The 144179-nt window shown below is 41.9% G+C and overlaps 3 protein-coding genes and 1 long non-coding RNA gene across 4 annotated transcripts; 1 reads left to right on the top strand and 3 right to left on the bottom strand.

Moving 5' to 3' along the window:
* Positions 1–79683: 79683 nt before the first annotated feature.
* LOC135565942 (uncharacterized) lies at positions 79684–87938 on the bottom strand. Its single transcript, XR_010461886.1, has 3 exons — positions 87676–87938; positions 81215–84473; positions 79684–80525 (listed from the first exon to the last, which is right to left on the bottom strand). It is a non-coding gene; the product is annotated as an uncharacterized LOC135565942 (long non-coding RNA).
* A 5603-nt stretch (positions 87939–93541) lies between these two features.
* LOC115111616 (succinate-CoA ligase ADP-forming subunit beta) lies at positions 93542–111468 on the bottom strand. Its single transcript, XM_029637866.2, has 11 exons — positions 111348–111468; positions 110368–110554; positions 103979–104078; positions 103724–103886; positions 102954–103082; positions 102320–102458; positions 100284–100445; positions 100011–100153; positions 97583–97703; positions 96479–96567; positions 93542–95887 (listed from the first exon to the last, which is right to left on the bottom strand). Exons 1-11 carry the CDS (start codon positions 111429–111431, stop codon positions 95813–95815), a joined length of 1392 nt encoding a protein of 463 aa, XP_029493726.1. The 5' UTR covers positions 111432–111468; the 3' UTR covers positions 93542–95812.
* A 171-nt stretch (positions 111469–111639) lies between these two features.
* LOC115111611 (mediator of RNA polymerase II transcription subunit 4) lies at positions 111640–118476 on the bottom strand. Its single transcript, XM_029637852.2, has 7 exons — positions 118344–118476; positions 117066–117132; positions 113736–113906; positions 113531–113588; positions 113342–113428; positions 112969–113100; positions 111640–112810 (listed from the first exon to the last, which is right to left on the bottom strand). Exons 1-7 carry the CDS (start codon positions 118436–118438, stop codon positions 112638–112640), a joined length of 783 nt encoding a protein of 260 aa, XP_029493712.1. The 5' UTR covers positions 118439–118476; the 3' UTR covers positions 111640–112637.
* Positions 118477–118561: 85 nt separating this feature from the next.
* On the top strand, positions 118562–137170 carry LOC115111606 (integral membrane protein 2B). Its single transcript, XM_029637839.2, has 6 exons — positions 118562–118818; positions 133544–133675; positions 133881–134111; positions 134268–134378; positions 134594–134744; positions 136309–137170. Exons 1-6 carry the CDS (start codon positions 118738–118740, stop codon positions 136395–136397), a joined length of 795 nt encoding a protein of 264 aa, XP_029493699.1. The 5' UTR covers positions 118562–118737; the 3' UTR covers positions 136398–137170.
* The last annotated feature ends 7009 nt before the right edge of the window (positions 137171–144179 follow it).

Genomic DNA, 144179 nt, shown 5'->3' with positions numbered 1-144179 from the left:
AAGGGAGAAGGTCTCCGGAAATGGTCTGGAGAAGAGAGGAGGGAATAGGGTCAAGCGGGCAGGTTGTTGGGCGGCCGGCCGTCACAAGACGCGAGATTTCATCTGGAGAGAGAGGGGAGAAAGAGGTCAGAGCACAGGGTAGGGCAGTGTGAGCAGAACCAGCGGTGTCGTTTGACTTAGCAAACGAGGATCGGATGTCGTCGACCTTCTTTTCAAAATGGTTGACGAAGTCATCTGCAGAGAGGGAGGAGGGGGAGGGGAGGAGGATTCAGGAGGGAGGAGAAGGTGGCAAAGAGCTTCCTAGGGTTAGAGGCAGATGCTTGGACTTTAGAGTGGTAGAAAGTGGCTTTAGCAGCAGAGACAGAAGAGGAAAATGTAGAGAGGAGGGAGTGAAAGGATGCCAGGTCCGCAGGGAGGCGAGTTTTCCTCCATTTCCGCTCGGCTGCCCGGAGCCCTGTTCTGTGAGCTCGCAATGAGTCGTCGAGCCACGGAGCAGGAGGGGAGGACCGAGCCGGCCTGGAGGATAGGGGACATAGAGAATCAAGGGATGCAGAAAGGGAGGAGAGGAGGGTTGAGGAGGCAGAATCAGGAGATAGGTTGGAGAAGGTTTGAGCAGAGGGAATTTGTATTCCTTTTTTATAAAATTTGTATAAAGATCATTGTGATTCATCAAATCCCATCGGAAGGCTGATCTATCTCACAAGAGTTATAGATGGACATTGTAAACCAGGGGTGTCCAACTCATTCCAAGAAGGTCCTGCTGGTTTTGGTTTATCCTTTCAATTAAGACCTAAACAACCAGATGAAGGGAGTTCCTTACTAATCAGTGACCTTAATTCCTCAGGCAAGTACAAGGGAGGAGCAAAAACCTACAGACACTCGGCCCTCTGTGGAATGAGTTTGACACGTGTTGTAAACCAACAGTAACCGACTGCTTATCTAGATCTCACTGATCTAGGATACTATGCTACAGAGTGGCTTGCAAGAGTTAGTCTGACCTCGTAAATGCAATGCTGTGCAACATGTAGAGAGCTGAACTGACAGTGACATTGGCATCAATAAGCTGTTGACCAACAGAACATAGGGCAGGGATACTCAACTCTTACCATACGAGGTCCAGAGCCTGCTGGTTTTCTGTTCTACCTGATAATTAATTGTACCCACCAGGTGTCCCAGTTCTAAAATGTTGTCCTTGATTAAAAAACACGTTGGGAGTGTAGACAGCAACACCAAAGCCTTGCTCACAGATTGTCAATTAAAAGAGCCTGTGTTAAGAGACAGGGTGAGCTGGGAACACTGCCTCAGGTGTCCTTCTTTAGAAAGAGAAAAGGAACATGACATTTACCAAGTAAAAAAAAGCAGCTTATATTGAGTGAGGTTCTGTTTATTCCCTTTAATCAGGGTTGAATAGCCTCTACAATGATTCAGCTGAACACAATAATGAACCCTCTGAGTAAAATGACGATTTGACTTAAACATCCTGACCATTCTCCTGTTATGGAGATGTGTGGGAGAATGATAGCTAAATGTCATTCACATGGTCTTCTCACCTTACCCCTCTCTCCTCTACTCATCTCTCGTCTCTTAGCTCCAAACCCCCTCTCAATTCCTCCCCCTCACCTCAGACTCTAATCCCCTCCACTCTCTTCCTTCCTTTTTTGTCTCCTCTCTTTCTTTCTCCTTTCCTGTTCAATCTCTGGCATAATTTCACTCTCACATTCCTCCAGGCTCTTGTATCACCCATGGGGGACAGAGCTGCTCTGTACTGGGGTTTATGTCTCAGCAGGACACAGAGGGTTGTCGTGTCTATGGGCAAGGTGCTGTGTGGGCTGCTGCCACTGTACCTGCCAGGCGCTTGATGAGTTGAGAGAGAGGTTCTGTCAATGATATCCAAGACAGGCTCCCTGACAGCCCTACAGTACATCATTCACTGGAGGAGTCCAAGAGGATGTTGGACATAAACTTATGATAACACTGACTCTCTCTCTTTCTATGTCTCTTTTGCTCTTTCTGTTCGTATTATCTCTCTTTCTATCCCTCTCCATCTATCTCTCTTTTTATCTCTCCCCTCTACAGGTTTCTCTCTTACTGTCAACTATTTTGTCACGATTCCATTTCTCCTCTCTCTTTTCCACTCCTCCTCTCTCTCTATCACCCCCCCCCCCCCTTCTCTCTGGTTAAGCCTGTTATGCTGTTTGTTTTCCTCAGCACTAGTGATGCTAGATTAGGGTGCATTAACTCCCAGCAGTTTCAGCTTTTCCACACACACACACACACACACACACACACACACACACACACACACACACACACACACGTTAAGACCCTCTGCTCTTTCTCTCAGCTGTCCACATATCACAACGCTGAATCCCCTCGAATTTGATGAGTTAATTACTTGTACAGTGGGGATACTAGGAGGAACTCACATAAACTTTGATGTTGCTTTTGTCCTCCTGCCCTTGAGCTCTTCCCTGCCATGCTGTATTACAGGGTAATGGGATTTCACAGCCAGGACAGAACTTCATGGCACAAACATTTTGGTGATATGGTATATTTCAAGTTGTATAGTCAAAATGAATCATCCAGAGTGTTGATATTACATACAGACTATAAATAAACAACATGCACAATACACATCTATGTCAGTTGAGGATTCTGGACATTACAGTTAATAGGTCACAAAATCAGTAATCATCTGAAAATAAAGAACACACTTATATGGTTCTTCAGTTGAAGGGTTCATGCTGAGGGCCAGAGTTTGAGCTGTGAACCAATTCACATAGCTTCACAAAGCGAACTTAAGTGTACGTGTAGGCATACACGCCAACACATACTAACAAACAAAGCCACCATCATTCTCAGTGAAGTATTTTGTACTTTTCAAGTAGCTGTGATGGTTGAAAGCCTTGTCAAGCTCTGATCCTAGACAGCAGCTGTAAAAGTATTGACTTGTGTTCACATAATGTGTTCAGTGCTTGTCAGGAGATGTATATCTGTGGTGATACGTGAAAGGGGATGGTAGTCATGTAGCAATATGTTTTGTTGAAGTTGAGGTTTTACTTGGAATAGACTGTTATGCAGTGGAATGTACTGTTTCTGTTATGATCCACTCCACTTGTCATTACATACAGTATATAGATGATTCACACAGCCCAGAGCCCTTTTTCCAGGAATTATCTCTCAGTATCCACATCCAAGCTTCCCAGTCAGAAAATAGCTAGGTCCCTACAGAGTCACAAAGGCATAAACCTCACTGAATTTATCATATGGCTGCTGGCATAGCTGTAATTGCAACTTTATGAAGTGTGAAACTCTCTCCACTGTTTGAAAGTTTCCACCTCATTTTCCTCTACGCCTCTTCCGTACAATTAGATATCGCATGAAACTTTCACAATGCCCACTGGGCACAGACGTCATTTCAAACTCTAGTTTTGATTTACATTTGGTTGAGTTGTCAATTAACGTGAATTCAACTAAAATTGTCACCATATAATTTGATTTAGGTTAAAACTTACGAAATTCCTTTACGTTGATGACTGTTTGCAAATCCAATCAGTTTTCCACGTTGATTTAACGTTGTCACATTGAATTGTTTTGTTGAAATGACGTGGAAACAACGTTGATTCAACCAGTTTGTGCCCAGTGGGTGTCTACTCCACCCCAACGTTTGATGAGGTGCTTTCGGCGGCGGTGGACATGTTAAAGGAGAAGAAAAGGAATGAGGACATCTGTGCCAGAGGGTGAGAATATTCACGTGTCACATGTTTGTGTCCAGCTGTGTGTGCAGTGTGTACAGGCTCTGCCAAAGAGAGAGAAACTCTGTCTCTCGTTTTCTTCTTTCTCTCCACCTGCATCGCTCTGAGCTGATCAATAACATTCTATTTGACCTTGGCCTCATGGCCAGTGCTGAGCGTGTGTTGTGAGACTGTAATGGTGCTTACTGAATTCCTAAGACTGTAGCAGCTACCATCATATTTTTATGACTTCGCTCTCTATTCCTTCTATTGGGTTTTATGGTAGAAACATTTGAATTGCAGATGCGGTAGTCCATGGGGTAGAGCTTTGTGTGTGTGTTTGTGTGTGTGTGTTTGTCCTTTAATTCTGCTCTGTCCCTCGGCTCTTCTAAATATCAACTGTCAATCAAAGTGTGTCCTGAACAGAGGCTTTCAGAAGGCAGTAGCAGTGGAGCGCTGTGAGGATTGGGGACTCCCTAAATACACGCCACTTCCCCTGAAGTGATGTTTGCTAACCCTAACCCTTTTCCTAATTCTCCTAACCTGCTGTGTACGTTCTCCTAACCTGCTGCTATGAAAATGTCCCTCTTGTCCGTAGGCTGTCCTGTGAGGAGTGGTGCATCTGATGCAGGTAATAGAGAAATAATGACTGATAATGAAACGATAACCAGAAGGGACAGAACGGAGCTTTATAAAACCACGGGATAGAATAAATTACAAAGGGCCACCCAAGTGGTGCAGCGGTCTAAGGCACTGCATCGCAGTGCTATACGCGTCACTACAGGTGCAGGTTCGATCCCAGGCTGCATCACAACCGGCTGTGATTGGGAGTTCCATAGGGCGGTGCGCAATTGGCCCAGCGTCGTCTGGGTTTTGCCGGGGGGGATTTACTCGGCTCATCACGCTCTAGCATCTCCTTGTGGTGGGCTGGGCACCTGCAGGCTGTCATCAGTTGAATGGTGTGCCCTTTGCATTAGTGCAGCTGGCTTCTGGGTTAAGCGGGTGTGTGTTTGGTGGGACATGTTTCAGACATGACTCAACCTTTGCTGCCCGTTGGGTAGTTGCAGCAAGGAGATAAGATCAAAAAATATATATTTTATTATAATAACATGACAGAAACAGGCTTTAAAAAAAAAAGATTAAGCTTCAAACTTCAAGAATTTATTTACTTTGATACTGTGTTTGTTTTTTCAATTTAGGAACCGAGCGCTGTTACACGCAGTTACCATAGTGTGATGGTGTGAGCCCTGGCTGTTTATCAAGTCAATTTACTTACCATTATCTTTTAATTAATCCATTTAGATTAGTTAACCCAGATTGATCTGGTTTCAACTGGTTCAGAATCAATGTTCTTACTATCTTTTTACAATTAAAGATATGGACTCGATTCCCCATGAGACAAGCCATATGATTTCTAGGGTTTGTGTCTACGAAAGTAACTAATTCATGAACTGGAGAAAATGATCATAGAACATTTACATTTTACATTTAACATTTACATTTAAGTCATTTAGCAGACGCTCTTATCCAGAGCGACTTACAAATTGGTGCATTCACCTTATGACATCCAGTGGAACAGTAGTGCATCTAAATCTTTTAAGGGGGGTGAGAGGGATTACTTTATCCTATCCTAGGTATTCCTTAAAGAGGTGGCGTTTCCGGTGTCTCCGGAAGGTGGTGATTGACTCCGCTGTCCTGGCGTCGTGAGGGAGTTTGTTCCACCATTGGGGGGCCAGAGCAGCGAACAGTTTTGACTGGGCTGAGCGGGAACTGTACTTCCTCAGTGGTAGGGAGGCGAGCAGGCCAGAGGTGGATGAACGCAGTGCCCTTGTTTGGGTGTAGGGCCTGATCAGAGCCTGGAGGTACTGAGGTGCCGTTCCCCTCACAGCTCCGTAGGCAAGCACCATGGTCTTGTAGCGGATGCGAGCTTCAACTGGAAGCCAGTGGAGAGAGCGGAGGAGCGGGGTGACGTGAGAGAACTTGGGAAGGTTGAACACCAGACGGGCTGCGGCGTTGGCAGGGAGCCCAGCCAACAGCGAGTTGCAGTAATCCAGACGGGAGATGACAAGTGCCTGGAGTAGGACCTGCGCCGCTTCCTGTGTGAGGCAGGGTCGTACTCTGCGGATGTTGTAGAGCATGAACCTACAGGAACGGGCCACCGCCTTGATGTTAGTTGAGAACGACAGGGTGTTGTCCAGGATCACGCCAAGGTTCTTAGCGCTCTGGGAGGAGGACTCAGTGGAGTTGTCAACCGTGATGGCGAGATCATGGAACGGGCAGTCCTTCCCCGGGAGGAAGAGCTGCTCCGTCTTGCCGAGGTTCAGCTTGAGGTGGTGATCCGTCATCCACACTGATATGTCTGCCAGACATGCAGAGATGCGATTCGCCACCTGGTCATCAGAAGGGGGAAAGGAGAAGATTAATTGTGCGTCGTCTACATAGCAATGATAGGAGAGACCATGTGAGGTTATGACAGAGCCAAGTGACTTGGTGTATAGTGAGAATAGGAGAGGGCCTAGAACAGAGCCCTGGGGGACACCAGTGGTGAGAGCACGTGGTGTGGAGACGGATTCTCGCCACGCCACCTGGTAGGAGCGACCTGTCAGGTAGGACGCAATCCAAGCGTGGGCCGCGCCGGAGATGCCCAACTCGGAGAGGGTGGAGAGGAGGATCTGATGGTTCACAGTATCGAAGGCAGCCGATAGGTCTAGAAGGATGAGAGCAGAGGAGAGAGAGTTAGCTTTAGCAGTGCGGAGCGCCTCCGTGATACAGAGAAGAGCGGTCTCAGTTGAATGACTAGTCTTGAAACCTGACTGATATGGATCAAGAAGGTCATTCTGAGAGAGATAGCGGGAGAGCTGGCCAAGGACGGCACGTTCAAGAGTTTTGGAGAGAAAAGAAAGAAGGGATACTGGTCTGTAGTTGTTGACATCGGAGGGATCGAGTGTAGGTTTTTTCAGAAGGGGTGCACCTCTCGCTCTCTTGAAGACCGGATAGGGTCAAGCGGGCAGGTTGTTGGGCGGCCGGCCGTCACAAGACGCGAGATTTCATCTGGAGAGAGAGGGGAGAAAGAGGTCAGAGCACAGGGTAGGGCAGTGTGAGCAGAACCAGCGGTGTCGTTTGACTTAGCAAACGAGGATCGGATGTCGTCGACCTTCTTTTCAAAATGGTTGACGAAGTCATCTGCAGAGAGGGAGGAGGGGGGGATTCAGGAGGGAGGAGAAGGTGGCAAAGAGCTTCCTAGGGTTAGAGGCAGATGCTTGGAATTTAGAGTGGTAGAAAGTGGCTTTAGCAGCAGAGACAGAAGAGGAAAATGTAGAGAGGAGGGAGTGAAAGGATGCCAGGTCCGCAGGGAGGCGAGTTTTCCTCCATTTCCGCTCGGCTGCCCGGAGCCCTGTTCTGTGAGCTCGCAATGAGTCGTCGAGCCACGGAGCGGGAGGGAGGACCGAGCCGGCCTGGAGGATAGGGGACATAGAGAGTCAAAGGATGCAGAAAGGGAGGAGAGGAGGGTTGAGGAGGCAGAATCAGGAGATAGGTTGGAGAAGGTTTGAGCAGAGGGAAGAGATGATAGGATGGAAGAGGAGAGAGTAGCGGGGAGAGAGAGCGAAGGTTGGGACGGCGCGATACCATCCGAGTAGGGGCAGTGTGGGAAGTGTTGGATGAGAGCGAGAGGGAAAAGGATACAAGGTAGTGGTCGGAGACTTGGAGGAGTTGCAATGAGGTTAGTGGAAGAACAGCATCTAGTAAAGATGAGGTCGAGCGTATTTCCTGCCTTGTGAGTAGGGGGGAAGGTGAGAGGGTGAGGTCAAAAGAGGAGAGGAGTGGAAAGAAGGAGGCAGAGAGGAATGAGTCAAAGGTAGACGTGGGGAGGTTAAAGTCGCCCAGAACTGTGAGAGGTGAGCCGTCCTCAGGAAAGGAGCTTATCAAGGCATCAAGCTCATTGATGAACTCTCCGAGGGAACCTGGAGGGCGATAAATGATAAGGATGTTAAGCTTGAAAGGGCTGGTAACTGTGACAGCATGGAATTCAAAGGAGGCGATAGACAGATGGGTAAGGGGAGAAAGAGAGAATGACCACTTGGGAGAGATGAGGATCCCGGTGCCACCACCCCGCTGACCAGAAGCTCTCGGGGTGTGCGAGAACACGTGGGCAGACGAAGAGAGAGCAGTAGGAGTAGCAGTGTTGTCTGTGGTGATCCATGTTTCCGTCAGTGCCAAGAAGTCGAGGGACTGGAGGGAGGCATAGGCTGAGATGAACTCTGCCTTGTTGGCCGCAGATCGGCAGTTCCAGAGGCTACCGGAGACCTGGAACTCCACGTGGGTCGTGCGCGCTGGGACCACCAGATTAGGGTGGCCGCGGCCACGCGGTGTGGAGCGTTTGTATGGTCTGTGCAGAGAGGAGAGAACAGGGATAGACAGACACATAGTTGACAGGCTACACAAGAGGCTACGCTAATGCAAAGGAGATTGGAATGACAAGTGGACTACACGTCTCGAGTGTTCAGAAAGTTAAGCTTACGTAGCAAGAATCTTATTGACTAAAATGATTAAAATGATACAGTACTGCTGAAGTAGGCTAGCTGGCAGAGGCTGCGTTGTTGACTATGTAGGCTAGCTGGCAGTGGCTGCGTTGTTGACACTACACTAATCAAGTCGTTCCGTAGAGTGTAATAGTTTCTACTGTGCTGCTATTCGTATACTGTATAGCCTGAGGCGTAACACAAATTATGGATTAGATTTCAATTAATTTCTCCAATGACAGAGATGGAATGGAATTCACTTCAACCCCTATGGCAGGGATCACCAACTAGATTCAGCTGCGGGACCATTTTTTTCTTTAGCGAATGGTCGGGGGGGGGTCTCTTTATAATGCGTGGGAATACTTGGGAACAGATTTATTAAATGAAAATTATTTTCCTGGTCTTTTTACAGTCTTATGTCCAACAATAAGAAAACTGATCAGAAATCTTGGGGAGCCAAATAAAACCACCCGCGGACCAAATTCGGCCCTATGGCATCGTTCTCAACTGATATCCTGTCTAGAGCTTTATGTTTAAACAAAAGAAACTTGGTATGCAATGTAACGCAGGGTATTGTGACACAACATAAATGTTTGACGTTGTTGTCTTTAGCAGATGAATGAAAGTATCCAGGTTTGATTCCCCGAGACTGAGTAAGAGAGGGAGAACGTGAATTGGAGAGGAACGATGGCACGCCCTTGCCAGACGGAATGTTGAGACTGCCGTAGTCAGCTGACTGATGGGAAATAGAGAAGTGGGAGAGACCATGGAGAGAGAGGGGGGGGGAGAAGAGTCTGAGACTGGTAATGTGTCCAAGTGTAACGTTCAGGTTTCTAATCTAAGTGTCTACTGTAGTCTAACTATACGTTTCTCTTTTACTTGCCATATAATTGTTTGCGAAACATAACTTCATAAAAATATATTCACAGTATTTTGTTATGGAAGAAGGGGGTCTAGCCTATATTTTGAAGTGAGTGCACAGATGTCACATTTCCATACTGGTATGTGTGGCCAAGAACTCTATTTCCATGTCATCTGACCAAAGCACTGGTTACAATCTTTCTTGTTATTTAGCAGGCACTCTTATCCATAGCGACATACAGGAGCAATTAGGTTTTGATTTGAAGATGTACATTTGCCCACTAACACGAACAGCTACGGTGATTCCTCTCTATCTAATAGCATAGACAGTGAAACAGACCTGCCCAACAGCCTGATGTTGTTTACATAACATGTTTTTACTTGATAAATATTGCACCAAATTGGGCAACTTAAACATCCTTTGTAAAGATTGTCTTCCTCTTCTGAGGAGGATTAAGATGTATCGGACCAAAGCCCAGCGTGGTAAGTGTCCATATTTTAATGAAATAACATAACACTGAATACAAAAGAACAAGAGAAAATAAATGAAAACCGAAACAGTTCTGTATGGTAAACCACAGACACAGAAAACAACTACCCACAAATCATAGTGGGAAAACAGGTTGCCTAAGTATGGTTCTCAATCAGAGACAACGATAAACAGCTGCCTCTGATTGGGAACCACACCAGGCCAAACACAGAAATACAAAAACATAGAACAACACATAGAATGCCCACCCCAACTCACACCCTGACCAAACTAAAATAGAGAACTAAGGAACTAAGGTCAGGATGTGACATCCTTGGCAAACATGTCAATGAATTACAGATTTCTTTAGTTATCTGAGATTCATTCTGTGCGTATTTTGAGGAAGTGAAATAGGCTTCCGTGTCTAGTGTCTCATGGGGGGCAAACATCATTAAACAAATGTGCAATCGGTCAGGAAACACACCCCCAAGACTGAAATCTCATTTTTCTAATGAGCAACAAAAAAACACGTGCCAATTAGCTTTTCAGTTGCACTTTAAGGTCAACAGCATCATGAACTTTACCCAAGAACAAGACATTTTAACCAAAAAACTGGTTGCCTCTGACAGGAGGCTGAAACTTGATCACAAGTGGATCTTCCAGCAAGAAAATAACCCCAAACACACATCAAAATCCACCAAGAAATTATTAATTGGTCACAAAAATCAACATTTTGCATTACCATCTCAGTCTCCTGACTTGAAGCACGTTGATAACCTGTGGTTTGAATTGAAGAGGGCAGTCCATAAGTGCAGACAAAGGATTTCAAGGATCTGGAAGGATTCTATATGGTGAATCGGTCTAAGATCCTTTCCAATGTGTTCTCCAATTCATGAAACATTTTTATTAAAGGCTCAGTGCCATTATGGGTTTCTGTACAGCACTTTGAGATATCAGCTGATGTACGAAGGGCTATATAAATACATTTGATTAGATTTGATTTGATTATCCTCGCAAGGTGAGGTTTTGAAAAGTATTCAAAACAGGGGTCCAATTTTGACCCCTACCTTTCAAGATTTTTTGTTGTTATCTAGTTTAACAAAATATCTTTCTCTGATAAATAGTTTTAGTATAAAAAATATATAATTTCCCCCAAAAATGTTTGCATACAATATCCACTATATATACAAAAGTATGTAGACAACACTTTAAATGAGTGGATTCTGCTATTTCAGCCACACCTTGTTGCTGACAGGTGTATAAAATTGACACACAGCCATGCAATCTCAATAGACAAACATTGGCAATAGAATGGCCCGTACTGAAGAGCTCATTGACTTTCAACGTGGCAACGTGGCACCATCATAGGATTCCACCTTTCCAACAAGTCAAATTTCTGCCCTGCTAGAGCTGCCTCTGTCAACTGTAAGGGCTGTTATTGTGAAGTGGACAACTGTAAGTGCTATTGGAAACTGAAGTGGAAGGCCAGTCAAGGTCTTCCACACCAGTCTCGACAAACCATTTCTCTATGGACCTCGCTTTGTGAATGGGGCATTGTCATGCTAAAATCAGGAAAGGGCCTTCCCCAAACTGTTGCCACAAAGTTGGAAGCACAGAATTGTCTAGTATGCTGCAGCCTTAAGATTTCCCTTTACTGGAACTGAGGAGCCTAGCCCGAACCATAAAAAACAGCCCCAGAAAATGATTCCCCCTCCACCAAACTTTACAGTTGGCACTATGCATTCGGGCAGGTAGCGTCAAACCCAGATTCGTCCGTCAGATTGCCAGACGGTTAAGCTTGATTCATCACTCCAGATCATTTATTTCCACTGCTCCAGAGTCCAAGGACGGCAAACTATACACCACTCCAGCCGACGCTTGGCATTGCGCATGGTGATCTTAGGCTTGTGTGCGGCTGCTCGGCCATGGAAACCCATTTCATGAAGCTCCCGACAAACAGTTATTGTCCTGACGTTGGTTCCAGAGGCAGTTTGGAACTTGGTAGTAAGTGTTGCAACCGAGGACAGATGATTTTTACGTGCTACCCGCTACGTCGTTCTGTGAGCTTATGTGGCCTACGACTTCGGAGCTGATCCATTGTTGCTCCTAGACTTTCCCACTTCACAACGACAGCATTTACATTTGCCCGGGACAGCTCTAGCAAGACAGAAATTTGACAAACTGACTTGTTGGAAAGGTGGCAATCTATAACGGTGCCATGTTGAAAGTCTCTGAGCTCGTCAGTATGGGCCATTCTACTGCAAATGTTTATGGTGATGTCATGGCTGTGTGCTCAATTGTATACACCCATCAGCAATGGGTTTGGCTGAAATAGCCAAATCCACTCATTTGAAGTGCTGTCCACATACTTTTGGCCATTTAGTGTATATTGCTATAGAATTTTCACAAATGCCTTAGTATACATAATTCCAAAAACATTCTAATTTATTCAAATGTAAAAATGACCATATCTAAGTGCTCATTTGTCTGGATATCTTTTTTTTAAATGGTCATATTCTTCCTCGGGCTGTATATGAACAGATGTTAATAAGATTTCATGTTGCTAAAATGCTGTCAGTTCCACTTTAAACTGCATACTGTGTACTAATAGTATAACATACTGTTTTGAACGTACTGATTAGTAAAAACAAATGCAGTAAGCAACAAATGACAGCATACTAGGCTCATCCTACTGAGAATGTGACATGCACAATGCACAATGCACAATTGCGTTGATTCCTGCCATTTGTTCATTTTGGTAAAGTGTGTCCCCTCCGCTGATTATCAGCTGTTGTCAAACACATGTGTCTCAAAATACAATTATCTTCCTCAATAGTGTGCAGCGAATTCTACTAGATGAAATTCCGATTGTGAGTATGACATCCTAGCATACTACATTTTCCCAAAATATTCCACTGCATATAAAGCATTTTTTTTTTGCATTCCCAAAATGCCTGCTATTTAGAGCGCAAGTATGGGCATTTGGACACAACCATTTAAAATGATATTGTATGTTGTTTGACACAACAGCCTCACATGAGAGAAAACAGAGACCCACTCAAGAGGCAGACCTCTCTCTCTCTCTCTCTCTATGTAAATGTCAGGAGCGGCAGTCCAGTGCCGTGGTAGGAGACAATTCCTGGCCAATGGGAGAGGAGAAAGCGACCATGCTCCTGTAAAACTAGCGGGCCCTGAGGCCCAGCATGTGTTATTACTGTATTATCTTTAAAGATGGATTTATCCCCAGTCTGTATGTGACACCTGGATCCCACCCAACACCATGGCCGGGAGATAATAGCCCTGATGACAGAGATGCAGAACTCTCCCATATTGTAGTCTCTATGCCTCTTTCTCTCCTATCTCTCTGCTGATCTCTTTCTCTCTCCTCTGTTACTCCTGCTCTACTTTGACTTCTCTCCTTTCCTCTTTTTCTCACTTCTCCTTCTGTGTCTTGTGAGTCCAATGACTCATGTCTGTTTTTCAGAAAATTGCCTTGGAGGTGGTAAATGTGGTGACTGATTGTCGTAAGGTTAATGGGCCGATAACGCCCTCACCCCCCTTTCGCCACCACATAATGGACAGTAACATAGAATGATGCCTGTATTTGTAGTACTGTATTGAATGATCTGTGTGTGAGAGAGAAAAAAAACATGATGCAACAGATCCATTAATAATCAGGTGGCATTTTGAATTTGCATTCAAAAGAGAGGTAGGGATCAATACTGTACACAAGCATGCTGCGATTTTAATTACACTGTGAGGAAGTGAGAAAGGATGGATTAAAGGAGGGAAGATAACATTTTTGTCTTTTGTTGTAAATAATGAGTCAGTGGGCAAATAAAAAAATATATATATTGAAAACATAGGAGACAATGTTTCACATATGCTGTGATTTGGCATTTCACCTTTTATGGCAAGATCTCTTCACGCAGTGTATAATTGCTTCATTATATGACAAATTATAAAGCAGAGAGCCAGATTACTCTGAGGCTGAGCAATATCTGTGTTTATCTAATCTGACTATGATATTAAATATGCAATGGCACAGTGATCCTGCCAGTAGATGGGTTGTTCCATGAAATGAGTGCCTTTAGTGTCCCTATGATATTTGAAGTAGAAATTGTGCACCAATATTGCATTTTATAAGCCTGTTGTAGTAAATTAAGTGCCCTTTAATATAGACCACACGGAACAATTAATACATCAAATTTTTTATATGAATAACGACTTGCTAAAGTGCCAAGATTCAGCATTTTGACATCCTGCCGTGCACCCTTTGCGACTTCTAGGAAGATTTAAATCCACTTAACCCCAACATTTTTCCAAGTTTCCACCATCATTGTAAAGCCCTAGTTATTTTGTTTCTTTGAAAAAGTTATTTCTGAAGATTATAATCTATTTCATGTGTTTGTGATTCACATGCATCGATCTCTCATTTTAAGGTCAACCCTGTTACGTGAACTGAACTCTCGTTTTAATATGGTGAAACTATTCCTTTGGAAATATTTTTTTTAAAGAAACGTTCAACATCTAATAGTCAAATTATAGTGTAAAAGCAGGTGAGCTGGTTCAACTCTTTTTGGACATTTTCTGCTGTTTTGTGGTGGATAACTGAGTGGGTCAAGGATAACACGTCAACCCTGTTACCCATAGTTAGAGTGGTTATAAATGTTTAACATACAGTGAGCTCCAAAAGTAATGCTACAGTGAAACCTTTGTTGTTGTTTTGGCTCTATACTCCAGCACTTTGGATTTGAAATGATACAATGACTCTGAAAGTGCAGGCTGTTAGCTTTAATTTAAGGGTATTTTCATCCATATCGGTTGAATCGGGAATTACAGCACTTTCTGTAAATAGTCACACCATTTTAGGGGACCAAAAGTATTGGGACAAATTTACTTATGTGTATTAAAGTAGTAAAAAGTGAAGTATTTGGTCCCATATTTGTAGCACGCTATGACTACATCAAGCTTGTGACTACAAATTTGTTGGATGCATTTTCTGTTAGTTTTGGTTGTGTTTCAGATTATTTTGTGCTCAATAGAAATTAATGGTAAATGATGTATTGTGTCAGTTTGGGGTCACTTTTATTGAAAATAAGAATCGAATATGTTTTCCAAACCCTTCAACATTAATGTGGATGCTACCATGATTACATATAATCCTGAATTAATCGTGAATAATGATAAGTGACAAAGTTACAGGATTATCTGTAATCATGGTAGCATCTACATTAATGTAGAAGGGTTTAGAAAACGTATTCGATTTTTATTTACAGTAAAAGTCACTCCAAAATGGCATTATTTACTGTTATTTTCTATTGGGCTCAAAATAATCTGAAACACAACCAAAACAAACAGTAAATGCATCCAACAAATGTGTACAGTCACAAGCTTAATGTAGTCATTGCGTGCTAGGACTATGGGGCCAAATACTTTTTACTACTTTAATACACATCATTTAATTTGTCCCCTAAAATAGGGGGACTATGTACAAAAAGTGCTGTAATTTCTAAACGGTTCACCTGATATGGGTGAGGATACCCTCAAATTCAAGCTGACAGTCTGCACTTTAACCTTATAGTCATTACACCATTTCAAATTGTTGGAGTACAGAGCCAAAACAACAACAAAAATGTCCCTGTCCTAATACTTTTGGAGCTCAGAGTATTACTTTTTTTTTTAAAGCTCGTACTCAATGGAGACACCTTGTTGCACACAATAAGCTTCCTTTCCACATGTAACAAGGGGATTTATGGCTGATTTAAGATGAAATCGTCAACCCTGTTATGGTCAACCCTGTTACTTGAGATGGGAAAATATGTTTATTAAGTTGAACATGTGCTTTTTATGACAGAATGTTAAACTTCTCTAAAGGAACCGAATTGGTATAATGACCCAAATAATGTATAATGACACATTCTGAATAGATGTAATTGTCACAATCTTTTGTAGAAACGGACCAAGACCAATCATTTATTAATAGTGAAACTTAACAAAAACAATAAGAAATAAACGAACAACGAACCGTGACTACAGAGGTGCTACATACACTTACTCAAAATACAAAATTCAATATCCCACCAACACAGGTGGGAACAACACTACTTAAATATGATCCCCAATTAGAGACAACGATTACCAGCTGCCTCTAATTGGGAATCATACAAATCACCAACATAGAAACATGAAAACTAGAACACCCACATAGAAATAATAAACAAGACTAACCCCCCAGTCACGCCCTGACCTACTCCACCATAGAAGATAAGGACTCTCTATGGTCAGGACGTGACAGTAATGACTATTATCTTTAGTCACAATTACAAATGGATTTCAACTGAAGTCCAAATCAAAATGTTGAGACAAAATGAGACAAGAGTCACATTTATTCCCAAACATATGACTGCAGTCACAAATACATCAGCAATACCCCTACACAAACATACATTTTATGAATCCCAATTCACAAACCTGTTACCATTATGAGCCCTGCCAGACAGGCTGTATGACAGTCTGTCAAGCTGCATCCTGAGGTTTAAGGTGGCTGGGTGGTAGGTTGTGGATACTGCAGGATCCCTGCCTGGGGCTCTTCTGGGGGCGGCTGATAAGATCTGGTCGATGTATCTTCAGTTTCTTACAACAGCCCTGTGGAGAGCTACCTTGGCTGCCTGTGGCTGCCGCACACACACACACCCTCTCCTGCACGGCCTCTGTTTACATAATCTACGTGAAAGGGCTTTGGAAATACATCATATTGAGCTGCTTGGATTGCATATTGAGCTGCATGGAATGATTTCATTCAGCTCGTCACCTCAACCTCCTTCCCTGTCTTATCCTTTCCCTTCTTAAATTCTCAGCTCTGCTCACACCTCCAATTACCTTCACACAGAACATGGGAACCACATGTCGGTACTGTACTGTATGATAAATGGGTTAGGTTGGACGAATGGGAGGAAAATATGTATATTTCATGGGACAAGATGGACCATTACCATCCTTGCCTACAGGGCTACCCTTATAGCTAGTTCACTTAAATTACCCAACGTGTATGAACGTTGATCACTGTGAAGTTCACACCCAGACAATAGTAGTTTTCTTGATTTCTATGTAGAAGTTGACGGAAAGCAAGATGACTGTGTGCAGCACCTAATTTGCATTGGGTTTGCAATGCGTTCACTGACACACATATAAAACGTCTTATTCTGTGGGAATTTCAGTACTTAAGTGTACATTTTCCTACAGGTTCCTCATAGTTCTATTTAAAGGCATGTTCTGAAATTGTTCCAAGAACACTAAGAAGCAACATTCTTCTGTGGGAATTTCAGTACTTCAACAGAACAATCCACAGAAATTCCCATGTAATATTTTTACCACATTCTGGGAAAGTTCTCAAAAACGTTAAAATAATGTATGGTTCTCTTTTATGTCAGTTCTTGGCAATATTCTGGGAAATATTTTTTTATATACAAATTAATAGGGTCTAAATTCTGTTCTCAGAACATTAAGAAAGCATTCCATAAAAACCATAAGAACACTTCAGTAACATTCAGAGAATGTTCAAAGAATGTTATTTCAAAAACATGTACAGTTTGTTCACAGCAGCAACAAAACTCTCTCTACCCTCTATCTTGTTTAAGCGTATCAATGTGTGTCACACCTGATCCTAATGAGTGCTTGTTTACTTTGAAATGGGGTCTGGTTGAATAGAAAAAAATGAAAAGCTTCAGTGGACTAATTCCATGGATAGAGAACAGAAGATTCTAAATTAAAATCTCAATGATGCCATGTTGCAATAAAAAATCTATGAGTTTGTATGATGATGATTAATGCCCAAACCGTTTTATGTGTCCTATCTGTGTTTGGAGTTCCAAAAAGTTAACCCCAAATAAGCTAGAAGTGTTATTAACAGTCTTATTGAAACATTCAGCAAAGGTTTTAAGGAAGTTATGGAAAAACCTCCAAATAACCTATAATTTCCATTCTCAGAGCTTTAATTAAAGCTCCCAGGAAAACATTCAAGGAACCAGAGTAAAACGTTCTCAGAACCTCTCTGCAACCTAAAAAGAAATGTTCCAGAACAAGCAAAAAATAATAATAATTCAGTTTTACCTGTCAGCATCGTTCCCACAACCAATGTCAGACCAAAAACATACATTCCCACACCACAGCTTCCAAGGAACCAAATGTGCAAGCTGGGATGTAACCACTCTCAAATTCATAGACAGAGCTATGGATGAACGGACTGACCATCCATGCTATCAAAATTATAGTTTTAACCATATTTTGCGGTTATACAGTGTTTATTTAAAATGACATTGTTTAGAAACAAAGGAGTAAAACAAGCTTATATGTTGGGTTCGGATGGGGCACAGCAGTTGAACAAACCATTTGAGACATTTATAAATTATAATATTTATGAATCAATGGGCATACACAGGGACACAACTTTGTTTTTTAAAAGTGAGGGAGCTATAACCTGCCCGGGGGGTCTGGGGGTCTTCCCTCAGAATTTTTGGGCATCTAAAGCTCATTTTATTAATTTCTACAGAATATAATATGACCCTTTTTGGGTCATTTTCTAAATAAGAATTTAATATTTTCAGGGACTAAAATGAACACCTGCCAAATGCGTTTAGATGTTGGCATTGGCGGGTTGCTGAACTGGCTGTGGTAGCTACAGTGCCTTCAGAAAGTATTCAGACACCTTGACCACATTTTGTTACATTACAGCCTTATTCTTAATGCTTTAAAAAAAATCCCTCATCAATCTACACATTATACCTCATAATGACAAAGCCAAAACAGGGTTTTAGAAATTTTTGCAAATGTATAAAAAAAATAGTTTTTTAAATGAAATAACTTCTTTACAGTTAAAGTCGGAAGTTTACATACACTTAGGTTGGATTCAAAGGCTAGGGGGCACTATTTTCAGGTCCGGATGAAAAGTGTGCCCAAAGTACACTGCCTGCTACTTAGGCTAGGATATGCATATTATTAGTAGATTTGGATAGAAAACACTCTGAAGTTTCTAAAAGTGTTTGAATGATGTCTGTGAGTATAACATAATTTATTTGGCAGGCGAAAGACCGAGGACAAACCATGCAGGAATCTTTTTTTTTTTAGGTCACTTTCTTTTCAATGGGTTTTCTATGGAGATCTAGATTTCTAAGGCACTTGTTGCAGTTCCTATCGCTTCCACTGGATGTCAAAAGTCGATATTTTTCCTTTCAGAAATGAAGAAGTAGGGCAGTTCAGAACAGGGGTCGAGTGAAGTGTACTGTTTGTTAGAGGTGCGTGACCTGAAAGCTCACTCCACTTTGTTTTTATCCGCTATTGAACGCAGTTTATCCCGTCTTAAATTTTATCGATAATTTACGTTAAATAATACCTAAAGTTGTATTAGGAAAGTTGTTTGAAATGTCTGGATCAAGTTTACAGGTAACTTATTAGATACTTTGTAGTCCGGTGTGTTTTCAGAATCAAACGCCCAAATAAATTGACATTTTTGGGATATAACGACAGAATTAAACGAACAAAAGGACCATTTGTGATGTTTAATGGACATATTGGAGTGCCAACAGAAGAAGATCTTCAAAGGTAAGGCATGCATTATATGTTATTTCTGACTGTTGTGTTGTGCCTGGCGGGTTGAATTATGATTTTCATGTGTATGTTTGATGGGGTGCTGTCCTCAGATAATAGCATGGTTTGCTTTCGCCGTAAAGCCTTTTTGAAATCTGACACTGTGGCTGGATTAACAAGAAGTTGATATTGAAACCGGTGTATAACACTTGTATGATTTATGAATTATTATTATGATTATTTCTGTTTTGAATTTGGCGCACTGCTATTTCACTGGGTGTTGTCAAATCAATCCCGTTAACGGGATTGGCGCGCGAAGTGATCACTAAGAAGTTAAAACTCGTTTTTCAACCACTCCACAAAATTCTTGTTAATAAACTATAGTTTTGGCAAGTCGGTAAGGACATCTACTTTGTGCATAACACAAGCAATTTTTCCAACAATTGTTTACAGACAGATTATTTCTGACACTGTGGCTGGATTAACAAGAAGTTGATCTTTAAACCGGTGTATAACACTTGTATGATTTATGAATTATTATTATGAGTATTTCTGTTTTTGAATTTGGCGCACTGCTATTTCATTGGGTGTTGTATCACAATTCCAGTTGGTCAGAACTACACTAAGTTGACTGTGCCTTTAAACAGTTTGGTAAATTACAGAAAATTATGTCATGGATTTAGAAGCTTCTGATAGGCTAATTGACATCATTTGAGTTATTGGAGGTGTAACTGTGGATGTATTTCAAGGACTACCTTCAAACTCAGTGCCTCTGCTTGACATCATGGGAAAATCAAAAGAAATCAGCCAAGACCTCAGAAAAAACATTGTAGACCTCCACAAGTCTGGTTCATCATTGGAAGCAATTTCCAAATGCCTGAAGGTACCACTTTCATCTGTACAAACAGTAGTATGCAAGTATAAACACCATGGGACCACCTAGCCATCATACCGCTCAGGAAGGAGACACGTTCTGTCTCCTAGAGATCAACGTACTTTGGTGCGAAAAGTGCAAATCAATCCCAGAACAACAGCAAAGGACCTTGTGAAGATGCTGTAGGAAACAGGTACAAAAGTATCTATATACACAGTAAAACGAGTCCTATATCGACATAACCTGAAAAGCCGCTCAGCAAGGAAGAAGCCACTGCTCCAAAACTGCCACAATAAAGCCAGACTACGGTTTGCAACTGCACATGGGGACAAAGATCGTACTTTTTGGAGAAATGTCCTCTGGTCTGATGAAACAAAAATGTAACTGTTTGGCCATAATGACCATCGTTATGTTTGGAGGAAAAAGTGGGAGGCTTTATTGTGGCAGTTTTGGAGCAGTGGCTTCTTCCTTGCTGAGCGGCCTTTCAGGTTATGTCGATATAGGACTCGTTTTACTGTGTATATAGACACTTTTGTACCTGTTTCCTACAGCATCTTCACAAGGTCCTTTGCACGGGGGTGGCAGCATCATGTTTTAGGGGTGCTTTGTTGCAGGGGGGACTGGTGCACTTCACAAAATAGATGGCATCATGAGGTAGGAAAATTATGTGGATATATTGAAGCAGCATCTCAAGACATCAGTCAGGAGTTAAAGCTTGGTCGCAAATGGGTCTTCCAAATAGACAATGATCCCAAGCATACTTCCAAACTTGTGGCAAAATGGCTTAAGGACAACAAAGACAAGGTTTTAAAGTGGCCATCACAAAGCCATGACCTCAATCCTATAGAAAATGTGTTGGCAGAACTGAAAAAGCGTGTGCGAGCAAGGAGGCCTACAAACCGGACTCAGTTACACCAGCTCTGTCAAGAGGAATGGGCCAAAATTCAACCAACTTATTGTGGAAGGTTGTGGAAGACTACCCCAAACGTTTGACCCAAGTGAAACAATGTAAAGGCAATGCTACCAAGTACTAATTGAGGGTATGTAAACTTCTGACCTACTGGGAATGTGATGAAAGAATTAAAAGCTGAAATAAATCATTCTCTCTACTATTATTCTGACATTTCACATTCTTAAAATAAAGTGGTGATCCTAACTGACAGGGAAAAGTGGTGACCTAAGACAGGGAATTTTTACTCAGATTAAATGTCAGGAATTGTGAAAACTGAGTTTAAATGTATTTGGTTAAGCTGTATGTAAACTTCCGACTTCAACTGTACATAAGTATTCAGACCCTTTGCTATGAGACTCGAAAATGAGCTCAGGTGCATCCTGTTTCCATTGATCATCCTTGAGATTTTTCTACAACTTGATTGGAGTCCACCTGTGATAAATTCAATTGATTGGACATGATTTGGAAAGGCACACACCTGTCTATAGAGGAAGGGACTGGGAGAATAGTCAGGGTCAAGGGGAAGATTAATGGAGCAAAGTACAGAGAGATCATTAATGAAAACCTGTTCCAGAGCGAAGGTTCACCTTCAAACAGGACAACAACCAAAGCACACAGCCAATAAAATGCGGGAGTAGCTTTAAGACAAGTCTCTGAATGGCCTTGAGTGACCCAGCCAGAGCCCGGACTTGAACCCGATTGAACATCTCTGGAAAGACCTGAAAATAGCAGTCTAGTGACGCTCCCCATCCAACCTGACAGATCTTGAGAGGATCTGCAGAGAAGAATCGGAGAAACTCCCAAAGTACAGGTCTGCCAAGCTTGTAGCGTCATACCAAAGAAGACTCGAGGCTATCACTGCCAAAGGTGCTTCAACAAAGTACTGAGTAAAGGGTCTGAATAATTATGTAAATGTGTTATTACATATTTTTCCCTCGTTGTTTTTGCTTTGTCATTATGGGGTATTGTGTGTAGATTGATGAGGGGGGAAAACGATTTAATGCATTTTAGAATAAGGCTGTAACATAACAATAATGTGGAAAAAGTCAAGGGGTCTGAATGGTTTCCAAATTCACTGTAGTTACAGTAGCTAGCTAGCTAGTTCAATAACTTCAGACAGAACTTCAGTCGCGATGGGATGAAACCCTAGCTAACGTTACATGTCAGTTACACTACTAGCGCAGCATTGGGAATCTTTTTTTTCTTCTTTTAAGTCAAACAGCAGTTAACTTGCCAGCTACATCAGTCATATTTAGAGTAGCCAGTTTCTGCTCTGCTTGTTTTTACAACTTGGAGAAATTGCACAACACCCACAGACAACAGCTGCCTCTGTTCATACTCTCTTTGGTGTCCACGCTGGTCCTAAATCCAGTTGGCTGAAACCACCAAACAGCCTACCCAAGCACACTGAGGTCATAAAGCACACCGATGCCGCTTTTTGAATCACAATGCAATGATAAAACAGGGGGAGACAATGAGGGGTTACTTTCTTAAAACCCAGCTTGGTTGAGAGAAGACAAACAGTTGAGCTCCGTGTGGAACTTGGATGCTGAGGGTTGTGAAATGTCCCTCTTTGAGCTTCATAAGTTCACTGAGTGGTTAGAAGCTCAGCGGCATTCATGCTCCTCAAATATCTGGGAGCTTAACTGCACGCACGCACACAAAATAACATACTGTTCTGCTGCAACCACACCACATACAGTGTCAAACCGATGTTCTCCCAACATCACTAACACATCAGTCCTTACCAAGGGGAGATCGACTGTCTCTTCTCCCCAAAGCGGGACATAGTCCCAGGTGAAACTGGAACACTCATTTGCTCAAACTGTTGTCTCGCCTTTCAAAGACACCGTTATTCTTATGCCAGCTGATAAACACTCACATCAACAACTGCACACATGCAAGTTTTCACGCACTCATACACTCACGCATGCATGTACATGTACGTACACACACACACACAACACTTGAAGACAAACACGTGTGACGGTGATGTGTTTCAATGGTCAACATGCCTTCTTTCTCCCTCTGCCATACACACCTCCAAGCCTCATTACACATCCACAAGGAAAATCGCCCTTGAAAGGCCTCCTTCTTCTCTTATAATGTAAACTCATTCTGTGGAAACTATTCAATTTGTGTGATGACTGAAATCAATATTTAGTCAGGATAGGCCTTGGGAGGCATTCAATGAGCTGTATGAATGTGAATGGAGAGTGTACTGTACTTTGAGGCTTGTTTTGGTGGCAATGAGGCCAGTTATGACCAACTGCCAAATTTAGCATTGAGACTTGTAAGAAAATAATGAAATTAAATTATAACAACCATAACAACTTTTGGAAGTTGGGATGATTTAAACTGTAATGTTTTTTTGTGAAATGGGATTATAATGCAATTAGGTGATAACCCACCGTCTCAACAGTGTTTGCATAAAGTGAAATGAGGGATTGGTTGACTATTGTGCCGGACATACATATAAGGTCAAATCCACAATATATTTTTTGTTCATTAGCTGTAGACCAAAAAAGAAGGTATACAGTAAATCTGCAAAAACACCTTGGTATAATATAAACACTGTAGTGTTTTTGCAGACTTTACTGTAATATTCACTGTACTATTTACTGTAGTATACTGTATTATACAATTAACTATAGAATAAATACTGTAGTAAAAGAAAATAGTAGTATACATTATAGTATATGTGTTTTTGTGGATTGTACGATTTGCTGTAGGGTTTCTGCGGACTGTACTATACTTTAGTATTTACTATGGCGTTTTTGTGGACTATAGTATACTGTAATATTTACTCTTGTGTTTTTGCAGACATTACTCTCAGTGGTGGAAAAAAGTGCCCAATTGTCATACTTGAGTAAAAGTAAAGATACTCAAGTAAACGAAAAGTAGATGACTCAAGTAAAAGTCGCCCAGTAAAATATTACTTGCGTAAAAGTCTTTGGTTTTAAATATACTTAAGTATCAAAAGTAAAAGTGTAAATCGTTTAAAAATCCTTATATTAAGCAAACCAGATGGCACATTTTATTTTTTATTTTTTTTAAATTAAATTTACGGATAGCCTTCTAGGCAGACTTCCTCTGTCCAGTGTCTGTGTTCTTTTGCCCATCTTAATCTTTTCTTTTTATTGGCCAGTCTGAGATATGGCTTTGTCTTTGCAACTCTGCCTAGAAGGCCAGTATCGCGGCCAGCATCCCGGAGTCGCCTCTTCACTGTTGATGTTGAGGCTGGTGTTCGGGTACTATTTAATGAAGGTGCCAGTTGAGGACTTGTGAGGAATCTGTTTCTCAAACTAGAGACTCTAATGCACTTGTCCTCTTGCTCAGTTGTGCACCGGGGCCTCCCACTCCTTTTTATATTCTGGTTAGAGCCAGTTTGCGCTGTTCTGTGAAGCGAGATGTACACAGCGTTGTACGAGATCCTCAGTTTCTTGGCAATTTCTCGCATGGAATAGCCTTCATTTCTCAGAACAAGAATAGACTGATGAGTTCCAGAAGAAAGTTATTTGTTTCTGGACATTTTGATCCTGTAATCGAACCCACAAATACTGATGCTCTAAATACTCAACTAGTCTAAAGGCCAGTTTTATTGTATCTTTAATCAGAAAAACTATTTTCAGCTGTGCTAACATAATTGCAAAATGATTTTCTAATGATCAATTAGCCTTTTAAAATGATAAACTTGGATTAGCTAACACAGAAGTGATGGTTGCTGATAATGGGCCTCTGTACGCTTATGTAGATATTCCATTACAAATCAGCCGTTTCCAGCTACAATATTAATTTATAAAATGAACAATGTCTACACTGTATTTCTGATCAATTTGATGATATTTTAATGGACAAAAAAATAGATTTTCTTTCAAAAACAAGTACATTTCTTAAGTGACCCCAAAATGTTGAATTGTAGTGTTCATCTAGTTGGTTTTTCTATGCATAGGCAGGACAGAATGTCAGCTTCGGGTAAGCTCAAGGGAGATGTGTGTCTCTTTTTTAACAACAGCTGTTGCACAATCTCTAATGTTAAGGAAGTCTCAAGGTTCTTCTTGCCTGAGTTAGAATACCTCATGATAAACTGTAGACCACACTATTTTTTGTAGCTGTCTATTTACCACCACATACTGATGCTGGCACTAAGACTGCACTCAACAAGTTGTATAGGGCCATAAGCAAACAAGAAAATGCTCATCCAGAGGCGGCTCTCCTAGTGGATGCAAGGAAACTGAAATCTGCATTACCTCATTTCTAACTGCATGTCACCTGTGCAACTAGAGGTAAAACAACTCTAGATCACCTTTATCTACACACAGAAATGCATACAAAGCTCTCTCTCACCCTCCTTGGCAGATCTGACCATAACTCTATCCTCCAGATTCCTGCTTCCAAGCAAAAACTCAAACAGTAAGTACTGGGTCAGGAAGAGGTTGAAAATGTGACACGCCCAATATGGAAGTGGTCTAACGAAGCGGATGCTAAGCTACAGGAGGACTGTTTCGCTAGTAAAGACTGGAATATGTTCTAAGATTCACTCTCCCATAGCCAATTTAAGTAAGACCTTTAAACAGGTTAACATTCACAAGGCCGCATGGCCAGATGGATTACCAGGACGCATACACCGAGCATGCGCTGACCATTTTCAACCTCCTCCTGACCCAGTCTGTAATACCGACATATTTAAAGCAGACTACCATAGTCCCTGTGCCCAAGAATGCAAAGGTAACCTGTCTAAATGACTATCACCCCATAGCACACATCTGTAGCCATTAAATACTTTGAAAGGCTGGTCATGGCTCACATATCCTGTGGGTAGGTAGGACTGGTATCTGAACTGATATTTCAGAGCCTCTGCTCTTTTCTATAATCTGTAGGGAATACAATATATGGTCTATACTTGGCATGTAGGTTTCTCACTTATTAGTGGCACAAATTGCGACGTGGGGGAGGGGAATGGGCATTTACTATCATTTTAAAAGTGTAGGGTTTTTGCAGACATTGCTGTTGTATTTACTACAGTTTTTTTAGGATAATACTGTAGTTTTTACTCTAGCATTCTATTGTATACTACAACATTTTATAGTAAGTACTACACATGATCGAGTGATAATACAGTGTGTAGTATAGTATTCTACAGTATAATACAGTTTACTATGTGATTCTACAGTAAGTACTGTAGTATTTTATAGTAAACTGTAGTATTTTTTGTGTGGGATATGACTCCAGTAGTCTGGGGGTTTCATTCTACTGTAGAGATCATAGACCACCACCTACATACGGTGTCTTACGTACTCCATAGGCATATCATTCCAAAGCTGAAAAGCTGCTTCCGGTGGAATCCAGTCTTACAGGAAGGAAATACGACGATAGTGGTGCGGCTGTGTGGGTGTTTGATTCCACTGCAGTCCCCATAAACCAGGATGGTGGAACCATAATGAAAACGGCCCTGTCATATCTACCTGCTGAGTGTTTTATTTTATTTTATTAGGATTCCCATTAGCCGACGCCAATGGTGATAGCTAGTCTTACTGGGGTCCTGCACATAATGAAAAATATATTACCGACAAAAGACCATACAATTTACATACATTTAAAAACATTTACATATAGTGTGTGTGTGTGTGTGTGTGTGTGTGTGTGTGTGTGTGTGTGTGTGTGTGTGTGTGTGTGTGTGTGTGTGTTTGCATCTATAATAACTTACATCGTACACTGTCTTTCTCTCAGTTACATCTAGACTTGGTTTCCTCTATCGTAATCGCTCCTCTTTCACCGCAGCTGCCAAACTAATCCTGATTCAGATGACCAACCATCCAAGTTTATCATTTTAAAAGGCTAATTAATCGTTAGAAAACCCTTTTGCAGTTATGTTAGCACAGCTGAAAACAGTTGTTCTGATTAAAGAAGAAATACAACTGACCTTCTTTAGACTAGTTGAGTATCTGGAGCATCAGCATTTGTGTTCGATTACAGGCTCAAACTGGCCAGAAACAAAGGACATTCTTTTGAAACTTATCAGCCTATTCTTGTTCTGAGAAATGAAGGCTATTCCATGCGAGAAATTGCCAAGGAACTGAAGATCTCGTACAATACTGTGTACTACTCGCTTCACAGAACAGCGCAAACTGGCTGTAATCAGAATAGAAAGAGGAGTGGGAGGCCCCTGTGCACAACTGAGCAAGGGGACAAGTGCATTAGAGTCTCTAGTTTGAGAAATAGACGCCTCACATGTCCTTTAACTTGCAGCCTCATTAAATAGTACCCGCAAACACCAGTCTTAACGTCAACAGTGAAGAGGCAACTCCGGGATGCTGGCCTTCTAGGCAGAGTTGCAAAGAAAAAGCCACATCTCAGACTAGTCAATAAAAAGTAAAGATAAAGATGGCCAAAAGAACACAGACACTGGACAGAGGAACTCTGCCTAGAAGGCCTGTTGACGTTGAGACTGGTGTTTTGCGGGTACTATTTGTTTCCCCTGTCTTTGTGATTGTCTCCACCCCCTCCAGGTGTCGCCCATCTTCCTCATTATCCCCTGTGTATTTATACCTGTGTTCTCTGTCTGTCTGTTGCCAGTTTGTTTTGTTTTGTCAAGCCTACCGGCGTTTTCCCCTCTGCTCCTGTCTCTCGATTGTCCCTTTTTCCTAGTTTTCCCAGTGTTGACCATTCTGCCTACCCTGACCCTGAACCTGCCTGCTGTCCTGTACCTTTGCCCCACCTATCTGGATTACTGACCTCTGCCTGCCTTTAATCTGCCTTTTGCCTGCCCCTGTTCAATTAATAAACTGTTGTTACTTCGACGCTGTCTGCTTCTGGGTCTTCCCGAAAACGTGATAATAAAAAGTCTCCACTCTTCTTGGAAAGCTTTCCACTAGATGTTGGAACATTGCTGAGGGGACTTGCTTTCATTCAGTCACAAGAGCATTAGTGAGAGCGGGTACGTATGTTGGGTGATTAGGCCTGGCTCCAATTCATCTCAAAGGTGTTTGATGGGGTTGAGGTCAGGGCTCTGTATAAGCCAGTCAAGTTCTTCCTCACTGATCTTGACAAACCATTTCTTCATGGACCTGGCTTTGTGCATGGGGGTATTGTCATGCTGAAACAGGAAAGGGCCTTCCCCAAACTGTTGCCACAAAGTTGGAAGCACAGAATTGTATAGAATATCATTGTATGCTGTAGGGTTAAGATTTTCATCACTGGAACTAAGGGGCCTAGCCCGAGCCATGAAAAACAGACCATTATTCCTACTCCTCCAAACATTACAGTTGACAAAATGCATTCGGGCAGGTAGCGTTCTCCTGGCATCCGCCAAACCAAGATTCATTCGTCAGGCTGCCAGATGGTGAAGCGTGACTCATCACTCTAGAGAACATGTTTCCACAACTCCGAAGTCCAATGGCGGTGAGCTTTACACCCCTCCAGTCAACGCTTGGCATTCCAGCCAAAGCTCGTGATCTTAGGCTTGTGCGCAGAGGCGTGAAGCTCCCGACGAACATTTTTCATGCTGAATTAGCATCCAGAGGCCGTTTGGAACTCGGTAGTGAGTGTTGCAACCGAGGATAGATGATTTTTACGCACTTCAACACTTGACAGTCCCATTCTTTGAGCTTGTGTGGCCTACAACTTTGCAGCTGAGCCGCTACTAGACGTCTCTGCCATATCTACTGCCAGATCTGTCAGCGACATCTTACGCATTTATTGTAGCTAGGGATTTTAACAATGCAAATGTGAGGAAAATGCTACCAAAGTTCTACCAACACATTGACTGTAGGACTCGTGCTGGTAAAACAATGGACCACTGCGACTCAACTTTTCGAAATGCCTACAAGGCCCTACCCCACCATCCCTTCAGCAAATCTGATCACGACTCTATTTTGCTCCTCCCTTCCTATAGGCAGAAACTCAAACAGGAATTACCTGTGCTAAGGTCTATTCAATGCTGGTCTGACCAATCAGAATCCATGCATGAAGATTGTTTTGATCACATGGACGGGGATATGATCCGGGCATCCTCTGAGAATAACATAGACAAATACATGGATAGGTGACTGAGTTCATTGTGAAGTGTATAGGCGATGTTGGACCTACTATGACTATTAAAACCTACCAAAACCAGAAACCATGGATAGATGGCAGCATTCGTGCAAAACTGAAAGTGTGAACCACCGCATTTAACCATGGCAAGGTGACGGGGAATATGGCCGAATACAAACAGTGTAGTTATTCCCTCTGTAAGGCAAACAGGCAAAATGTCAGTACTTTGACAAAGTGGAGTCGCAATTCAAACTCAGACATGAGACATATGTGGCAGGATCTACAGACAATCATGGACTACAAAGGGAAAACCAGTCATGTCGTGGACACCAACGTTTTGCTTCCGGACAAACTAAACACCTTCTTTGCCCGCTTTGAGGATATCACAGTGCCACCATTGTAGCCCGCTACCAAGGACTGTGGGCTCTCCTTCTCTGTGGCCGACGTGAGTAAGACATTTAAGTTTGTTAACTGACGGCAAGGCTGCCGGGCCAGACGACATCCCTAGCAGCGTCCTCAGAGAACATGGAGACAAGCTGGCTGGAGTGTTTATGGACATATAAAACCTCTCCCTATCCCAGTCTGCTATCCCAACTTGCTTCAAGATGTCCACCATTGTTCCTGTTCCCTAGAAGGCAAAGGTAACTGAACTAAATGACTATCGCCCCGTAGCAGTCACTTCTGTCATCATGAAGTGCTTTGAGCGGCTAGATAAGGATCATATCCCCTCTACCATACCTGACACCCTTGACCAACTTCAATTTGCTTACTGCTCCAATAGACCCACAGACAATGCAATTGCCACTGCACTGCAAACTGCCTTATCCTATCTGGGCAAAAGGAATACCTATGTAAGAAGGCTGTTCATTGACTATAGCTCAGCATTCAACACCATAGTACACTCCAAGCTCATCATTAAGCTCGGGGCCCTGTGTCTGAACCCCACCCTGTGCAACTGAGTCCTGGACTTCCTGTCGGGCCACACCCAGGTGGTGAAGGTAGGAAACAACACCTCCACTTGGCCCTCAACACAGGGGCTCCACAAGGGTGAGTGCTCAGCCCCCTCCTGTACTCCCTGTTCACCCATGACTGCGTGGCTACGCACGCCTCCAACTCAATCATCAAGTTTGCAGACAATACAACAGTAGCAGGCCTGATTACCAACAATGACGAGACAGCCTACGGGGAGGAGGTGAGGGCCAGGAAAATAACCTCTCACTCAATGTCAACAAAACAAAGGAGCTGATCGTGGACTTCAGGAACCAGCAGAGGGAGCACTAGCCTATCCACATCCAAGGGACCGCAGTGGAGAAGGGGGAAAGTTTCAAGTTCCTCGGCGTACACATCACCGACGATCTGCAATGGTCCACCCACACAGACAGTGTGGAGAAGAAGGCGCAGCAGCGTCTCTTCAACCTCAGGAGGCTGAATAAATTTGGCTTGGCCCCTAAAACCCTCACAAACTTTTACAGATGCACAATTGAGAGCATCCTGTCAGGCTGTATCACCGCCTGGTATGACAACTGCACTGCCCGCATCCCCAGGGCTCTCCAGAGGGTGGTGCGGTATGCACAACATATCACCAGGGGCAAACTACCTGCCCTCAAGGACAGCTACAGCACCCGATGTCACATGAAGGCCAAAAAGATCATCAAGAACATCAGCCATGGCCTATCACCCAGAAGGTGAGGTCAGTACAGGTGCATCAAAGCTGGGTCCGAGAGACTGAAAAACAGCTTCTATCTATTCTATTCTAAGGCCATCAGACTGTTAAATAGCCATCACTAGCCAGCTTCCAACCGGTTACACAACCCTGCACCTTAGAGGCTGCACATAGACTTGGAGTCACTGGACACTTTAATAATGGAACACTAGTCACTTCAATAATGTTTAAATAATGTTTACATACTGCTTTACTCATCTCATATATATATATATATATATATATATATATATATATATATATATATATATAAACTCAGCAAACGTCCTCTCACTGTCAACTGCGTTTATTTTCAGCAAACTTATTTAACGTGTATAAGTATTTGTATGAACAGAACAAGATTCAGCAACTGAGACATAAACTGAACAAGTTCCACAGACATGTGACTAACAGAAATTGAATAATGTGTCCCTGAACAAAGGGGGGGGTCCAAATCTAAAGTAAATTCTGTATCTGATGGACTGCACGTATCTCATGGACTGCACCAGATTGGCCAGTTCTTGCTGTGAGATGTTACCCCACTCTTCCACCAAGACAGCTGCAAGTTCCCGGACATTTCTGGGAGGAATGGCCCTAGCCCTCACCATCCGATCCAACAGGTCCCAAACATGCTCAATGGGATTGAGATCCGGGCTCTTCGCTGGCCATGGCAGAACACTGACATTCCTGTCTTGCAGGAAATCACACACAGAATGAGCAGTGTGACATTGTCATGCTGGAGGGTCATGTCAGGATGAGCCTGCAGGAAGGGTACCACATGAGGGAGGAGGATGTCATCCCTGTAACCCACAGTGTTGAGATTGCCTGCAATGACAGGAGAGAGAAAACCATGACTCGTCAGTGAAGAGCACTTTTTTCCAGTCCTGTCTGGTCCAGCGACGGTGGGTTTGTGCCCATAGGCGACGTTGTTGCCCGGTGATGTCTGGTGAGGACCTGCCTTACAGCATGCCTACAAGCACTCAGTCCAGCCTCTTTCAGCCCATTGCTGACAGTCTGTGTGTGTATTGTTGTGAATTGTTTTTAAATACTACTGCACTGTTGGAGCTAGGAACACAAAGCATATCGCTACACCTGCAATAACATCTGCTAAATATGTGTATGTGACTAATAACATTTGATTTGATTTTAATTTGACTTACAGTTGACTGGGGCAGCTCTAGCAGGGCAGAAATTTTACAAGCTGACTTGTTGGAAGGGTGGCATCCTATGACGGTGCAACGTTGAAAGTCACTGAGCTCTCCAGTAAGGCCATTCTACTGCCAATGTTTGTCTATGGAGATTGCCTGACTGTGTGCTTGATTTCATACATCTGTCAGCAACGGTGTAGCTGAAATAGCCAAATCCACTAATTTGAAGGGGTGTCCAATTACCTTTGTATATATAGTGTATAGGAGTGGCCATAGAGTCAGCTACCATCTTCAGTAGCTTTCCATCTTAGTTGTCAATGCCCAAATTTTTGTCATCATGATCGATAACAATTTGTCCATCTCTCACACACTAACTTTACAAAATTTAAACGTACAATGTTTTTCTTTCATTATTTGTTTTTTTATGCATGAATAGAATGGCTCACTGTTCGTTGTTTTCATTTCCTGTGTGTGTGTGTGTGTGTGTGTGTGTGTGTGTGTGTGTGTGTGTGTGTGTGTGTGTGTGTGTGTGTGTGTGTGTGTGTGTGTGTGTGTGTGTGTGTGTGTGTGTGTGTGTGTGTGTGTGCATTCAGAAAGTAGTCAGAACCCTTGACTTTTTCAACATTTTGTTACGTAACAGCTTTATTCTATTTTTTTAAATGTCCTTCATCAATCTACACACAATACCCCTAAATGGCAAAGCAAAAACAGGTTTTTAGAAATGCTTGCTAAATGTATTAAAAATCTAAAACTGAAATATCACTTTTACATAAGTAATCAGACCATTTATTCAGTACTTTGTTGAAGCACCTTTGTCAGCGATTACAGCCTCAAGTCTTCTTGGGTATGACGCTACAAGCTTGGCACACCTGTATTTGGGAGTTTATCGAAATCTTCTCTGCAGATCCTTTCAAGCTCTGCACAGCTATTTTCAGGTCTTTTCAGAGACGTTCAATCGTTTAAAAGTCTGGTTCACTCAAGGACTGGTAGGCTGGCTCACTCAAGGACATTCAGAGGCTTGTCCCGAAGCCACTCCTGCATTGTCTTGGCTGTGTGCCTAGGGTTGTTGTCCTGTTGGAAGGTGAACCTCCGCCCCAGTCTGAGGTCCTGAGCACTCTGGAGCAGGTTTTCATCAAGGATCTCTCTGTACATTGATCCGTTCATCTTTGCCTCAATCCTGACTAGTCTCCCAGTCCCTGCCGCTGAAAAAGATCCCCACAGCATGATGCTGCCACCACCATGCTTCACCATAGGGATGGTGCCAGGTTTCCTCCAGATGTGATGCTTGGAATTCAGGCCAAAGATTTCAATCTTGATTTCATCAGACCAGAGAATCTTGTTTCTCATGGTCTGAGAGTCTTTGGGTGCCTTTTGGCAAAATCCAAGTGGGCTGTCATGTGCATTTTACTGAGGAGTGGCTTCCGTCTGGCCACTCTACCATTAAGGTCTGATTGGTGGAGTGCTGCAGAGATGATTTTCCTTCTGGAAGGTTCTCCCATCTCAGCAGAGGAACTTTGGAGCTATGCCAGAGTGACCATCAGGTTCTTGGTCACCTCCCTGACCAAGGCCCTTCTCCCCTGATTGCTCAGTTTGGCCGGGCGGCCATTTAAGAATGATTGAGCCCACTGTGTTTTGGGGGACCTTCAATGCTGCAGAAATGTTTTGGTACCCTTCCCCAGATCTGTGCTTCGACACAATCCTGTCTCTGAGTTCAACGGACAATTCCTTTGACCTCCTGGCTTGGTTTTGCTCAGACATGCACAGTCAAATGTGGGACCTTATATAGACAGGCTTGTGCCTTTCCAAATCATGTTCAATCAATTAAATTTACCACAGGTGGACTCCAATCAAGTTGTAGAAACATCTCATGGATGATCAATGGAAACAGGATGCACCTGAGCTCAATTTCAAGTCTCATAGTGAACGGTCTGAATAATTATGTAAATATGGTATTTCTGTAATTTTGCAAAAATGTCTAAAAACCTGTTTTTCACTTTGTCATTATGAGCTATTGTGTTTAATTGCTGAGGACATTTTGTTATATAATCAATTCTAGAATAGGGCTGTGACAAAATATGGAAAAAAGTCTGAATACTTTCCGAAGGCTCTGTATCCAAGTGTTCTGTAGAGAAAATGAGCCAGGTGAAATATTTAATTTATCAACGCTTGGATTCCTTCGTAGGAAATTCCTTTGTGATTCCCAGAAACTGGTCAAAGCCCCTCTTTGCGCTTCCATATGTTTTCACACCTACGTCCCATAAAACACAGGACTAATATATCATAACATGTGACAGTGAGGAATCTCACTGTGTAGAGCTGATGAACCATAATAAATGGGATTCCTTTACATTTTTCATTCACCAATGGAAAACCATTGCTTTCTATCTCAATATCCTATACCTTTATTCTCAATCCACAGAAGACCTTAAGAATCTAATTTATTGAAAAATTGAACTGACATTCGATTAAATATTTGCTTTATAAGGTTCTCACATAGACTTCTGTAACATAAATGAGTCACAATTGCAGTATGTAAGTATGCTCCATTTCACCTTTATTTAACCAGGTTGACTAGCTGAGAACAAGTTCTAATTTCCAACTGCGACCTGGCCAAGATAAAGCAAAGCAGGGCCACACAAACAACAACACAGAGTTACACATGGAATAAACAAACATACAGTCAATTACACAATAGAGAAAAGGTTTATACACAGTGTGTGCAAATGAGGTAAGATAAGGGAGGAAGGCAATAAATTGGACATAGTGGTGAAATAATGACAATTTAGCAATTAAACACTGGAATGATAGATGTGCAAAAGATAAATGTACAAGTAGAGATACTGGGGTGCAAAGGAGCAAAAAATAATAATAATAATAAATAACAGTATGGGGATGAGGAAGTTGGATGGGCTATTTACAGATGGGCTATGTACAGGTGCAGTGATCTGTGAGCTCTTATTACTCTTATTATTTTATTTGCTTCCAATGTATCTAATTTATTAAATACAACCGTCTTTAAAATAAATGTGTTGAGGAAAAATATCCATGGATTGTCCATATTTGAAATGTGTAACTAAATCAGGATTATACAATCTATATATTTTTTTTTTAATCAAATGAAAATCTAGTCTAATAAAGTTATGTAAAATGGAATATATTGTATTAGTTTGCCATTTAAGGTGAAACTTTTGAATGAAATATAGGCCAGTCCTTCTATATTCTTCTACTCTAATAGTTCCCGATGCTCCTGATAGGTCGATCTTTCATTTCAGTGGAGAACCTAGACACATGACATGGTAACAACAGGAAATAAACTGACATGCTGATTTATTATTGTGGGTTTTTGGTTGCAAGCAAGTTTGCCGTTAGTAGCATTCTGAGAAATCAAGCGGTAACGAGTCTCACAGCACTGCATTCTGCCTGCTCGTTGCAATCAATCCAATACGTATGATGTATGAGTTGCAGGCGTTGGTGGTATCTTGTTTTTTTGGTGCCAGCTCGGGCCAGCTATATGTTAATATATCTGGCTGTCTACCTCAGGGAATTCGATACCTTTGAGATCCACAGCCGTACAAGTAATTAGAACTGACAGGACATATTTCCTCCATCCGTCCCGCCTCAAGAGGGGCTCAAGTGCTCCTGTGTGTGCACATAAGTGTGTGAGTGTGTGAGTGACTGAGTGTGTGTGTGTGTGTGTGTGTGTGTGTGTGTGTGTGTGTGTGTGTGTGTGTGTGTGTGTGTGTGTGTGTGTGTGTGTGTGTGTGTGTGTGTGTGTGTGTGTGTGTGTGTGTGTGTGTGTGTGTGTGTGTGTGTGTGTGTGTGTGTGTGTGTGTGTGTGTGTGTGTGTGTGTGTGTTGTTGATTGAAAATGTAGTGTATTTGTCTGTGTGTGCATGACATTGAGGAAAGGATCAGAAGTGAGGGTGTGAATTCATCGACAAGCATTTCGTGCCTGTGTAATTTTGGGGGGGAAATAAAAAATAAATAAACCGAAAAACTCATAGCTGTCTTTTTAATTTTTTTTACAAATAATCTTAGATTAAGTATTTTACACTGATATTGATCTATTTTCCAATATATTTTACCCTACCTCTTTAAATTATATTTCCTCTGAACAATGGCTGGGTAAATCTTTGCCCAGAATGTTTTATTCTTAGCTTGTTGCTTCTGCAAACATCCTATTGGCTCTCCTGACTAATTACAAGGAACTGTCTGTTCCTCTAAAATCACAGGCCTGTACATACCCTACCTCCAGTCCAGAGATGGAATTGGAGGCTAATGCATGGGAACTGCATCTATCCAGTTTATCCAAGATAAATGTCCAGTTTTTAAATTGCATGCTTTTTCAAGTTGTTTTTCTTTCATTGGGGATGCATTATATATCGTTTTTCCTCCTGCTAGCAGTATTTTTATTTGAATTTCATCAGACGTACTTGCCATGTTTACAACAGCAACTGCGTCCACATTGAGAGAATATTTCGTCATAAATATACTGAATAAAAATATAAACGCAACATGCAGAAATTTCAAAGATTTTACTGAGTTACTGTTTATATAAGGAAATCAGTCAATTGAAATAAATAAATTAGGCCCTAATCTATGGATTTTACGGGACTGGGCAGGACTGCAGCCATGGGGGGGCCTGGGAGGCCAGTTGGACATATTGCCAAATTCTCTAAAACAATGTTGGAAGTGGAGTCAGCGTGCCAATTGCACACTCCCTCAAACCTTGAGACATCTGTGGCATTATGTTGTGACAAAACTGCACATTTTAGAATGTCACTTTATAATAAATAAATAAAATCACATAGCAAAGACAATGCAGGAGTGGCTTCGGGACAAGTCTCTGAATGTCCTTGAGTGGCCCAGCTAGAGCCCTGACTTGAACCCGATCTAACATCTCTGGAGGGACCTGAAAATAGCTATGCAGCGACGCTCCCCATTCAACCTGACAGAGCTTGAGAGGATCTACAGAGAAGAATGGGAGAAACTCACCAAATACAGGTGTGTCAAGCTTGTAGCGTCATACCCAGGAACACTCAAGGCTGTAATCGCAGCCGAAGGTGCTTCAACAAAGTACTAAGTAAATGGTCTGAATACTTATGTAAATGTGATATTTCAATTTTCAATTTCTAATAAATTAGCAAACATTTCTAAAATTATTTTTGCTTTGTCATTATGGGTTTTGTGTCTAGGTTGATGAGGGGGAAAAACGATTTAATCAATTTTAGAATAAGGCTGTAACCTAACAAAATGTGGAAAACGTCAAGTGGTCTGAATTCTTTCCTGAAGGCACTTTATATAACAGGATATATTTTGAGATATGTGTGATACAGTAATGGCCCATATGTTCCTGACAGAGCATGTGAGCGGAGTTGAGCGGTTGGAGATCCCGCTCATCGCTCACGGAGCAGCACTCCATGTCCTTTCCAACCCATCTACTATTACCCGCTCCCTGCCACGCAGGAAATAAAATGCAACTCCAAATGTGCTCCATTTATTAAAATCACAATTTAACCAACATCCATCTATTTTTGTGACTACCTGGACCTTCCATTTGGTTTTGAAGTGTTTTTTATTTTATTTTATTTTTATTTCACCTTTATTTAACCAGGTAGGCTAGTTGGCCAGGTTGCAATTGTAAATGAGAACTTGTTCTCAACTGGCCAACCTGGTTAAATAAAGGGGTTGTTTACAACTCAAAAGTTGAGGAAAGGTGAATGGGAACAATAATCTAAATCATAACGGCATTCACTTGCAGGTCGTGTTTATGCGTTTTTAGATAATTGGCATTAAAGGATAAAAAATGTCATAATTTGTATAAAATAAATTATAACATAATTTGACAACCCTGTTTGTAAGCTTTTAAATTATATCAAACTCAACCGTTCATCTTTTCCAGTGATGAAGACATGGATATCACATGGTATACAACATGAGTCAACTGAATGTATTGGCATTCAGGTCCAAAAATCACTGATCACTTCATCCATTAGCAAACATGTATGGAAAGTTTAGTTTAAATCAGGAGGGATGCTGTCAAAAAGTGATTGAATTCAAATGGATTTACCCAAAATAGAAAATAGAGCAAGAGATTACACACTCTTAGGGGAAAAAAAGAGGGCAGGCCAGGCAGAGGTCAGAAACCAGATCTGAGTCCGAAACAGTACAAGTGGATAGGCAGGCTGGTAGTCAGAACAGGCAGAGTGGTCAGGCAGGTGGGTACGGAGTCAGGACAGGCAAGGGTCGAAACCAGGAGGACTAGAAACAAACAGTGACTGGTTGAATTGGCAAACAAGACAAACTGGCACAGAGAGATAGGAAACACAGGGATATATACACCGGGGATAATAAGTGACACCTGGAGGGGGTGGAGACAATCACAAGGACAGGTGAATCAGATCAGGGTGTGACAATCTCAGTTACTTTTACATACATTTCAACGTAATTTTTTATTTCAAAAGACAAGTAGTTGATAATTGGAATGTATTTGGAAATAGAAGTCAATCAAATTAAATTGTGACAGAATGTTTCTTATATTTAGTAACATTTTCAATCAAATTCAATGACATTACGGAAGATGTCACTGTCATGTTTTTTCCATTGTGTGTGTCATCAAATGAAATTGCAGGTACATTTCCAGGGTTTTCTCAGAGAAAGGAATATAGTTCTGTCAAAAACAACATCTAGCTTATGAAGTGCCAAAAGTGCATGGAATCTCTTACTTGTTACAGCCGGGTTCATAGAAGGTCAGGTGTAGCATACTCTACTGACGTTTCTAAAGGTCTGTGTGAACATCTGTTTAGGCATCTCTCTTGAGGCTGCTGTTGTACAGTGATGGATCAAGAGTGTAGCTATTGGCTTTCCTCTCTAGGTGAAAACAGCAATAACACACAAGATAGTGATTCTTATTAACATTCAAGTGAAAAGCAACAGAAGTAATGACTTAGGAGATAGGAAAGCTGTAGATGCAGACCACTGGACTACCATCAAGGGATTGTGGTTGGAATAAGGCAATTGAGTTATATGAATGATGAATTAATTTCAGCGTGGTATAAACATATTTCCTACTGTGATTCCCCGCTGTTTCCACCGTCATCCCTCTGTGATGATAAATTCATTTCAAAGTGGGCATAACATACTGAAAAGGAATCTTCAAATGTTCTTTCGAAGCCCTGTATATGGATAAAAAATGGCACAAAATATGAGGGATATCATAAAGTTGTGAGATTATTGTAGCACATCTCAACTCCCTTATCAATACTGGGCCTGCAGCAGCCTGTGGGACACTGACTGACGTAAACATATTTTTTTCCACTTGCCTAACACATCAGACTGTTATCATGGTTACCCTATGGATATTCAGTCTCAACAAGCCAGAATGTTGTACAAAACTACAGTACCAGTCAAAAGTACTACAGTACCAGTCACGCATGTACTCATTCAAGGGTTTTTCTTTATTTTTACTATTTTCTACATTGTAGAATAATAGTGAAGACATCAAAACGATGAAATAGCACATAGAATCATGAAGTAAACAAAAAAGTGTTAAACAAATCAAAATGTATTTTCATGTTTGAGATTCTTCCAAGTTGCCACCCTTTGCCTTGATGACAGCTTTGCACACTCATGGCATTTTCTTAACCAGCCTCATGAGGTAGTCACCTGGAATGCATTTCAATTTCACAGGTGTGCCTTGTTAAAAGTACATTTGTGGAATTTCTTTATTTCTTAATGCATTTGAGCCAATCAGTTGTGTTGTGGTATACAGGGGTGGTATACAGAAGATAGCCTATTTGGTAAAATACCAAGTCCATATTACAGCAAGAACAGCTCAGATAAGCAAAGATAAACAACAGTCCATCATTACTTAAAGACATGAAGGTCAGTCAAAAAATGTGAAAGTTTCTTCAAGTGCAGTTGCAAAAACCATCAAGCACTATGATGAAACTGACTCTCATGAGGACCGCCACAGGAAAGGAAGATCCAGTTATATCTGCTGCAGAGGATAAGCTCATTAGAGTTACCAGCCTCAGAAATCGACAATTAACAACATCAACTGTTCAGAGGAGACTGTGTGAATCGGGCCTCCATGGTCGAATTGCTGCAAAGAAAACAAACCACTACTAAAGGACACCAATAATAAGAAGAGACTTGCTTGGTCCAAGAAAAAATGAGCAATGGACATTAAACTGGTGGAAATCTGTCCTATGGTCTGATGAGTCCAAATTTGAGATTTTTGGTTCCAACTGCGGTGTCTTTGTGGCCTGTTTGTGATGGTGTGGGGATGCATTGCTGGTGACACTGTCTGATTTATGTCAAATTCAAGGCACACTTAACCAGCATTGCTACCACAGCAGTCTGCAGCGATACGCCATCCCATCTGGTTTGGGCTTAGTGGGACTATCATTTGTTTTTCAACAGGACAATGACCCAACACACCTCCAGTCTGTGTAAGGGATATTTGACCAAGAAGGAGAGTGATTGAGTGCTGCATCAGATTACCTGGCCTCCACAATCACCCGACCTCCACCCAATTGAGATGGTTTGGGATGAGTTGGACAGCAGAGTGAAGGAAAAGCAGCCAACAAGTGCTCAGCATGTGCAAACTCCTTCAAGACCATTGGAAACGCATTCCAGGTGAAGCTGGTTGAGAGAATGCCAAGAGTGTGCAAAGCTGTCCTCGAGGCAAAGGGTGGCTACTTTGAAGAATCTCAAATATAAAATATATTTTGTTTTGTTTAACACTTTTTTGGTTACTACATGATTCCGTATGTGTTATTTCATAGTTTTGATGTTTTCACTATTATTCTACAATGTACAATGAGTAGGTGTGTCCAAACATTTAACTGGTACTGTATATTTGAACTTACCTTGCTGGTTGTCCACGCTGCTGGTACTTTTGACGGTAGGTAGTGAAGATAAAATGTCCACAGGAAAATATTATTAACCAGACTTTTGGGGGGTGCCAGTCTGTGTATGGCTCTGTTGGCTTATATTTCCGGTTTGTATTTTCAATCTCCTGACACATTGCTCAATAGGCAAACAACAGTAATATACAATGTGTTAACAATAGCCAAACATTATCAACCGAAGCAAGTTTCCTCAGAATCAGCTGGAAGTGCTTGCCTCTTAAAAGCTGACAATGTTCGGTCTGTGGTTCGGTTACGCTTGGGCATTGTTAAATATTGTGCAAGCTTTTATGTCGATTGTGAATTGTGTCAGTATTGAAAATACAAACCGGAAATACAAACGATAGAAATATGTGAGACCAGCGTAATGAAAGTCGAGCTAATATTACTTCCCTGTGGATACTTTGTCTCATAATGAAAACATCAGCGGACAACAGGTAAAGTAAGTTAAACTGAAGTTAATGCAACATTCTAACTTGCAATGGGCCTGTTCGAAAATGTTGAGCATAACATACATTTTAGAGAAGAGAGAGTAAGTCTTCCAGTCTCAAATTCAAAAAATAATTACTTTTCCACCAGCAGCTCAAGGGCACCTATAAATGTTTATGATCAGTGGCAAATTGAGCATTTCTTTACCAGTCCAACATCCTCCCCATGAGAGACATCCAGCATGTGCAGTTCGAACATTATTTCCTATTACTGAAAATGTGGTGGACATAGCGCACATGATGCACTGAAATGAAGAGAGAGGGGACGAGACAGAGAAGAGAATATTGGAGTTAAGTGACAAGAAAAAGAGGGATACTGGAAACAGGACTGCAATGTAGGAGCTGAGAGATAAAGAACGAGAGCTAGATAAAGAAATGTACAACTGGAGAGGAGCAGAGTTCATTTGGGAGAGCTGAAGGGATACAGGGATACGGACTCCCTTTGTTTGGCTCTGACGTAGTCATCCCATGCAGGTTTAATTGTTTGTTTGTTCGTCCCTTATTGAGCCTTCCAACAGGGTAACATTCTGAAACACCAGTGTAAATGAGTGTACATTATTCTGCATCCATGGCCTCCCACTGTGACATTATATGAATCCAATCCGTTACACTTATCTCCTACCATTGCAGCATACCATCCCATGTAGCTCCACCACTCCACTCTCTCCTGCTGAATAATGGAGGCTACTGTAGGTGTGTGTCTGGCAAAGTATTGTGCTCCCAGGTACTGTCCAAGAGATTTGTGTTGTTTATGGTGCCATAAAACTAAGATGCTTAGCAGCAAACATTGAGAGTAGATACTGGGAAAGGAACAATTGCTCTTGAAACAATTGAGTTGTTAATCTTTCTCATTAGCTTTGTGAGATTCTCAAGGTATTAGTTCTCAGTCCAGTGAAAATGGGTTTGATGTTTTTATGGGTTTGATGTTACCAGTATTTTCTTCACTTATTTCTTGGCAACACTATGGGCCAACATGGTGTAATTGGGTGTTTTAGAAATGAACACAATAGATCAACTGAGAGCGGAATGGAGAGACCCCTTAAATGGCAGGTTATGTTGTTTAGAAATAGAGAGACAGCCATAATATGACACTTTAAATATCTCCATTCCTTTGAAATGTTTGTGAGTGTAATGTTTCATGTTTATTTTTTTACATTACATTTAAGTCATTTAGCAGACGCTCTTATCCAGAGCGACTTACACATTTTTGATTGTTTATTTCACTTTTGTTTATTATCTATTTCACTTGCTTTGGAAATGTAAACATATGTTTCCCATGCCAATAAAGCCCTTTGAATTGAGTTGAGAGAGTGAGAGAGGCAGAATGGAGAGATTGAACCTCCTGACCTGTGTACACATTGTAGCTGGGCTCAGTATAAATAGTATAATACATCATCTGTATGAACATGAATGAACCATTCAACACAAAACATTTCTTCAGACAAACCTAAATGTCCTGAACATTCCACTTTGAAGATATACTTCAGAAACATACCATAATGTGTACATGAATGCATAGGCCCTTCTGTAGCTTTGTCCTGGTTTCAGGGAGGGTCGTTACGGTGTTAGACGTCCAGGTGTTAATCTTAATTTGACCAGTATTGTCACAGCAAAATAATCCAGCAGCAACAGGATTTTAACGTTTAGTCCATAATGTTGCTCGATCGGTGGTTAGGCTATTAGCTATTCAAAATTAGGCTACATGAAAGTGCAATACTATTAATATACTGTAACCATGTGTTAGTGCAGGTTTTCAGTGAATTTATGTCAATCATGAAGCTCGTCTGCATTTCCTGTGGCGCAGAAAATTCTCTGCATCAAAGGAGTGATCAAATTAAGATCATACATCTGTATGTCTGCCTGGCTCTCTGTGTGCTATCTCAAGCTGTACCCTCCCTACCTGATCTGACAGTAATTGCAGAATTGAGGTGCTGCTACTGTAGTACTTTCCCCTCTGGCAACATTTGACAGAACTGCAGAACATAGAGATTAAACAGAGAACAACACACGCATGTAGACACACACAATAGATACATCGCACATACACACACACACAGACTTAGTCCTCCATTCTTGCCGTAGGGAAACTTCCCTATCACAGGTATAGAGCTGCATGTGAACAGACTTTGCTGACAATTGAGTCCAAGTTAAGCGTACACTCAAAGAGGTGCATGTGAACAGTCTGTCTACATTCATAACGCTCACCTTGACCCTATTATGGGATCATGGAGATGGATGCTACAGACTGATTCAGAGGTGGCTGGACACAGGTAAGCTACCCCACGGTCATGACACAGTAGGCTGTATTTTGACAGGTGAATGATATGTTAAAGTTTGTGTGTTGTTCTCTGACCAACAAAATGTCTGAAGTACATTTACACAAAATAGAAATACTTACAGAATATATTAAATATGTTTTCTCTCGGGCTGTTCGATTTTGCGAGAGTGCACATGAATGCTTCCTGAAGCAACAGAGTATACAAGTCGACGTGCAGTATGTCTCACTCACATGGCAACACTGCAACAGTAAAGCACACAGCTGGAGGTGGGAATTGGTCTTGTGAATTGAAATATTTTTTTTTAAACTGACACGAACCATTAATATCAACATGATTCTGTTTTTCCTAAACTGCTTTTTAAATAGCTCTGCGGTATGGAAAATTGGTTTTACCAGTTGTCAGAACGTTACGTGCGGTCTTCTGGGAGATTTTTGACTAGACTAGCAAACATGTCCAAATTAGCACGATGTGTGCCCAAAGCGGGTTCAAACATTGGACCCATGTAGGCTGCCCACATTGGGTCAATGTGCCTTTGCTCATTTGCTCCACATTGGCCCAAAGACGACCCTCACTTCAGCTAAAACAAAAATGGATTGGCTGCCTGTTACATTTGATCTTAAAGACAAAGTTGTTACTATCACATATATATATATTTGCCAGAGAAACTACAGTTTCTCATATACCACATGCAATTATCAAAGTCCTTTACAGACTTCATTTTCACAATATAATTTTTTGTTAACATCAGACAACGGAACACTAAAACTGGAACGATACACACAGTAATGGTTTCACAAAAAGACCTTGTGAAAATAAAATGGGGGAAAAAATGATTCCAAGGTAATTGGCTTTGAAGTTCCGACCCTCATTCGTTTCAATGGTGTCAGCAATTTTATTCTTGTATTCCTTTTTAACTTAACAATATGAATTGGGGTATTTGTAAACCACGCCCGCAAATATGCTAATGCACCCTCACCTCTACATTATGATATATCTGTGCTTGGTGTAGACTGGCCCATGTTGGGCTTGGTGTGGGCTGGCCTATGTTGGACTTGATGTGGGCTAGCCTGTGATGAGCTGGTGTAGGCTAGCCCGTGTTGGGCTTGGTGTGGGCTAGCCCGTGTTAGGCTTGGTTTGGGCTAGCCTGTGTTGGGCTGGTGTAGGCTGGCCCTTGTTGGGCTTGTTGTGGGCTAGCCTGTGTTGGACTGGAGTGGGCTAGCCTGTGTTGGACTGGTGTGGGCTAGCCTGTGTTGGGCTTGGTGTGGGCTAGCCTGTATTGGGCTGGTGTAAAGTAGCCCATATTGGGCTGATTTGGGCTTGGTATGGGCTAGCCCGTGTTAGGCTTGGTTTGGGCTAGCCTGTGTTGGGCTGGTGTAGGCTGGCCCTTGTTGGGCTTGTTGTGGGCTAGCCTGTGTTGGACTGGTGTGGGCTAGCCTGTGTTGGACTGGTGTGGGCTAGCCTGTATTGGGCTGGTGTAAAGTAGCCCATATTGGGCTGATTTGGGCTTGGTATGGGCTAGCCCGTGTTTGGCTTGCTGAGGGCTAGCCCGTGTGAGGCTGGTGTGGGATGGTGTGGGCTTGGTGTGAGCCATATCAGGAAGTCGCACCTTGGTCCCAGGTGTCCCAAACCATTATAAGTGATTAAATAGGATAGGGGTATATTGAGGTATCAAAAATTCCATATGAACCATGATTCAGTTTATCCCAAATGTAATTTTAACAAGCTCTGCAGTGCAGACAGACCCCCCTGTGTAGTGAGCTTTCGTTCTGTAGTCCTTTCCCTGACCACATAGTTACTTCCATGGTTATCAACACAACAGCACCATTTATTATTATGATTATTATTATTTTACCTTTATTTAACTGGGCAAATCAGTTAAGAACAAATTCTTATTTACAATGACGACCTACCCCGGCCAAACCCGGACAACGCTGGGCCAATTGTGTGCCGGCCTATGGGACTCCCAATCACGGCCGGATGTGATGCAACCTGGATTGGTTGTCAATCATGGTTGTCAAGACAACAGCACATGATTTTGTTTCCTGTCAGTCTTTCCCCTAACATCCTTCCAGTCACCCCTGCTGCCTGTCTTCCTGTGTGTCTGTCTGTGGACCCCTCCTGGGCTTCCTCTTTCTGTACCGTTTCCACTGAGTGTTCTTCCATATGTGCTGCTGGTGACCACTGGCTTCTGACTAACACACACATACACTGGTGGTGAACCCTCCCCTGGCTGCTAAATAAGGTTGGGGTCACAAAACTCGAACAAGCTCTGGATTACTCATGGAAACATTATGACACACGTCTTCCCTCCTAAAAACAGCTATAGGGGACATTAATTAATTTAATCTAACTTTTACATAACCACGTTGGGAAAAATTGGAATGACAACTTGTTATGCTGTAAACATGACTGAAACTGAACACAAATGTTAATCTTTGTACAAATGTAAATGTAAAGCAGATCTATGACGGCTTCCTCTCTGTAATCTGTATTTCATGATGATTATTCACCACCTCCTAAGACTAACCGGCAACATTTAAATCCATGAAGCTCCTGGGAAGCGCCTCTGCATGATTACTATGTAGGTCTACTGTATGTGTATCCTCCGAAACACTATAAGTCTTGGTTATCTCAAATATAACACACTAGCCTAGGGATAAGTCACAACTTCACATCTATTGGCAAAGAGTAGCTTGAGAGGGTTAAGTATGAGTATGATAAGACAGAATAAGGTTGTATTAAAGTCTATGTTAGAGGTGGAATGCCACGGCTTTATGTTCCACAAAAATGTGGAGGGATTTATTCAACACTTAAAAAGTATGCTGCTGTGCACAGTGGTTACATTTAACATAAAACTATCATGTGAATGGCACTGTGATGCTGTCAAGTTGTGGCAATGACATCATCTGGCCAGCTCTGGACTGCTCATCCTGTACCTTATAGCTACTGTAAATAGACACTAATCTAATTTGTCCTTATTAGGCCACATTTACAGTCTAGTTCTCATATAGATGAATCACACATTACACTACTCCCACTACTCCTCCTCATGATGAATTACTGCCTTCAGCTGTAACTCTGTGCTACCTGGCAGTTTCAACATTAGGTTGGCTGTTCACGCAATTTTTCTAACCATGTTTTTCCACAATGCTGTGCCTGATTTATGGAGACCACGCTACATTACCAGATCTAGCCTCTGGCTTCCAGACCTCAACACAAACTAAAAAACCATGGCCTGACAGGACATTTTCCATGCAGCAAAGAGGAGGTAGAAACAACAATAAATGGTTTGGTGATGGAAAGACAAATACCTCCAATAACTACAACAGTTTTCATATTAATATTAAACCAACAGAACACGTTATTTCATCCGTAAGTGTAAAATAATGCACTGCAAATGAGAGTGGTGTTTTAGGCTTCCTTCCCTAGATCTACTATGATGGTAGTCATTATACTGTATATTGAATGTCAATTCCACTGCTGATAGCTCATCTCCCAGGACTGTGTACTGTGATGTATTTAGGACTAACCACACTTATTAGGGCGGCAGGTAGCCTAGTGGTTAAGAGCATTGGGCCAGAAAGCGAAAGGTTGCTTGTTCAAATCCTGACCTGACTAGGTGAAAAGTCTCATGTGTCTGACTCTTGATTCACTAAAACTACATTCTAAATAAGCAGTTGTCTGAAGCTGAAAAATAAAGGACATGTCATGCACAGCAATGAATACCATGGTTTTCCAACACACAGCTTTGACCTACTACAGGAGCTATTTTGGTCTATTGTACTTCAAACAATGTGTATGCAGTATGCGTAGGATTCAAACATCCTAATTCATAATCTTAAATAATGGTGCCGGAGGAGATAGCTGCCGTTTTAAGAATCCGACGGCGAGTGGGTAACCCGCCTCTACCATCAGTCCTATTAGCCAACGTGAAATCATTGGATAATAAACTGGATGAGCTCCGCCTATCCTATCAACGGAACATTAAAAACTGTAATATCTTATGTTTCACCGAGTCGTGGCTGAACAACAACAAGGATCACATACAGTTTCCGTGCATCAGCAAGATAGAACAGCTGTTTCTGGTAAGACAAGGAGTGGCGGTCTGTGTCTCTTTGTCAATAACAGCTGGTGCACGAAATCTAATATTAATGAAGTACATACATAGAACTCTATAGAGCCTGTCTCCATTCCTGATTTCTGTCATCGTTAGCTTACCTGTGTAATATTGGCATCTCAGAAACACTTGTTTTGCAAACATGGTCCTGTTTTATAAATTGCTGTGCTGATCAATGGGCAGTTCATTACCTCTGTCAAATGAATATGTAGCTTAAAGCTGTGTTTATTTGTATTTATTCCTGCAATAAAGATGGTGACGCTACAATAATACACATTTACAATAGGTCTATATCTAAAAATACATGCAGCCTAATGATATATACAGTATATACATGATTTTAATAGCAGGACAATGTAAAGTCCATTACTCCTCTGAAAAGTATGAGTTTGAAGTACAATAGACAGGAAGGTAATTTTCTGTTAAGGGTGCATTATCCAACATTTCCACATGCAAAGACAGATTGTTTTGCAACCCAGTCTGCCATTCACAGTGCTATTGCAACCTTTAATTTGGCTTCTCCCTAAAGGTCTGGGCCTTAATGGCACAAGTGATGTGCTTGCATAACTGCAAGGGTTGTTGCTTTAAACTCTGATCTGCTGGCTGTTGCCCTCCTAATAGCACAAATCATTTTTTTAACTAACTATTAAAGTAAGAATTAACCATGGATAGTCGACCTCATTGTCTGCAGTTTTAAGAAGATGAATAGCTCAATTGATTGTGAGAGTCTTACATTGTAAAATATGACTCAATTCCTATTGAAAGGAAAGAAAAATTGTTTTAAGTCATTGACCTTTCACAGTATAACTCAGCCATAGAGAATAAACAAAGATATCCCCATGTACACTACAGCCGTGTCTTTCTTGTGCCTTTTAACTCGTTGTTCTAGCCTAAAACATTGCAGAGTTATGCATCCTATACATTTATATAATTTGCATGCGCATACCAATAGGGCGCATAAGGAGCGAATAGTTCCGTTTTGTACCATCAAAACTGTGATTATACAGTGGGGCAAAAAAAGTATTTAGTCAGCCACCAATTGTGCAAGTTCTCCCACTTAAAAGATGAGAGAGGCCTGTAATTTTCATCATAGGTACACTTCAACTATGACAGACAAAATGTATAAGTATTTGGTCAATAACAAAAGTTTATCTCAATACTTTGTTATATACCCTTTGTTGGCAATGACAGAGGTCAAACGTTCCTCCATGCAGATCTCCTCTAGAGCAGTGATGTTTTGGGGCTGTTGCTGGGCAACACAGACTTTCAAATCCCTCCAAAGATTTTCTATGGGGTTGATATCTGGAGACTGGCTAGGCCACTCCAGGACCTTGAAATGCTTCTTACGAAGCCACTCCTTCGTTTCCCGGGCGGTGTGTTTGGGATCATTGTCATGCTGAAAGACCCAGCCACGTTTCATCTTCAATGCCCTTGCTGATGGAAGGAGGTTTTCACTCAAAATCTCACAATACATGGCCCCATTCATTCTTTCCTTTACACGGATCAGTCGTCCTGGTCCCTTTGCAGAAAAACAGCCCCAAAGCATGATGTTTCCACCCCATGCTTCACAGTAGGTATGGTGTTCTTTGGATGCAACTCAGCATTCTTTGTCCTCCAAACACGACGAGTTGAGTTTTCACCAAAAAGTTATATTTTGGTTTCATCTGACCATATGACATTCTCCCAATCTTCTTCTGGATCATCCAAATGCTCTCTAGCAAACTTCAGACGGGCCTGGACATGTACTGGCTTAAGCAGGGGGACACGTCTGGCACTGCAGGATTTGAGTCCCTGGCGGTGTAGTGTGTTACTGATGGTAGGCTTTGTTACTTTGGTCCCAGCTCTCTGCTGGTCATTCACTAGGTCCCCCCGTGTGGGATTTTTGCTCACCGTTCTTGTGATCATTTTGACCCCACGGGGTGAGATCTTGCGTGGAGCCCCAGATCGAGGGAGATTATCAGTGGTCTTGTATGTCTTCCATTTCCTAATAATTGCTCCCACAGTTGATTTCTTCAAACCAAGCTGCTTACCTATTGCAGATTCAGTCTTCCCAGCCTGGTGCAGGTCTACAATTTTGTTTCTGGTGTCCTTTGACAGCTCTTTGGTCTTGGCCATAGTGGAGTTTGGAGTGTGACTGTTTGAGGTTGTGGACAGGTGTCTTTTATACTGATAACAAGTTCAAACAGGTGCCGGACAACACAGTTTTTAAATTAAGCCTCTAAAATTGTTAGATCAATATCACAGGAGGTTAATTGGGGAGGATGGGCTCGTGGTATTGGCTGGAGTGGAATGAGTGAAATGGTATCAAATGCATCACACATGATTTCCATGTGTTTGACGCCATTCCATTTGCTCAGTTCCAGCCATTATAATGAGCCGTTCTCCCCTCAACAGCCTCCACTGATCAATATATCCACAAGCAACCGGGTGAGAGTGAGTGGTCAATTATCTACAACATTGAACCAATCTGTGTGTAAAGCGACACTGTGACTTGAACCCAACAAGCCATGGCTTCCCTTAGAGGAAAAGACAAAGAAAAACGTATAGATGCAAATGAGAGCAACGAACAGCTAAAGGATATCCAGGAAAACATAGCTCTCCATGCTCCCCAAAACAAAGTCTTTGGTGTCTGATATGCATATACAGGGTGGGCGCATGGACGAACAGGACAGCAAAATTGGCAAAGGTGCAAACTTTAGAAGATGAACTGGACCAGCAAGAAAATAGAATGAGACAAAACAACATGAGAATATTGTCCCTACTGGAAGATGATGAAGAAGGAGACCTTTCTAGCTATGTGATCATGCTTAGTTGTGCTTGGGGCCTCCACTCATTCCATGTCAGTCTCTTGGAGGATCCACTCTCCCCAAGTAGACCCCCACCAGCAACTATACTTTAATGACATTTATAAGGTAATACAAACTGACCACAGTCCTTAAGTGGCAGTCTTTCTATATATTTAAAATGACATAATACACATTTTTGGGGGGTACACAAGGAGAGGAGTTGGAGCTTAAAAGCCCTAAAAAGGCATAGCGCCTCAAGTACAAAGATGTACTTTGCCTTATGTTTATTTTGTTCATTTTTTTATTTAAATGTCTGTTCAGCCCACATGCCCTATAGTATATGTATAATGTGTATATAATAACTATGTACTGTATTTATTAGGGATGCACCGATATGACCTTTTTGGCCGACACCGATATCCAATATTTTCCTTGCCAAAAATCCGGTACCGATATAAAAAACTTTTGCAGCCTTTTAAGCATTCTAGTACAGTTAAATAGTTAAAACACACACACACACACACAAACACTGACTAAAAAGTTATTTTGTTTCCATTTACGTATGTCCAGATTACCAGTAAAACATAATCAAAATGTATTTCTTTCACTTACTTGTTGTGCTGTTTGTTGTTCATTTGTTTAGTCGTTTCATTCTCAACCAGGATTTCATCATACATGTCAAGCAGTGAAGTTTCAGCTTTGTCTGTCCGTGGCCTCTTTTCCTCGGTGCGCACTGTCATTGTGTCCACTTCCATCTTGTCCAGCTGTGTCTGTAACATTTCACGTAAACCCTGTTTCTTGTCTGCATCGAAGTAGTGGTCCTTGTACCTAACATCGAGCATGGTGGCAACACAGTAAAGAGGCTCAGAGAGAATGCCACTGAAGTGCTTGTTCACAGCCTTTAGTACAGTACTTTTCTAAGTTAACCCCACGGTCTGTGTCAGCAGATTGGTTGAGCAGGCATTTCAGTACCATGACAGTGGGTATCACGTCTGCTGCAGATGCAGTTGATGAGCTTATTTCTCGAGTCAGTTGTTCATGTTTCCATGTTTCAAACATGTTCTCAAATGCCATTGAAATGGCAGCAGTGGAATGAGAACCAGTACATTCTTGAGCATGCAATACAGCTTTCCTCAGTACGAAATCCTCAACCCACTGTGCTGTCAGACTCAGCATTGTCATGGGGCTGCAATCACTTGTCCAATGTCAGTTCTGAAGCTAATAGCAGTGACGCCCATAGCAAGTAGATCATGGATGTGCGTTTCAACAATACTGTGTAACTCCGGGAAGGTCAACATCTGAAAAATATTTCCTAGTTTCCTGAATTTCCGCCTGACTGACGTGCCCAAGGTAAACTGCCTGTTACTCAGACCCAGAAGTCGGGATATGCATTTAATTCGTAGCATTGTATAGAAAACACTTTGAAGTGTCTAAAACTGTTCAAATAATGTCTGAGACTATAACAGAATTGATATGGCAGGCGAAAATCTGAAGAAAAACCAACCGGAAATAATAAAAAGAAATTGAGGTACCAGGCTCTTATAATGGAAACCTATTGTTCCTATGTAATTCCGGCTCCCAGATTGCAATTCCTATGGCTTCCACCAGATGTCAACAGTCTTTATTCAAGGTTTCAGGCTTGTTTCTTGAAATACTAGGAAGAATTTGTTTTAGTGAAGAAAGCACCGGAACAATATCAGTCTTTCGGCGTGCGGTGAAGAGGGCTTACTTCGCTCGTGTACTAATTTTACTTTCCTATTGAACATACTACTTTCCGTATGAAATATTATAGTGTATTTAAAGTTGTTTGACTTGTTTGGACGAAGTTTAGCTTTGTCTGCATGTTGAACGTGTGTATTACTGAAATCGATGGTGCCAACTAAACAAGGTTTTTTTGGATATAAAGAAGGATTTTATCTAAAGAAAACAACCATTCATGTTATAGCTGGGACCCTTGGGATTGCAAACAGTGGAAGATCTTCAAAAGTAAGTGATTTATTTAATCGCCATTTGTGATTTTATGAAGCCTGTGCTGGTTGAAAAATATGTTGATGTGGGGCGCTGTCCTCAGACAATCGCATGGTATGCTTTCGCTGTAAAGCCTATTGTAAATTGGACAACACAGCTGGATTAACAAGAATTTAAGCTTTGAAATGATACAAGACACTTGTATGTTCATGAATGTTTAATATTATGATTATTTATTTGAATTGTGCACCCTCCAATTTCACCGGATGTTGTCGGCTGGTGTCCCGTTAGCGGGACGCCTATCCCTGAGAAGCTTTTAGGAATGCTGTGTTGCACGTGTAGCACTATATTTTTCGTGCCGTCATTACGTAATCTAAAATCAAATCAAATCAATTGTTATTAGTCACATGCGCCGAATACAACAGGTTACAGTGAAATGCTTACTTATGAGCCCCTAACCAACAGTGCAGTTTCAAAAAAATACAGATAAGAGTAAGAGATAAAGGTAACAAGTAATTTTTTTTAAAGCAATATATACAGGGGGGTACCGGTACAGAGTCAATGTGCGGTGGCACCAGTTAGTTGTATGTACATGTAGGTAGAGTTATTAAAGTGACTATGTGCAGAGGGGGGAGCAATGCAAATAGTCTGGGTAGCCATTTGAGTAGATGTTCAGGAGTCTTATGGCTTGGAAGTAGGAGCTGTTTAGAAGCCTGTTGGACCTAGACGTGGTGCTCCGGTACCGTGCGGTAGCAGAGAGAACAGTCCATGACTAGGGTGGCTGGAGTCGTTGACCATTTTTAGGGCCTTCCTCTGACACCGCCTGGTATAGAGGTCCCTGATGGCAGGAAGCTTGGCCCCTGTGATGTACTGGCCCGTACGCACTACAGAGGGTAGTGCCTTAAGGTCGGAGGCCGAGCAGTTGCCATACCAGGCAGTGATGCAACCAGTCAGGATGCTCTCGATGGTGCAGCTGTAGAGCCTTTTGAGGATCAGAGGACCCATGCCAAATATTTTCAGTCTCCTGAGGGGGAATAGGTTTTTTTGTGCCTGCTTCATGACTGTCTTGGTGTGCTTGGACCATGTAAGTTTGTTGGTGATGTGGACAGCAGTTTGTGCTAGGAGAGCAGTCCTGTAGCATCTGCTTCATCTGACCACTTTTTTTGGATCTAGTCAAAAGCAGGTGCTTCCTGCTTTAATTTTTTCTTGTAAGCAGGGATCGGGAGGATGGAATAATGGTCGGATTTGCCAAATGGAGGGCGAGGGAGTGCTTTGTATGCATCTCTGTGTGTGGAGTATAGGTGGTCCAGAGTTCTTTTCCCTCTGGTTGCACATTTAACATGTTGATAGAAATGTAGTAAAACGGATTTAAGTTTCCCTGCATTAAAGTTCCCGGGTACCAGGAGCACCACCTCTGGGTGAGCGTTAACTTGTTTGCTTATGGCGGAATATAGCTCATTCAATGCTATCTTAGTGCCAACCTCTGACTGAGGTGGTATGTAAACAGCTACAAAGAATACAGATGAGAACTCTCTTGGTAGGTCTGCAGCTTATCATGATATAGTCTACCTCAGGCGAGCAATAGCTCAAGACTTCCTTAGATATCATGCACCAGCTGTTATTTACAAAAATACATAGTCCGCCGCCCCTTGTCTTACCAGACCCCGCTATTCTTTTTTCAAATTTATTTTTAAATTTTACCCTGTTTTCTCCCCAATTTTGTGGTATCCAATTGTTTAGTAGCTACTATCTTGTCTCCCGTACGGGCTCGGGAGAGACGAAGGTTGAAAGTCATGCGTCCTCCGATACACAACCCAACCAAGCCGCACTGCTTCTTAACACAGCGCGCATCCAACCCGGAAGCCAGCCGCACCAATGTGTCGGAGGAAACACTGTGCACCCGGCAACCTTGGTTAGCGCACACTGTGCCCGGCCCGCCACAGGAGTCGCTGGTGTGCGATGAGACAAGGATATCCCTACTGGCCAACCCTAGGCCAATTGTGCGTCGCCCCACGGACCTCCCGGTCGTGGCCGATTACGACAGAGCCTGGGCCCGAACCCTGGGTACAGCACCCTTAACCACTGCGCCACCCGGGAGGCCCCCAGACCCCGCTATTCTATCCTGCCAGTACATCGTATAACCAGCCAGCTGTAGGTTGATATTGTCGTTGTTTAGCCACAACTTCATGAAGCATAAGATGTTACAGTTTTTAATGTCCCGTTGGTAGTTTAATCTTCCCCGTAACGTGTTGATTGTATTGTCCAAAGATTGCATGTTTGGTAGCAGAATTGAAGTGGGGGGTTTATTAGTTCGCCTCCGAATTCTCAAAAGGCAGCCCAGCTCTCCGGCTTCTCTTTCTCCTCCTCTTCACGCCTGTTCCCAAGGGAGCCGTATATCCTCCGCCTCAGGCTCATCAGAGTCGTGAAAGAAAAAAAAGGATTCTGCTAGTCCGTGGTTAGTAATCGCAGTCCTGATGTCTAGAAGTTATTTTCGGTCATAAGAGATGGTAGCGGCAACATTATGCACAAAATTAGTAAAAAAATAAGTTACAAACAAATTGGTTGGGGACACGTAAAACGTCTGCCTTCTGTTCCGGCACCATCTGTTGAAAAACATTATAGTTCAAAAAATGCACTAGACAATTTAGTCAAAAATGCGTCATTTAATGATATCGGATCATGTCATGTTGGCATGTCAGCACCAACAATTTTAGGATCAAACAGTCAGAGGTCACCAAGCGCAACATAGCTTCAGAATGTAAATCAGGTAGAAAGTTGTGTCAGCATCGAGTAATTGTCTCTGGGGGCCTTCCAGTTATCCAACTGCTCTTAAACGCGAGTAAAACCAAATGCATGCTTTTCAACCGATCGCGGCCTGCACCCGCATGCCCGACTAGCATCACCACCCTGGATGGTTCCGACCTTGAATATGTGGACATCTATAAGTACCTAGGTGTCTGGCTAGACTGCAAACTCTCCTTCCAGACTCACATCAAACATCTCCAATCGAAAATCAAATCAAGAGTCGGCTTTCTATTCCGCAACAAAGCCTCCTTCACTCACGCCGCCAAGCTTACCCTAGTAAAACTGACTATCCTACCGATCCTCGACTTCGGCGATGTCATCTACAAAATGGCTTCCAACACTCTACTCAGCAAACTGGATGCAGTCTATCACAGTGCCATCCGTTTTGTCACCAAAGCACCTTATACCACCCACCACTGCGACTTGTATGCTCTAGTCGGCTGGCCCTCGCTACATATTCGTCGCCAGACCCACTGGCTCCAGGTCATCTACAAGTCCATGCTAGGTAAAGCTCCGCCTTATCTCAGTTCACTGGTCACGATGGCAACACCCATCCGTAGCACGCGCTCCAGCAGGTGTATCTCACTGATCATCCCTAAAGCCAACACCTCATTTGCCGCCTTCGTTCCAGTACTCTGCTGCCTGTGACTGGAACGAACTGCAAAAATCGCTGAAGATGGAGACTTTTATCTCCCTCACCAACTTCAAACATCAGCTATCCGAGCAGCTAACCGATCGCTGCAGCTGTACATAGTCTATTGGTAAATAGCCCACCCATTTTCACCTACCTCATTCCCATACTGTTTTTATACTGTTTTTTTTATTTATTTATTTACTTTTCTGCTCTTTTGCACACCAATATCTCTACCTGTACATGACCATCTGATCATTTATCACCCCAGTGTTAATCTGCAAAATTGTATTATTCGCCTACCTCCTCATGCCTTTTGCACACATTGTATATAGACTGCCCATTTTTTTTCTACTGTGTTATTGACTTGTTAATTGTTTACTCCATGTGTAACTCGGTGTTGTCTGTTCACACTGCTATGCTTTATCTTGGCCAGGTCGCAGTTGCAAATGAGAACTTGTTCTCAACTAGCCTACCTGGTTAAAGGTGAAATAAAAAAATAAATGGGGAGTGATGAGCTCTACAGCAGAGTTTCAGAACTCAATCGCTGGTTGGAAACTGTTGAAAATTGTTTTCTGCCCCTCCCAAAACATATAATTTCTAGATAATTGACCCACATTCTGGGACTCACCTACAAACAGGACCAAGTCTGGCCTGCTGAGGAGTGACGGACTCCATCCTAGCTGGGGGTGGTGCTCTCATCTTTTCTATGAACAGGTCTCTAACTCCTCTAGCTCCACAATGAGATAGGGTGCAGGTCAGGCAGCAGGCTGTTAGCCAGCCTGCCAGCTTAGTGGAGTCTGACACTAGCACAGTCAGCATAGTCAGCTCAGCTATCCCCATTGAGACCGTGTCTGTGCCTCGATCTAGGTTGGGCAAAATTAAATATGGCGGTGTTCGCCTTAGCAATCTCACTGGAATAACGACCTCCTCCATTCCTGTCATTTTTGAAAGAGATTGTGATATCTCACATCTCAAAATAGGGCCACTTAATGTTAGATCCCTCACTTACAAGGCAGTTATCGTCAATTAACTAATTACTTATCATAATCTTGATGTGATTGGCCTGACTGAAACATGGCTTAAGCCTGCTGAATTTACTGTGTTAAATGTGGCCTCTCCTCTTGGTTATACTTGTGACCATATCCCCCATGCATCCCGCAAAGGCAGAGGTGTTGCTAACATTTACGATAATTTTTTTTATTGAAATTGGCTAAGTCATGAAATCTATGCAGCCTACTCAATCACTTTTTATAGCTACTGTTTACAGGCCTCCTGGGCCGGATACAGCGTTCCTCACTAGTTCCCTGAATTCCTATCGGACCTTGAAGTCATGGCAGATAACATAAACATTTTAGTGACTTTAATATTCACATGGAAAAGTCCAAAGACCCACTCCAAAAGGCTTTCGGAGCCATCATCGACTCAGTGGGTTTTGTCCAACGTCTCCAGACCTACCCACTGTCACAGTCCTACTCTGGACCTAGTTTTGTCCCGTGGAATAAATATTGTGGATCTTAATGTTTTTCCTCATAATCCTAGACTATCGGACCACCAATTTATTACGTTTGCAATCGCAACAAATAATCTGCTTAGACACCAACCAAGGATCATCAAAAGCTGTGCTATAAATTCTCAGCCCAACCAAAAGATTCCTAGATGCCCTTCCAGACTACCTCCACCTACCAAAGTACAGAGTACAAAAATCGGTTAACCACCTGAGGAACTCAATTTAACCTTGCGCAATACCCTAGATGGAGTCACACCAGTAAAAACAAAAAACATTTGTCATAAGAAACTAGATCCCTGGTATACAGAAAATACCCGAGCTCTGAAACAAGCTTCCAGAAAATTGGAACGGAAATAGAGCTCCACCAAACTGGAAGTCTTCCAACTAGCTTGGAAAGATAGTACCGCACAATATCAAAGAGACCTCACTTGTCACGGTTTTCTTTCTCCTCTTCCTCTAAAGAGGAGGTGTAGCAGGGATCAGACCAAAATGCAGCGTGGTTATTTTTGTACATCTTTAATGAAGATGATAAATGAACAATACAAGAAATGTGAAAAACCAAAAACAGCCCTATCTGGTGCAAACTAACACAGAGACAGGAACAACCACCCACAAAACCCAACACAAAACAGGCTACCTAAATATGGCTCCCAATCAGAGACAATGACTAACACCTGCCTCTGATTGAGAACCATATCAGGCCCAAACACAGAAACAGACAAACAAGACATCCAACATAGAATGCCCACTCAGATCACACCCTGACCAAACAAAACATAGAACATACAAAGCAAACTATGGTCAGGGTGTGACATCACTGCTGCTCGATCATCCTATCTTTTCAACTTAATCAAGGAGAATAAGAACAATCCTAAATGTATTTTTGATACTGTCGCAAAGCTAACTAAAAAGCAGCATTCCCCAAGAGAGGATGGCTTTCACTTCAGCAGTGATAAATTCATAAACTTCTTTGACAAAAAGATCATGATCATTAGAAAACAAATTACGGACTCCTCTTTAAATCTGTGTATTTCTCCTAAACTCAGTTGTCCTGAGTCTGCACAACACTGCCAGGACCTAGAATCAAGGGAGACACTCAAGTTTTTTAATCCTATATCTCTTGACACATTCATGAAAATAGTAATGACCTCTAAACCTTCCAGCTGCATACTGGACCCTATTCCAACTAAACTACTGAAAGAGCTGCTTCCTGTGCTTGGCCCTCCTACGCTGAACATATTAAACGGCTACCTATCCACCGGATGTGTACCAAACTCACTAAAAGTGTCAGTAATAAAGCCACTCTTGAAAAAGCCAAACATTGACTCAGAAAATATTAAAAACTGTTGGCCTATATCGAATCTCCCATTCCTCAGCGGCGTCTGGTAAGACAAGGGGCGGACTATGTATTTTTGTAAATAACAGCTGGTGCACAATATCTAAGGAAGTCTCGAGCTATTGCTCGCTTGAGGTAGAGTATTTCATGATAAGCTGTAGACCACACTACCTACCGAGAGAGTTTTCATCTGTATTCTTCATAGCTGTTTTACATACCACCACAGACTGAGGCTGACACTAAGACAGCATTAAATGAGCTGTATTCCGCCATAAGCAAACAAGAAAACACTCACCCAGAGGCGGCGCTCCTAGTAGCCGGGGACTTTAATGCAGGGAAACTTAAATCCGTTTTACAAAATTTCTATCAGCATGTTAAATGTGCAACCAGAGGGAAAAGAACTCTGGACCACCTATACTCCACACACAGAGACGCATACATAGTCCTCCCTCGCCCTCATTTGGAAAATCCGACCATAATTCTATCCTCCTGATTCCTGCTTACAAGCAAAAATTAAAGCAGGAAGCACCAGTGACTAGATTAATAAAAAAGTGGTCAGAAGAAGCAGATACAGGATTGTTTTGCTAGCACAGACTGGAATATGATCCGGGATTCCTCCGATGGCATTGAAGAGTACACCACATCAGTCATTGGCTTCATCAATAACTGCATCGATGATGTCGTCACCACAGTGACCGTACCCCAACCAGAAGCTATGGATTACAGGCAGCATCCACACTGAGCTAAAGGCTAGAGCTGCCACTTTCAAGGAGAAGGACTCTAACCCGGAAGCTTATAAGAAATCCCACTATGCCCTCCGATGAACCATCAAACAGGCAAATCGTCAATACAGGACTAAGAAAGAAATCGTACTACACCGGCTCTGACTCTCGTCAGATGTGGCAGGCCTTGCGAACCATTACAGACTACAAAGGAAAGCACAGCCGAGAGCTGCCCAGTGACACGAGCCTACCAGACGAGCTAAACTACTTCTATGCTCGATTCGAGGCAAATAACACTGAAACATGCATGAGAGCACCAGCTGTTCTGGAAGACCGATGTGAGTCAGAACTTTAAACAGGTTAACATTCACAAGGCCGCAGGGTACTGCGACCATGTGCTGACCAACTGGCAAGTGTCTTCACTGACATTTTCAACCTCTCCATGTCCGAGTATGTAATACCAACATGTTTCAACTTCTTGCGTCGAGCCATGCCGGATCCGGTAGCGTAATTATAGCCTCAAGCTCCATACCATAACGCAACGTTAACTATTCATGAAAATCGCAAATGAAATGAAATTAATATGCTAGCTCTCAAGCTTAGCCTTTTGTTAACAACACTGTCATCTCAGATTTTCAAAAATATGATTCTCTACCATAGCAAACTAGCATTTAGCATTTAGCGTTAGCATTTAGCATTAGCATTTAGCTAATCTACCGTAGCACTCATGTCTGTAGCCATGAAGTGCTTTGAAAACGTGGTCATGGCTCACATTAACACAGCATCCCAGAAACACCCAGACCCACTCCAATTTGCATACCGCCGCAACAGATCCACAGATGATGCAATCTCTATTGCTCTCCACACTTCCCTTTCCCACCTGGGCAAAAGGAACACCTACAGTGGGGCAAAAAAGTATTTAGTCACCAATTGTGCAAGTTCTCCCACTTAAAAAGATGAGAGAGGCCTGTAATTTTCATCATAGATACACTTCAACTATGTAAAACAAAATTAGGAGAAAAAAAATCCAGAAAATCACATTGTAGGATTTTTAATGAATTTATTTGCAAATTATGGTGAAAAATAAGTATTTGGTCAATAACAAAAGTTTATCTCAATACTTTGGTATATACCCTTTGTTGGCAATGACAGAGGTCAAATGTTTTCTGTAAGTCTTCACAAGGTTTTCACACACTGTTGCTGGTATTTTGGCCCATTCCTTCATGCAGATCTCCTCTAGAGCAGTGATGTTTTGGGGCTGTTGCTGGGCAACACGGACTTTCAACTCCCTCCAAAGATTTTCTATGTTGTTGAGATCTAGAAACTGACTAGGCCACTCCAGGACCTTGAAATGCTTCTTACGAAGCCACTCCTTTGTTGCCCGGGCGGTGTGTTTGGGATCATTGTTATGCTGAAAGACCCAGCCATGTTTCATCTTCAATCCCCTTGCTGATGTAAGGAGGTTATCACTCTAAATCTCACGATACATGGCCCCATTCATTCTTTCCTTTACACGGCTCAGTCGTCCTGGTCCCTTTGCAGAAAAACAGCCCCAAAGCATGATGTTTCCACCCCCATGCTTCACAGTAGGTATGGTTTTCTTTGGATGCAACTCAGCATTCTTTGTCCTCCAAACACGACAAGTTGAGTTTTTACCAAAAAGTTATATTTTGGTTTCATCTGACCATATGACATTCTCCCAATCTTCGTCTGGATCATCCAAATGCTCTCTAGCAAACTTCAGACGGGCCTGGACATGTACTGGCTTAAGCAGGGGGACACGTCTGGCACTGCAGGATTTGAGTCCCTGGCGGCGTAGTGTGTTACTGATTGTAGGCTTTGTTACTTTGGTCCCAGCTCTCTGCTGGTCATTCACTAGGTCCCCCCGTGTGGTTCGGGGATTTTTGCTCACCGTTCTTGTGTTCATTTTGACCCCACGGGGTGAGATCTTGCGTGGAGCCCCAGATCGAGGGAGATTATCAGTGGTCTTGTATGTCTTCCATTTCCTAATAATTGCTCCCACAGTTGATTTCTTCAAACCAAGCTGCTTACCTATTGCAGATTTAGTCTTCCCAGCCTGGTGCAGGCCTACAATTTTGTTTCTGGTGTCCAGCTCTTTGGTCTTAGACATAGTGGAGTTTGAAGTGTGACTGTTTGAGGTTGTGGACAGGTGTCTTTTATACTGATAACAAGTTCAAACAGGTGCCATTAATACAGGTAACGAGTGGAGGACAGAGGAGCCTCTTAAAGAAGAAGTTACAGGTCTGTGAGAGCCAGAAATCTTTCTTGTTTGTAGGTAACCAAATACTTATTTTCCACCATAATTTGCAAATAAATTAATAAAAAATCCTACAATGTGATTTTCTGGAGAAAAAAAATCTCATTTTGTCTGTCATAGTTGAAGTGTACCTATGATGAAAATTACAGGCCTCTCTCATCTTTTTAAGTGGGAAAACTTGCACAATTGGTGGCTGACTAAATACTTTTTTGCCCCACTGTATGTGAGAATGCTATTAATTTACTACAGCTCAGCGTTCAACACCATAGTCCCCTCAAAGCTCCTCACTAAGCTAAGGACCCTGGGACTAAACACCTCCCTTTGCAACTGGATCTTGGACTTCCTGACGGGCCGCCCCCAGGTGGTAAGGGTAGGTAACAACACATCTGCCACGCTTATCCTCAACACAGGGGCCCCTCAGGGGTGCGTTCCCCTCCTGTACTCCCTGTTCACTCATGACTACATGGCCAAGTATGACTCCAACACCATCATTAATTTAGCAGATGACACAACCGACAACAACGAGAAACCCTATAGGGAGGAGGTCAGAGACCTGGCCGTGTGGTGACAGGACAACAACCTCTCCCTCAACGTCATCAAGACAAAGGAGATGATTGTGGACTGCAGGAAAAAGAGGACTGAGCATGCCCCCATTCTCATCGACTGGGCTGCAGTGGAGCAGGTTGAGAGCTTCAAGTTCCTTGGTGTCCACATCACCAACAAACTAACATGGTCCAAGCACACCAAGACAGTCATGAAGCGGGCACGACAAAACCTATTCCCCCTCAGGAGACTGAAAAGATTTGGCATGGGTCCTCAAATCCTCAAAAGGTTCTACTGCTGCACCATCGAGAGCCTGACTGATTGCATCACTACCTGGTATGGCAAATGCTTGACCTCTGACCACAAGACACTACAGAGGGTAGTGCATACGGCCCACTTCATCACTGGGTCCAAGCTTCCAGGACCTCTATACCAGGCGGTGTCAGAGGAAGGCCCTAAAAATTGTCAAAGACTCCAGCCAGTCTAGTCATAGACTGTTCTCTCTGCTGCCACACGGCAAGTGAAACCAGAGTGCCAAGACTAGGTCTCAGAGGCTTCTAAACAGCTTCTACCCCCAAGCCATAAGACTCCTGAACATCTAGTCAAATGGCTACCCAGACTATTTGCATTGACCCCCCTCCCCTCTTTACACCACTGATACTCTCCATTGTCATCTATGTATAGTCACTTTAATAACTCTACCTACATGTACATACTACCTCAACTAACCGGTGACCCCGCGCATTGACTCTGTATCGGTACCCCCCTGTATATAGTCTCGCTATTGTTATTTTACTGCTGCTCTTTAATTACTTGTTACTTTTGTCTACTCTACACCTGTTGTATTTGGTGCATGTGACTAATCAAATTTGATTTGATTTGATTCTCCCCCCCAAAATATACCTGTTGTGCAGTATCTCACTGCCTTCTTGAAGACAAACAATATATACGAAACGCTTCAGTCTGGTTTTAGACCCCATCATAGCACTGAGACTACACTCGGGAAGGTGGTAAATTACCTTTTAACGGCGTCAGACCAAGGCTCTGCATCTGTCCTTGTGCTCCTAGACCTTAATGCTGCTTCTGACACCATCGATCACCACATTCTTTTGGAGAGATTGGAAACCCAAATTGGTGTACACGGACAAGTTCTAGCTTGGTTTAGATCTTATCTGTTGGAAATATATCAGTTTGTCTCTGTGGATGGTTTGTCCTCTGACAAATTAACTTTACGTTTTGGTGTTCCTCAAGGTTCTGTTTTAGGACCACTATTGTTTTCACTATATATTTTACCCCTTGGTGATGTCATTCGGAATCATAATGTTAACTTTCACTACTATGCGGACGATACACAGCTGTACATTTTGATGAAACATAGTGAAGCCCCAAAATTGCCCTCCCTGGAAGCCTGTATTTCAGACATAATGAAGTGGATGTTACTTTTAAACTCGGACAAAACAGAGATGCTAGTTTTAGGTCCCGAGAAAAAAAGAGATCTTCTGTTGGATCTGACAATTCATTTTGATGGTTGTACAGTCGTCTCAAATTAAACTGTGAAGGACCTCGGTGTTACTCTGGACCCTAATCTCTCTTTTGACGAACATATCAAGACTATTTCAAGGACAGCTTTTTCCATCTTCGCAACATTGCAAAAATCAGAATCTTTCCGTCCAAAGACGATGCAGAAAAGTTCATCAATGCTTTTGTCACTTCTAGATTAAAGTAGTGCAGGGCTTTCTCCTATAGAGCTCAATTTTTATGGAATGGTCTGTCTATCCATGTGAGAGATGTAGACTCGGTCTTGACCTTTAAAACTTTATTGAAGTCTCATCTCTTCAGTAGGTGTAACGGGGTGAGTGACTGGTTGCCGGGAAGTCAGGCTCAGGAGAGCAGAGATGGGTGATACCAGGAGAGCTTTAATATACACCCTGGCCCAAAGGCACAGGCGAGGCAGCACATAGCTCAACCACGGTAACATGAACCTAATTAAACAAAACAAACAAACCTAGGTTTGATACAAACTTAGGGCAAGCCAGCCTATAGTGTAACACCCTACACAAATAACAATTCCACACACAGACATGGGGGAAACAGAGGGTAATGTACATTAGGTCTGATGAGGGAATGTGAACCAGGTGTGCGGGAAAACAAGACAAAACAAATGGAAAATTAAATGTGGAGCGGCGATGGCTGGAAGACAGGTGATGTCGACCGCCGAACACCGCCCGAACAAGGAGAGGTACCGACTTCGGCGGAAGTCGTGACAGTAGGTCCTATGATTGAGTGTAGTCTGTCCCAGGGGTGTGAAGGTGAATGGAAAGGCACTGGAACAACGAACCGCCCTTGCAGTCTCTGCCTGGCCGATTCCCCTCTCCCCACCAAGATTCTCTGCCTCTAACCCTATTATGGGGGGCTGAGTCACTGGCATACTGGTGCTCTTCCATCCCGTCCTTAGGAGGTGTGTGTCACTTCAGTGGGTTGAATCACTGACGTGATCTTCCTGTACAGGTTTCGTCAGTGTTTCGTCAGTGTCGTGTCTGTGACTATCATTAAATGTGAAGTCTGTTAATTTATAAAATCAATTCACTATGTGTAGTTATTATTACCTGATTAAACTAATCATGTAAACTTTAATTAATGGGAAAATGTTTATACAGTATCTATTTCCCGAATCGACTCTTCAGATATTTTCATACCTTATCAAAACAGTCGCTTATTAATGAATTATTATTACCTCATCAGTTCCCATTACTGAACGTCGCAAACCTTTTGATATCTGCACAAACTCTAGCCTAAGTGATGAATCAGCAATCTACAAATTGGCTTATTTATTTACTAACTAACTAAATAATCACAGAAATTCATAACTATCAAGGCACAAGGCAAGACCCAGATGCAGACACAGGAGGCAGATGTTTAATAATCCAAAGGGGTAGGCAAGAGAATGGTCGTGGACAGGTAAAAAGGTCAAAACCAGATCAGGGTCCAGGAGGTACAGATTGGCAGACAGCCTCGTGGTCAAGGCAGGCAGAATGATCAGGCAGGTGAGTACAGAGTCCAGAAACAGGCAAGAGTCAAAAACGGGATGACTAGAAAAAGATGAGCAAAAGGAGTACGGGAAAAAGACGATGGTTGACTTGACTAAACATACAAGACGAACTGGCACAGAGAGACAGGAAGCACAGGGATAAATACAGTAGGAAAAATAAGCGACACCTGGAGGGGGTGGAGACAATCACAGGAACTGTTGAAACAGATCAGGGTGTGACAATAACAAACAAACAGTAGATTTTTGGGTTCCTACATGATACAAAGAAAAAGTCCCTAGCCGACAAAGCCGATATGACGGCTTGGTAGACAAAGGAAAGCGGTGGGGACTGAGAAAGAGTGGGAAAGACTAAATAGATTCACACAAACAGTTGATAATTATATTAATTGAAATGCTAATCCTTTGCACATGAACGGCCGCTCATTTGAGAATAATTGCATATATTGTATATATTTACGCCCATATGTCATTGTTGTTTTCTCTGTTGGAATCGCTGGTCCGTCTGCTGGAGAGTCAGTTCATCAAAGAGTCTCTGGTTAACTTCCCCAGAAGTCACAATGTCCTTCATGGTTGTAGCTTTCTCAGTGGCTCTGGATAGTGTCTGTTGTAATGGACACGTCGGGCCTACATCGTCGTTGCATAGAATAGATGCTTCTGCGGTTGTCGGTATTCTCATCCTAGACTTACGTCATTTCCAGCTGCAGACTAGTAATTATATGTCTAGAATTTGCTCTTATTCTGTTGTGATCAATAGTCTCAGAGTTTAACCATTTCCAGCCATGTAGCCAAAACTACAACTGTGTGGTCTCCGTGGCCTATAGAGTTGAAGTTCTTAACCATTTCAACATGTAGCGTCAGCTCCATATTTTCTGGTCTAATGTAAATCTCATCAGGAGTGGGTTTTATACACTTCTGAGAAAAGGGTGGTCCATGAGGCAGACGTGTAATGTCTATATTCACGTGGGCATGGCCATTGATTTGGTTAACTTTATATGAAAACCCATATTTTCTCATTTGGAAGGTTAACATCACATTACATCTTTTCACAAATAGTTTCATGTTTAATCACATACGTTTCACAATATTTAGATGTACACCTGCCAGCTGGGAAATGCACTTTAAGAGATACAGTTATGAGTGTTTCCTGTCCTTTATGAGATCACCAAATGAAGCACACTCGTCATGACTGTCCCTTAAGTGTCCACGGACCACTCCCAAATTCTCAAAAATATAAATTTTGTTTAATTATTCAAACTTTTGATGTCCAAGTGCCTCTCTGTGTTCCACAGTTTACATTCCAATCTTGAACACTACAGAGCATAGGGGCAGAGTATTTTATGACCGACCATAAAACAGCCGACTTCCCGCTCTCCCCCTCTACGAGAGAGAGCACGCTGTAGAGCGGACCCACTGATCATCACAGAAGAGTTATGGCAGTCCCCCTCTGGTGGATGCAACTCGGAAGGATTCTGCAAGTTGCAAACCAAAATAAAAATAACTACCCTGTGATGTCCTGGTTGTGGATCATCATTGCAGTCCCCATCTGGTGGTTTACCTTGGTAGGTTCTCTGAAAGCGGAGCAGTCCACCACAAGGATGGGTAGTGGATGTCCGGTTGGTGATCGCCGTTGCGGTCCCCCTCTGGTGGTTTACCTTGGTAGGCTCTCTGAAAGGGGAGCAGTCCAACAAAAGGATGGGCAATGGATGTCCGGTTGGTGATCGCCATTTGCAGTCACCCTCTGGTGGTCGATTCTGGTAGGATTTCTGCAAATGGAGCAGGCCACCACAAGGATGGGCACAGGATGTCCGGATTGGGATCGTCGTTGCGGATCTGTTGTATTGGTCATCCAGACTAGAAGATCTGGGCAGTAACTTAGGGAGATGTTAACAATGCACACACACTCACAAAATATATAATTACATTTCTTCCCAAATGAGTGGCGTTGTGGCACTAAGTGATGGTTGTATGGGAACTTTGTTTATGACTATATCACTTCCTAAGTGTCAAAGGAACTGAAACGAAAAGGAATGAAAGCATAAACAAAAGATATACAAAAAATTGTTATCACACCAAAAGCATCTAATTGGACTGTATTCTATATACAGCCAAGGTTCTGGCAAAATGACCCTATCATGGCATTGTCTAATGTCATCTCTAGGGTGTTCCTCATTTGCGGTGTGTTGCTTAAGGCACTATCCCTAAGTTGATAACTACATGATTAGTCTACAGCTATAAGGCACCAGCTTCGGGCAGTCTACAGGGAGGACCAATGGACCTACGTGGAGAAACTGGTGTGTACTGTAGCCACAAAGGCCTCAGAGTAAATTTTCAACTTTACTAAGGCTGGTATTTAGTTCGGACCCTTAAGTAATCCGAGCATAAATCCTCATTAGATGTTCTGTTGTACTGTGCGTTTATGCATACATAGGCATAGGCGTACATTCTGGAGATTCCCTTACACGTGTTGCAATCTGAGTGACTACTAACTCCTCTTACTGATTGTTGCTGGACTACTGTGCTGGCATTGGTACTGGTACTCAAGGGTATCAGTTATCCTACCGATTTATTTTGAAATATTATCCTAGAGCATTTTACTAGTTGTGTTGTAGTTGAACCTACACATGGCAAGGCATGACTATTTTTGCCATTTGTTTTGGAGGTGGAAGTCCACTGGACTTCTTTTACGACCAGTGTGGTACACCTCAGTAATCTCTTAGATGTGTTCTAAGATTATCCCCGTCTAGGGGCCTGTCTGCTCCTCACTGTTCTCATATGGGATTTGTTTTCTGCTCTGGCGGCCTCGTACAGTGTTGCACGTAGTCTCGACCCCCCCCCTTTCGGGACCCCCCCACCGTTGGCTGGTGTTGATATCCGAGGTACAAAAGAAATGGTCAGACCCTATGTACGAGTTGTCAGCGGTTATAAGAATGGCTGTAACCTTTCAACCAAATCTCCTGGTGTTTGTGTTTCAACACACTCAGTGGCTGTCAAGGCTTGTCAGTCATCACAGCTTCCGGGTGTGGCAACCTCTTCAGTACCTGCGAACTGAGGCGAGGATATCTGTCTGTGATATCACAAGGTCTTTCACCAGTGGGAGTCATTGGGTTAGTTGTGGGACTAATGCCATTAGTGTCATTGTAAGGGGTGACAGTCCCCCACAAAGCAGAAGATGTATCATCAGAAACAGAGTACACTCTGCGCATCAATGTTTAATCTGCTAAGACGGCCGCAGTGCTTGCGAAAGTGTCTGAAAGGCAAGAGAAGTTCATCTCAACTACAGTATTGCACAACTTCAAGGAGGAGGGGGGTTGCTTATTCACAGAGACTGCTGGCTCGAAAACATGAAAATAATTGTCATTCAGGTTTGATGATGGAATGTGTTGAGATATCTTAATATCGCCTTGGATCAAATTCAGCACAAAGAGGTTTTGAAACGTCTTTTTCCCAAGGGATGCATTCGACAGATACCCCTCGTGGATGATTGCGTTGCAGCTAGCGTTAGGGGTGGACAGTGTGGTTAGTGGAGAAGACCATACATGGTTGGTTCTCCAATCCATCAGTGGCAGTAACCGATCCATCAAGTCTACTCCAAGTAGCAGAGGTTCAGATTCGAGGCTGGTAACATACACAGGGTGAACGAGCGATACGTCCTGGAAGTGGAGTTTCAACATGATTCTCAGTTTGTGAGAGGCGAGGTAGTCTGAGTGAAACCTCGAAGTGTAGTTTCTTTAGTAGTGGTTTCTTTACAACAATTTGACCATGATTCACGCAGTGTGCTCTGAACAGTTGATGTTGTGATGTGTCTGTTACTTGAACTCTGTGAAGCAATTATTTGGGCTGCAATCTGAGGTGCAGTTAATTGCCGATTTCAAAGGCTGGTAACTCTAATGAGCTTATCCTTTGCAGCAGAGGTATCCTTTTGCAACAGCATTTGAAGAAACGTTCAAAGTTCTTGACATTTTCTGAATCGACTGACCTACATGTCTTAAAGTAATGATGGACTGTCAATTCTCTTTGCTTATTTGAGCTGTTCTTGCCATAATATGGACTTGATATTTTACCAAATAGTGCTATCTTCTGTATATCAGCCCTACCTTGTCACAACACAACTGATTGGCTCAAATGCATTAAGAAGGAAAGAAATTCCACAAATTATCTTTAACAAGGCACACCTGTTAATTGAAATGCATTCCAGGTGACTACCTCATGAAGCTGGTTGAGAGAATGCCAAGAGTGTGTCAAGCTGTCATTAAGGCAAAGAGTGGCTACTTTGAAGAATCTCAAATATAAAATATATTTTCATTTGTTTAACACTTTTTGGGTTACTATGTGATTCCATATGTGTTATTTCATAGTTCTGATGTCTTCACTATTATTCTACAATGTAGAAAATACTCTTTGGTCTTGGCCATAGTGGAGTTTGGAGTGTGACTGTTTGAGGTTGTGGACAGGTGTCTTTTATACTTATAACAAGTTCAAACAGGTGCCATTAATACAGGTAACGAGTGGAGGACAGAGGAGCCTCTTAAAGAAGAAGTTATAGGTCTGTGAGAGCCAGAAATCTTGCTTGTTTGTAGGTAACCAAATACTTATTTTCCACCATAATTTGCAAATAAATTCATAAAAAATCCTACAGTGTGATTTTCTGGATTTTTTTCTTCTCATTTTGTCTGTCATAGTTGAAGTGTACATATGATGAAAATTACAGGCCTCTCTCATCTTTTTAAGTGGGAGAACTTGCACAATTGGTGGCTGACTAAATACTTTTTTTGCCCCGCTGTAAGTATTCCCCCAATGCAATTCCAGTCTTATACATCCACAGTGCGTTTTCAACTTATTTTTACTTTTTTGCCTGTCCTATTAACTAATTATTTTCTTTTGTTGATTTTTTTTATTTTGAAGATGAACCGCAAATTCCATTATTGTGTCTAATCCTTATTGTTGCTATCTTCACACAGGTAGAAATATCCAACACATGGTCTCCAGATTGTGGCTGTAAATACAATCAAGACAGTCAAATGGCAGCGTTGTTAGTTTGGCACTGTTGATCAGCACAGATTTGTATTAAAATGTCAAGAAGACAGAGGATGGAGCTTAATGGAATATTTTCTGGATGTTCAAAACAGTTTTTCTGATGCTAGCAAGCATGCATTTCCACACTGGTGTGCACAACCACTATGTTTACTTGAGCATTTGTTTCCTCAGCTCCAGTTTGAGTTGTGTTTTGTCTTGACAGTGAAATATGGCTCTTACCGTAGCTTGGGATATGGAGTAGCTAGCTAGTGTTGCTAAAGCCCATTGGCTGCATTGTAAGGTAGCAATGTGACAATTTATTTCAAATCAAAAATCAAATCAAGGGCCTCCCAGGTGGCGCAGTGGTCTAAGGCACTGCATCGCAGTGCTAGCTGTGCCACCAGATACTCTGGTTAGAGCCCAGACAATGTCGCAGCTGGCCGCGACCGGGAGGCCCATGGGGCGACGCACAATTGGCCTAGCGTCGTCCGGGTTAGGGAGGGTTTGGCCGGCAGGGATATCCTTGTCTCATCGCGCACTAGTGACTCCTGTGGCGGGCTGGGCGCAGTGCACGCTGACCAGGTCGCCAGGTGTACGGTGTTTCCTTCAACACATTGGTGCGGCTGGCTTCCGGGTTGGATGCGCGCTGTGTTAAGAAGCAGTGTGGCTTGGTCTTGGCCTTCGGAGGACGCATGGCTCTTGACCTTTGCCTCTCCTGAGTCCGTGCGGGAGTAGTAGCGATGAGACAAGACAGTAACGACTAACAATTGGATACCACGAAATTGGGGAGATAAAGGGGGTAAAAAAAGTACATTTGAAATCAAATGTTATTTGTCACATGCGCCGAATACAACAGGTACAACAGGTGCTTACTTACAAGCCCTTAACCAACAATGCAAAAGTAAGAGATAAGAATAACAAATCATTAAAGAGCAGCAGTAAATAACAATAGTGGGGCTATACAGAGGGGGTACTGGTACAGAGTCAATGTGTCAATGTGCGGGGGAACCGGTGTCAAGGTAATTGAGGTAATTATGTACATGTAGGTAGAGTTATTATTAAAGTGGATATGCATCGATAATAACAGAGAGTAGCAACAGCGTGGGGGTGGGGAAATGCTAATATTCTTGGTAGCCATTTGATTAGCTGTTCAGGAGTCTTATGGCTTGGGGGTAGAAGCTGTTTAGAAGCCTCATGGACCTAAACTTGGCGCTCCAGGTACTGCTTGCCATGCAGTAGCAGAGAGAACAGTCTATGACTAGGGTGGCTGGAGTCTTTGACCATTTTTAGGGCCTTCCTCTGACACTGCCTGGTATAGAGGTCCTGGATGGCAGGAAGCTTGGCCCTGGTTTGGTGTTTGCCCAAAGTTTGGTGTTGGTTTTGTGGAAAATGTAGGTCCGGCATTTGGACGTGAGATAGCTAGCAACTGTGTCGAGGTCAGCTGTTGATGTCTGGCTCTAGCTAGCTAGCTAGCTAATGACTAATGTGTAAGCACCTTCCATAAACAAAGATAGCTAACTACTGGCGCTAGCTAGCTACAGAGGCTAGCTGCTGGACTGGGGACAAGCAAGCTAATGTTAGCTAGCTACCTTGCTAATCAAAATATCTGTCTGCATTTACTGATTAACCTCATATAACTAGCTATCTACAGTAGCCTAGGTTTGTTCTCGGTCACTTCTTATGACTGACAGCTGTGTTGTTGCCGAGAGTTGCTCGACCCGCTTAGATAGAACTCTGAGATTCAGCTGAAAAGATGTTAGCATTGTCAGAAATGCAAAAACAATTGATGGAAAATGTGCACATGAGAGCGATAAATTATAAACGTAATACAACTGTTGCACCTACAAACGAATTCAGTCCAAATACGTTTGTATCCAAGTATAATTGTCACTTTATGGAGGCTGTAGCCTCGTTTTAATCTGACGTCTAGAATTTGAGCTAGGTTTGGGCAAAAAATTGTCTAACGACCCTGTCAAAACTCTGACATAGTGGTTCTCGGTAACGGCTGGACGGATAATGACGAGAGGCGGGGAGTGTGTTGTGTACTTCCAATCAAGTTAATTTGCAACATTTGTGTCATGATATGATGGTAGGGAGATTTGAATTTAACATTGAGCTTCAATCAATCCCTACTATTGACTATAATACTGTATCATTCTCAGGCCTCTATCTGACTCTATTGAACCATGGTTTTCTTGTTAACAAGGATTGTCCCTTGTCTGCCATTAAGGTTGATGGACCAACAGGCTGTTACATTACAAAGCCATAACCTTAGTTTATAACTCTGGGATTCTCCAACCAATCAACTATTTTAGATTCAGTCCAGGTGCCCAGAGACCAAATCAGCACAAGTTAATTAATTAAACGATGAACTAATAAAGCTTGGGATTAATGGGCCCAGATGGTACCTCAGGTTGAAAGAGAATATCAGATGAAAATACCCTGAGAGTTTGAGAGGAGGTGAAAATACCAATTCCCATGAAGGCTATATGAAGTCTGTGCATCCTGGATTTGAGCGAGGCGACTCTGCTTTGCAACAATTCTTCACTGCGTTATATTTGCCGCTTTTCTAAAGTTCAACCTAAGCCACAATATTATCCAGGCTGTATCACATTCAGACGTGATTGGGAGTCCCAAAGGGCGGGCAACAATTGGCCCAGCGTCGTCCGGGTTTGGCCTGGTTATGCCGTCATTGTAAATAAGAATTTGTTCTGACTTGCCTAGTTAAATAAAGGTTAAAAAAAATGTTTAAAAAATAATAATATTCTGCTGCCTTACCATCATTACCTGCTAAAAAACCCAGCAGTGCGTTTGTGAGTTCATGTTGTTTAAACAATATCACACAGTTGTTTACAAAAAATGTGGGTCTGTTGAATTCATGTCTGTCATGATCATTTTAAGGTGGTTATTTTAATAAATCATGCATTTGATGGAAGTAAAACCAACCGTGTATGGCTGTGGCACCAGTTGCCTCTGTAACTCCCCTGTGTCTCTCGGTGCTTCTGACACGTTTCAACACTCCCTCTGGAGTCTTTCAAAATAAGCCCATTCATTTCCCCCTCTCACTTGTTTCGTCTCAGAACTACTATTTCACTTTGATGATTCGAGGAGGGAGCGTGGAGAGCCTGAAGCCTTCAGCTGCCAAACGCTGGCGGCTCATTGATTTCCTCCCCTCTCTCTCCAGCTATAAAGGAGTCTTTCCCTGTCTGCTGCTTCTCAGGGAGCCCGCCTGCTGCTTCTACGGTGAAGTGCTTTCCCCAAACAAAAAGCCAGTCAGACTGGTACAGAACCACTGCCAGAAGAACCTCGCTGGTTTATGAAATAGTCATCTCAAACCTCTTTGTCTCGCTGGTTACAGTATCATCCTGTTACATATTATCAACATATTTTCCTCCTGACATGGGATTTGGTCTGAAAATGTCTTCAGATCAGATCAGAGGTTTTTTCTCATATCCTCTAGGAACTGCAGCTTAAGTTTGTCCTCTGGTTGTTTTTAGAGCACTAAGACCTCTTTCTGACTGTAATAAATGCTTTGCTAACATTTGAATGAATAATAAACAATTATAGAATAACATCCATTTCGGTTGAATACAGTTGCAGCTTAAACACTTTTGATCTGTTCTTTGTTTATTAAGAGTATATTCTTTTATCTTAAAAAAAAAGAAGTTTTTTATATTTTTTATTTAACCTTTATTTAACTAAGCAAGTCAGTTAAGAACAAATTCCTATTTACAATGATGGCCTACACCGGCCAAACCCAGACCGCCCTATGGGACTCCCAATCACAGCCGATGGTATTTATATTTATTATGGATCCCCATTAGCTGCTGCCAAAGCAGTAGTCACTCTTTCTGGGGTCCAGCAAAATTAAGGCAGTATGTGATACAGCCTGGATTCGAACCAGGGACTGTAGTGACACCTCTTGAGATGCAGCGCCTTAGACCACTGCGCCACTCGGGAGCCCACACTCACACTCCAAGCACCATTATCAGATGTTTTTATATCATTATCCACAGGGGAATACATATTTTGTTAGGATAGTTACATCTGATAATGTTTAATGAAATTACAATTATTTGGATTTGTTTAGCCATGACATTGAATAGCTTGTTATATAACATGTATAATCTTTACAAGAGAACGCAATGTGTGTCATGACAAGATAGACCATGTTACACAAGGCTATAGTTCTGTTTCTCTCTGTATCTCCTGGTGTCCTTAGCCTCAATGTCCCCTTACCTGTATCCTACACTAGTCCTTGGTTAGCATGATCTTGTGTAACCTATGGGTGGAATGCAGTAGGTATGCGGTGCACGATTCACATCATCACCCAAAGAGATTCATGGTTCACCCAATTAGCCAAAAATCAACATCTCACAGCATCCTGTGAACTGAAAAACCCTCATTCATCTTTCAGTATCATTAATCATTCAGTTGTTTTCACTTTTAGAGTGACGCTATTTATCATTGAAATGTTCCACTATCGTCCTAGAACTTTGCAATACCAGAGAAAAAAATGTAGCCCCCCCCTCTCCAATGAGATTGAACAGTGTGAGTGCAAGCAAACAGGTCCTGAGGCCATTTTACCTGCAACTCCCTGGGCGGTAAACCCATCAAACACATCAAAACTTTAGTCATCACGTCAGACAGAGCCAGCTTTAGTCTGGACAGAACATAACACATCTGTACTATCTATTTGCACATATATCTTTGCTTTCACAGTCAGTACCCAAACACACACCACAAGCACAACAGACATAACAGGCTGGGGGCAGCACAGGGTCAGCACAGTGGTCATAAAACTAGAGAGAAATATTTTATTGAGACTGATGTATATGTAAATATGCTGTACTTGTGTGGGAAATATATTTTTCTATTTTGTCAGCCCGTCAGCATGACCAATGTGGTACTGTAGTGTTTGAGTCACCAAGTGCTGCTATAAAGACACTTATACATTTTATGCACACATCCAGAGAATCTTTCCAGAACGTCTCAGTTTTTCTGGGAAATAGTGCACGGTATCTTCAAAATGTGTGTGTTTAATAATGTTACATACTCCTCGTTAAGACGGTGGGGTTGGTTGACTCACTGGTTCGTGACCCTGGCTATGTAAATTAAGCCAAATTGCCTTGATCAGAGGGTCACTGATAATTAACCCGGTGATAGCAGCAACACACATGCTCTTCTGCTATAATGAGATTTTCACAACAGACTTGAAAGCAGCAGGCGCAGTGAATTCTGGTCAGCCTGATAATGTTAGGATGTGGTGGCTATTAAAATGTTCATGAATTATTCATATTGGCTGTGATAAACAGGCTATATCAAAATGTTGCTAATTTATTTTCAAAATGGTTGGCCTAGTTTTCCTACACAGAACAGTCTTAATCAATGATGGTCATGTACTGATGATCTGGTGTGCTGTTGTGTTGAAGGGAAAACTGTAGGTTAGTGAGAAACAACAACTTACTGTATAGGTCCACAACCGAAAGGCCCTCCAGCGGGTGGTACATCACTGGGGCCATGTTCCCACCCATCCAGGACATCTACTTGAAACGGTGCCTGAGGAAGTACCGCAGCCACGAGCTGTTCACTCCCTTACCGTCTGGCTGACGGTATCGGAGCATGAGGTCTGATACCAACGGGCTCAGAGACAGTTTATGTCTACAAGGCATAAGAATGCTGAACACTTGAACTGGACTGACTATCCTCACCTTAGCACACACACATACACACATACACACATACAGACAATTGCTGCTACCAGACTCATTTACTATAGCTAATACTGCACAATTTAAACACTTGCCCCGCCAATCCCCCCTTTCCCTGATAAATATGTAAATATTGGACTATAAATTGTGCCTTCCTGTATTATACTTATGCTAAAATGTTTATTCTATTCTACTAAGCCATTTACTTTGTTCGTATTCTTATCTTTTATTATTTATTATTGTTGCATTATCGAAAAAGTAAGCATTTAAGCTGCAAGTAAGCATTTCATTGGACTTAGTGTATCCTGTACATATGACTAATAAAACTTGACACTTGAAACTAGGTGTGAAAACAATAGTAATAAGATGAAACCTCTTTTATAGAGACATATTTTGATTACAAGCAAGTGTCCCGTTCCGGTGATGCACGCACATGGGGCGGCAGGTAGCAAGGCAGTTAACCCACTGTTCCTAGGCTGTCATTGAAAACAAGAATTTGTTCTTAACTGACTTGCCTAGTAAAATAAATGGAAAAAAATTAATCCTGCACCAAAAATCTCTGGAGCAGGATGGCTAATGGTAAAGTCAGGACCTTGACAAACTTAACAGTGAGAGATGACCATGAAAGCATGCAAAACTGATGGCTATAGCTATGTTCAACAAGTATATTATTCTTCTGGCTTTATCTAGCCCTATTTGGGATATTTTACCTTGCCTCACTGGCTTGCCAGGTAATCAACCCTCAGATGACATCAAATCAAACAAAATGTTATTGATCACATACATGTGTTTAGCAGATGTTATTGCGGGTGTAGCGAAATGCTTGTGTAATCTGCAATGTTATAGACGATAAGCATCTGATAATGTGTTAACTTGCATGAGCTGCATTTGAAATTGCATGTGATCATATCCACGGTAAACAAAGATTTTTCTGATTCCGAACTGGGCGTGCAACTTTTCATGACGCTGCCAAGAAATGGGTCTATATGTGGTGGTAAAACATTTGGTGGGTAAACTCTGATCCCCAGTCTTGGGTAAAGAAGTAATGTTTCCTATTCTTTCAATGCATTTTTACGCACAAGGTGGGTAAGCTATTAGGCTAAATATAGCTGTATTTACCCTTCACAACACCACTGATCTATTCAATGGAGAGTTTCTGTGCAGGTCAAATCTCAATGACACTTGACTCCACGTGAGAGACAGTTTTTGCAAGAACTAGAAATATATGTAGACTATTTAGTGCATGTGGAAACTGACAATCATGATGGTTTCATCTGAAATACACTGCCAGTCAAATGTTTTATAACACCTATTATAACACACACATTCCAGGGTTTTTCTTTATTTGACTATTTTCTACATTGTAGAATAATAGTAAAGACATCAAAACTATGAAATTACTCATATGGAATCATATAGTAACCAAGAAAGTGCTAAACAAATTCAAATGTATTTTATATTTGCGATTCTACAAATAGCACTTGTTGGCTGCTTTTCCTTCACTCTGCGGTCCAACTCATCCCAAACCATCTCAATTGGGTTGAGGTCGGGTGATTGTGGTTGCCACTCTTAGCCTTGATGACAGCTTTGCACACTCTTGGCATTCTCTCATCCAGTTTCATGAGGTAGTCACCTGGAATGCATTTCAATTAACAGGTGTGCCTTGTTAAGAGTTCATTTGTGGAATTTCTTTCCTTCTTAATGCGTTTGAGCCAATCAGTTGTGTTGTGACAAGGTAGGGGGGGTATACAGGAGATGGCCCTATTTGGTAAAAGACCAAGTCCATATTATGGCAAGAACAGCTCAAATAAGCAAAGAGAAACGACAGTCCATCATTACTTTAAGGTAGTGGCGGATTTAGGTATAGGCAACATGGGCAGCCGCCCAGGGCGGCATCTTGACGGGTGGCGGCACTGGGCGCCCACACAATTTTTTGGGGAATGGTGACATTAAACCAATAGGTTTTCTATCGCTCTTTGCACGACACGTCAATGATATCATGTCACCGTGTAGGACTGTGGGTCAATTAATAGGTTGACCTCAGGTCTCCCCACTGGAAGCACGGTGTAGGGGGAGCGGGGGAATCTATCAAATAGCGCACCTCTAACTTTGTACAGTACTAATGGAATTAGTAAAATCATTCACACTACGAAATGATACCAAATAAACCACAATTCATTCATAATACTGTGAATATATAGTTTCACAGTATTATTTGTCTTTGTTACTTCTTTTTGATATTTTTGTAAAAATGTTTATATGTATATAGTTTTAGAAGTTATTATTATTTATTTGTTATTATTTATTTGTTCCAATTGTCTGAATAAAAACTACAGTTAGTGCAGAATGGTGTTTTTTTAGTTGGTGCGCTGAAGGGGGGGGTTCGCCAAGGGAGCCATACAAGCTAGTACCGCCACTGACTTTAAGGCATGAAGGTTATTCGATACGGAAGATTTCAAGGACTTTGAAAGTTTCTTTAAGTGCAATCCCTGTAAGGATTTCTTTCCTAATAATAATAATGAAAATTAATACATTTACAGAAAGACCTGTGTAAAGGCCAACTTACAGAAGAGGAACGTTTTGAGGCAACTAAATATTTTCAGTCTGGAAAAACACCAGGGTAGAGATATATCAGACCTTTTTTGATGTATTCAAATATCCATTATTAACATGTTTTAATTACTCTTATACAAATTTTAGACTTTCATGTACTCAACAAGAAGGTCTGATTTCATTACTACTAAAACAGGACCCAGGTGGTAAGTATAAAGATTCAGTCCATTTAAAAAACTGGAGGCCTTAAACACTTCAATGTTGTGATGCGAAAATCCTGGCGAAATGCATAGCATATAGAATAAAAAAGGTTTTATGAGATATTGTTCATCCTGATCAGACAGGTTTTTTACATGAACGATATATTGGAGATAATATACGACAATTACCTGAAACAAGTGAACATTATGAAACATTGAAGATACCACGCCTGATCTTCATAGCAGACTTTGAAAAGACGTTTGATAAAGTACGACTAGAATTTATATATAAATGCCTAGATTACTTTAATTTTGGTGACTCTATTATACAATGGGTTAAAGTTATGTACAGCAACCCCAGATGTAAAATAGTAAATAATGGATACTTCTCAGAAAGAATTGAGCTTTAAGAGGAGTAAAACAAGTCTGTCTGTTGTCTCCATATCTATTTATTATAGCTATTAAAATTAGATCTATTTATTATAGCTATTAAAATTAGATCTAACAAGTACATCAAGGGGTTAGAAATCCAGGGGATAAAAACAAAAGTGTCAATGTATGCTGATGACTCTAGGTTTTTCTTAAGTCCGCAATCTGGATCCCTGCATAGTCTCATTGAAGATCTTGATCACTTTTCTAGCCTCTCAGGAGGCTATTAAAACCTAATTATAAAGTGTACCATATTACATATTGGATCATTTAAAAATAGTGTTTACACTACCTTATTATTGATTGAATGACTCACTTAAAATTTAGCAGAATGCTGGCCATCTTTCTGAAGGTTAGATACTTTCAATTCAGCAGCTCTGTAATGGTGTATTTTAAAGGTGTTGACAAGCACTTGATAGATGCTGGAGGAATGGCATGTCCTTTACTGAATGAAGTGAGACACACTCAATAATAATTTAATTTCATACTTATTTCATTGTCACATTTATGAGTTTTAACAATGGGTGGATTGATGCTCCTTCACAACAATGTAATTAGGCTACACATTTACACTGGGGTGAAACTTTCACTGGGGAAGGAACATTCTGAAATTACATTTTTGTCCGCCATGTTTTATCATTGGAATGTGATACAAAACAAGGCAGCGGTGTGCTTTAGGACCATGCGGACGCCTCCGAGCGTCGGGTAGGCCGTTTGGAGTGTTTATCCGACTGGATAAAAAATATATATATATAATATTAATATTATGCCCCCCCCACTTATAAAACCATGCACACGTGTATTATTGCACAGTTACCACACCTTGTGACAACCCCCTGCTCTTCTCAGTTCAAAAGGTACATGAATTATAAACTGATTGCACGGTAATTACCAGAAAGAACTAGGCTACTTTGTTCCTCCTTCATAAAAAAGCAGCCGGGAGCTAATCACAAAAGGCCAGGGTGACCTCACACCTTGTTCCTGGAGGAGGTGGGGCAGTGACAGGTCCTGGGGATGTTGGCAAATGGGCCTGTAGGCTAATGGAGCAGACATTTAGTGGAAGTGGGACATATTGCTTCCAGGGGGAGCTGGGGTCCAGCATCTCCCCATAGACCCAGACAGAAGGGCTCAGAGAGACTGAGAAAGAGGAAGAGAGAGTCCTGCTCATCATGAGTCACAGCTGGTGCTGCATGCTGCATGTTACATGGTGCTGGGACCCCATCTTGCTCAACGCTGTCCTCTGGAACGGTTACGCAAGCACAGTGGCAGATGGAAAGTGGAAACACTCAGTGTGCTGCCTCCTTCATCTGACTGGAGCTTGAGATAGGATAGAGAGATGGACAAAAATGTTTTATCTATAAAATAGATCAATTGCGGGCAGCTGTTGAATGTTTCTGTACATATACAGAATATCAGACACACATGGCTGTGAGGACTTGTGGTGTGGCTATCTAGGAGTGTGTGTGGTGCATGATGTTCTCTCTAGTCCACAGACTCACCTTCTGTCTTTGAGAAGATGAATATGGTAAAATATTGATAAGTCAAGTGTGATGAAGGGAAATGTTTGAAAGTAAAGTGTTGGATATGCTATTTTGGGACATACAGGCCTATGTAATGTTGTGTCCTGCTGTGTAACCTATTAAACGATGGTATACTGTTCAAAGACAATACACTGTACTAAGGTTTAATATTATATTGTGCTGCCAAAAATCTAGTGTAGTGGAGAGCTGCTATCTCTCCTTTTTGATTAACTTAACTGTTTAATAGATAACATTTATTGGCCTGAGAGCTAACAATTGCATTCACTCTCACCTGCGCTTCCCATCAATAGTTGTTTATAAGGCAAGGGTGGAAACCTGCAGGCCCTTAACCACTGGCCTTAAATACTCCTGTAACTCTGTGTATTATTTATGATTTTATTTCACTGGTATAGCCGCCTTAACGTATGTTGAGCTGAGGTGGAGTGGACATGAATGTATTCGTATGGTAAAGAGACATTTACTCACTGTGTTGTGTGTCCTATTCAAACTGCAAACTTCATTAGTCCGCCTTTACATCATCTGGTGCTTTCATTCATTATTCATACAGCTACAGATAAAAATATATATAATATTCATATAAACAACCTTCCAAGAAAGAGACAGATAAGATCATGAAGAATTGACTTATACAAAAATTACATTTATTTTTTATTGAATTTAACTATCTTATTAAAACATGAACCCTAGTGAATAACAACAAGAAACATTATAATACGATTTTTTTCAGTGTGACTACAATTGCACTAGAATTGTTTATTTAATTATTATTTAATTTATATATTTTGCATGTTTTAGTATTTTCTTTTTAATACTTGTGTTCTGTTTTGTATGACGTAACAACGTAAATTGTTGATCTGTATTATGAAAGAAGAAAAAAATAATTGTGTGCAAAGCTATCAAAGGGTGGCTATTTTGAAGAATCTCAAATATAAAATATATTTTCATTTTTACTACGAGTCCATGTGGTATTTCATAGTTTTGATGTCTTCACTACTATGCTACAATGTAGATAAATAGTTTAAAAAATAAAGAAAAACCCTTGAATGAGTAGGTGTGTTCAAACTTTTGACTGGTTTGTTGTTTGTTTAACCTTTATTTAACTAGGCAAATCAGTTAAAAACAAATTCTTATTTACAATGACGGCCTACACCGGCCAAACCCGGACGACACTGGGCCAATTGTGTGCCGCCCTATGAGACTCCCAATCACGGCCAGTTGTGATACAGCCTGGTTGTAAGGGTTTTCCTGTGGTGAAGGAGAAGCGGACCAAAATGAAGCGTGGTGGTTATTCATGTTCTTTAATAAAGGAACTAGACATGAAATAACTAACAAAACAATAAATGTGCGAAAACCTAAACAGTCCTATCTGGTGCAAACACAGAGACAGGAACAATCACCCACAAACACACAGTGAAACCCAGGCTACCTAAGTATGATTCTCAATCAGAGACAACTAATGACACCTGCCTCTGATTGAGAACCATACTAGGCTGAAACATAGAAATACCCCAAAACATAGAAAAACAAACATAGACTGCCCACCCAACTCACGCCCTGACCATACTAAATAAATACAAAATAAAGGTCAGAACGTGACACTGGTACTGTATATTAATCCATAAATCTAACCTATAATTAGTCATGCTTTTATTTTATCTTTTGAAACATTGAACAATCCGCACACATTAATATAGGCTTCCAAATGTCTTTATTGTTAAAGTTGCACTATGCAGAAAACTGCTTGCTAAAACTCTAATAGTTTGCCTAATTTCAGTTTATGTGACAAAATAAGACAGTACAATGATTCGCTACACTATACTATCTAAATCGCTGTGAAATATATTTTCCATAACCAAAAATATTTGTATTTCAGCAGTTATAAACTGGTGTACAAAACCGAAAGTAAAAGATACAAAAACAAAACTTAAGAACATGAAGCATAGAAATAGCGCACATCAAACAGATATAATGCATCTTAGACTTGTTTTAAAGTAGATTGGTAGGTCTATAACTCACAGTTCTATGTGAATTTGGTCAAGTCTCCCAAAACGTTTTTTACCCTTATTTATTTACTACAAAAATGCTAATAACTGACATACAATCCAATGAAGGTATCTATAGAAAACCTACTCAAATCCTCTTCAGTGAATTAATTTAAAGGAAGAGCTGCCCAAATCCTCTTAACCAGGACCAAGGGAAACTATTGTGCTTGCCCTTGGAAGAAGACTGAGGAAAGGTGGCTACTGTGGATATGTAGGAGAATTCATCAAAGTGAAAAGACATAAAGGCCCATCAAAGTAACAATTTGCACAGTAGCCAGATTAGGCTATAGCTCAGTGACAATGTCAATGATATATGAGTCCTCTATAATTCTACTGAGAGAAAATGGCTGCTGTTTAAATAGGGATGGCCTTCTCTAGGCCAAATAATCTCATTTAACAAAATCTCTGGAGGTTTCACGGAGCGTGGATGGGTTGAGGCTGAGGAGCTCCCTAATTCAACTGAACTGAGAGAATTGGGCATTTGAGAATATGTAGAGAATGTGTGGCATTTCGATTTCCTATTAATCCCTGCAAAGGGAACTGAATATGAAAATTATACTTTCTTATTGACTTTAAATTGAGCTGTAAAGACTTTTCCCCTAATGGTATGAAATATGTAGAAAGTGAAGAATCTTAAGGTTAAAAAACCTGTGTTCTCTAAGTTTACTGTGCTTTTCAGATATAGATGCAGCCAAGGATGCAATGTACACTATCCTTAAACTCATTGAGGTGAAACTTAACCTTGAGAACTTTAGCACATTATCACATTCAGCAGAAAGAGACAACCTACCACTCCCTGTCCCTGTGCTTGGTCATATTGGACTAAAGTTTTCTGAAGATCAACATTTAATGGATAGATGTACGTAACTGTGAATGGAGTCTGAGTCCTGTGTGCATGTTGTTACCATCGGGATCATTGAACCTTCAGAAACCTTTTGGCGAGCAAAGAAATAAACACAGACAAACAAACGAAGAAGAAAGAATACTGCAGCACCTGGGATTATTTCCCAATATCTCATGTAAAAGAGGGCATTAGAAGTAAATGTGCTGCCATTACGGGGTGATCTTGGTTTCATTCAATGAAGATAATGAAGCAGCGGAAAATCATAAATACAGTAATGATACCGCAATGTAAAGATACGTTTAGGGCCTTGTCAATGCACCCGTTTTCATCCCTCACCAAGCAAGGCTACGGTAATGAAATTGCATTCAGGATAAATGAATAGATGAGGATGTACAGAAATATAATTCATGAGCATTAAACCTGGGATACAGGAAATCACATCACAAAGACACCGAGACACATAACAATAATGTGTTTTGATATCTAATCATAACCTTCCACATCACCCACCTTTACATAAGCAAGACCATTACAAACAATATTTTCTTAATCCTTGTGGTATCTAAATATACACTGATACATTCCATTTATTACAATAGCTTCCAATAGCTATTTATCCCACTTTCTAAACCTCACTCTGTACTGTTAATCCTCTGAGCAGTAATCTGTGGTCTAAAATAAGAAGCCAGGCTTGATCCATGAGGTAATCAATTCAGACAGAGAGCTGCAGGACACAAGCTATATTTAGACTTCCTAAAATGGAGGAATTTTAAATAAAAAGGACCCCTGCTTACCTGGTGCAGAGATGGCCGGAGACAAGGCAGGAACAATAGTGATTCTGTTAATGAGACAAAAAAAGACAAAAACATTTATTATGACACTTGTAATCATATGCGAACCACAAGAAAAAACAACAGACCTTACTATACACAACCTATGTTTTCTGTTTGTTCTTTCAAGTTTTTTCTCGCTTGATAGTGACATTCTAGCGCTGAGTGAAGTAAAGCAATAGGAGAGCTAGACGGTTGTTCTTAAAAACAGATAATTTCACACCAAGAATCTCTGACCTACAGAATACTCCCACTACTCACTTTCTAAAGCTTCAGAAGATTGATCTCTGTAGCTCAATTTGCAGAGCCTGGTGCAGAGCACACCAGGATTCAATTGGGTTCAACTCCAAAGACCAACTATACATACAATATATGCATTGAAAAAAAGTGTGTACTTTCCCTGCCACAGCCACATGAGGCTGAAGAAGTGGGACAGGCTCTACTGTTGGGGGTAGTCACGGAGTCAGCCTTTGAAGTACGTCTCTGGCTTAATTTCTATGTGCATGTGTTGACTTAAGGATCCAACACTTTTTTTTAAAATTTCGCCTAAAATGACACCCAAATATAACTGCCTGTAGCTCAGGACCTGGAGCAAGGATATGCATATTGTTGATATGGGGGGGGGGGGGTGTTGTACCATCATCTATGAAATGCAAGAGAAAGACCATATTGTATTATTCCAGCCCAGGCACAATTTAGATTTCGGCCACTAGATGGCAGCAGAGTATGTGCAACGTTTTAGACTGATCCAATGAACCATTGCAAATCTGTTCAAAGTGTTGTATTAAGACTGCCCAAACGTGCCTAATTGGTGTATTAATACATTTTCAAGTTCATAATTGTGCACTCTCCTCAAACAATAGCATGGTATTATTTCAATGTAATAGCTACTGTAAATTGGACAGTGCAGTTAGATTAACAGGAATTTAATCTTTCTGCCCAAATCAAATATGTCATTGTCCTGGGAATTGTATTGTTACTTACAACCTCATGCTAATCACATTAGCCTACGTTAGCTCAACCGTCCCGCGAGGGGGACACCGATCCCATAGTGGTTTAAGATATCCGCATACATAGGTTCGGTTTGCTCGTAGTAGAACAAGGCTAGGCAAAGTGAACGTCTGCGCTTGCATAATCCCTTTTTCTGTTTGTCCCTCTTGAGACGCCATATCAACAACATTACACTTCCTCAACTGAAGAAATCTGTAATTAATTTTGACATTTTTGCTGAGGAGTTCTTAGTCACACAATTTTACATATAACTAAGATGTTTGGTGCAGTATTTCTCAAGTGAAATAATGAACTTGAAAACTAGTTGTCTATCGTTGAATGACAAGAAACACTTAATTGATTGTTGACCAATCACTGACGAAGGGGCGTAGACTTCAGCTACCGAACTTCGACAAGCCACAAGAAAAAAACAAGGTGTCCTCGAACAGCCGGAAAAAAACAGGCCGAACGCTGCAAAACACCAAAACAAACGTCATAATATACAGTGTACTAAAAAAGTATTTAGTCAGCCACCAATTGTGCAAATCTTCCCACTTAAAAAGATGAGAGAGGCACTTCAACTATGACAGGCAAAATGAGAAAAAAAATCCAGAAAATCACATTGTAGGATTTTTTATGAATTTATTTGCAAATTATGGTGGAAAATAAGTATTTGGTCAATAACAAAAGTTTATCTCAATACTTTGTTATATACCCTTTGTTGGCAATGACAGAGGTCAAACGTTTTCTGTAAGTCTTCACAAGGTTTTCACACACTGTTGCTGGAATTTTGGCCCATTCCTTCATGCAGATCTCCTCTAGAGCAGTGATGTTTTGGGGCTGTTGCTGGGCAACACGGACTTTCAACTCCCTCCAAAGATTTTCTATGGGGTTGAGATCTGGAGACTGGCTAGGCCACTCCAGGACCTTGAAATGCTTCTTACGAAGCCACTCCTTCGTTGCCCGGGCGGTGTGTTTGGGATCATTGTCATACTGAAAGACCCAGCCACGTTTCATCTTCAATGCCCTTGCTGATGGAAGGAGGTTTTCACTCAAAATCTCACGATACATGGCCCCATTCATTCTTTCCTTTACATGGATCAGTCGTCCTGGTCCCTTTGCAGAAAAACAGCCCCAAAGCATGATGTTTCCACCCCCATGCCTCACAGTAGGTATGGTGTTCTTTGGATGCAACTCAGCATTCTTTGTCCTCCAAACACGACGAGTTGAGTTTTTACCAAAAAGTTATATTTTGGTTTCATCTGACCATATGACATTCTCCCAATCTTCTTCTGGATCATCCAAATGCTCTCTAGCAAACTTCAGACGGGCCTGGACATGTACTGGCTTAAGCAGGGGGACACGTCTGGCACTGCAGGATTTGAGTCCCTGGCGGCGTAGTGTGTTACTGATGGTAGGCTTTGTTACTTTGGTCCCAGCTCTCTGCAGGTCATTCACTAGGTCCCATCGTGTGGTTCTGGGATTTTCGCTCACCGTTCTTGTGATCATTTTGACCCCACGGGGTGAGATATTGTGTGGAGCCCCAGATCGAGGGAGATTATCAGTGGTCTTGTATGTCTTCCATTTCCTAATAATTGCTCCCACAGTTGATTTCTTCAAACCAAGCTGCTTACCTATTGCAGATTCAGTCTTCCCAGCCTGGTGCAGGTCTACAATTTTGTTTCTGGTGTCCTTTGACAGCTCTTTGGTCTTGGCCATAGTGGAGTTTGGAGTGTGACTGTTTGAGGTTGTGGACAGGTGTCTTTTATACTGATAAAATATACTGATTTATACTGATTTTATTTTCTCATTTTGTTTGTCATAGTTGACGTGTACCTATGATGAACATTACAGGCCTCTCTCATCTTTTTAAGTGGGAGAACTTGCACAATTGGTGGCTGACTAAATACTTTTTTGCCCCACTGTATGTGCAAACAATTTTTGACGGTAAGGTTTAGGGATCTATTCAATCTGTAAAGCTGAAGTGTAACAGATTCCGCAATATAAGTTTAAAGGTACTTTCCAATTGAGCAGACATATGCAGCGTTTATCATGAATGCAGTCTCCGTTAAAGTGGGGAGATTGCCTTTAAATTTCAATCACTCTGTAAAGAGGAACTTCCGCGATGCGGATTGAAAAGAGCCCTTAGCATGAAGAACGGATGTAGAATGCGAGAAAAAGCGAGAAATCTGTCTACATATCAACACAGCCAAAACCCACCTGTGAACAAAAACACCTTCATAGAGAGATACTGCTGTGATGTGATTCAGTTAGAAGTGATCCTCTACCCAGGAGCACCAGGGTAACAGGATGCCTCAGACATATTACAGCAGGGAGAAAAACAAAGGCATCATAAAGGAAGAGCCTCGCCAGACCTCATGAATTGGTGTGTGTGTGTGCACTCCAAAATGATGTCTCTCAGGTTCTTAAAAATGCTGCTGTTGTGGCGTGGATCCAAGGACTCAAGGGGAGAGTTAACCTGCTAGTTCCTATTAACATTTTCTCTTTATGTTAATTTAAAGCCGGAACTATGGGTAGGTCATCACTGGTGGAGTGTGTGTGTGTACGTGCGTGTGTTCATCCATGCGTGTGTGCGTGCGTGCGTGCGCGGGTTAGAGTGTGACGGCTCTATCTACTGGCATTTTCACATATTTCTATTTATGAACTCCGTTCAGAGAGCAAGAAGCCCCATTTCCTGCTGTTTCATTGTGGAGGAGAGAATAATGACTCTCCAGAGTGTCATCATCTCATAGACTTTCTCCAGAGAATTGCTCTCTTCCTCCTGTTTGAAGACAAGGAGATAGAGAGAAAGAAAATCAACAGTCCTTTTCACAAGAGTAGAATTGTTTATAGAGTGCACATATATCAACGAGCAGAATAAAGCCACTTGATGTAGGGCTCCATAGCTAAAGCGGCATTGGACATTGGCTGCACGGAGTCGCATTAAGAGAAATCCCATGCAACCTTGTTTAAAAAAACACTGGAATCTGATATCTAATCTACACCTCAATTAGGCTGATAGAAATCCTCATTTAATTTAATTATTTAAAATATGAGAGTCATTATTTTTATTTCTACACTTTCTTGCTCTGAACTTCCAACATGAGTGGGATGGGTGTGGCTGCGTGACAATGAACAAGAACAGCTGCTCACTAATTTCACAGCTCCAACGCAGTTACACCTCTGACACCGCCAAAACATCAGCTATGCGGGTGTCGGCTATCCCCTGTTAACGCAGGATCTGATTGAATCTAGGCCTTTATTGTACTAGCCGTCACTCACCAGAGATGGAAAAAGTACCCAATTTTCATACTTGAGTAAAAGTAAAGATACCTTAATAGAAAATGACTCAAGTAAAAGTGAAAGTCACCCAGTAAAACACTACTTGAGTAAAAGTCTGAAAGTATTTGGTTTTAAATATACGTAAATATCAAAAGTAAATGTAATTGATCAAATATACTAAAGTATCAAAAGTAAAAGTATACACTACCGGTCCAAAATTTAGGGTCACTTAGAAATGTCCTTGTTTTTGAAAGAAAAGCTATTTTTCTGTCCATTAAAATAACATTAAAATTATCATAAATACAGTGTAGACATTGTTAATGTTGTAAATGACTATTGTAGCTGGACATTTTTTATTGAATATCTACATAGGCGTACAGAGGCCCATTATCAGCAACCATCACTCCTGTGTTCCAATGGAAAGTTGTGTTAGCTAATCCAAGTTTATCATTTTAAAAAGCTAATTGATCATTAGAAAACCCTTTTGCAATTATGTTAGCACAACTGAAAACTGTTGCCCTGATCAAAGAAGCAATAAAACGGGCCTTCTTTAGACTAGTTGAGTATCTGAAGCATCAGCATATGTGGGTTCAATTACTGGCTCAAAATGGCCAGAAACAAATAACTTTCTTCTGAAACTTGTCAGTCTATTCTTGTTCTGAGAAATGAAGGCTATTCCATGTGAGAAATGTCCAAGAAACTGAAGATATTGTACAACATTGTGTACTACTCCCTTCACATAACAGCGCAAACTGGCCCTAACCAGAATAGAAAGAGGAGTGGGAGACCCCGGTGCACAACTGAGCAAAAGGACAAGTACATTAGAGTGTCTAGTTTGAGAAACAGACGCCTCACAAGTCCTCAACTGGCAGCTTCATTAAATAGTACCCGCAAAACACCAGTCTCAACATCAACAGTGAAGAGGCAACTTCAGGATGCTGGCCTTCTAGGCAGAGTTCCTGTATCTGTGTTCTTTTGCCAATCTTAATCTTTTCTTTTTATTGGCCAGTCTGAGATATGGCTTTTTCTTTGCAACTCTGCACTCACTCTGTCAGTGAGTGAGTGTGTGCATGAGTGTAAGAGAGAAAGAACACACCTCAAAGCAGAATAGCCAACACATAGAGACACTAGCCAGGGGGGAGAGAGCTAACGAAGGACGCCGATTCAATGTCATGCAAATGTATTGAGGGGGAACTCCTGTGGCTGACAGGACAGAAAAGGTCAGAGAACTAAACGTTGGGAGGAGGACAGGTCCAGTCAGGTCCGATGACCTTGATCCACATCCAACTGAGAGATGGTCAACCTAATGAGGTTGGTGGAGTGACTGATTTGGAGGAGGAGGCAGTTGCCCCTTACACACTGACTGATATGAGGTCAGATTTGCGTTTCTGTGTAGGATGAAGTTGCACACGATCAATGCCTTCATTACCACTGATTAATGAAAGGACTGGATAGGTTGACACACCATGTTGCTTTCACCTATCATGTTTATCTATATCTGTGAGTGTGGAAGAAAGGACACAACAAAAGGAAAAAAGTTACAACTCTTTAGACAGAGCTTCTACTTTAAAGAGAGGAGAGGAAGACGCTGCATGTTTAAAAATAGGCTCTTAACTTAATCTCCCTGTAACTGTTTGAAATAACTGTGCCCAAACAACAGATGAATGTGGATGATTCTTTTCTTTACATTACCTGCCTAGAAAATAATACAAGGCTGAAAGCTCCTAGTCTGGACTCTCCAGACAGTATCTAATATGTGATATTGAGTGTAGCTACTGCATGTGGCTGTGAGATTAAAGGTCCTGAACTGTGAATTGGCTTGGTCAGCATCTGCGGCCAATAGAAAACAATAAAAACAACACATCATAGACCATCTCTTGGGACAAAATAATCAGCAGCTTGGCTACCATTCTGTTGGTTTTCAGAGCTCTAGGTCCTACTGTATTCAATCAAAAGCTGTCACTGGGTTTATAAGGTAAGACTAAAACTTATTTTTCATTCACTAAGACTGTTACGTTAGAACACACCTTATCTCCTTACTCCCACCCACCCACCCATCCATCCGCCCACCCACCCACCCATCCATCCGCCCACCCACCCATCTCCCCACCCACACAATCATTCCTGACAGACAGGGTCAGATTGATGCCCTTTATCACACACAAATAAGAGAACAGAAGGAAACACTATGCCGCTGCTCCCACTGGACACCATCACTCATCCCCAGCAGAGATTTATACACTCTTGTCATGTAGCATTGGAGAGGGGGAGACATACACACAGAGGGACAGAGAATGGAGGAGTGAGAGATTGAAATGGAAAGGGAGTGATTGTGTATATGGGGTGGGGGTGAAAAACATGTGTGAGAGGTGAAGAGGATGAGAAAAAAAGAACTAGAACATCCTCTCTCCCTCCCAGCCACTAAGCTGCACAGTTAGTACACCATGTACGTACAGTGAATGAGGTTGACTGACGGGTATGAGTAGCCCACATGAAGGCTTCTCTGGGAACCCTGGCATACCCAGGCCCTCTGGGAAACCAAATGCCATCCCTCATGGAGCTTAGTCTGCTGACTCCATGATCCTCACAGAGCACAGTGTGCCAAGGAACAGAACACAAGGCTGGTGACCATGCATGATTAGGATTACCCATGACACCAGGAGACAAGGAAATATTGTAGCCCCTCAGAGACAACCCAGCTGTTATGATGTAGCCAGCAGGAGTTTATCCTAATGGGAGATATCACTTCAAAAGACAGATGTGACAATGCTTCTCCACACCCTCAGATTAGGACAAGACAAAGTTCCAAGGTGTCTGGGTTTATTTAGTTTAGTTGAATGCACCGGTAGACCAGCAGGGATAATGCACTCCACTGTCTACTTAATGGTGCTGTTCTTTGCTGAGTCGTTGGTTCAGACAGTTGAATAGAAGTGTCTGGGAGATATTCGTCTGCATGAAATGTGTTCACAGTCTGGAGTTGGGCCTGTTCCTTGTCAGCCTGCTACCAACTGATAAGCGTCAGTCTGGTAAGCTTTTTAGGCGTGACGAATAAGTCAATACATTGCATTTAATGTGAAAAGATATGCGTCACAGTATAGCTAGAGCATATAGCTAGGATTAGGGTTGATCCAAGATGTGGAGATGAAACCAGGGTTAGGGTTGAGCTGGGAGCATGAAGCTACGGTTAGGGTCGAGGCTTAGGGGATGAGCCAGGATGTGTGCATGAAGCTAGAGTTAGGGCCTTAACACTAGACGAAGCCTAATCCAAATGACTTAATGTGCCCCTCTCCCCACTACATGGCAGAAAGGCAGGCCTCAGTAGAAGACCTAGAGTTCATTTTCTTTTGAGTGACATTGGCTGAATTTTGTGCTGGCTTTGGACGTGGGAACCATTTTTCTGTCATTCGGGTCAATATCTCTGCGTCATCTAATTTTGATTGGACTGTGGCATCCAATCACAGTACCAGCAGGCATTTGGTTTTTAATGAAGACAGTGATCTTAAGTCTGGAGTTATCGTTGTCCATAACTACTACCTTAACTGGCCGGTGTGACTTCTTTTTGGGGAGGTTGGCCAAATTTGTATCACTTCATTGTCATGATGATTTTACACTTCAAGGCTATCCATATCAGATGCGTCTTCTAGTACCTCCGGGGGTGGTCAGGAAAATCTAACCACAATCTGTTCACAATGAGTCTTTTGATTGTCTACACCTGTCGACAAATGGGCACAATCAGAATGTGGACAAGATCAGGACAACAGCTGCATGTTAGAACCATGTATAAACGGGCTAGAAGGAAGGAGGGCGGGAGAAGGACAATTAGAGGAGAGACATGTCTCTGTCGGGGGTCTTTCACCAATTTATCCAGTGCAACTTTTTTTATTTTTTTTTACTGCAAAGGCTTCAAAGCAGTTCCTTCGATGAGGGGCGTTAGTGATTGTGTGTGCGTGCCGGCATCATTCTTTACAGGTATACATTCATTGCGTCTGCTAGGGGTCTTTGTATGATTACAGTCAGCTTTGATATTTTTAACACTGACAAGCCAACCTGTGATCAAGGCTAGAGTGGAACACTGCTAACTGACCCAAGGCAGTATGTAAAATACGTAATTCAATGTTCAAACATGCAACTTTCCCTGAACAGAAAACACATGAGAATCATAAGGTATGCTATAGGTATTTTACATGATACCAAAAGCATTTGTTCACCTTCATGTTGGTTGTGTTCAATCACCTTCACATAGAAATAAGACATCTCATGCATTTCACATCAATAGCTTTTTATGCTGGCAGCCACTGTCACATGTATGAAGCCATGAGAGACACACCCCTACCTTTAATATATGGGAACATCTCCATAATTCCTGTGTTGTTCTTGCCTTCAGGCTACCCATATTCTTATCCCGAGCATGAACAGGTTTATGAAGGACAAATATAGAGTATATTTATATCAGGGACCGGCAGTCCAGTCTTCAACTGCTAGCACTGGAAAAATATAATGGTGTGTGTGTGTGTTGAAGCAGTAAGTGAACAATAACAGACTCTACATCGTTTTCCTCTTCCTTCTCAACATTTAAAGAAACGTCCAGCAACATTGGCTGCGAATCCGACTTTTCTGGGCCCATCTTCCTGACAGCTAAAGGTCCCGAAGCTTCTGCGCTCTACTCCTAGAAAACAGGCTACTCTGGCAAATGGTGCTTGTTGAATAAAGTTGCATCAAAGCTGAATAACAGAACCAAATACAATAGCATAGTATAATGATACTGCAAGACAAAACAAAACAAAAAACTCATGAGATTTTAGGATGATTGTGCGAATGATTGTATTTCTCTCTCGTGGCCAAAACTCAGAGAATAACACTAGGCCAAATATGTGCTTTGATAGAAACAAAGCAGAAGGTATGCTACCGTTTTAATACCATCTGCTCTAAAAATGTATTTACTGAACATCATTCAGAAAACTGTGGACTGCTTCTAAACAACACTATACAACTCAAGATCTAAATGCATAACTCCATGAAACTGAGATCAAATGGTTGGCGTTCAGATGCTGAATGGGCGTTTCACTGGTAAAACAAATAATTATAATTCACGATCGACAGGGAGAAATGTGAAGGGAGGGTCACCACAAAAACGTGTGAGTAAAGTAGAGGTAAAGAAACACTTGCGCAGAATGTGATTCAAATCTTCAGCTCTGGGGAAAAGGATCCAACGGGGCGGTTACGTACTTAAAGCAAAATATCGTCTCCAGCAATCAAACTCCCATCACCTTGCGACCCACAAGACCTTATTACAGTACAGTGTATACCAACTCAGTCCACCCACACAGCGATAACCCACTGGGTCACAGCCTTTAGCTCCTGATATTCTGTGGGCCCTGGCTTCAAGGATGCTCAAGGCGAATGTATCCTTGAAGCGTGTCAAAACCAATGCCACAGTCCACATGTGCCATACAGAGACAGACGGTGCTGGCAACAGGAGGTAACCCTGCTCTGACACGATCCTGTTTTTAGACTTTTAACATAGTACGTATCCACAGTGGATTAGGAGATGGAATAGAATACAACTTTATCGTCCATTGGTTAGAATAGAACCCAAAATGACTTATTATTATGTAACTGAAATACATGTACTGTCTGGCATGTAGAAAATGTAAGAATCTAACACTTATGCTAATGTCTCACAGTATAGAACCTAATTTGGCATCACATGAGCCTGGTCTTTATATTTATTTGTGCTTTAGGAATTCCTCTGTTGCTTTTGTTGTCATTTGTTGCCAAACAGCCTATACGAGATGCAGACAACTTTCACATTGTAAGTACCGTACAAGTGCAACAAAACTAAAAGAAACATTTCTTTTTTCTTTTTTTTACTCCCCAAGAGAAGCATAAATATTTTACAGAAGATAACGGCGGTCTCGTTATTTACAAGATATAATAAATGTCTTGACAACTCACAATAACTGTTTCTGTGTTCTGAGGGCTAGGGAGTAACAGAGAGATAGAAATGGAGAGAGAGATATGGAGAGGACTTAATTACAATCTTTTAACAGTTTAGTTGAGAGGACACTGCACACACCCATTTGTGTTGTCATATGAAGGTTTTCCCCATGACATAGTGGCAGACAACACACACTGTAGCAGGCTCTTATAGGGGAGAGTGAAGGGAAGGAAGAGACAAATACACAAACATGCTGACAACCAGATAGGTAGTAGTTTTGATAACACACACAAAGAATTGAACTCTTACTAGTTCAAAACGAGAGTACTAGAAAGCTTTTATCCAGCTATGCATTCAAAATTGCATGGAAATTAAATGAGTGACATAAGGAGGTCCTCCTAACAGCAATGTATAAGCTCAAGTGTTATCCCCTAGCTTCTGATGAGCTACATTCTGCATAGTGGCCAACTTCCCCATCTCATCTCTCATTCTCAGAAGCACTCAGTAAAAGCCTCTCCTGTAGGGGCAGATGGAAGAGATTTAAAGGGGAGAGGACTATGACTGACAGCGACATAACTCTCTCTAGCCAAGTGATCCAGGAGAATGAAGCCTAAGGGGAATTAGCTGTACCTTTACAGACAGCAGAAATTCTCCCAAAATGTACCGGTAAATAGATAGCTCTATCACCCTCTCAAAGAAACGAGCAAGGTTGGGGGGGTTGTGCATTATGACTAGAGCTAGGCATTCTGGGAGCTGAAGGAGAGAGGTGGGGGAAGAGGAAGTAACTAGGAATCATTGTGAAAACAGAGCGAGTAATAATGGAATAATCTGAAGGAACGCCCCCGTGTCTGATCTAAAAAGCATGTTAATGTGTTGCATTTGAACAGACAATACACACTAGCCATGGCATACATAACAAAACAGAGAGGGAGGAAAGTCGAGATTAGGAGAGCAAAAATTCCCACATTAGTGGTGTGTATGCACATGTGTATTTTGGAGCCTTGCCACAGAGAGAGAATCAGAACTAACAGAGAAGTTGGTGGGCCGTGTTGTATTGGAGTATTCGCTCAGTAGTGAGAGGCTCTTCTTGCTGTTCGAAAGGTTGGGGGTGGGGTGTCGAGGTTTAGGGGGCGTGGCTTAGAGTGGCAGCTGGAAGGAGATGTCCACATGAGCCTCCTGAGCCAACGACACAATCTCAGAAAGCTTTACAACCTGAGAGAGAGTGAGAAAGAGGATAGTTTAACACAAACACAGAGCTAAACAGTGGCAGGGAACAATACGAGTACAAAAAAACTAACAAAGCTAAAAAAAAAAGGTTTTGATTGCGAGGGGCTGCAATTTCCATTAGGTGGTCATGCCAAGCTGCCACTGTGCTGGCTAACTGATGCTCATCTCTGGAGTAGATCACCCCAAAAACAAGGGAGAGAGATGGTGGGAGTCAGTGAGAGCTAAGCCAGACTAGAGGTTGAGGGAGAGATAAGAGGAAGGGGGCCTCTGCTCTGAATGCCACTGCTGTTAGCGCCACCAGAAATCCAAGCCATAAAACTCAGGCTGTGTCACTTCAGCCAGGCAGGATGGCGATGAGCTGCATTTAAACTGTCACTATACCCTGACAGTTCCAATGGACACCCACACTACCCTGTTGGTGCCCCTTGTCTCAAACAAACCCCATTACTCTGGACCCTCAAACGGTGCATGACATTCCTTAGTTTCCACATAGACCTACTGTACCAAACATACAACGCCCAAGGTGCTTAGAGGGACTGAATTGGGTAGAGAAAGGGGGAGAGGTGTGTGACTCACCATTCTAGCGGCCTCGTCCAGATCGTCACAGGCCAGGAGCTTCAGTGGGCTAGCAGCGATCAAAGCTTTGGCATCGTCCACTCTGGATCCTGAAACACAGCAGAGCAGCAGTCTCTCTTTAGCCTCTATCTTTTCCAAAGCTCTTTGGTTCTCTTTTATATAGCTTTTAATCTGCTATTTCATAATTTCAGTCCTATTATATTCTTTCAGATATCCTAGTGGTTGAAAGCATTGGTCGCTGGTTTGAATCCCTGAGCCGACTAGGTAAAAAAAAAAATCTGTCAATGTGCCCTTGAGCAAGGCACTTAACTCTAACTGCTCATGTAAGTCGCTGACAGTGTTTGGTATAAATGTGGTCTAGATTACATTTATCATTATTGATAAGGACATTTTGCAGAAGAAAGAGCCTCAATACATGCAAGGCATTGAACATTACATACGGTTCCCCAACTGGTTTTAGTTCATCATAATAAATCATATAAAAAGACTAAAAACATCAGGAAATCGGCTACATGTGATTTTCATTTTGGAAATCTGTTCCTAAGTATTCCCTCACATAATAAAGGAGATGTGATTGTATAAAAATGTAAGGAAGGTTAAATATTACACCTGTTAGGGCCTCGAGGTCCATTTACAGTCTACAAATTATTTGTAGATATTTTCCGGCCCCCCCAATCGACCATTCAAGAAAAATGAAAAATTCTAGTTGATGATCCCTGCTGCATGAATGGAAAAAATAGCTCAAGAAGACATACAGTAAAATAGAAGTCTATGATTTGTTTGTGAAGGCAATCATTTTAGTCCAATTACATTTAGTTTAACTGAGTTCTGTATAAATACACAATCTATTTTAGTACATCTGGAATAAAGCTGGGAGCTACAGGGTCCCACAGCACAGGTTGTGTGTGTGTGTGTGTGGGTGGAAGTAGTAGAAGAGCCCAAACCTGACAGGCAGCTTGCTCTTTGATCTTTAAAAGGCCACGCTCCATTGTTGCCCTGGTGTCACCCCTTCCTTCTCTCCCGGCCCACTGTGTGTGTCACTGGGTGACCGTGCCAAAATGTCAGTGCTGTAGCCAATGACTCCACGAGGGAGGTCAATCTTACCTTGTAACCGTACCACAATGGGGATCTTCAGGTCCAAGTCTGTAACAGCCATGATGATGCCCTGAGCAATGATGTCACACCTCATGATGCCACCGAAGATGTTCACCAGGATGGCCTGCACCTGAGGACCACAAACAGAGATGTTGACCATGAAAACATGACTGAAGATATAGACTGTAGAACAAGACAAAGCCAAGCAATCACAAAGCATGATCACAAATCCATAAAGGACCATTAACAACCAAAACCTAAAAATCCTATAGCATCAACAGAATCATAAGCATCAACATTACCCACAAATCTACCACCAGTGAGCTTTTAACCAGCTATCAAACCTCACACCTCAGGCTATGTACACTAGCATGTGTACGCCCATAGGTATTCCCTTAAGTCATCCCCCATTTAAAATCTCCCAGATAAATGTCACCCCATAGCTTCCACCAGTGTTAAACCTCACCCCCAGAATGGGCCCTCCTACTGATATCCTACAGGTATCTCCAGACATGTCTGTCAAGACACACCTACTAGGAGATGCGTCTACTGAAAAGTTTCCTTATACATTTGAAGTGGGAAGTTTGCATACACCTTAGCCAAATACATTTAAACTCAGTTTTTCACAATTCCTGATATTTAATCCCAGTAACAATTCCCTGTTTTACATCAGTTAGGATTACCACTATTATAAGAATGTGAAATGTCAGAATAATAGTAGAGAGAATGATTTATTTCAGCTTTTATCACATTCCCAGTGGGTCAGAAGTTTACATACACTCAACTAGTATTTGGTAGCATTGCCTTTACATGGTTTAATTTGGGTCAAATGTTTGGGTAGCCTTCCACAATAAGTTAGGTGAATTTTGTCCCATTCCTCCTGACAGAACTGGTGTAACCGAGTCAGGTTTGTAGGCCTCCTTGCTTGCACACGCTTTTTCAGTTCTGCCCACACATTTTCTATAGGATTGAGGTCAGGGCTTTGTGATGGCCACTCCAATTCCTTGACTTTGTTGTCCTTAAGCCATTTTGCCACAACTATGGAAGTATGCTTGGGGTCATTGTACATTTGGAAGACCCATTTGAGACCAAGCTTTAACTGATGTCTTGAGATGTTGCTTCAATATATCCACATAATTTTTCTTCCTCGTGATGCCATCTATTTTGTGAAGTGCACCAGTCCCTCCTGCAGCAAAGCACCCCCACAACATGATGCTGCCACCCCCGTGCTTCACGGTTGGGATGGTGTTCTTCGGCTTGCAATCCTCCCCCTTTTTCCTCCAAACATAACAATGGTCATTATGGCCAAACAGTTTTATTTTTGTTTCATCAGACCAGAGGACATTTCTCCAAAAAGTACCATCTTTGTCCAGTTGCAAACCGTAGTCTGGCTTTTTTGTGGCGGTTTTGAAGCAGTGGCTTCTTCCTTGCTGAGCGGCCTTTCAGGTTATGTCGATATAGGACTTGTTTTACTGTGTACATATAGATACTTTTGTATAGGTTTCCTCCAGCATCTTCACAAGGTCCTTTGCAGTTGTTCTGGGATTGATTTGCACTTTTCGCACCAAAGAACGTTCATCTCTAGGAGACAGAACGCATCGCCTTCCTGAGTGGTATGACGGCTGCGTGGTCCCATGGTGTTTATATTTGCGTACTATTGTTTGTACAGATGAACGTGGTAACTTCAGGCGTTTGGAAATTGCTCCCAAGGATGAACCAGACTTGTGGAGGTCTACAATTTTTTTCTGATGTCTTTGCTGATTTATTTTGATTTTCCCATGATGTCAAGCAAAGAGGCCCTGAGTTTGAAGGTAGGCCTTGAAATACATCCACAGGTACACCTCCAATTGACTCAAATGATGTCAGTTAGCCAATCAGAAGCTTCTAAAGCCATGACATCATTTTCTGGAATTTTCCATGCTGTTTAAAAGGCACAGTCGACTGTGCTGGAATTGTGATAAATTGAATTATAAGTGAAATAATGTCTGTAAACAATTGTTGGAAAAATTACTTGTGTCATGCACAAAGTAGATGTCCTAACCGACTTGACAAAACTATAGTTTGATAACAAGAAATTTGTGGAGTAGTTGAAAAACGACTCCAACCTAAGTGTATGTAAACTTCCGACTTCAACTGTATAACCACAACCTTCATGAAGGTCCAAACATCAGGAATTCTTAATTCATCCCTACCACTACCCCCCATCAAAACATCATTAGTATAAGATGCAGGCTGCTCATGACCCAAATACCCAGCCATGCCGTTCCAGTTGGGGTCAGGGGTTAGAGGTCAGGGTGAAGGCCTGTGGAATACGTGACATGTCTGTGCCTGCTTGTGCCACAGTGAATACCTACTGCAGCTTAATGGTTCTTCAATGACCACCAGAGATGAGAAATGCTAGTTACAGTGACAAGTGTCCCCCACTCTCAGTCCTTACCTTCCTGTCGGAGGTGATAAGTTTGAAGGCCTCCATCACCTGGTGGGCTGTAGCTCCGCCCCCCACGTCCAGGAAGTTGGCGGGAGTGCCACCATGCAGCTTGATGATGTCCATGGTGGCCATGGCAAGACCAGCCCCATTTACTGCACACGCACACAGTGTATAGAATGAATACACAAATAACAAAATATGTCTATCACTACTGTTAATACAGTGAACCAAAGCTAGGTGTGTGGTGCAGTGAACCAGTGGTGGGTGTGTTGTGGCACTCACCCAGACAGCCGATGGATCCATCCAGGCCGATGTAGTTTAGGTCAGCCTTGGCTGCCTGTCGGTCCCTGGCATCCTCCTGGGTCCAGTCCTGCATGTCAAACACCTTCTTCTGGCGATACGCCGCATTGGAGTCAAAATTTATCTTGGCGTCCATACACATCACTGTTAGAGGAACACAAGAGAAAGAGGCTGAGCCAAAGATGGCTGGCATCATCATTGGACGACAAAACCAATGACCCTGTAACTTCATTACGACACAACCCAGCGGCAGATATCCATTTATACTTTGAGGGAACTTTTTGTTATAACTGGTCCAAGGTGACGTCGCTTTACTGTGTAACATTTGTTGGCTGTACTGTACATGTCAAGGATGAATCTGGGTTCAGTGGGTTGAGGTATAGATAAGATAGACAGACCACTACATGGCTATACAGTACATGCTCGTCGAACATCTCATTCCAAAATCATGGGCAATAATATGGAGTTGGTCCCCCTTTCTCTGCTATAACAGCTTCCCTTCTTCTGGGAAGGCTTTCTAATAGATGTTGGAACATTGCTACAGAGACTTGTTTCAATTCAGCCACAAGACCATTAATAAAGTCGGGCACTGATGATTAGGCCTGGCTCGCAGTCAGCGTTCCAATTCATCCCAAAGGTGTTCAATGGGGTTGAGGTCAGGGCTCTGTGCAGGCCAGTCAAGTTCTTCCACACCGATTTCAACAAACCATTTCTATAAGGACGTCACTTATTGCACGGGTGCATTGTCATGCTGAAACAAGAAAGGGCCTTCCCCAAACTGTTGCCACAAAGTTGGAAGCACAGACTTGTCTAGAATGGCATTGAATGCTGTAGCATAAGAATTCCCTTCACTGGAACTAAGGGGCATAGCCCAATCCAGCCCCAGACCATTATTCCTCCTCCTCCAAACTTTACAGTTGACACTATGCATTGGGTCAGGTAGCGTTCTCCTGTCATGCGCCAAACCCAGATTTGTCCGTTGGACTGCCAGTTGGTGAAGCGTGGTTCATCACTCCAGAGAATGCATTTCCACTGCTCCAGAGACCAATGGCAGCAAGCTTTACACCATTTCAGCCGACGCTTGTTATTGCGCATGGTGATCTTAGGCTTGTGTGCGGCTGCTCGGCCATGGAAACCTATTTCATGAAGCTCCTGACGAAAAGTTATTGTGCTGACTGACATTGCTTCCAAAGGCAGTTTGGAACTCGGTAGTGAGTGTCCCGTTCTGTGAGTTTGTGTGGCCTACCACTTTGCGGCAGAGCCGTTGTTGCTCCTAGACGTTTCCACTTCACAATAACAGCACTTACAGTTGACCGGGGCAGCTCTAGCAGGGCAGAAATTTTACAAACTGACTTGTTGGAAAGGTGGCATCCTATGATAGTGCCAAGTTTAAAGTCACTGAGCTCTTCAGTACGGGCCATTCTACTGCAAATGTTTGTCTATGGCATATCTGTGTGCTTAATTTTATACACCGGTCTGCAAAGGGTGTCACTGAAATAGCCAAAACCACTAATTTGAAGTGGTGTACAGATACACTATATCACCAAAAGTATGGTTTGCTGACGTAGTAGCGTCAAAGGGCCATCATTGGCAATCCCTGCTGTCAATCAAATCTTCTTTTGGGGTTGGTAAATTCAGTCCATAACCACAAAGTCCTTAGAAGTACATATAAGCATTTCAAAGCTAAAATAGTGCCTCTTACTTGACCCTCATCAGCCACCATACTCTGTCATATATGGCTATGGTGATGACAGTTGGTTGTGCAAAAACACACTCTCATTCCTTCAGTACTATTGGGTTTAGCTGCCTTATTGGCCCATCACTTAAAAGTACTGCGATTCACACGATGATTGTTCACTGGGAGTGCATTAGTGAGCATGATTGACAGTGAGTAATAGATCGATGGGAGAAGCCTACAACCAAGATTTTAACACTGATTGGCAACTCTCTCACCCAGCACTTAACACTTGCGTGTCGAACAACATCACTGGGAACGAAAAGCAAGTATGTGTGTGTACCCTGGCCAGAGGCGTCCTCCACCATGGGGTTTATCTCTAGCATGGAGGCATCGTACTTCATGAAGACGTTGTACAGCTTGATTATGTTAGCCGCTGCGTCGCCGATCAGAGCAGCAGGGAAGCCCATCTTCGTGGCAATCTGGAGAAAGAGAAAGTGGAGAGAGACCGAAAAAATATATACTTTGGCAACACTAAGTAATGCATTTCCAGATTGTAAAACACTTTGAATTCAATTGAAGGTGAGAGGACGTGAGGGAGAGGAGGAACAAAATACAATAAGAGGTATGTGAGTGAATGTGAGAGACAGGATGTGTCAGTTCATGGAAACACCGCAGGCACATGTGACATGTAGTGAGATGGCATGTTGAATGAGCATCACAGACTGTATCAAAGTCAACCCTGACTTTGAAAGACACTGCGTGAAGGGATAACTAACAAGATTCTGAGGCCTTTTGAGGCTTCTAGGGCTCTTCTCTTGAGAGAGAAACTTGAGACAGACCAAATATAAATATACAGTAAATGTTGCCACAAGCATTTGCTTAAACGTGCTCCAAAATGGCTACAAATCAAGAGTTTGACATGCGCTTTTTGTCTTGTCTGACTAGGTATTTTTACAACCCGATCCCAACTGTACCGAAACCGCCTGTTCCATCTTGATTCCATCCATGATGTCGATTGGCTCCTTCACAATGGCGTCGGGATTCTCCGCCGCCACATCCTCAATGTTCACACCCCCCTGAGAGCTGCCAATCAACACGGGGCCCTGTTCAGAGGGAGGGTCCGATAGATTATTAGTACCAATAATTTTACACCGTCATTGAGTGGCAAGTGGCAATCAAACTGAAACAGAGCAAATTAATGGAACATAATTCTCACAGCAATATCACAAATTTATCAAAAGATTGAATTGATCCATCGGTCATCAAGTTCTCAATGTACAAATGACCTCAAACCTGTATCCACGCACATTGACTCGGTACCAGTACCCCCTGTATATAGCCTCGTTATTGTTATGTTAATGTCTTACTTTTGATTATTTTTTACTTTAGTTTATTTGGTAAATATTTTCTTAACTCTTCCTGAACTCCACTGTTGGTTAAGGGTTTGTAAGTAAGCATTTCACAGGAAGGTCTACACTTGTTGTATTCAGCGCATGTGACAAATAAAGTTCCATTTGGAATGACAACTGGCATCTCTAACCTTTTGAGTGAAAAGACTAACTGCATACAGCTTTACAGCAGGACAACCAAGTCCCATGGAGCACAAGCATTTCCAACATGTCCATACCCATGTCCTTTACCACTACACCATCTAGTGGTAACATCACCAACAACATTCTTAAATCAAGATTCACACAACTGACCAATCTGTCGGTGTCACCTGAGAGGCGGAGAATGGCCTCACCTGGAAGGATCTCTCCATGGTGATGGCGAAGTAGTACTCCCTACGGGGGTACCTGCGCTCACAGATGAACACCTGGTTACAGATACGGCCCTGCTCGCCTGTCTGCTTGGTGTACAGCTTACGGCCAATCATCTGAGAGGAGATGTCCCGGGCCTCCTCTGGCCTGTAAGAGAGGTGAAGAAGAATTGACATTGCCATGGTCAGACAGAGTAGAAATGTGGGTGCAGTTTGAAAGGAGATGTCGCTGACACTCACGAGTAAACAATCTTCACTCCTCCCTTCAGGCCTCCTTCGAATGTGCCTTTGCCTCGGCCTCCAGCCAACACCTGGGCCTTCACCACCAGATCCTTGGTGCCTGAGACACACAGAGAGAGAGAGAGAGAGAGCGACAGTAACTGTTACAGATATGCCGGACATTCCACTTATACACAAAGAAAATGTGTATGAAACAAACTACACAAAACATGGTCAAACACAACCATTTTTAGCAGAAGCATGCACTCATAAGCCCCTAAATGACTAGACTGCTGCTGTCAAGTTAATCTGTATTCACCACCAAACAAATTGTGTTAGCAATGAGTACTTAGTGAATAGTTTAGTCCTACTCATTAGAAAAGTTTGTGGTCATACGCACATCCTTAACTTAGGTGCTGGGCTAATAAATAGTAGTAAAGAACAAGAAGGCCCGTTCACTGTTTTTGCTCCCAATTCACCACTTTGTTGACAATTATTTATCACATTCCCAGTGGGTCAGAAGTTTACATACACTCAATTAGTATTTGTTAGCATTGCCTTTCAATTGTTTAACTTCGGTCAAACGTTTCAGGTAGCCTTCCACAAGCTTCCCACAATATATTGGGTGAATTGTGGCCCATTCCTCCTGACAGAGCTGGTGTAACTGAGTCAGGTTTGTAGGCCTTCCTGCTCGCACACGCTTTTTCAGGTCTGGCCACAAATTTTCTATAGGATTGGAGGTCAGGGCTTTGTGATGGTCACTCCAATACCTGGACTTTGTTGTCCTTAAGCCATTTTGTCACAACTTTGGAAGTATGCTTGCGGTCATTGTCTATTTGGAAGACCCATTTGCGACCAAGCTTTAACTTCCTGACTGACTGTTGCTTTTGCTATTTTGTGTTGTGCACCAGTCCCTCCTGCAGCAAAGCACCCCCATAACATGATGCTGCCACCCCCGTGCTTCACGGTGCACGGGGGTGACAGAGACAGAATGCATCTCCTTTCTGAGCGGTATGACAGCTGCGTGGTCCCATGGTGTTTATACTTGTGTACTATTGTTTGTACAGATTAACGTGGTACCTTCAGACGTTTGGAAATTGCTCTCAAGGATGAACCAGACTTGTGGAGGTCTACAATTTTTTTTGAGGTCTTGGCTGATTTCTTTTTATTTTCCCATGATGTCAAGCAAAGAAGCACTGAGTTCGAAGGTAGGCATTGAAATACATCCACAACTCCAATTGACTCAAATAATGTAAATTAGCCTATCAGAAGCTTTTTAAGCAATGACATTTTCTGTAATTTACCAAGCTGTTTAAAGGCACAGTCAACTTAGTGTATATAAACTTCTGACACACTGGAATTCTGATAAAGTGAATTATAAGTGAAATAATCTGTCTGTAAACAATTGTTGGAAAAATGACTTGTGTCATGCACAAAGTAGATGTTAACAAACTATAGTCGGTTAGGACAAGAAATGTGTGGAGTGGTTGAAAAAAATAGTTGAATGACTCCAACCTAAGTGTACATAAACTTCCGACTTCAACTGTACATCATGGTGCGAACTACGGGGTGCAAAGGGGGAGGCTCAGCTCCCCTAAAATAATGCTAATCTAACCATTCTCCTATTTGTTTAAAATTCAGTGGTAAATATGTTTTACAGTGGTAAATATGAAAATCTCCCAATGAAACCCCCAGCTCTCTGTCATGGTCCCTGTCCATCCAGTAATGGGGGTGGCAGGTAGCCTAGTGGTTAGAGCGTTGGAACCGAAAGTAACCGAAAGGTTTGCAGATCGAATCCCTGAGCTGACAAGGTAAAAATCTGTCTTTCTGCCCCTGCACAAGGCAGTTAACCCATCCTAGGCCGCCAATGACAATGAAAATAAGAATTTGTTCTTAACTGACTTGCCTTGTTAAAAAAAGGTTAAAAATAAATAAATAATTGAATTTCGGCCTCAGCTCCTTCATGCATAGATCCTTTGAAGGCATATTTTCAAATTTGATAAAAATAGCCTTTATTCCAATGCATTCGATTTATCTGTTGATTTATCATTATTTGCTTTTGTCAGTCAATTGTTTAGAGCGCTCATTGCTTTGTTTTTCAGGTCTACGCATTCTCCGTGACATCCGCAGCCAGAAGTAGTAGCATTTATTTAGCGTCATTATTTTCTATCAATACTTGTTTTCTTTCCTGGATCAGCTGATGATGATTGATGATGTCACTAGACAACTAGTCTATAGCTAGACACCATTGCACATCCAATTCATCCAACAAGTTTACATGAATGAAAGTAGGCCTACAGTTAACTCTTTGGGTTAGAAGCATTCGATTTCGCAATGACATAGGTCTCCATTATTTGGGATTTATGTGCCCATGAGAACGGTTTTCACAGCGAACCATCATTACATTTTACGTAGGCATAGTTTCATTTACAGTGCATTTTCAGAGATCTTCAAGATCCATCATTCGTACAGGGTTTAAGTCAATGCTGTAATTTTCATTAAAATGCTTAATAATGACAAACACTCATAAATGTCCTTAATGTAAGGAAAGAAAGGTAGTGGTTTATGTCACACAATCTGTGAACAAGCATTAACTCATGAATTATGGTCAACTTTAGGGTGTAAAATGTGCTTTGATTCAACTCATGTATTAAATTGGATGTAGGATACCTATTCTGTGTGTGTTCATGTGTTTAAAATGGCCTTGGCTGAGAGGATAGGCTACCCGCAGTGGTGTAGGCCTAGTGTAAGGTAATCGGCATTTACCCACCTTAAAAAAAAAGCACTTGAAAGTAATGGGAGCATGGCCTTTTTCACTGTGACCAGCAATCGGAGTTCACCCACATATTTATTTTAACACATAAACGTCTACCGGTAGGCCTATTTGAAGTTCATGGTAATACACATTGTAGTTTAGTAAGTTGACCTTGTTTATTGGAACATTGCTGTGGGGACTTGCTTCCATTCAGCCACAACAGCATTAGTGAGGTCAGATACTGATGTTGGGCGATTGGGCCTGGCTCACATTCGGCGTTCCAATTCATCCCAAAGGTGTTCGATGGGGTTGAGGTCAGGGCTCTGTGCAGGCCAGTCAAGTTCGTCCACACCGATCGACAAACCCTTTCCATGAAGGACCTCAACCCCAGATTCCTCCTCCGCCAAACTTTACAGTTGACACTATGCATTCAGGCAGGTAGCGTTCTCCTGTCATATACCAAACCCAGATTTGTCTGTCAGACTGCCAGATGGTGAAGCGTGATTAATCACTCCAGAGAACGTGTTTCCACTGCTCCAGAGTCCAATGAAGCAGTGGAAAGCGAATAGCGCGTAAAAATTGTCTGTCCTCGGTTGCAACACTCACTACCGAGTTCCAAACTGTCTCTGGAAGCAACGTCAGCACAAGATCTGTTCGTCGGGAGCTTCATGAAGTGGGTTTCCATGGCCCAGCAGCCGCACTCAAGCCTAAGATCACCACGCGCAATGCCAAGTGTCGGCTAGAGTGGTGTAAAGCTCACTTCCATTGGACTCCTGAGCAGTGGAAATGTGTTCTCCGGTGCTTCACCATCTGGCAGTCTGTAATGGGAATTTGAATGTTGGTGCTTTTCTTGTAAATAATTTCTGAGTCCTATTTATGTGCTGTTCTATAAACCAATCTCTGTGTTCATGCAAGTGGCTAACCGTACAAATCCCCACTTATCAATAGCTGCAATTTGGCAGTACGCTGAGACTTTTCGAGAACTAACGAAAGTTATCAGTTTCAAGGTCTCAGTTTAAAGAGGAGAAGCCTTGTGTTGGGTGTTGGTCTGTCACATGAATAAAACAAAACGATAATGATTAATGAATTATTCTAAATCATGCAAAAATAACTTGTCTGTGTATAGCTCTATATAAGACAACTGCTGAGTCTGCCCAGGGAGAGCTCCTGATTGACATGTGTACTGTGGTGCATTGAGTTGGTTGGAACCTCTCCAGCGCTCTGACAAACAATGATTCATTTAAGATTGACTTTTGGGCCTCCCGGGTGGCGCAGTGGTTAAGGGCGCTGTACTGCAGCGCCAGCTGTGCCATCAGAGTCCCTGGGTTCGCGCCCAGGCTCTGTCGTAACCGGGAGGTCCGTGGGGCGACGCACAATTGGCCTAGCGTCGTCCGGGTTAGGGAGAGCTTGGTCGGTAGGGATGTCCTTGTCTCATCGCGCACCAGCGACGACTCCTGTGGCGGGCCGGGCGCAGTGCGCGCTAACCAAGTTTGCCAGGTGCACGGTGTACCCTCCGACACATTGGTGCGGCTGGCTTCCGGGTTGGATGCGCGCTGTGTTAAGAAGCAGTACGGCTGGCTGGGTTGTGTATCGGAGGACGCATGACTTTCAACCTTCGTCTCTCCCGAGCCCGTACGGGAGTTGTAGCGATGAGACAAGATAGTAGCTACTACAACAATTGGATACCACAAAAATTGGGGAGAAAAAGGGGTAAAAAAAATAAATAAAAAATTGACTTTTGAGTGTCTCTGTGTAAGAATTTTTCACAAGTCCAACAGACGAATCTGGGTTTGGCAGATGCCAGGAGAACGCTTACTGCCCCAATGCATAGTACTAATTGTAAAGTTGGGTGGAGGAACAACAATGTCTGGGGCTGTTTTTGATGGTTTGGGCTGGCCCCTTAGTTCCAGTCACGGGAAATCTTAATGCTACAGCATTCAATGACATTCTATACGATTCTGTGCTTCCAACTTTGTGGCAACAGTTTGGGGAAGGCCCTTTCCTATTTCAGCATGACAATGCACCCGTGCACAAAGCGAGATCGGTGTGGAAGAACTTGACTGGCCTGCACAGAACCCTGACCTCAACCCCATTGAACACTTTTGGCATGAATTGGAATGCAGACCGTGAGCCAGGCCTAATCGCCCAACATCATTGCCCGACCTCACTAATGCTATTGTGGCTGAATGGAAGCAAGTCCCCGCAGCAATGTTCCAATATCTAGTGGAAAGCCTTCCCAGAAATAACAAAGGCTATTATAGCAGCAAAGCGAGGACCAACTCCATATTAATGCCCATGATTTTGGAATGGGATGTTCAATGAGCAGTTGTCCACATACTTTTAGTCATGTAGTGTAACTCTGATTATGATTAAGCAGTGGTGTAAAATACTTTAAAGTGCTACTTAAGTAGTTTTTGGGGGCATCTGTACTTTACTATTAATATTTTTGACAACTTTTACTTCACTACATTCCTAAAGAAAATACTGTGCTTTTCCCTGACACCCAAAAGTACTTGTTACATTTTGAATGCTTAGCAGGACAGAAAATGGTCTAATTCAAGAGAACATCCCTGGTCATCCCTACTGGCTCTGATCTGGCGGACTCATGAAACACAAATGCTTCGTTTGTAAATTATGTCTGAGTGTTGGGAGTGTACCCCTGGCTATCCGTAAATTTAAAACATTTAGTTGTGCCTATTGGTCTGCTTAATATTTGTAATTAGAAATTATTCATACTTTACATTTTTGTCATTACATTTACTTTTGATACTTAAGTTTATTTAAAACCAAATACTTTGACTTTTACTCAAGTAGTATTTTACAGGGTGACTTTCACTTTTGCTTGAGTCATTTTCTATTATTATCTTTACTTTAAATGAAGTATGACAATTAGGTACTTTTTCCCACCACTGTGATTGACTATGCGCAAAAGTGAATTGAAATTTTAAAAAATCCACACCCACCATGTGTAATGTGCGTAATGGTCATGTCAGGTGAAATGTGTATATTTTGGGATGTGAGCACTCAGTGAACCATCCCTAGATATCGTAGCTCGTAAGCTAAAAAAATACAGAAAAAAAGTATAAGTTGGGGACAGCCCTAAACTGCACTGTCTTATAGAGCTGTGACGATACCAGTACAGCAATATTTTTTTCCATGGAAAAAATTAAAACACGAAGCAGACCAAACTCTTTAGTCCTTTAAAAACCTGCAGTATGTAAAATATTGTGTGCTACAGCTTTTGAAAATAAATGTGACCGTGGCTGACAGACAACATTAGGGCTGTTTTCCTAAAGAAGTCAAATCCACTTTGTGTTTAGTTTCCATGCCACGACACTAACAAGCATTGCGATCCTGGTATCGTCCCGGCCCTACTGTCGTTTGAACTCTTGCTCTCAGTATTGCACTACAATGATACTGGGGCATCCCTAGATTACAGTATACATCCCACTCTCAGACAATACCTGACTCAGCCAAACATCAAAGAAGATTGGTTAGTTAATACATACAGACTCACTACTACCTGGTCTGACATACATAGACTCACTACTACCTGGTCTGACATAATATAGGCCTACTGTCAATTCAAAGTGTTTATCCCCAATTGACTCTACTGCAATTTATTTGCCCACATCCTATTAGGCTATGGATTTACCAATCTCCTTGGCAACAGAGTAGGCCTCATCGGGTGAGCTGGCCACCTTGCCCTCGGGCACACAGACGCCAGCCTCTTTGAGCAGACCGATGCTCATGTACTCGTGCAGGGAGAGGTTCCTCTGCTGCTGCTGCAGGTGGGGGGACTGCTGCTGAGGCCCAAGCAGTCCAGAGGAACCACCCAGCACCTTGAGAGAGGGAGTAGAGTGAGAATGGGATAGAGGAGAGAGAAAGTGATATAGGGAGAGGAGGGTACAATAACACTAGTGAAATTACAGTACCTACTCATGTCAGGGGGAGTACATCGTCTGTGCAAGAACACTGTATGAAAATAGCTACATCCATACAAAAGGGCACACACAGATGCACACAACATAAATGTGGAGTAACGTTTGTCAATAGTGGAAGTTTGCGGATATGAAAGAGAAATACATCAAACATGTCATTTGGACGTCAATTGAATCGACACCAAAAACGTTTTTCGAATGTATAAAAGGCCCACTAACTCTTATAAATTGGACAGTTAGCTAGCTGGCTATTGTAGCTAACCTATTTAGCTAAATCTCAGATTCCGACAGCCTCGATGTCGCATAGCCTCCATTCATCCCGTTCTGACGTCGGCGCTTTGGTGTTGGAGGTCACTGTGTTTAGAACTATGTGAGCGGAAAACCTTGTTAGCAAACGCAAATCCCTGAACCCCCAAAATGGCTTGTCTTTTAATAAATTTAGTTGTTTATGAATACATTAATTTTGCCATCGCTAGCAAGTGAAAGTAACTAGCTAGACAGTGAGATAAACATTAGGAATGTCTAGGTAGCTAGCATAGCCAGTTTCCTAGCAGCCTCAATGGCTATGAGCTAATGTCAATATGACCCTGTCTCTTTTGGGGGAATTTTGGACGTCGAAGATGGGGCAGCAAAATAATAATCACAGCTACAGGCAGCCGGATTTCGTGCCATTTTTTCCCCAATGCACACTTACCTTGGATGCAGTGGTAAGTGTCGATCTGGCCCCAGAATTTCTCAGGCTAGCCGAAAATCGGCCACAAATCAGGGACGCCGCCATGTTTCCTTCCCTGAAGCGAACAATAAATTGGGCGCATGCGTAGTAAACCAAGTGCCCCTTACACAGGCTTGGTGCACGTTCCATGGTCTTTACAATTTGAAGACAAGGCTATAAATACATATGGTCAAGTCAACTCCACATTGCGCATACTTAAAACTATACAATGTCCTGTCAAATTGTATCAAGAATATCAGCACCACACAAAGTATTTACTCAAAAGTTGTATTTATTTACAAGCCTGAAAAAAACTACAATATATACAGCCTTATTTACACATGGAGCAACAAGTCAGTCAATTAATATGCAGTTTTTCAATATAAAGAACATAAGGTGTGCTTGATGAATCTTGCCTGAAATAAGCAGTTTTTACTTTTGGAAAAAAAAGAAAAGCAAAAAAATTCAGTTAAGTGCAACTACAATTTCAAAATCCACTCCTGGTGATATGTTTTCAGCAATAACAGAGATGATAAGGAGCACTTGGGTTCGAATCAGCAACATTAAAACATTTATTTTTATTTTTTATGAAATACTGTTATATTCCTTCCTACACAAAAGGTACATGTACTTTTCAACACTATTCCCCATTGCCAGTCTAAAAAAAAAAACAGCAAAGAAACAAATAAAGGGGAACCTGATAGCAAACGAAAGGAGTATGTCTGTTATTAGTCACGTAGTACCAGACATTTCCCTGGGGTGTATTCCTTAGTCGGATTCCATTGCACAACATTTTGTCTTTTGCAAAACATTTTGTCTTTTGCAACGAAAACCTTTACTCTAGGAACCAGACGAAACGGGGCGGGACCTACCCAAATTTGTCAATAGAAACAATTGTTTTCATTGCTAACCGTTTTCCATTACCGAATCTGACTAATGAATACACCCTGAACTGAAACAGTGGACTTTAGAGAGAGCTGGTGATATTACATTGGGGATCACAGATAATGTTGTACAAATGTCTCATCAACAAGCCGGTAATAGAGAGGGTCAGAGAAAAACAAAACCATGAGATGAGTATCTCTCAATATTCTCTGGATTCTATGTAGTTGTTTGCTATATCGGATAGCAAACCCTGTATCAACTGATGCTTATCGTAAATGTTATGGGTGTGATGGATAGCTGGCTCTACGAGGTACTGGGTGTGTCCAATTCCCAAATCAGAGTCAGATATACACACACAAATGGGCAGACAGAGACAGACACACACACTTAGTCCGAGTCGCTGCTGCTGCTAGATGAGTCTGTAGACATGGCCTCCACGTCGTCCTCGTTCTCCTTGTTGTGGCCGGGGGGCTCCAGCCCAAAGTCGTTGCCATGGTGAGGGGGGAGCATGCCCACTGAGACATCTGATGATTGCCAGGGGTACTGGGGGGTGAGCACATCTGATGAAGGGAGGTAAGAAAGAGTAATTAAACAGTGATAGGGTTAGTATTACAGTATATTTCACAGAAACATATCAAAACACACAGATCCCAGGAGAAGACAAAAAACAGTTAATTCCATTTGTCAAAAGGAGGAACCACACAAACCGAATGCATACCTGGCAATCTCCCAGCTGCCAGTGCATCTCCAGGGAGGTGTCCATTCACGCCATTGGTTGGCAGGTTGCTCATGTGACCCAACAATCCACTGCGCATCTCCAGGTCAGTGGGGTAAGGTCTACGCGGATCACCTGTTATAAGGAATATGCCATGAAGTTGATTGAAGAGTAATTACAGTAGTATTGTGAATGCAAGTGACGGCTATGACAGAGACTGAGGTTCAAATATTCCCCATCAGTACTGAGAGGAATTTCCAGTCTGGAGAGAAGGAACATGCAAGGGTAGGAGGATCTGGCTGGGGGTGGGGGTTGAAAAATAGAGGGCATCGAAGACAGCATAACAGAAGCTCAAATGGGCAGAAACAGGACATACCTGGTACCCAGTTGAGAGGGGCACAGACTGCATTGCTGGCACTGATCCTGTGGGCATATTTGATGATCTCTTCTGAGGAGATGCTCCCTGAAAGACAACAGTACTTTTAGTTCCATGCATTATCTTTGGTAGTATTTATCATAAAGTTCTCCGGCTATTCAGATGAATGCTGTGAAAAATCAGGCTCACCTTTTTTGGCCTTATCAATAGATTTCAGTTTCTCCTTTGCTTGGTATACAGCAGTCGCCTAGAAGAGAGGTTTGGGTAAAAAGGTTAGGTTCAATCAAAGTCAGAAACAAAGTGCTGTTTTGTTCCAATTGCATGTTAATAAAATGTGACCCATTTTATAGTCTCTTTAGGATTTCTCATTTGTCCTCAGCTCTGCTGTACTCACAAGTATATGTTCAGCCTCCTTCAGCTGTTTCTGGAGCTGCTGGATGTCGCTGTCTCTCTTCTCCACCTCCTTCTCAAGGACCTGCATCTCCTGGTGCACCTTGCCCTGCTCCTGTGCCACCCTCATCAGCTCCTGGAACTCTTTGTCTCTCTGTACCAGCAGCTCCAGGATCTGCCCACAGCAAAACACATCCATTTAGACTTCTGACATTTATTGCAATGTATAGACTACTATTAAGTCAGAGTTGTATGGAGAAAAGGCAGACTCAAAAACCTATTTCACAATACATGTAAAATAAGAACTACATTTTATTAGTGGTATAGTGTACATTTAATTATGTGACTATTATTTTTATTTTACCTTTATTTAACCAGGCAAGTCAGTTAAGAACAAATTCTTATTTTCAATGACGGCCTAGGAACAGTGGGTTAACTGCCTGTTCAGGGGCAGAACGACAGATTTGTACCTTGTCGGCTCGGGGGTTTGAACTTGCAACCTTCTGGTTACTAGTCTAGCGCTCTAACCACTAGGCTACCCTAGCGATATTGCTACATAAAAATTTTAAAAAGGTATAGACGGGTTAGTTGACATCACGAAAATGATGTGCACGCTTCAATGGGGCAGAAGTCTGTGTGCTGTTGTGATTCTGAATGGCCAGATGGCTACTTCTTGTCATTGTTGCTAGCTATGTGGGGAATCATAAGTGGCTTTTTTCAGCTAGTTTCATCTTGTTCTTGATATCATGTCTTGTTTTGACTGATATCACATCTATGTTAATATGGCTAAAATTCACTAGCTAACCCACAACTGTAACAATGTATTTCAGAGACAACAAGTGCTTATTGTGCAAATGTATTTGTTTTCAATAAACATTGGAGACGAATTATAGTTTACATGTTGTCAACTATCTTAGCCAACCTTGTCTTTTTTTTCTAAACAACCAACCTGTCTACATACTACGCATTGCACAGTTTTATGTTGAATCAGATGCCTGTTACTAGCCCTTGATCCTGACTCTCAGTTCCATTACATTACACATAAGAGTCATGACGGCATCTTCTGTACGGGGGAGTTTAAGACCCCCAACGCTCGGTCTGAACATTAACACGCATCACTTGCGATACAGTTTTGAAAGAATAAGGACCCTGTTTTTCATATCAGCGAGGGGTTCGCACTGGCTGAAAGTTGACTGCATTTGATTTGGAGCTGGGCTGCCTCCTGGCATGAGCCAGGTGCTCCGTTCAAAGCCCAGGACAATGTCGGCTTAAAACAAAAGTGACGTAATTAAGCATGTGTAGTACAAAGTAAGATTGTGTTTTCACATGCAAAAGTTATTGTTTTTGATTAAAAAAAATGCTTTAATCTGCATTCCCAATGAAAACTAATTAGAAAATAAACATTTATTTTATGGAACATATATGACAGCGGTGCAGATTACTGTTCAATTTGACAAGGGTGCCCCCCCCCCCTCCCTCCCAAATGTACGCCCCCCCCCCCCCCCTCCCAAATGTACACTACATGGCTGAAAGTACGTGGACACATTCCATCAAACATCCCATTACAAAATCATAGGCATTAACATGGAGTTGGTCACCCTCTTTGCTGCTATAACAGCCTCCACTCTTCTGGGAAGGCTTTCCATTAAATGTTGGAACATTGCTGCGGGGATTTGCTTCCATTCAGCCAAAAGAGCAATTGTGAGGTCTGACTCTGGGGGACAATTAGGCCTGGCTCGCAGTCGGCATTCCAATTCATCCCAAAGGCATTCAATGGGGTTGAGGTCAGGGCTCTGTGTAGGCCAGTCAAGTTCTTCCACACTGAACTCAACAGACCATTTCTGTATGGACCTCGCATTGTGCACGGGGGCAATGTCATGCTTAAACAGGAATGGGCCTTCCCCAAACTGTTGCCACAAAGTTGGAAGCACATAATCGTCTAGAATGTCATTGTATGCTGTGGCGTTAAGTTTCCCATCACTGGAACTAAGGGGCCTAGCCTGAACCATGAAAAACAGCCCCAGACCATTATTCCTCCTCCAAATTTTACAGTTGGCACTATGCGTTGGGGCAGGTAACGTTCTCCTGGTAGCCGCCAAACCCAGATTCATCCGTCGAACTGCCAGATGGTGAAGCGTGATTCATCACTCCAGAGAAAGCGTTTACACTGCTCAAGAGTCCAATAGCGGCGAGCTTTACACCAATCCAGCAGATGCTTGGCATTGAGCATCTTAGGCCTGTGTGTGGCTGGTCAGCCATGGAAACTCATTTCATGAAGCTCCCGACAAACAGTTCTTGTGGTGACGTTGCGTCCAGAGGCAGTTTGGAACTCGCTAGTGAGTGTTGCAACCGAGGACAGATGAGTTTACACGCTAAAGCACTCAGCGCTTCCGTTCTGTGAGCTTGTGTGGCTTACCACATCGCGGCTGAGCAGTTGTTGCTCATAGACGTTTCCACTTCACAATAAGAGCACTTACAGTTGACCAGGGCAGAAGATTGACAGACTGACTTGTTGGAAAGGTGGCATCCTATGACGGTGCCACATTGAAAGTCACTGAGCTCTTCAGTAAGGCCATTCTACTTCCAGTTTTTGTCTCTGGAGATTGCATGGCTGTGTGCTCGATTGTATACACCTGTCAGCAACGGGTGTGGCTGAAATAGCTGAATCCACTCATTTGAAGGGGTGTCCACATATTTTTTGGCATGTAGTGTATTTGAGAGACAACAAGTACCCATTGTGCAAATGTATTTATGTTTTCAATAAACATTGGAAACTAAATATAGTTTACATGTTGTCAATCTAAGCCAAATTCGTCTGTTATGCCCCGTAGTTGCACACGTGTCGGTTTTGTTGCTAAACAACCAACCTGTCTATATATTTAACACATTATGCAGTTTTATGCTAAATCAGATGCCTGTTACTAGCCCTTGAAGTGACCATGCATTGCCCAGTGTACCCTGGGCGAGATTAATCAAACCCCCTCAGTGTTAGTGCTTTTTTACAGAAAACAGACAGAAGACAGAGTGGACAATCTGTGCTAATTAGACATCTGCGTCTACGAACATGTGTAAACTGGAAGACGGACACAACAAACGTGTTGTTACTGAAAAATACTGTTGGCTGCAACTGTGTCTATTTTGCATTTGTGAAATAGTTCTTACGTGATATGAAAGTAACGGGATTTATGTTTCTAGAACCGTACCACAATTGATTCACGTTTAGATTATTTGGCTGTTTTGGTTTCCAAAGCCAATTTGCCTTTAAACAGAATATCTAAGGTCCTACGGAGTAACGTTAAGCTCCTTTAGTCCATTATTCGGGTTAGCCTGTTACCTGAGTGTCCTCACCTCCTTGAGGGAGTTTTTGGCTCCTTGACAGTGCAAGCATCTCTATCAATTCCCTGAAATATGAGTAATATTGGGTTTAGTTTCCATGGAGAGAAAACAGAACTTCTCAGTTTGAAAGACAATACTTGACAGAGAAAATGACCAGATAATAAATTACTGCCAATCAGTTACTTGAACATTGCGTTTGCAAAGATGAGTTAATATAGTCCTCCTGACCATCCATTCAGACCTGGTCTCAGAGCATTTCATATTATTCTGTACGTATCTCAGATATATGGTCATAAGACAGATGGTTACTTAAGGTAAAAATGAAAGGTGGGGGATTGTCGGGCGTAATACGCAAATGTCTATCATAAATGGGTGATGGACATTCACATATTAATACATAACATAAGAAACGTCACATATACAATATGGAGTGTTTCGAATTTACTTACAGAATAATACAACATACTCTGAGACCAGGTTGTCCAGTCAATAAATCCAACCCATTTATAAATGCCTACGTTTCTGGGACCGGTTTCCCACAAGCATCTTAAGTATAAATTAATCTTAGAATCCTAAACTGAATTTAGCCTTAAAATGTTACTATGGTTCTAAAATGAACTTAGTCTTAAAATTATTTTGGGAAACCGGACCCTGGTTCTGAGTGTACAACCACAGCTAGAACAATGAGACAGATATTTCACTGGATGGATACATTTGAAGCATCCGCTTGGCGTTTCCCCTCACCTATGGTAGTGAGATGAAGCCCAAGGGCGGGCAGTGGGAGAAGATAGAACGAGATGGATTGTGGGCGAAATCGATAAATCATTTGATCTCAATACAGTTCTATTCCCAAAACTAGAATATGTTATAAACAGAGTGGACTAAGGTTTGTAGACTTTACCTTTTGCAAAAGTTTGTATTTATTTTTAAATATAGTTGTTAAAGAGTTATTGCACACGCGCAATTTACAGGCGTTCCCTAACGGAAATATGCAGATGACGCTAGAACGCGCCAATAGGATCTCACTAACTCGTGCTTGCTCTGCACCCCTCCTTACCTAGTATGCCCACTATGGCTCATTTGTTCCCATTGGAAACGACACGCTGTGCTCTCTTGGTTTAGTTATAAAAATCTTTGGTACTACTCAGGTCGCTAACAATACACTCAGAACAAGAAACGTAGGCAAAGGCAATTTTGAATTAGCGACAATCTAGATCATTTGAATGGCTGTTAAAAAAAACAATTATTAAAGGTTGAGAAAATAATAATTTCGTACCTGGATAACACCTCTAAATCGTCCAATACCAATAATAACCGCTCTTTTGTAGATTTGTCAGCCACCGCCATGGTTGTTGCCACGCCACTGCGCATGACAGGAAATTGAGCTAATATTTTGTTGTCCGGAAAGAAAGCTTGGGAGCGACGGTTCTCGCCCTCTGTTGGTCATTACATCAAAAAGAGAAAGAGGCGGAGCCACATCTAGCTATACTAAATACTGAAGAAAAGTTGGGAAGAGTCTGTCTGCTATTGCGTTTGAGTTAGGCAGTACGAGTTTTGTTAAACTACGGCGTCTGATTTAGCAGCAGTTACAGCAAGATACCAAACCATTTCGACGTGATAAACACAGTCGTTCTCTTTTTTTCGAAATCAAATAAAGTGTTTATTTCACGATGGTGAAGGTATCTTTTAATTCGGCCCTCGGGCAGAAGGAAGTGAAAAAGGACTGCGAAACCCTCATTCCCGAGGACAAGGTGAGTCGCTAAATACTGTAGGATTTTTTACAGAAAATTGTATAGCTATACGTACTGTCAGCAATCCACAGATATGTTTTTTTGACTCACTGAATAATGTTCACTATTTGGTTTGGATTTTATTTGGATCTCTTTTAGTCCCCATTTGGACTAATCTTCCAAGAGTCCTTAAACATTAAAATACAATTTATAATACAAACACACTTTCACATATAACACACTATTACAAACATGCATAATATACTAGCATAATGACCCAATAAATACTCAATCTAAAAAATATTGATTCTTCATCTACTATAGTCCCAAAACATTTCTATATACTATATTTAAAAAATAAAAAAAATGTTTAAATTTATATATTGAAAGGTTTCTAGTTTGCTCAGTTAATTTATTCAATTTCTTTATTGCTCTAAATCGAAATGTTATTTAGCCTATTTCTCTTTTCTGTCTGGATAACGCATAGATGGTGGACAATCTATTCCTAGTATTTACGGAATGCCTGTCTCTTACCAACTGAATACCGTTGTGAATAGAACTTGGCCGTTTTAAATTATGCATATTATAAAATAAGCATGTTTTTTTCAATTATCTTGTCGATTGATGACCAACCAAGAACACTGCGCATTACTGCAACAGAATAACCATATCTCCACCTTAAAACAATCCTAACTGCTTTATTCTGTGCATTCTGCAGCCTCCTAACTTCACTTGATGATGCATTTCCCCAGACCACCGAACAGTAGTTCACCTGACTCTCAATTAATGCTTGGGTTATTTGCTGAAGAATTTTTCCTGGTAAATATTTAGCTATCCTTCTGATTATGCATGCTGTTTTAATAAAAACATTATTATTATTATTATTTTTTACATAGATTAGTTATTTGAGACAACCATGATAAGCAGTTGTCTAGCTGCACTCCCAATAGTTTTGTTTCTGCCACTTCAATTTGTACTCCTCCCATACTTGATTGTATCCCATGCTGTTTTGGCCTTTTCCTAGTTGAACAGACCAACATAACTTTGGTTTTCTTGGTGTTTAAAATAAATTTGTTTTGGCAAACTCACTTCCTAATAATCTCCTTGTAAAGCCTGCTGTACCTGTTGAACCGATTGTCTTGCTGCATAAATTGTAGTATCATCTGCAAATATAGTAGCTTGAGTTTCAACCAAGGCATAGGGAAGGTCATTGGTATATATTAAGTAAAGAAGTGGCCCAAGGCAGCTTCCCTGCGGTATTCCACAGTTTAACACATTAGTGGAAGAAAATGAACCATTGATATAGGTGGACTGTTTCCTGTCAGTTAGATATGACTGTACCAAATTCAATGCTACCTCCTTAAAACCATAATGCATTAATTTTGTCTAAATTATTTCATGATCCACTATATCAAATGCTGCACTGAAATCTAAAAATAGTACACCTACAAATGTGCCATTATCCATAGCATTGAGCCACTGGTCAGTTATGTCAACCAATGCATTACATTTACATTTAAGTCATTTAGCAGACGCTCTTATCCAGAGCGACTTACAAATTGGTGCATTCACCTTATGACATCCAGTGGAACAGTAGTGCATCTAAATCTTTTAGGGGGGTGAGAGGGATTACTTTATCCTATCCAATGCAGTGGTAGTGGAATGGTTTTTGCGATAAGCATGCTGATTGGCTGTAATCAGATTATTATTTTCCATGTACTCCCACATTTGTCTACTCACAATACCCTCCAATATCTTACTGAGTGTAGGGAGTAGACTAATTGGTCAACTATTGGCAGGAGTAATGGATTCTTGCTGTCTTTTGGAATAGGACACAGTTTTGCATGCTTCTATACATTTGCAAACATCTCCTTTTCGAGTGACCAATTAAATATGTATCTCAGTGGAACTGCAATCTGGGGAAAAGCACAGCGAAGCAAAAAATTGTCCATAAGACCATAACCTGTATATTTACCATCAGGTAATGACTTCAATAGGTTTAACACATCCAGTAACACCGCTTGTAGACTAAAAGAGCAGATCTTATTGCTCATAATATGATCATCAATCCATTGGACAATAGCTTGTTTGGAAGAATGTATGTCTACATTGTTGGTCAGTAATTTAATTTTCTTTGTAAAAAAAATCTGCAGAATGATTGGCAACATCAACTGGTTTTGTTATTATTCTCCCGTCAAACTCCACACTAGATGGGCATGATGAGATAGATGTACCAAGTAAGCCCTTAACTGTGTTCCATACCTCTTTAGAATCATTTTTACAATCAATAAAAGCATTGTTGTAAAAACTTTTTTTCCCTTTCGATTCAATTTAACTGCATAATTACGTAATGTTCTATAATTCTGTTCATCAATTTCTAATCAGTGATATAGAATCTAAACAGTGTGATGAACCCATTAAAGTTGAAGAGATTAGTCTATCAAACATCTAAAGAACAATAAATCACCAGGTGTTGATGGAATTAGATCAGAATTTTACAAATTATTTTCTGAACAAGTAGCTCCCTTCCTATTTGAAGTCTATTTAGAGAGCATTAAACACAATGTTCTCGCTCCTACAATGAGTCAGGGGTTAATAACACTGATAACTAAGCCTAAAAAACAAGTGCTGCTTATTGATAACTGGCATCCAATTTGTCTTCTTAATAATGACTATGAGATATTAGTCTTACTACTTGCAAAAACAATTAAAAATGTCCTGGATGCAATCATTGATGAAACACAATCTGGCTTTATGAGGAACAGACATATTTCTAACAATGTCAGACTAGTATTAGACATACTTGACTACTCAGACCTAATAACCGAGGATAGCTTCATATTATTTTTTTGATTTTTTATAAAGCATTTGACATAGTAGAGCATCAGTTCCTCTTCCACTGCCTTGAGAGACTTGGCTTTGGGGATTTTTTTTAAAATGTAAGGCTATTAGAGCTGTTACCATTTGTATAGAGAGTCCTATGAAATTGAAATATGGCTCCTCACCTAGATTTGAGTTAGAGAAGAATTAGGCAAGGTTGTCTTTTATCTCACCGTACCTGTTTTTATTAATCACTTCTTACAAATTTTTAAAATAATAGTCCTGTACAAGGTATTTCCATAGCTGGTAAAGACATTATTATAAGCCAGCTGTCTGACGATACTACACTTTTTCTGAAAGATGCTAACCAAATTCCCATATCGATCAATGTGATACAATCCTTTTCCAAAGTGTCTGGTCTATCTTAACATGAATAAATGTGAATTCATGGCTGTCAAAGATTGTGTGACACCTTCATACTATGGTATTCCAGTAAAATAAATACTTACATATTTAGGCATAACCACTACAAAGGATCAGAAGTCTAGAGGGTTACTAAATTTTAAAATACTAGAAGAAGCTAAGTCAATGGCTACAGAGGGATCTTTAAAAGGAAGAGTCCTAATAACCCAGGCTGAAGGTATCTCTAGACTAACATATGACACTCTATCTTTTTATATCTTGACAGTAAAATAAGCAAGGAGATAGACCAGATGCTTTTCAACTTTCTGTGGAGAAACTGTACCCATTACACTAGGAAAAATGTTGTAATGAACACTTATGAGAATGGTAGGCTGAATTTTCTGGACTTTACTACCTTAAATAATACTTAAGATTAATTGGATAAAACAATTCCTAAGAACCCACTTCTATGTGGAATTTTATTCCTCATCATGTCTTCTCTACTTTTGGTGGCCTTAACTTTATGTTAGTTTGCAATTATAATATTGACAAAGTTCCAGTGAAACTTTCTGCTTTTCATCGGCCGGTTTTCTTGTCATAGTCCTTCATTTATAAGCATAATTTTTCTCCACACAGATATTATATATGGAATAATCGGGATATATTGTATAAAAATACTTCATTGTTTTTAGAATATTGGTTCCGAAATAATATCCTGTCGGTGAGCCAACTGGTAAATGCAGAGGGTCTTTTACTCAATTATAAGGAATTCTTATCGCTTTACAAGGTCCCTGTAACACCTAAAGATTTTGCAATTGTTTTAGATGCCATTCCCTCAGGTGTTGCTTTATTATTCAGGTGCGTGTCAAGACCTGACCCTCAGAGCCTACCTTCTATTGACCCTGTTGACTCATCAGTAGGAAAGATTTGTTTCTCTTTTGGTCCATTCAACAACAGAGCGATACAAACCTTGTTTCAGCAGGATGTTGTATCTATATACCTTATGTCATGCCTTATTGGAATGTATTTATTGATAATATCTGTTGGAAAAAAGTTTGGCTGTTGCCACACGCATACCGTTACATGCTTTTTACATTGTATCACACATTTAAAAATATAATGAAAGTGGCTATTTTTGGGCCCTCTTTAGACCTATACATGCCGCTTGTAAGACTATGATCCTTGCACTATACATGGTACAGGCAACATCTTGGTGTCATTATACTCCTTATAGTGTGCTCTAAAATATGGAGTATTTGTATATTCTGAATAAAAAATGTTCACATTAATTTATTCAACATGAAATATTATTATAAATGTCTCAAGTACCCTTTTTGATTTAGCTTATTTTTAGATGTATGGTTTGGCACAATATACTCTTTAAACTAGGGCTGTCCCCGCCAAAAAAAAAAAAAATGGGTCTACCGAGAATTGTTCTATCCTTTCGACCAATCGATTGGTCTAAATCTTTAAACTTATTTTTTCATATAAAGACACACCCTATGTTTGAATAATACCAACTACATATGCATTGAGCTTGTCTGATGCTTTAAGCACACTAATTGATGAAATAATTAAGACACAAATAACTTAAGAGCCCGATGGGCACACTGTTAAAAATAATAATAATAATGACAGCGAGTGCCTTTGTGACTGGCACACGTTGTCTCGCTCTCCTCCCTACTGCAGAGAAAAGGCACCACAGCACAGCAAGTGTTTATTGCGCTCTCTGTGCTGAAGCTGCAACATTTCAAATCCCTCATTTGTTTAGGAAAACCATTCCCTCAACCCTTGCTCTCTTTACATGAAACATGTGAGCATTGCATGCATGTGACCAATCGGGCCTGATCTATAGCCTATCATAATCACATCAATAAATTGGTTATAACAAACTCCAAACACAGTAATGTCGACAGCAAAATGGATGCAGAGAACATGAAAGCAACTTGAAACGGGTGTTTACTGGTTGCTCAGGAGGGAAAGGTGAAGTCAGATCTATGGAAGACATTTTACTTAGTTGTAGAAACTACTGGAGATCAAGATAAAGGAGGGTATAGCAGTAAGTGTTGTGAGTTATGTTGCGGTTAGATTACAATCATATTTTGTTTCTGGCCATTTGGTACAGTTTAGACAACACTAAATATGTGTACCAGAGAGGCTGTTCTAACGGAAAAAATTATATAATCTATAAAGCCTTTATTATAGCAGACTAAAAACAGTTGCATGCATTCAAAGCTCCCTTAATTTTAAAACTAAAATGCTTGATTGTATTTCAAAGCAGGAATGTCTCGTATGCTCTGATGCATGAACAAATTAATGATTGATTTGATGTAGTAGCCTATATATTGAAGTAAGTTACGGTATTAAGACTAAACAGGACATTCTCTTAGGCCTACAGCTAGGTGGTGGTTATATAAGGATACTATACAAAGCCTACTAATGATAATGACATTATAATGATCATCATTATAATAATAATAATAACAATGAGATCAAGAAAAAGGAGTATAGGAGTGAGAGCTGCATGCATATTATGTGACAAACAGGTGCTGTTAGATTAGTATTTTTATGCCTGTTTGGAACAGTGTAAACAACACTAAATAAATTATACCTAATAGCAGTCTGTTCTAACAAAAAAAATTGTAAAGCCTTTATTACAGCATAGCAAAGATTAAAAACAGCCAAATCTGTGAAATTGCTTTACCCAACATTTTGCCGTTGCATGAGGCTTGGTGCTCAATGAATCAAATCAAATTTATTTATATAGCCCTTCGTACATCAGCTGATATCTCAAAGTGCTGTACAGAAACCCAGCCTAAAACCCCAAACAGCAAGCAATGCAGGTGTAGAAGCACGGTGGCTAGGAAAAACTCCCTAGAAAGGCCAAAACCTAGGAAGAAACCTAGAGAGGAACCAGGCTATGTGGGGTGGCCAGTCCTCTTCTGGCTGTGCCGGGTGGAGATTATAACAGAACATGGCCAAGATGTTCAAATGTTCATAAATGACCAGCATGGTCGAATAATAATAAGGCAGAACAGTTGAAACTGGAGCAGCAGCACAGTCAGGTGGAAGTTGAAACTGGAACAGCAGCATGGCCAGGTGGACTGGGGACAGCAAGGAGTCATCATGTCAGGTGGTCCTGGGGCATGGTCCTAGGGCTCAGGTCCTCCGAGAGAGAGAAAGAAAGAGAGAAGGAGAGAATTAGAGAACGCACACTTAGATTCACACAGGACACCGAATAGGACAGGAGAAGTACTCCAGATATAACAAACTGACCCCAGCCCCCCAACACATAAACTACTGCAGCATAAATACTGGATCAGTAGGCTATTAAATAAACACTCAAACAGGCAACAGAAGCAATATCTAGCTTATTTCTGTAGATATATATATACATTACCAGTCAAAAGTTGACACAGCTACTCCATTGCAGGGTTTTTCTTTATTTTTACTATTTTCTACATTGTAGAATTAGTGAATACCTAAACTATGAAGTAACGCATGGAATCATGTATTAACCAAAAAAAAGTGTTAAACAAATATGAGATTCTTCAATGTAGCCACCCTTTGCCTTGATGACAGCTTTGCACACTCTTGGCGTTCTCTCAACCAGCTTCACCTGGAATGCTTTTCCAACAGTCTTGAAGAAGTTTCCACATATGCTGAGCACTTGTTAGCTGTTTCCTTCACTGCTGTCCAACTCATCCCAACCCATCTCAATAGGGTTGAGTTCAGGGGATTGTGGAGGCCAGGTCATCTGATGCAGCACTCTCCATCACTCTCCTTCTTGGTCAAATAGCCCTTACACAGCCTGGATGTGTGTTTTGGGTCATTGTCCTGTTGAAAAAACAACCTCCTAAATGACCCCCAGCCTTTAGATGTGAGCTGAACAATGCACTTGAGATGCATTTAAAGCCTATGGATGCGAAAGTGAACTTATTTCCAAATGTTTAGGACAGTTGTATGCTGCTTTGCAATCTATCAACAGCAAGGGTTCCATTAGAGGCGCAATATTTTTTTACTGATGCATTTGGCAATATTCAATCAATACGCACAAAACATATGAGCAAAAGCATTCACTATGAAAGTTGATATGTAGGCCCTTCATATATTGGCTATGCACAGCACTTTGTTCAATTTACCGAATCGGTTATTGTTTTCTTGCTCAGACCGCGAGCAACACCTGTAAACCCAGACATTTCTCTCAAAACACAGGGATGTTGATGCTGCTGCCTCCGGCATTGTTCTCAATCCCTATATTTTGCTATTATGCACATAGCAACATATTAATAGTTTTCATGTTGAATATATGGATGTGAAATTGTATTTCAGAATGTAGCGATACTCCATATTTTAGAGCCCACTATTAGGAGTATGACACCAAGGTGTTGTGTGTATGGTTTGTTGTGTTACAAAAAAAGCATATCAAACAACCTTCCAATGAAGGTTCTACGTGATAATTGCCAGAACAGTCTAATACCACAAAACAAAAATCAGCCCATGCTGGCATTGAATCACCCTATACAGTATGTTTGCTCCTTTGAACTTGGGGGTAGTTTAGGGGACAGTTATCTTGTTTTTATTTGGGGTAGTCAGTGTTTTTTTGCTGGCCAAATGTTAGCCATTCATTGTAAAGCCAGATGAAAGGAACCGGTGGCCAGGCCGTGGCACCAAGTCGGAGCAGGTCCACCGATGCCGTGAGACTGGAGACGGTCCATGGAAAGTTGAAACTCAAAGTCTGAGCCTTTTTGGTAAAACACTGGGATAAGTTTCAGGTGAAAATGCTCCATAAAATAGAGGGAGGTGTTTTTACACCACTTCCCAGCTGGCAGGATGCCGCTCGCCTGGCTAGGGAAGCCGTCTAAGGGAATGTGTTGGTCAGTAGCTCATCAGATGGCGTGAGAGACGGACAGTGGGAGGGTTGGCTCTGTTCACACTGCCTGATTTAACAGGTTTCATTTCACCTTTATTTAACCTCTCTGGGATCGTTTGGGACGCACCTCGCCAACAGCCAGTGAAAGTGCAGGGCGCCAAATTCAAAACGACAGAAATCTCATAATTTAAAGTTCCTCAACCATACAAGTATTTTACACCATTTTAAAGATACACTTCTCGTTAATCCAACCACAGTGTCCGATTTCAAAAAGGCTTTTCGGCGAAAGCAGAACATAGGTTAGGTCAGTAACTAGTCACAGAAAGCATTCAGACATTTTCCAACCAAAGAGAGGTGTCACTAAAAGCAGAAATATAGATAAAATTAATCACTAACCTTTAACGATCTTCATCAGATGACACTTCCAGGACTCAATGTTACACAATACATGTATGTTTTGTTCGATCAAGTTCATATTTATATCCAAAAACCTCAGTTTACATTGGCGCCATGTTCAGAAATGCCTCCAAAACATCCGGAGAAATTGCAGAGAGCCACATCAAATAACAGAAATACTCATAATAAACTTTGATGAAACATACATGTTTTACATAGAATTAAAGATAAACTTGTTCTTAATGCAACTGTTGTTTCAGATTTCAAAAAAGCTTTACGGCAAAAGCACAATAATCAATAATCTGAGAATGGCGTTCTGCCACAAATGCAATCCATACAGTTACCCGCCAAATTGTGGAGTGAACAAAAGTCATAAATAGCATTATAAATCTTCACTTACCTTTGTTGATCATCGTCGGAATGGACTCCCACTTCCACAAGAAATGTTTGTTTTGTTCGATTATGTTCATATGTATGTCCAAATACCTCCGTTTTGTTCGCATTTAGTTCACCATTCCAAACGCACAATGCATGAGCGCAAAATCCAGACGAAAAGTCAAAAGAGTTCCATTACAGTTTGTAGAAACATGTCAAACGATGTTTACAATCAACCCTTAGGGTCATTTTATAATAAATTTTCAATAATATTCCAACCGGACAATAGCGTATTCATTACAGAGGAAAAAGAAGGAACGGCGCGCCCGCGTGACCGCGCAGTAAACAACTGATTGGCCACAGCCTAGTCCACTTGTTGAAACAGCTCTTATTCAACCCCCTTCCACAATAGAAGCCTCAAACTATTTTCTAAAGACTGTTGACATCTGCTGGAAGCCTTTGGAAGTACAATCTGGCCCCATAGAGACAGCATATTGGATAGGAAATCACTTAAATGAAACTACAAACCTCAGATTTCCCACTTCCTGGTTGGATTTGTCTTCGCCTGCCATATGAGTTCTGTTATACTCACAGACATCATTCAAACAGTTTTAGAAACGTCAGTGTTTTCTATCCAACACTACTAATAATATGCATATATTAGCATCTGGGACAGAGTAGTAGGCAGTTTACTCTGGGCACCTTATTCATCCAAGCTACTCAATACTGCCCCCCTGTCACCAAGAAGTTAACCAGGTAGGCCAGTTGAGAACATGTTCTCATTTACAGGGGCAGTGATTGGCAGCAGGCACAGGGTGAGGGTGTTCGACCAATAGCAAGCCTGAGTCTGCTCTGCAACCACTTAACAGTTCAATAATATGATGTAAATATAGGCCAACTTCATAATGACATACACCCCTTAACAACACAGAGGCACCCCTATAATGTGGTATTGTTATTTGTCTTACCTTTGTCAGGTTAAACCTATTAGTGTGGCTAAGATATGACCAAAAAACGGCCAGTTATAGAAACAGTAGATCTAGCTAAACGCATGTTGTTTTTCCAAGTTGCCTACTAGCCACTTTATAAACAAGATGGCTCCACAGAGAGTTGACATTAGGAAGTCAAGAGACGTGGTTGTCAGCAGACCCCCCCCTATGTAGTTTGCATGGCCTCGACTAGGCAACTTTCAAGGGTATGTCTGTCTGTTCGGCATGTTTGAATACGGAGACAGATCTGATATCGAGTTAGCACCTCAGTCTTTTCCTGTCAGCTGAACGCATCAGCTACTTACTGAGCTAGTTGTTATGAGACAACCTTGGCAACACGTTGGTACATAAATGCATAAACTGTTGCATGTAAATCATGGATGGAGTATGCAAATGTGCAATAGAATGAAAGTTCAAACTGACTGTTTTGAATGTGTCATTAGCAGTCTCTATAGATGGGAGGGAAATGCCTTGTTGTATGGAAGTGAATGCAAAGTAGGAGCGACGAATATTCAGCAGTGCATAGACTTGGCCTAGTCAGTCCCCCCATGATTTTTCAGGGATTTTGTTGTGATATTTGCTGCGGTAACTCTGACATTTTGCATGGCAATTGGTCGCGAAAATGCGCTGAGGGAAAACCTTCGGAGCTTGATTGAACCATATTATGTGGTACATGTGCAGTGATTGGTTGAAATTACAAGCCCACCTTTTGATGGGTCAGTTTTATGCTATAATATTGCAATGATTTGACCGTTTTATGCAGAAATAGTGTGTGATTGGTCAAATTTGCTAGCCCTAACGTGGTTCGTAAATAAGACGTGCTGGCCATAATTTCACTGAGCATTACTGAGGATATATTCTGGGCATGTTGGGGTGGAGAAGGAAGAAGATAAGGATTTAGTTGCCTGTGCAATGTGAGCTCTTCCTCGGTCACAGTAAAACACTACCTGTCTCCGAGCTACTGAAATTCTACCTCTTTTCAGGGTGTTACATTCCTGAACTTCAGAATTAAGATGCTGTGTCAGTGCGAAAGTAGAAGGGGAAGTATTTTCTCTCCTTGTTAGGGAATTTAAAAAGAGGCATACTATAGAAAACAAATTGTACTCCTCTCCTGTTTGCAATTGTTATTTTTGATGTTGTAAATGCAGCGGTAATACAGCATGGCTTGATTAATGAAGACTGTCAGTACCACTGAATTAGTCTAGGCCAGGTAGTTTGCATACTGGAAAATAAAAGAAAGCCGCACACTCTTGGAGCTCAGATGCAAAAATTTAATACCAACGTTTCGACAGTCAAGCTGTCTTCATCAGGGTTTGCATACTGGAAACTTGGCCACACCTGCTGTATCCTTGTTTATCTGTGGCATCAGCAAGTTGGGGAGCATGTGGAAACTTGCAGGAACCCATAGCTGAGGGACAGCCTTTCCTCGGAACAGATGTAGAGGCTGGAAGAAGATGTTGAGCCAAGGGAGAGCAGGCTCTGACGCAACCTATCTCGTTTTCTTACAAGAAGAAGCATAAGCAGCTGAGTTCACCCTCAAGGCCCTAGGGAGAAATAAGGCCAAAACAACACTTTTTGAAACACATAGCCCCCAACTTATGTAGCATAGCATATGGCGCCCTCTATACCATGTGAAACCACAATGATAACATAGTCAAAGGCGATGCATACGTGTTTGTCTGTAGTGGCTTTTCCAAAGAGAGAAAGACGAGGACACGCACAACAACAATTTGAAGCTCATAAAGACACAACAAGCCTCAGAAACACACAGTTAATGTGGCGTCTCATTGTACCATAGGCAGAAATAGCATTTATCTGAGAGGGAGCACAAGTGTTCGTGTGTAGTGGTTTCCTTGGTGTGACTGGTTTGGACACACAGACAAAGCATTGATCATCACCCTAGCGTGACTGTGCGATGTGATTTCAGCCCCAGATGTAGGCCTAGAGCCAGTGGTCTGAGGGGGCTTAGCAGAGCAGAAGACCATCTCTGTCTGAGGGGAGTGCTTAAAGTATAAAGTATAGGACAATATTAGACTACATCCAGTATTTGTAAAGGTCCACTGCAGCCGTTTTTTAAAATCTCAATATCAAATCATGTCTGGGTGACAATTAAGTACCTTACTGTGATTGTTTTTAAAATTGTATAAATTAAATAAAAAATAGCTTCCTAGCTATGAACAATTTCTCAAGCATGAATTTTGATAGGTCTGTCTGGGAGTGGGGAGGGGTAACTGAAAACTTGCTGTTATTGGGCTGGCTTGGTTAGATGCTGTGAGGCCGGTTGTACGTATTGCCAATTCTCTAAAATGATGTTGGTGGTGGCTTGTGGTAGAGAAATGAACATTCAGTCCTCTGGCAACATCTCTGGTGGACATTCCTGCAGTCAGCATGCCAATTGCATGCTCCCTCAACTTGAGACATCTGTGGCATTATGTTGTGTGACAACTGCACATTTTTGTGGCCTTTTGTCCCCAGCACAAGGTGCACCTGTGTAATGATCGTGCTGTTTAATCAGCTTTTTGATATGCCACACCTGTCAGGTGCATGGATTATCTTGGCAAAGGAGAAATGTTCACTAATAGAGATGTAAAATAATTTCTGAACAAAATCTGAGATGTTTTTTGTGCATGTGGAAAATTTATGGGATCTTTTATTTCAGCTCATGAAACATGGTACCAACAGTTTCGTTCATATTTTTGTTCAGTGTATTTAAAACGTTTGACTGCACTGGGCCTTTAAGACACTTGACTAGGTTTTCTGCAGTGTACTCTAAGCTATGCTCCCATATTGTCTATTTCAGGGTCAAAAGTATGTTTCTTGATAACATTTACGCTGATGTCCAGTATCTGCATATAGCTTCTGGATGCGTGTATGTTCTTTCCTTTTCATCCTGCAGAAATGGGGAAACCAACATAGTCAGAGCAGAAGAACACAAAAGGAAGAGGAAGTGAATTGGAACAGACTGGAGGAACAAAACTGAGACAAAGTTTAATTTTAGCGCAGCAGCTTTATACTATCAAAGTTCAACATGAGAAAAGAACCTGAGGTTAATGTGCGGTTGTGGGATGAATGTAAACTTTAATAAAGCCTCTGACTCTTGACGATTGTAACCAAACCGTTCATGGCTTTGGGCACATACAGACTCAGTTACAAAACCATCCATGATGGGGATTTTGTTTTCTCACTGGGTGTAATGGTGTAAGGTAGGCCCACCACAGCATTTGAATCAGACTTTGTCATTGGCAGAGAATCTTGTTGCTAATGAAGCAGAAGTTCCTGTTTTAGTGCATTATATTACCCTATTTACTCTTCGAGTAAGTCGAAGCCTGTCCCTGGAAACTCCCCTTCGGTCAGAAAAGGCAAAACCACCCTGGCATTTTGATCTCATGGGGAAGAGATTAGAAGTTAAACCAGCCAGAAAGCCTCAAATATTCCCTTTTTGCCCTCTCTAGGAAATGACTTGCAGCCAAGGCTTCCGAACAGAGTGGATATAATGGGATATACGTTAGTGTTCCTCTCCCCCTTGCCCCCTCTTGGTTTTTGCTATTAGCCTACTCCCCTGTGTTTCTCCCTCCTAGTCTCTCTCTTTATTGCTTTGTGTCTCCCTGGAAACGCCACCCTGCTGCTCCGAGATTTGTGTTGACATTAAACTTGATTGAGGTCAGGCTAGCTCTTACTACTTGGGAAGGGCAAATTGCTTGCTTCTCATTGTGCAATAGCTTTTCTGCTGAAGTTTGGTTGAGAATGTGGGCTCTTCCTGTCAAACTATTGTTTGGACCCAGAAACGCTTACTCATGCAGTCATACTCCTCAACTGTACAGATGGGCTCAACAATAAAAATGTTCTCAGTCAGCAAACTTGTTTCTTCGGAAGCCAGCTCTAGAACTTCCTATTGTTGAAATGTAGAGAAATATGCCATCAGGGCATTACTGAAGAATGTTGAGACATAATGATTTTCCGCCAATACCCATACTCATTACCTTGGTCAGCTAGACCAGGGGTCGACCCATGTCTAGAAAGTCCCTTCACAAGGGGATACGAAGATGGTGGAGAGTTTTTAAAGAAGAGACCTTATCGCGAAATCCCATGTTTGCGATTTGATAAATACTGTGTTTGTCCACATGACTCCCTCAGTCAACCTCAATCAGCTCAATCTATGGCTGTTGATCAGAGCACTTAGCTGTTCATTATAGCCAGCAGGGCCTTTGGGTGGTTTTCAGTCCTCCTTAGATCTTTGACCCATCTGAAATTCCCAGGAAGTTTGGGAGTGTCTGGGGTGAGTCAAGTGCTAGTGTTTTAGTTCACAAGCTTAAAAAAAAAAAGCTGTATTACACCAAGATCCAAGGATCAAACCCATCTCCTAGCCTTTTCTATGATATCACAAATTGACTGCAATAATGTCAAGGCATTAGAATTACCTACCTTTTTTTCTCCTTTCTATCTCTTCGTCTCCCTTTCTTGCTGTGCTTTTGTTGATTTGCATCATCACTCGCCCTGCTCTGTGTCTCTTTGGGGAGAATGAAGCCCTCTTCATCCGTTCCTTAAACACTGCCTTTGTTTTGTCTCCGCTCACCATGCAGCCCCCCTGCCAATGTGCTGCACCCCCTCTGAACAAACCTTACCTCTTTTTGTTGTTTTGAACCAGGAGTGTTGCCAAAACTCTCATATCTAGTGTGGCTGTGCCCATCCCTCCTACACTGCCTTGAACACAGGGGTGAGGTGGAAAAGGAAAGTGAGAGAAATTAATGGAGAGAGAGGGCAGAGAAAGGAGGTTAGAGATGGGCAGAAGTGTTTCAAGAGAGAAAGATGAGGGATTGAGTGACTTAAAAACCTGAAAATACAGTGTGTGTCTGTCTGCCTCACATTCGGCCTCTTCCCTCTGTTTCTTTAGGATCCGGAGGTGGCTCTGCCAGTGCGTCAGCAGTCCAAGGCCTGGTGCTGGTGCGTGTGCCTGGGCTTAGCCCTGATGCTGTCTGGCGTGGTTGTGGGAGGGGCCTACCTTTACAGGTACTACATCCTGGAGGTGAGACTGGACCACTCTGACCCCTGTGTTTATCTAGGGGTTATTGAATACTGTAACTGTCAGGATTGGAATGTTGTATTTATTGTATTTGAATACATGATATGTTTAGAGTTTTTATTTGACATGGCAAAAGATACATTCTGCTCGAAGGGCAGAGCTCCATGCAGTGAAAAGTGGGAATATAAATGTTTTCTGTGTCCACCAGGAGGGCAGGGTGTTTGTGTGTGGGGCAAAGTACCGTGAGGAGGACATTGGGAACTACCATGAGGAGACAATGATGACCCAGGAGGATGTGGAGCTGGACCTGCCCTCCAGCTTTAAGATGATCCAGGAGAACATCCGCATACTGGTGGACCAGGATGTGGCTCTCATCAACGTACCCGTGCCCGAGTTCGAAGACGGTGACCCCGCCGACATCGTCCACGACTTCCACAGGGTAAGACGTGACTGAATTGAAAACTTCAACCAGGCTGTTTTTTGCTAACCCGTTTCTTTCTGTGGGGATAACAATCCACAGACCATGGATTGTTTGTGTTCAGTGGCATTTCTTAAGGTTGTTATCTTAGTCTGTTCTATTGGTGCTTCTCCACAGAGACTGACTGCCTACCTGGACCTGTTCCTGAACAAGTGCTATGTCATCCCCCTCAACATTTCCATCGTCATGCCTCCCAATGACCTCCTGGAGTTTTTGGTCAACATCAAGGTAACAGGAACTGCTTTATGAACCATGTTACAATAATGATAGTAATACATTCGATTTCTTACGCACTAGTCTGGGTACCCAATGTAACCTTATACTGTTTTTACAATGTTGTAAGAGAGACTGACATTAAATGTCTTTGAAATGAGCCACTTAGTATCTCATGATGTTAATGATAGGATGTGTTAGTCGATGTTGTATTCCTCTTTCTTCCCCAGGCTGGTGCCTACATGCCCCAGTCCTACCTGGTCCATGAGGAGATGGTGGTGACAGAGCGCCTGGACAACGTGGAACAACTGGGATTCTACATCAACAACCTCTGCCAGGGCAAGGACACCTATAAGCTTCAGCGCAGAGACAGGATCCTGGGTCAGTACACACCTGCATAAATACACACACATACCATACATCACACCTTGCGCACGCTTCATAGTTCTTTGGACAAGTGAAGAATTATGCTGACATGCCCAAAGGAAATGGGCTTCTCTTACATTCAGCCCTTTTTTAGCTTGAGATCATGACTGACTGGTCTCTAAGTACGCAGTTAGACCTCCCATACCTAACACACTACTCTCACACACGTGCAAGTATTCACACACGTCTAACAAATCTACCAAATGGGCATTGCGACATACTTTTGTATATATAGTGTATGTGGACACCCTGGATTCTGCTATTTCAGCCACACCCGTTGCTGACAGGTGTATAAAATCAAGCACACAGCCATGCAATCTCCATTGACAAACATTGGCAGTAGAATAGCCTTACTGAAGAGCTCAGTGACTTTCAATGTGGCACTGTCATAGGATGCCACCTTTCCAACAAGTCAGTTAGTCAAATTTCTGCCCTGTTAGAGCTGCCCTGGTCTATTGTGAAGTGGAAACGTTTAGGAGCAACAACGGCTCAGCCAGGAAGTGGTAGGCCACACAAGCTCACAGAACGGGACTGCCGAGTGCTGGAGCATGTAAAAATCATATGTCCTCGGTTGCAACACTCACTACCGAGTTCCAAACGGCCTCTGGAAGCAACATTGGAACAAGAACTGTTCGTCGGGAGCTTCATGAAATGGGTTTCTATGACCGAGCAGCTGCACACAAGCCTAAGATCACTATGCGGAATGCCAAGTATTGGCTGGAGTGGTGTAAAGTTCGCCGCCATTGGACTCTAGAGCAGTGGAAATGAGTTCTCTGGAGTGATGACTCACGCATCACCATCTGGCAGTCCGATGGATGAATCTGGGTTTGGCAGATGCCAGGAGAACGCTACCTGCCCGGATGCATAGTGCCAAATGTCAAGTTTGGTGGAAGAGGAGGAATAATGGTGTGGGGCTGTTTTTCATGGTTCAGGCCTCTTAGTTCCAGTGAAGGGAAATCTTAACGATACAGCATACAATTCTGTGCTTCCAACTTTGTGGCAACAGTTTCGGGGAGGCCCTTTCCTGTTTCAGCATGACATTGCCCCTGTGCAAAAGGCAATGTCCATACAGAAATGGTTTGTCGAGATTGGTATGGAAGAACTTGACTGGCCTGCACAGAGCCCTGACCTCAACCCCATTGAACACCTTTGGGCTAGATTGGAACGTTGACTGCAAGCCAGGACTAATCCCCCCAACATCAGTGCCCGACTTCACTAATGCTCTTGTAGATGAATGGAAGCAAGCCCCCGCAGCAATGTTCCAACATCTAGTGGAAAGCCTTCCCTGAAGAGTGGAGGCTGTTATAGCAGCAAAGAGTGGACCAACTCCATGATTTTGGAATGAGATGTTCAATGAGCAGGTGTCCACATACTTTGTCATGTAGTGTTTCGGACTCATATCTTTACTCCCAATGAGTCTGAGCCTGTATGAACAACCAACCACCATATTGTGGCATCTTATACAGGTTTTTGTTAGGCGTAGATCAGCAATTTAACCTTCCCATCTCCAACATTACAGGTATGCAGAAGCGTGAAGCTCTCAACTGCCACAAGATCCGTCACTTTGAGAGCAAATTTGTGGTGGAGACCTTGATCTGTGAGCCCTAGTGACGTCGCCGTGGGCAAAGTGTGACATCTTCTCTGTACAACCTCTTCATTTCACTGGGAGCGCAGTTGGAGATTTGTAATCCTCATTTTCTGCTTTAAATTTTCCCATTTTGTTATTCTACATCAGGTAGTTGTGTGATCATTTTTGTGAAATGGGGCAATTGTCTGCTTAAAATCTGTCAATCAGTTCTGTGTTTTATTTTTTTTTCATTATACAGGGATGCAATTATTCGATAGAGGGTTTCTATTTTTTGGAGGATATATTCAACGGCGGGACTGCTAGCTTGTCAAACATGTAAACCTAGATCTCAAAATCATCAGTGAGGTTAAGATTACTTAAGTAATCAAACTGGGATTAAGGGGCTTGAAGCAGATCATGTATGGTATAGTCAGATTTTTCTGAAACCGAGTCTAATTTGTATTTTTGAATACAGAAACAAAATGTGCAAAGGACTAGTCCAGGGTGTTTTATAGATGTTACTTTTTCTGTTGAAACTGTTAAGATGTCTTGACTGGAAAACATCTTGAAATAAGTGTGGATACATGTTTCTTTCATCTAGCTTTAAGAATAAATAAAAATCAAGATAGTTGTCTATATAATTCAAATCAGTTATTTTTTTCTTATACAACAAAGGAAAACACACTTTTTATATTGGGATCAAAGTATTTAGTTTAAGTTCTTTGTTTTTTTCCCTGAACTCCATCTATATTACTAATTTGTATATAACCTCTGTAAAGATATGACCAACACCACAATAAATCTTAAACCAGTACTACGGACCTCCATGGCATAGCCAGCGTGTTTGTGACAAGAACATATCAAATAAGTCTGAGTACTTTTCTTAAATACACATTTGTCTGCTAACTTGGCGCCATCCATTTCTGGCATATTTTTTTTATGTAACGTTTTATTTAATAAGGCAAGTCATTTTAAGAACAAATTCTTATTTACAATGACGGCCTAGAAACAGTTGGTTAACTGCCTTGTTCAGGGGCAGAACGACAGATTTTTACCTCGTCAGCTCAGGGATTCAATCTAGCAACCTTACAGTTACTGGCCCAACGCTCTAACCACGAGGCTACCTGCAACCCTTTTCCTGTGAGCACATTTGCCACTCTTTTGAATGGAGTCATTGGTACATGTTGACTGTGTGTGCTGTCTCATTTGCTTATGTTTGCTCCCATAGCAGTATGTCTCTCCTCTGATAGCTAAATGTGGTGACGGGTAAATTGACAATGTATGACTATAAGCCTTGTTAAATGATCGTAGTGGAACTCTGCAGAGGTGGGACCAAATCACAAGTAAGTCTTAGCACTCAAGCCAAGACAGGCAAGTCCGAGTCAAGTTTCGAGTCCTAAACAAGTCATAATGTGCTCTTCACCAAATGTAATAGTATATTACATTTATGCAAATCATGAATGCTTTTAAAAATATATATTTATTACTTTCCAAATAAACTTTATTTCCATGGAAATACATGGGTAGCCATGACAGACAACAAAATATTGTAGTGCTCTCTCCAGATATACTCTACACACCTAAAACAATCCTTCCATAAAGTTAATCATTTATTAAAAGATACATCTAAACAACTGATACTGAACTGATGCCTACAATTTGAACACTGGCCTGAATGTCTGAGGAAAAAATACAGATCCCAAAGACGGGAGATTGTGTAATGCATAAACAGTTTCATTTTTTCTCTTATCTCAGGGCACTATGATACATTGCATTTGCAAAATACCAAATTTGACCAAAGTCTTAAGTCATATGTGCACGATGAGGACGCAGTATGATGCCACCATGGCTGAAGACACACTCCACCGGAGCACTGGAGGCAGGCACTGCATAGACCCTGATGTCCACTCGGGACAGTGAAGGAAGAGCCTTCCTGTGGATTGCCCAGAACAAGAGGGTAGAGGTCGACCGATTAATTAGGGCCGATTTCAAGTTTTCATAACAATCGGAAATTGGTATTTTTGGGCACCGATTTGGCCGTTTTTTTTTTACACCTTTATTTATCCTTTATTTAACTAGGCAAGTCAGTTAAGAACACATTCTTATTTTCAATGACTGCTTAGGAATGGTGGGTTAACTACCTTGTTCAGGGGCAGAATGACGATTTTTACCTTGTCAGCTCGGGGATTCAATCTTGCAACCTTACAGTTAACTAGTCCAACGCTCTAACCACCTGATTACATTGCACTCCACGAGGAGACTGCCTGTTACACGAATGCAGTAAGAAGCCAAGTTAAGTTGCTAGCTAGCATTAAACTTATCTTATAGAAAACAATCAGTCAATCCTTTTCACTAGTTAACGACACATGGTTGATGATATTACTAGTTTTCTAGTGTGTCCAGGCTCGTAAGCATTCATTCAAACAGCACTTTTAGTGTGTTTTGCCAGCAGCTCGTCGCTGTGCTTCCAGCATTGAGCTGTTTATGACTTCAAGCCTATCAACTGGTGATTAGGCTGGTGTAACCGATGTGAAATGGCTAGCTAGTTAGCGGGGTGCGCGCTAATAGCGTTTCAAACGTCACTCTCTCTGAGACTTGGACTCTGAGACATAAAACAAACTTCCGGCGCCGACAGAGATGGCCGCCTCGCTTCGCGTTCCTAGGAAACTATGCAGTTTTTTGTTTTTTTACGTGTTATTTCTTACATTAGTACCCCAGGTCATCTTAGGTTTCATTACATACAGTCGAGAAGAACTACTGAATATAAGATCAGCGTCAACTCACCATCAATACGACCAAGAATATATTTTTCGCGACGCGGATCCTGTGTTCTGCCTTTCAAACAGGACAACGGAATGGATCCCATGCAGCGACCAAAAAAAACTACTCCGAAAAAGAGGGAAACGAGGCGGTCTTCTGGTCAGACTCCGGAGACGGGCACACCGTGCACCACTCCCTAGCATTCTTCTTGCCAATGTCCAGAGACTGTAACGTTCTTTGCTTCACGGAAACATGGCTCACTGGAGAGACGCTATCCGAGGCGGTGCAGCCAACGGGTTTCTCCACGCATCGCGCCGACAGAAACAAACATCTTTCTGGTAAGAAGAGGGGCGGGGGCGTATGCCTTATGGCTAACGAGACATGGTGTGATGAAAGAAACATACAGGAACTCAAATCCTTCTGTTCACCTGATTTAGAATTCCTCACAATCAAATGTAGACCGCATTATCTACCAAGAGAATTCTCTTCGATTATCATCACAGCCGTATATATCCCCCCCCAAGCAGACACATCGATGGCTCTGAACGAACTTTATTTAACTCTTTGCAAACTGGAAACCATTTATCCGGAGGCTGCATTCATTATAGCTGGGGATTTTAACAAGGCTAATCTGAAAACAAGACTCCCTAAATTTTATCAGCATATCGATTGCGCAACCAGGGGTGGAAAAACCTTGGATCATTGTTACTCTAACTTCCGCGACGCATATAAGGCCCTGCCCCGCCCCCCTTTCGGAAAAGCTGACCACGACTCCATTTTGTTGATCCCTGCCTACAGACAGAAACTAAAACAAGAGGCTCCCACGCTGAGGTCTGTCCAACGCTGGTCCGACCAAGCTGACTCCACACTCCAAGACTGCTTCCATCACGTGGACTGGGATATGTTTCGTATTGCGTCAGATAACAATATTGACGAATACGCTGATTCGGTGTGCGAGTTCATTAGAACGTGCGTTGAAGATGTCGTTCCCATAGCAACGATTAAAACATTCCCTAACCAGAAACCGTGGATTGATGGCAGCATTCGCGTGAAACTGAAAGCGCGAACCACTGCTTTTAAATCAGGGCAAGGTGTCTGGTAACATGACCGAATACAAACAGTGCAGCTATTCCCTCCGCAAGGCTATCAAACAAGCTAAGCGTCAGTACAGAGACAAAGTAGAATCTCAATTCAACGGCTCAGACACGAGGCATGTGGCAGGGTCTACAGTCAATCACGGACTACAGGAAGAAATCCAGCCCAGTCACGGACCAGGATGTCTTGCTCCCAGGCAGACTAAATAACTTTTTTGCCCGCTTTGAGGACAATACAGTGCCACTGACACGGCCTGCAACGAAAACATGCGGTCTCTCCTTCACTGCAGCCGAGGTGAGTAAGACATTTAAACGTGTTAACCCTCGCAAGGCTGCAGGCCCAGACGGCATCCCCAGCAGACCAGCTGGCCGGTGTGTTTACGGACATATTCAATCAATCCCTATACCAGTCTGCTGTTCCCACATGCTTCAAGAGGGCCACCATTGTTCCTGTTCCCAAGAAAGCTAAGGTAACTGAGCTAAACGACTACCGCCCCGTAGCACTCACTTCCGTCATCATGAAGTGCTTTGAGAGACTAGTCAAGGACCATATCACCTCCACCCTACCTGACACCCTAGACCCACTCCAATTTGCTTACCGCCCAAATAGGTCCACAGACGATGCAATCTCAACCACACTGCACACTGCCCTAACCCATCTGGACAAGAGGAATACCTATGTGAGAATGCTGTTCATCGACTACAGCTCGGCATTCAACACCATAGTACCCTCCAAGCTCGTCATCAAGCTCGAGACCCTGGGTCTCGACCCCGCCCTGTGCAACTGGGTACTGGACTTCCTGACGGGCCGCCCCCAGGTGGTGAGGGTAGGCAACAACATCTCCTCCCCGCTGATCCTCAACACTGGGGCCCCACAAGGGTGCGTTCTGAGCCCTCTCCTGTACTCCCTGTTCACCCACGACTGCGTGGCCACGCACGCCTCCAACTCAATCATCATGTTTGCGGACGACACAACAGTGGTAGGCTTGATTACCAACAACGACGAGACGGCCTACAGGGAGGAGGTGAGGGCCCTCGGAGTATGGTGTCAGGAAAATAACCTCACACTCAACGTCAACAAAACTAAGGAGATGATTGTGGACTTCAGGAAACAGCAGAGGGAACACCCCCCTATCCACATCGATGGAACAGTAGTAGAGAGGGTAGCAAGTTTTAAGTTCCTCGGCATACACATCACAGACAAACTGAATTGGTCCACTCACACAGACAGCATCGTGAAGAAGGCGCAGCAGCGCCTCTTCAACCTCAGGAGGCTGAAGAAATTCGGCTTGTCACCAAAAGCACTCACAAACTTCTACAGATGCACAATCGAGAGCATCCTGGCGGGCTGTATCACCGCCTGGTACGGCAACTGCTCCGCCCTCAACTGTAAGGCTCTCCAGAGGGTAGTGAGGTCTGCACAACGCATCACTGGGGGCAAACTACCTGCCCTCCAGGACACCTACACCACCCGATGTTACAGGAAGGCCATAAAGATCATCAAGGACATCAACCACCCGAGCCACTGCCTGTTCACCCCGCTATCATCCAGAAGGCGAGGTCAGTACAGGTGCATCAAAGCTGGGACCGAGAGATAGAAGCTGTTTTTCAATCTCAAGGCCATCAGACTGTTAAACAGCCACCACTAACATTGAGTGGCTGCTGCCAACACACTGACACTGACTCAACTCCAGCCACTTTAATAATGGGAATTGATGTAAATATATCACTAGCCACTTTAAACAATGCTACCTTATATAATGTTACTTACCCTACATTATTCATCTCATATGCATACGTATATACTGTACTCTATATCATCGACTGCATCCTTATGTAATACATGTATCACTAGCCACTTTAACTATGCCACTTTGTTTACATACTCATCTCATATGTATATACTGTACTCGATACCATCTACTGTATCTTGCCTATGCTGCTCTGTACCATCACTCATTCATATATCCTTATGTACATATTCTTTATCCCCTTACACTGTGTATAAGACAGTAGTTTTGGAATTGTTAGTTAGATTACTTGTTGGTTATTACTGCATTGTCGGAACTAGAAGCACAAGCATTTCGCTACACTCGCATTAACATCTGCTAACCATGTGTATGTGACAAATAAGATTTGATTTGGAGTGGTTGTTCCCTTTACTCTGCAAGGGCAGCGGCTTCTGTGGAGCGATGGGTAACGCTGCTTTGAGGGTGGCTGTTGTCGATGTGTTCCTGGTTCGAGCCCAGGTAGGGGCGAGGAGAGGGACGGAAGCTATACTGTTACACTGGCAATACTAAAGTGCCTTTAAGAACATCCAATAGTCAAAGGTATATGAAATACAAATCGTATAGAGAGAAATTGTCCTATAATTCCTATAATAACTACAACCTAAAACTTCTTACCTTGGAATATTGAAGACTCCTGTTAAAAGGAACCACCAGCTTTCATATGTTCTCATGTTCTGAGCAAGGAACTTAAATGTTAGCTTTTTTACATGGCACATATTGCACTTTTACTTTCTTCAACACTTTTTGCATTATTTAAACCAAATTGAACATGTTTCATTTTATTTGAGGCTAAAATTGATTTTATTGATGTATTATATTAAGTTAAAATAAGTTCAGTATTGTTGTAATTGTCATTATTACAATTTTTTTTTTAATTAAATCATCCGATTAATCTGTATTGTTTTTTTTGGTCCTCCAATAATTGGTATTGGCATTGAAAAATCATAATCGGTCGACCTCTACAAGAGGGCATTCTGTCCTTTGCATATGTCAAAGTAGTGCTGGAGTGGTCCCAACAGCTTTCTTCTGCCTCTTACAGTATGCTGCAAACAGCCCTTCTTCTTGTCCAAAACTATGGTCCTCTCGCTCTTCCTCATCAACAAGAGGCACAGCTTGCTCAGTCCCTGTAGCATCTTGCAGAATCAGTTCTGGCAAAACATGTAAAAGCATAGCAGAAACAAAAAGGCCGGTATTAGAGTATTGGTGATGCAGTGGGTTACACTGAAAAAGTATTATTGTTGCAGTCAATTGGATTAAATGATGAGAAAAAGTTACTTTAAACTCAATATTTAGATTTCACTCTTTGTGTCACCTCCTTGACCAGCACATGGTGCTCCACCCACATCAGAGAAAAAGCCAGATCCAAGGCAGCTGCTTTGAGGTAGACTGGATCTGAAAAGGGGGCAGTGATTCCATCTTGAGTTCTGGCCATTTTCACATGGAAGATTCCAATAAATATTTTGTTCAGGGATGCCTGGAGACTTCTGACCAGGCCGCTCAGGAAATGGACTTGAGGCTTCCACTGCTCCAGGTGGTGAAATCATGGACAGGACAGAGGGAACAACAGAACTGATTGTGACTATCTTCTCCCCTGTGTCATATCTGTTGCTTCTCCAAATGGCTTCAGGATGTCAACCAACTCCTTCAACTTATTCCACTCCCATACTGTGAACAACAACTTCTTGTGCCCAGCCTTTTCTAAAACATGACTGATCTTTAGATCGTCATATTGGATAACTGCCTTCACTTGTCAGTGTTGAGTTCCATCTTGTGTTAACAGCAGCAGGGATGCCTCTTTCCCCAAATTCAGCATCAAACACATGAATGTTGTGCTTGTATGTAGCTGTGAGCTGATTTTTGATAACTTTGAAAGAGGAATCATCACTTGTTTCTTTCAAGCCATCTCCCATCATCAGCTGGAGAGTGTGGGCAAAACACTGCAAGCGCTGTTTGTTTTGCAATAGCAGCATCCACTATTTGCTGGTCTTCCAGGGTTAGGTCATTCCAGAGCTCTGGGTCATCAAGGTGATCTTCGTCATGTACTTCATCTTCTTGTTCAATGGGGAAACACACCATGAATGCTTTTCTCATGTTGGCAGCATTGTCACTAATGATATTGTGAAATTTATCTTCAATGCTGTACTCACCACATATGGGCTCAAATTGCTCACAGATTCTT

The sequence above is a fragment of the Oncorhynchus nerka genome, linkage group LG3 (assembly GCF_034236695.1).
Source record: "Oncorhynchus nerka isolate Pitt River linkage group LG3, Oner_Uvic_2.0, whole genome shotgun sequence".
In the NCBI taxonomy this organism is placed as follows: domain Eukaryota; kingdom Metazoa; phylum Chordata; class Actinopteri; order Salmoniformes; family Salmonidae; genus Oncorhynchus; species Oncorhynchus nerka.
Note: the sequence above shows the minus strand (reverse complement) of the source record. Positions and strands in the feature narration are given on the sequence as shown.

Coding starts and splice junctions, on each gene's coding strand:
- LOC115111616 (XM_029637866.2), bottom strand. CDS start 111,431: ATGGCGGCGTCCCTGATTTGTGGCCGATTTTCGGCTAGCCTGAGAAAT. Junction 104,079..110,367: donor CTCTGTTGCCAAGGAGATTG/GTAAATCCATAG, acceptor TGTGTGTCTCAG/GCACCAAGGATCTGGTGGTG. Junction 102,459..102,953: donor AGATGGAACAGGCGGTTTCG/GTACAGTTGGGA, acceptor CTCTTTCTCCAG/ATTGCCACGAAGATGGGCTT.
- LOC115111611 (XM_029637852.2), bottom strand. CDS start 118,438: ATGCGCAGTGGCGTGGCAACAACCATGGCGGTGGCTGACAAATCTACA. Junction 113,907..117,065: donor AAGGAGGTGAGGACACTCAG/GTAACAGGCTAA, acceptor TGCTGTGGGCAG/ATCCTGGAGCTGCTGGTACA. Junction 113,589..113,735: donor AGGAGGCTGAACATATACTT/GTGAGTACAGCA, acceptor CCTCTCTTCTAG/GCGACTGCTGTATACCAAGC.
- LOC115111606 (XM_029637839.2), top strand. CDS start 118,738: ATGGTGAAGGTATCTTTTAATTCGGCCCTCGGGCAGAAGGAAGTGAAA. Junction 133,676..133,880: donor ACAGGTACTACATCCTGGAG/GTGAGACTGGAC, acceptor TGTGTCCACCAG/GAGGGCAGGGTGTTTGTGTG. Junction 134,112..134,267: donor TCGTCCACGACTTCCACAGG/GTAAGACGTGAC, acceptor GCTTCTCCACAG/AGACTGACTGCCTACCTGGA.